The sequence below is a fragment of the Dermacentor variabilis genome, chromosome 7 (genome assembly GCF_050947875.1).
Source record: "Dermacentor variabilis isolate Ectoservices chromosome 7, ASM5094787v1, whole genome shotgun sequence".
In the NCBI taxonomy this organism is placed as follows: domain Eukaryota; kingdom Metazoa; phylum Arthropoda; class Arachnida; order Ixodida; family Ixodidae; genus Dermacentor; species Dermacentor variabilis.
Genome location: NC_134574.1, coordinates 53,972,162 through 54,086,267, shown reverse-complemented (window position 1 = coordinate 54,086,267; position 114,106 = coordinate 53,972,162). Strand labels below are relative to the sequence as shown.

The 114,106-nt window shown below is 46.7% G+C and overlaps 2 protein-coding genes across 2 annotated transcripts; one reads left to right on the top strand and one right to left on the bottom strand.

The window, feature by feature from the left end:
- Window positions 1–8,596: 8,596 nt before the first annotated feature.
- LOC142588637 (uncharacterized) lies at window positions 8,597–16,104 on the bottom strand. Its single transcript, XM_075700465.1, has 5 exons — window positions 15,837–16,104; window positions 12,199–12,451; window positions 10,850–11,021; window positions 10,203–10,314; window positions 8,597–9,432 (listed from the first exon to the last, which is right to left on the bottom strand). The coding sequence occupies exons 1-5, from the start codon at window positions 16,102–16,104 to the stop codon at window positions 8,597–8,599; spliced, it is 1,641 nt and encodes a 546-aa protein (XP_075556580.1).
- Window positions 16,105–28,931: 12,827 nt separating this feature from the next.
- LOC142587442 (AB hydrolase superfamily protein YfhM-like) lies at window positions 28,932–112,921 on the top strand. Its single transcript, XM_075698464.1, has 7 exons — window positions 28,932–29,084; window positions 54,349–54,576; window positions 57,787–57,923; window positions 70,246–70,358; window positions 72,673–72,850; window positions 110,540–110,676; window positions 112,407–112,921. Exons 2-7 carry the CDS (start codon window positions 54,388–54,390, stop codon window positions 112,823–112,825), a joined length of 1,173 nt encoding a protein of 390 aa, XP_075554579.1. The 5' UTR covers window positions 28,932–29,084; window positions 54,349–54,387; the 3' UTR covers window positions 112,826–112,921.
- Window positions 112,922–114,106: the final 1,185 nt, after the last annotated feature.

Genomic DNA, 114,106 nt, shown 5'->3' with positions numbered 1-114,106 from the left:
CCTTGTTTTATTCGCGCTGTTTAATCTCAGTTCTGTATATGAACCAACTATCTTACTAAGGATAGCGATTTGAACAAGATCTTACTAAGGGTATCGATTTTATTGGCCGTATAAGCTTGTAAACATACGCTTATTAAATAAATTAACAATAAGAGAATGTGTAAGCGTAACTCAACGAGGACTTACAAAGAAACAGAAAGAAGCACAATTTTAAACAGGTAGTTCGCACGTGAAAATTTAGCTTCTAAGTGTCCTATTCAATAGGCCGCGCGTTGTCTCATTTCCAGAGGCTTAAATGCTGTGGTAGCAGACAAGACGGGTTTCTTTGTAATTCTGTCGCAGGGATTGTTTCCTGAAAAAGCAAGAAATGTCATAGAAGGAAACTTTAGGCAAGCCTGCGTTCGCCAGACTAACGTGAAAGATCATGCTACATTCCTCTTGCGAGATTTTCATCTTGAGTCATTATGTCCTAAAGTGAAGAAGGCCAAGAATAACACTATTTTTTCACAGGTAAGACCGGGAAGCCTAACATACATTTCAGAGCCATAGTTTCCGAGACAAACACTCTACCGATGTGCACATCTGTGTGCACCTCGGTAGGGGCTTTCGGGTCGTAATGCCGCAAAATTGGCGGAGACGTTATTACGCGACGGAGCTTTGTGAAGGCCTCGTCGCACTCGGACGACCACGAAGTGAGGGGTCCATTGCTTCTAAGTAGCTTCGTCAGGGGCGATGTGATGGCGGCGAAGTTGCGGATGAAGCATCTGAAGTAAGAACAGAGACCTACGAAACTGCGAAATTCTTTGATGGACGTTGGCTCAGGGAATTCGGCGACGGTCTGAAGTTTGGCTGGAGCGGGGAGTATTCCGTCGTTGTATACCACGCAACCTAAAATTTTCAGCTGCCGAGCGGCGAATCGGCACTTCTTTAGGTTTAGTCATAGGCCAGCGTTTATTAAACACGTCAAAACACAATGGAGCCGGTAAACTGAAGTCAAGAGCAAAAGCTACAACGTCGTCAAGATAGCGCAAGCACGTGTGCCACTTCAAGCCGCGTAGAACTGTGTCCATCATGCGCTCGAAAGTTGCCCGTGCATTACTAAGTCAACAAGGCATTACGTCAAATTCGTATAAGACCTCGGGTGTGACAAAAGCTGTTTTGAGCAGATCGGCGTCAGCCATGGGTACTTGCCAACATCATGAGCGCTAATCTAGGGATGAAAAGAATTCTGGATCTTGTATACTGTCAGTCTCGTCGTCTATGTGCAGAAGAGGGTAGAACATCCTTGCTGGTGATCTTGTTGAGGTGCCAGCAGTGCGCACACAACCGCACAGAACCATCGTTCTTCGTAAAAAGGACGACAGGTGATACCCATGGACTATTGGAAGGTCGTATCATCTGGTGACTAATCTGGTGGATGGTCGATTATCTGGGGACTCCGCCACCTTTCCAAGTGGTGGAGGGTGCTTTGGCCTACAACGTCTATCCTCGGAACTTCGATCCCGTATCCTACGCTCAACCATGTCTGAAGACGCATCCCATCTAACCCCTCCTACTCTAACCCAGAAAGTGCCTCCTCCGTCCATCATGTACTCCGGTGTGCTTCGCCACAGGGACCTTACCATATTCAGCGGCGCGGGCGACACCGACATGGAGGACTGGCTGACAACATATGACAGAGTGAGCGCCAACAACAAATAAAACGACCCACTAGAAAACGCCGGAGAAAACAACCTACTATACCGTTGCAGTCCTTCTCTACAATTTTTTTATTCAATGCATATTACATACTGCCAATCCCAATGGGAACTACTGCTGGAGGGCAAAACAAAAATAAGAAAAACAATATTGCAGATAAACAAAGTGTGGATACGCAGTTACACATTCTATACAATATTATTTGGAGTTGAGGGAGCAAAAGTGATGTTCTAAAAACATTACGGACATACAGCACATGATGACCTCACTCAAAAAGTTCACAAGGTTTTAACGGTGGGTGGTACGTAGGGAATTTTTAAGCAATGTTACAAATTTATTCAAATCGCTACAACTAGTTATACATTCGGGTAATCTATTCCATTCTGTAATTACCTGTGGGAAGAAAGAATATTTGAGACAGTTTGTGTTGAAAGGGTATTTTAGTAAGGTTAGTGGATGTTTGTGGCGTGATTGTACAGTTTCACACTTAGATATAAACCTTGAACAGTCGATCTTAGCTACTTATGAAGTAGTTGCAACAGCATCTTTGGCGCGCAAATTTAGCGACATTACTTAGTGTTAAGTAATGTTAAGGGTCCAGACATTTCAATTAATTATGAAGGTGAATCGAATAAACCTTACTTGTTGTAGACAAACCTAATGGCCTTTCTTTACACAGCTTCCAGATTGCTAACTAAATTGTGACCCAAACTACGTTGGCATATCCTAGTACAGTTCGAGTAAAGGTACTGTGGGCTAAGAGCTTTATTTTAGGTGGTGCAGATTGGAGTCCCCTTTAAAAAAGCATAATCTCTTTGAGACGGACGATGTCACATAGTTTACGTGTGCCTTCCTTTTCAAGTCCTTTGAAATCACTGATTCAAGGAACTTGTACTGCTTGGCTGTTAGTTGCATGTGACCATGGGTGTAGAAAAAAAAACTGATGTTATGTTCGCGCTATTCTTAGCAAAGCTGATTTTCTTACATTTAATGTCATCTGCCATTTCGCGCACCATTTTGACAATAATATTGAAGCATTGTTGAGGGCAATATAGATAGATAGATAGATAGATAGATAGATAGATAGATAGATAGATAGATAGATAGATAGATAGATAGATAGATAGATAGATAGATAGATAGATAGATAGATAGATAGATAGATAGATAGATAGATAGATAGATAGATAGATAGATAGATAGATAGATAGATAGATAGATAGATAGATAGATAGATAGATAGATAGATAGATAGATAGATAGATAGATAGATAGATAGATAGATAGATAGATAGATAGATAGTGACTTACTGCTCTGTTCCGCAATGTAAATCTCGGAAGGACGATGGTGTAAGTTTTCACTTCTATCCGAAGTCGACGAAGCTTAAGAAAGTTTGGTTAATAAAGCTTAGAATGGGCAAGCTGCCGTTAAAACACGCCGTCGTCTGCAGCAAGCACTTCAGAGAAGAGGATCTTGTATATCCCGTATACAAGACGCTAGGTAAGGCCATTTCGTGTGTACTTTTCGGTTCTTTGCATGCAGTCAACGTGTCTGTCACTTTATTACCAGGTTACAAGTACCGAAAGTTGTCGCCGGAAGCAGTTCCGTCCGTCAACCTGCCTGTACGTCCACACGATGCGAGACGGCCGCTTGTGCGAGCGGCGATAAGACGGCGTAAGTGTATCGATATTGATTCTCTGTGCGGTTAGCAATGACAAGTCGTTTACATATATATGTAGATGCCAGAAATAATCGAAAACGATCTGTGATAGCCAGAATAGGCGAAATCTGCTGTCGCTTGCTCCGGCGTTGCTCGGTGTAGGAGCGAGCAGGGGTAGCACATTGACTCACGGCTGAACTCCTATCGCCCGCGTTTGATTATGCAGAAGCAATGTTGATCGCGCATTTGTACCCGCACGAGCGCTTCCTCCGTTGTTTAATTCACTGTAGCAACGAGTCATTACTTTATACGTATTAAAAGAGCTCCGCAGCTATCTTAAACGTGTGCCACATTGGGCACTTTCTACCGCGATCCAGCCTGATCGGAATCGAAATTATCGATCGCGATTGGCCCCTCGCGCAAGCTACCGAACGGAGTCAATCGCGATCGATAATTTCGATCCCGATCGGCCTCAATCGCGGTCGGAAGTTGCATTAATGTTGTCTGTTAATAAGATGTCCAGAAAAGCTTGGATTTCAATTTCAGGGGAAAGAGGCATTCCCATACGCTCTTACCAGCTGCCACAAACATCTTCCATTTGCACTGATGCTTGAGAAAAATACCAAGAAGGCACAGAGGAAAGCTCGAGCAGCGCGATGTTGGAACATGATGCACCATTGGCCGAAGAGAGAGAACGAGTAGAGTGCGATGGTATGTTTATCCCTTAAGCAATACTAAATTTGATGTGTCAAATTTGTGTTGCATTTGGGCACCCACGTCATTAACTGTGGTGTATAGTACTTTGCTCTTTTTAGTTAGTTTCATTTTATTTTAGATTTCCATCCTCCAGAAGCTCCGGCTGCGAGTCCAGGTGATTGCACTCCAATATCAGAAGGTATCCAGCAAACAGTTCAGCACTTCTACTGCTGTTCGTAATACTAATTAATACTTGAGAGTGCTATAATTTATGTTGTTATGTGCTCAATTTGTCCTTTCTTTTTTTTCAGAGATAACTGCCGAGGCTGAGGAGCTGTCTAAAGAAATTGGAATTCAGGTCGACACTAGAAACAACCTATTTGCAAGAGAACAGCTTATCACAATTGCAAAAGTGCCCGACGAGCATGGTCTTGTTGTCCTCACAGGCATAGGCTCTTTCGAGTTGTTCTACAACATAACAGAACTTTACACAGAAATGCGCTTGCGCCAAGGCACGCGAAGCTTATCCTTAAGTGATGATGATGCTGTGCTCCTCACATACATGAAGCTCTATCATGACTTGAAGCTCTATCATGACAAAACAGCTCACAGCAGAGGAAGCTAGGAGAAACCAATCCATAGCAAGCGCCCGAGTACATGTGGAGAGGGCCATTCAACGGATGAAACTGTACCGCATTTTAAAAAATCGGTTTGACCTCGACTTTGTGCCATACATTGACAGCATATTCAAAATAATTGCTGGAACTGTGAATCTCTCAAGGCCATTCTTCAGTAACAACAAGTTCCTTTTCAACTGATAATGTCGGTGCGCGTATTTATCAGGTTAACTCTCTCCGAAGTAATTCTGCAGTGATTACTAGCTCTTACCAATTAGCTTTGTGAGCTGCCAGGCAAAGTGTGATATTTAACAAATGTGATGAACGAATTGTCTAAAAATAAAAAAAATCTATCCAAAGAGCCACTCAAAGTGTGAAGTTTTTGTCAATGTGCACACTTACACTGTGGATAGTCTGAGTGGAAGGAAAATTTCTGGCTGTAATAAGTGTGGTGGTCCTCAAACACCAAAAATGCACAAAATACCATCAGCAGTATCCGTAGTTCTAGCTTGTATGATTTAGAGTACTAAAAAAAGCATTTCTTTTTTAAGAGAGCCATTCTGCACAAGTTTTGTGGAGACTGTAGTTATTTAGGCTCGTACAGGCACACACGGAAATGTCTGTCATACTGTATTGTTGTAGCAGTACATATACACAGATAAGTACCAAAAGTGACCAGCTTTCAGGTTGTTCATTGAATTTGGCATAGTAAGTACTACTGCTAGCTTGGAAATATTTTTATTCCCTGCCAAGAACACGAAAGGAAGAGCAGGACCAATAACATGCGCTGTCAAACCTGTAAAAAAGACCTTGGGCACTTACATTAATGGCAAAAAGCAGCACACTTGTTCATGTAGAAAAGACTGCATGGTATGGCACATTCTGGTAGCAACCTCTCCTTATGTTTTGGAGATACAATAATGCAGTGATATTGTCAACAAAATGGGCAACGAGCTTGCAGAATGTGTACAAGATACTATACAGTAAACACCATCTAGCATGGACTGCCTTTCAGCCTTTGCTTCGTGGCATACTTTTCGATGTGCAAACACCTAATTTTTGTAGCTACTATAAAACTACTTCAGTAGCTGAAGGCCTTTAAATGCAGTACTCATGGTGTATGCTTTGAAAAATAATATGCATGCAAGAATATTACTTTTACCTTTTCCAATTGCTACCTTTTAACTAGTTTTATTTCAAAACTGCCCGCTACTAATAGGATAGTAAAGCAAACTGGAAGAACAGATCTTGTGCTTCTTGGCAAGAAGCACCACTTTTAGTTTTCCTGAGCACTAGAAATGCACGTCTCTTAAATTTATTTCAATAATTTCAATCTCAATTTGTACATTTTATGAAAATGCAATGCGTAAAACAGTGCGCCTGCATTCTTCACTGTTGTCCTGTTTCATAATGCAGTTACATCACTACATATCACAGCAGTGCTTGTCAGCATATCTTTGTTTTAGTATAACAGTTGGACAAAATAGGCGGCAATACATCAGAACTAGAAAATGTAGTGCTCCTGAAGATTGCATTCTTTCTCTACCACAATAACAGAAACCCTATATGTCACAGGAAACGGCCCGAGTGCCAGAAGCAAGCCAAGTAATTGCCAAACCAGAAAGGAACTGTTCTTGGAAACTGTATGTCTGGCGTCATTTTGATATAATCCCTTACACTATCACAGTGGTGTTAAAGTATGCAGCTAACTAAATATTTAACTGGGTGAGGCACTTGCTTGTCTTCACAACACAGTAATGCCGCTTAATGCCAATTACAAAACAAACAACAGCCAGAAACGAAACAAGTAAGACTACATATGCCTGCTGTACTGTGCCACAGTTGTCTGCCTGCCCTAATATTAGTATTGCAGTAACAACCAAATATACCACAAACATAACCACATGAGCAGCAGACAAAAAATGAGAGCATCTTTTTAACATGGTGCCTTTGCAATTATCATCCTTGTATCAATGGAAGCCCATGCGAGTTAACACGAAATGCACATACAAGCATGATTGGATACCCATGTAGAAAGCTGGGCATTGAATATAAACCACAAGTGACTACTGTCATTCCCTTGGATGACTTTCTGATAACACAGTTATAGCATTCTAACATCACAATTGCTTCACAAAACACAGTCAGCCAAAAATTTAATTGCATGAGGCACTTGTTCGTCTTCACAACACAGTCGTGCTAGTTGCCATACCAACTATATCACAAAACAAACACCATCCGAAAATGAAAAAAAAATTGGTAACTACAGACGCCTACTGTAATGAGCAGCAGTTGTCTGGATACTATAGTTTCACAATGTCAGCCAAATGTCCCACAAACATGACCACATAAGCAGTAGACAAAAAACTGAAAGCATCTTGAAAACATCTTTGCACTTATCATTGTATCATTGGAAGCCCATGTGCGTTAATACGAAAGGTACATACAAGCATAATTGGATACCCATGTAGAAAGCTAGGCATGGACTATAAACCACAAGTGACTATTGTCATTCCCTGGGATGACTTTCTGATATCACAGTTATAGCATTCTCATATCACAATTGCTTCACAAAACACAAGTCAGCCAAAAATTTAATTGCATGAGGCACTTGTTCGTCTCCACAACACACTCGTGCTAGTTGCCATACCAACTATATCACAAAACAAACAGCCGAAAATGAAAAAAAAAATACTGAATATTACAGACGCCTACTGTAGGCGTGCCTCATAATCAGAAAGTGGTTTTGGCACGTAAAACCCCATTTTTTACGCCTGCTGTAATGATCAGCAATTATCTGGCTACCATAGTATCACAGTATCAGCCAAATATCCCACAGACATGACCACATCAGCAGTAAAAAAAAATGAGAGCATCTAACATGGTGCCATTGCAATTATCAGTGTATCAATGGAAGCGCATGTGAATTAACACAAAATGTAAATACAAGCATGATTGGATACCCTTGTAGAAAGCTGGGCATGGAACTTAAACCACAAATGGCTACTGTTATTCCCCAGGATGAGTTTCTGGTATCACAATTGTATTTACGATATCACAGTCGCATCGCATAATGCGGTGACCCAAAAAGTTAAATGCATAGAATGCCACATAGACCAATGCTTTGCCTGTGATTCTTAGCCTGTCATTCGAGTGTCTGTTATGGTTCGGGGTTGCATCACAAATTGATCTAGACACTGCACGACTCAGCTGTTTACACACAAATGTGTTTTAATACTGACACAATGCTTATTTTTTGTGTGCTACAGCATGCTATCGTGTTTGCATTTTCTTGCTCACTGTACAGAGGGGTGCACTGTTAAAGGAAACACTTTAGTGCACAGCATGTCCAGATTTTCCTTTCTAGAAGCAGTACAATCACCTAGATTTGGAGAAGATAACTTATAGTTGTTAGCTCTCACGCCTTTCGACACACCTGCGCAGTGCACTAAAATTGCTTCCGCAGCCACATGCAGCTAGGTTGCCAGCCAAGCAAGGGCCGCACATTTCATTGTTCCCTCTAACAGTAGACTGCACTGAACATCAGTAAAAGCACTCAAACTGCAGATGTCTCCAAACTTTCTAGGAGTGCTTTCTCTGATTGCACATACAATTTTTTTATGTATTGAGTTAACTTGGCAATGGGATTCTGTTGCTGAACATGAAGTCACAGGTTCATTTCTCGGTTCTGTTCCTAGTGAGATAGCAAAAAATAAGCAAAATGCTTATATACCAAGCTTTAGTCACGTCGTAGCAAAACTAATATTGATGTAAAACATCCCCCAACATCATCCCTAATAAGCCTTTTGTTACGTTGGAATGTTAAACCTGATATATCAGTCACTTTGTGCCTTAAAAAGGGAGGCTGTAGTTTGGTTATGTGCAATGCATAAAAAATTGCATGTGCAACTGAAGCAAGGTAGTTCATGTAGAAAGAACATGTGGCAGTATGTACTGCTCAAAGAAATAGGAAGATCTTTCAACCACATCGCTGAAATATGCCTCATCAAATAGCACTGGAATGCAAATATTATCTTCTTCATTGACAAACACAAACAAATCTGCATGCTGAACTGCCGTGATGCCCATTTGTACCTGCACTTGGCAGAAATATGTGGTTGTACGCTTTAGGTTCTGAGTCAAAGCCTTTTCTTTGTTTTTCTCTATATTCTCTTCCAAGAATTTTTTCATGGATTCAGGGTATTTGATTTCCTTTACCCGCTCAGGACAACAGTTGCACTTTACTAATCCATCTGGACTTGCACCCATGTAAGGACGGCCTTCCATAATGAAAAGTCCACACTGCCTCACAACCAAATTCTCATGAGTGGCTCGCTGGCTTTGATAACATTTTCTTGCACTGCCTTCGAGTGCACTGCCACGACACAATGTTGCTGTACAGACATTATTCTGCCGCATCACTTTTTTTAGCAAGGGTGTCAAATCATGCGGGCCCATCTTCGTCCTCAACGTCTTTACACGGGTAAATATGCTGTAGGCAATAGAAGCTGTGATCATGCCTACCCTGTGGCGCAACCAGAGACTAGATTTTGCCTGATCTCGTGTTAACTTTTCAGTCATTATAATGTCTTCGTGACTCTTGCTTTCCTGCAAGTGTTCAAGTAGCTCTTCTGTTGTCACTTCACCACTGATGCCAAGAAAACTTCTTAACTCCTTCAAAGAACCAATGAGTGTTAAATCTCTGGATGCTGGCTCAGAAGTGGAACATCCTAGTTCTATGGTTGGCTCCAACATGGCTTCTGTTGCGGAAATACATTTTTCCAGAAATAATGCGCAATCAACATTCATGCACAAGAAATATGATGAAGCAGATAAAATCTTTTTGTATTGGATGCAAAGTACACAGATGCTTGGATAATTAATCGCTGTGGTAGTCATGACACCTACGTTTGAACAGCGAACACTGTTTAAAGGTTTCAAAGCAACATATCCTTAGCAGCAAATGTTTGTAGCTGGAGAAATGCCTTGAAGACACGTTGGAGTCTATTCAAAAGAGTCTCAAGGTTTGGTGCAATAAACATTACATTTTGCTACATGTAGCTGCCTATGAAGGATATTGGAAGGCATGAGCCTTACTTACACCTCACACAGCCTCAGATGTGTGATTAAAAAAATGGTTAATATTTTCAGGCTTAGCTAAACTCAGTGAACTGCCTAAAGCTTCACATAAATACAGCTGGCACATCTTAAAACTGGTTATTTGCTACTGTGGTTATTGATGACGTGCTTCTCTTTAAAATAATTATACTGCAACCACAACGAAACACTGCACACTGCCTGACTAAGCAATATGTTGCAGTGCAGCTCATCAGGCGTGTCATCGACTACATTGCAAATACTGAATATAGGAAAGACAAGCAAAATTAAATTTTTGCAGTATCGGGACATATTTGCGCACTGCATTACTGCCACTTGATAAGGAAATTATGCTGAGGGGCCAAACAGCTGCTGCTGGCCAGTCCTTTATGAGACTCAGATTCAAAAAGCCAAACCAAATTTGAATGCATACCTAATTCAGTACCTCTGTCTAAGTTCATTCTTGCTGCAGATTGATAGCTGACATTCTCCAGAAGTCTTTCAAGTATGTTGCCTTCCAGCTGGGGAGTCTTTTTGATTTTTGCCTGGAAGATGTAGCAACAAGAGAAGCACCAATGTTATGTTCTAGATGAAAACTTTAGTTGTAAACACCGCACCCATTCGATAGTTGAGCATTTATCATGAAAGTTTGTGCATTCATTTTCCCACCTCTCAAACTTAATAAGCAAGCAAAAAATTCATATTTTCGCATCATCAAAGAGTGCTACATCCTACTTCTGTTTAGAAGAATAGATGTCAAGCATTCACCTAAGGTGTGCATATTGTTAACTTTACTCAACAGCTAGCACTAATGACTTCATTCGTACTCTGTGCCTATGACAAAGGCATCTGTAACTAGCATTTGCAGTACATAGTTTACAGTAAAGATAGTGCATATGTTGAAGTCATGAAACTGTTCTTGCAGCTTAAGAAAATGCAAACAGCAAGGCTATCTACAAGAGCATTTTCACCAAACCAACATTGAAAGTAGAAATTGTGAGCTGCCCTTCATTTCAGCATTGGACTTGCTGTTTTCTTTCTCATTCCTCTCAGTTTTCAAAGAATAATATATGTACAAACCTTCTTTGCACATGGAAGGTCTACTATAGCTCTTGGCTCATACTTTTGTTTAACACGCTCTTTGTGCTCCTTGCCCCACTTCTGTGGCTGGTGAGTTGGCGAGAGCTTGTCGAAAGTCCTGGCAGCATTAATATGCAGCAGTACAGCTACAATGTGTTTACACTTGTATTTTCTGTAAAATAAAAATGGTTAGGATATATCAATTCCAAAGACATTAAACCTTACAAATTGGTCTTAGTCTTTAAGCATAATGTTTTTCGATAAATAATACCTAATCATGCATTCATTAAACTTGTTACCATGCATTAGAACAATGACTGATGTGAAGTTTCAGTCTGAAGGAATAACTTTTCTGCCAAGACTAATGCTCCTTGCAGCCTACAACAGGTGACTTTTTAGTAAAAAGAGACACTTCAAAAACAGCTTCGCTGCAAAAAAAGAAAGTTACTAGTTTAAATGGAACAGGAATGCACTTAAAGACATGTTTATATAGGTAGTTTTCACCACATATACAAAAGAAAATTGGTGCTAGGCAAATATTTCTGCTAAATGGATGTGACTTGAATACTGATTGGCTTGAATTCTGCAATTGGAACATGTGGGCACCCAAAGTTAATAATGATGAAGAAAATTAGCGAATCATTGATGTTACCAAACCACGTTGCAATTTATCGCGCAAGTAATGCGCAGCTTTCCAATAACACAGTTGATCTGACAGAATAGCACTATCTGCCATGGAAGACATTAAACAGATTTGTTTGCAATAAAAAAAATCACCTAGGATATCTAAATATCAAACAAAACAGTGCCAATCACACAGTGCAACATGTGCTTTCGGATGTCAAATGGAAACTTAAGTATTAGGGCATAAGCATTCTTTGTGAGTACCCTAGTGCCGTCACGCGAAAAGTGTAATGCCTTTTGTGTGCTCAAAAATGCGTAATATGCAAAATTACGACATTTACTTAATATAATAGTGTAAATGTAGATGGGTAGCTTTATAAGCAATAAAGAACAATTTAAAGCAAATAAAATAATACCCTAAGTATACAGGAGAGAGAGGCGGATATAAGGAAGGTAAAGATGCAGGGATTCATGGAAAATGCACCGGGAAGCTTATGGTAAAGCTGGGCCAACTGAAATTTGGACGTGGGCCAATTTCAAATTTGGGGGTTGACCAACCTAAGATTTGGGGGTAGGCCAACTTTAAATTTGCAAGAGAGCCAGCTTAAATTTTAGGGTGGGCCAACTAAAGTTTAGGGGTAGGCCAACTTAAATTAGGGGGTATGCTTACGCATACTTGGACAAGGTTTCTTCCCAGCAGCCGGCCAGTGATCGAGTAGTCATACCCTGCTTTGCAGGAATAGCTGGCTCGATCTACCACCGCGTCGCAAACAGTAATCTTCACTTCATGAGGAGCACTGTCGATAGCAGTCGTTTGCAAGACGAACGCCAGAAAGTCGAAACGAGCGTTCTCAGCTGCTTCGACGGCGCACTCAATGACGTGGCCCGCATAATAAACCTCCTCCGCTTCAGAGAGGCACCGGCGCGTCTCGCACACCTTGTCCACATACCGGTTGATGCTGCTCAGCGGTAATGCAACTGCGAACAAAAATAATTTACAAGCAGGTTATGTAAACTAATACATGTGACAGCGCGGCTGCTGCGCCGCTGCACGAATTGAGTCGAGCGGCCAGCAGGAAAGAAACTCCAGCAATTACCACCTTCAACTCATTCGTGTACATAAACAGAAATGATAACAGCTAGCTATTACAAGGTAAACATGAAATTAAACAAGGTGCGTCAGTGAGCATACAAGAAAACTGACACAACAGCCAGGGTGGAATATTCTATGATCACCTTCGGATGTATTGTCACTTTCGGTAGATTTCGCGAGACTTGACAGCGCTCTTGGCACAGTGCTTAGATAGAAAGCTTGGCGCAGTGCCAAAGAAAACGCTGTCGGACACATACGCGGATGCATGCGGAGAACTCTTGTGAAAGTGAAACTATATCGGAAAGCGATCGCCCGAGCACCGCTTTCCAAGCGTGCACGACGGAGCGCGTGCGTTTCTCGTTCGCGCATTAAGGACGATTGTACACACAAATGTTGTTTGCTTAGCTGAAACACGATCCCTGCTGTTTTCGTCGTTCATCGGAAGCTTGCTGCAAGCAAATAGCGAACGCAAAAAAATTGGAGGCTTATCAAGGTTAAGCCCAGTGGATGCGAAGCATCCACTGGGTTTAACCTTAGCGTACCCTTAGCGTTTGGAGGCATCTTGACCGCATACACGCCCGGCGCAAAGACGCTGGCGCGGTTGCGGGCACAGAGACTGACGCGACGGCGGGCGCGCGCCGCTTCATCCCTGGCGTGACATCACATATCGCGTGATGCAGCGATGGTGGCGCCGCCGCCGCGTCGCGCGCGACGGCGCGAACCGAAGCGTGGAGGCCTCCGCCGGGCGACGTCCGACGGCGCGATATGAGGCCCCATCTGCAGCCGCTGTGACGTCATCACGTGACGTCACATCATGTGATCTCACTTCAGGGTCAATGGTGGCCACCGCCGGGAGGCGACCGACGGCGCGATATGAGGCCCCATCTGCAGCCTGTGTGACGTCATCACGTGACCCCACTTCAGGGTCAATGGTGGCCACCGCCGGGCGTCACGCGAAGGCCCGAAACCTACGTTAATATGCTTCGCATAAAACCGTGCTACGCGGTGCGACGAAGCGAGCGCGCGTTATCTGGGCGGCTGCCCGGGCTGCCGAAACTCGATTCCTGGCCGAGACGTCATCTGAAGCTGCCGCCAGGCGGCGCCATTCCTCTTTCTCGGGGCTAACACCGCGCGTCGTAGGCGAAACGTAACAGTAGGCAGTCAACGGGCGTCGCGCAGCTGCATGTACAGTTCGCTTTGATAGCGTGTGCTGCTTTAATGATATGTCGAGAACACGAAATTTTCGCATCGGCAATGTGAAGGCATCAATTTAATCTAGTCTTTTTTATTTTAAAGCGGAATTTCCAACTGCAATTCCTGGCAGCAGAAAACTGCCGTCCACGCCAGCCGCGCTGACCTTAAATTAATGTCTTGTTGGGCTAGCTGGTGACTGTTCACCTTGGTTAAAGGCACGAAACACGCAGGTACGAGTCCCGCCGTCTTTCGCTGTTCCTGTGTGTGAGTTTCGTGCCTTTAACCAATGCGTAAATACCCTTTGGCTGCCAGCTGAAACCCAAATTTTTTTAACGAACCTCGTGCCGCCACGGAACAAAAGAATAATTGTTATCGCACACCCTACTTTCAAATATTGTTTTCGAATCAGTCATCAGTTCGCCCATTTATGTGCTGAATGCTGCAACGCTGAGTAGAAAGCAATGATCGTAACAGTCAAATAACCACTCTGCGGTTGAAACGAGGCCGTGTGCAAGCATTGTTCTACCAATGTTGAATGGTTGTTTCGGGGTCACGGAAACTGCGGTGAATGTGGCAGCTTTTCATTTGTGTCTGTGTTACATGTCCGTGTTACCTGTGCTGACATTTGCGAATTTTTCAACATCGCATATTTCAACTAATGTCACATCCACGGCCTTTCTTTGTGATTTCGTAGCATCGGGTGTGATGGATCCGTGGTAGAGGGCATCGGAAATTTCGACCAGCTGAGGTTTTATTAACATGCACCGATACCGAACTAGTACCATACGTTTAACCTCTATAGAAACTCGGCCGTTGCGGCTGGGTTGCTCCCACGTCCCCACGATCAGAAGTCGAGCGCGACAACTACAGAGCCTATATATCCGGGCCGCTTTTATTGCTTCATTGCAGTTCGAAACGTAATCTATATTTGTTCTGTGGGATATTGCGCACTAATACTACGAAATGAACCATTCCTGGCGCATTTTTATCTTTAGCTTTAGTATATAGCATGCACTTTCATTGAACGTTTTATTTCATTTTGCGGACGTATTCTGTTTAGCAGTGCTTCCATAGTTATTCTTAATTTTGTTTTGCATTCTTTAACCTTACTGTAAATATGCAGATGAGGCTAAACAAAATATTGAATGCATACCAGATTATTTGGTGCCTTACATGTGGCTTATATAGCACTAAATCCCTACTCTCACGTAGTAATTGACTATAAAGCCCTGTTAGGCATACGTTCTGAACGAATATATTGTCAACTCGTAATTGCTATAAACCGGTCATCGATGCTGCTAAAATAAAGTGGCCATACAGCTTCTCAACACTGAGAAAAAGTGCATTCAATAAATAGCAATTTCCGATGTGATAGCTTGTTTATTTGGTCGGGAACTTTAAGGATTTCAAAAACAACAAGTGCTATACAACTCACTGCAAATTAACTGCAGCACATGTCTTGCTTCCATGCCCACTAATTCTCGCAGCTTCGAGCTGGCGCAGGTGAATGCGTAGCCTTACTCTTGCATAACTTGATATCAGCATGTGTTCCAGAGAATCGTTGTGTCGCTGGCATGCCTCCAGACTGCACTGAGCCCTCTTGATTAAATATTCTGTCACAGCCTGTAGAGACTTCAGGGTGAACAGGTTGTAAGTCCAGGACATGATTCCTTTAAAGTGCTCTTCGCAGGATGTGAGCAAGCTCATAACTTCACAGCTCGGATTGCATAAGTTCTTACCATCATGAACATACTCTTTTAGTGAAGTTAAATATGCATGCTCATGACTCGTCGACCCCGGCATTGCATCCCTGCACTGCTCGCAGTTTTTCGTTTTTTTTTTTCAAAGTACTTTTCACAAGAAAGCCACCAATATGGTGCAAAATGCTGCACTCAACTGAAGTCAGTGCTTCAATGAAAAGAATTTCGCCATCATCAATTTCTTCTCGGACATCTTCAGTACACTCTCTTTTTCCTTGTGAAATTATGTCGACCTTGTACTCAGAATCATCCGTCCCATAACTTGAGGTCGCTGGCGTGTGCAAATATTCACTGACACACACAAGCTTCAGAGCACATTTCATGTCGTACGCGTTTGGAACGGGTTTCCTCTGGCGCACAACAGAAACAAGATTCTCTAGGCAGTCCTGCAGCAGTCTCCCGGTGAGGAAGAACTTGTAGCCATCCATTTTAAGTACAACATCTTGCAAACGAAGGACCACTGTCGTTGCTATCATGAGTCCTGCCTGTGAGGGCTTCCAGTGGGACGTGCTGCCGGTCTGCATGCCTTGAATGGTCTCTAAAGCCAGGCGCAACGTGTCCAGGGCGTCGTGGTACTTCGCCATGTCTCGCTAACTAAGTGCAGTTGATGGATGTCGCGAGGACATCAGTTTGTGCCATCCTGCGATGAGCTCCAGGAACCATGCTGTAGTTTCAGCTTCTGGCTTGAGCACTTTTTCTCTTATTAGGCAAAGAATGGCAGCTGGCGATTCCTTGAAAAACTTAACTGCTATGCCGACCTTCATTTTCGTAAAATGTCCTTTGCTGACATGCACTTCCGGAAGTTGGCGCGCAATTTTAAGCTCTCTGTCACAGTCATATTCCACGACAGCCCGCATTCTCCACCTTCACTTTGTTGGAGGCTAGGCCATGGCGGCAGACTGTTGCATCGCTTAGTGTAAAGTCAATCGAGTTCAAGCTTACTCCGAATATTTGTTATCGCGTGTGCGGCATCCCCTGTGAAAAAGAGTTCAATTCCATCAAGCACAGGATCGTGGATTGTGCGCACCGTTGTAGAATTCCCGGGACTGGAAAAACCTAACTCGCGCCACATCGCTCTGTTGGAGGATCCCATGTCAGGGGTCACTGCAAGAACTCTGAGAGAAATATTTGCGCAAAGCTGCACGATTGCGAGCACAAAATTCTTGAGCAGACAGCCATCGACAGAGCTTCCTGTAAAATAGTATGCAATTATCTGCTCCACCTTGAGTTCAGTCCTCCGATCATAAACACTAAGCAATGACAGGCAGGTTCATCTGGCTCTCCTGGGAGTGCTTTTCCTCTAAACACGACGGCTTCAGCGCGATCGAGCTCACATCCCTGGGCAATTTCCATTTCATCGAGATAAAGTACGCAATCTCTTTCAATGTCTTCCATGCCCTCTGCATTTACTCTGAGCACGTCAATCACTTCAGTTAAAATTCCTGGCAAGAACTTGAGCCCTTGAAGACGACGGACAAGCGTCCTATTAGAAGGCAGAGGATACCCAAGTTTTCTCAGGGTTTCATAGCCTGATGTTCCACTCGCGAACTTTATCTGAAGGGTTTGTTTTATTGTTTTCGACGACCACGCGGCACCTTGGTTGCTGTTCCGTGAGAGAGCTTGCATTTGGTCTTCATTTAGAAACGTCAGTTTTTTTCGTAACACCCCGCTGGCATTTTCGAACTTTTGAAGCTTCTTCTTAATTGACTGATTTGTAGCACTTGCCTTGCTATGAACTTAGTGGAGTTTCGCGTACTATCTCTCTTCATGTCCTCAAGCTGTTTATTCACTTCAGTACCCGCGCTGTTACTGCACTTTTCTCCCAACCATTCGTCCCGGGTTGCACTAAGTGGGCCGGCAACTTGCTGAGAATCTGTCGCAGGAACTGAGGTTTCCGGCGTGGAACTTGTGCGAGGTAAGTTGTTCATCTGACATTCAGTCATCAGTCATCTCCGTGCCATCACTCGACACTGGCAGTCATTCTTGATTTGCTGCCTCTCGTATATCAGCCGCGTCGTTGACATGCTGGTCTTGAATGCCTGTCGGTAAGGTATCAGAAGCACTGGGTCGATGCCGCAGAGTATGTGTTCCTTCTTCTGCCGCAAGTGCCCCTTGTGGTAAAAGCCTTTCTTTGGCGGCTTCCTGTGCTTAGGCACCACTGAAAAAAAGAAAAACCACAGATGTTGAATCTCAGCGGGTACATTCTTTTATCATTATGAACGAACATGCTCCGAGTTATGCTACATATAGAATGAAAATCAAACAAAATAGGAAATTGTAAGTAGCATGCCTCTGGATGGCAGGCGCGGTTGATTAATCTCTCCAGAAAAATAGAGGAAACGAGCTATTTCATTGACCGGTGGTATGAAGAGCATCTTGCTGTAATGCGCGGCTTTTCTGTCTCTGAATAAACACCTGGATAATCGCTCCATGTGACTAAGGGTGGTCGGTCATAAGAGTGCTAAGCTAGAGCAACAAACCAGCAAAGACTGCAAGAAAGAACAGGATTAAGAAACAAGTTTTGCAAACTTTAGTTAGTGCGAAAATATGTGCCTTCTTACCTCTGAACGAGAAGAGCGTCGGCACAGCATTGGGCTTCAATTTTTTGCAGCCGTCCGCCCGGTTCTGCTCAAAGGAGCTTTCTTCAAGATGCGCCTGCCGCACGGAAGCACACAATGGTGACAACAGCTTATCACTGTTTAAATTTAAAAGGCTTCACGCTAACCTTCTAAACAGCCCAAAATGACTAACACACACAGGAACTTTCGCGAACAGTGATAAGTGAAATTTAGGGACTCGCTAAAATATAATCAGGAAGAAGCCAAAGATTGTCGGCTTTCTCTGAACAAACACTGACAGTGTGAGGAAATTCTACAATATGAACTGAAAGCGTGTGTGCTTTCCAAATTAAAATATTAAAGCTTCTTGCCTATACTGACAGGTGAAACAAGGGTAGTGAGCTAAGAAATGATTTTAAATATAAATACTGGCAGCCTCTTATATTATATGTATGCTCAAAAAAGCAATTTTGTAGGTCAACACTGGCGTCATGCTGTCCACAAAGTTCGCGGAGCCCGAACACAACCGCTCTCTTTTTCGTCTAATTCTGTCACCGCCCAAAGTAAATTTCTGTCGTTAAACGGCCACGTAGCCTTGAAATCCTCATCAATCATCTCTTATCCGACATTCAAATAGGAGTAAAACATAGGAGTAACCACCAATTAATGGTCACTAAATCAGTCATGATGAGTATATAGGGACATGACATGATTGTCATGACCATACATGCGTCATGCGTGGTCATAGGTTTCATGCCCCCCAGACACAAACACACGCATGAACACACACATGCACGGACACCAAGTACCGTCCGAGTTGGACAGCGGCCCAAGAATAACGCCGGGAAAACACGCCAACACGATCCGTATGTCATTACATGAAAGGCAAGCTTAAAGCTCACCTTACCTTCTACTGCGCCATGCGCATGCTCTTCCAGCTGAGCACAAAATCAAATTGTACGAGGCGAGGTTCACAAAGAGCTCACAACATACGCGTACTGTACATCTTGACGCTCTTGCGGCCGGTGTGCAACAAGCGATTAAAAACAAAGCATTTTGTGTTATGCAGAAATAAATGAGTTACACACGCATTCATATGTGCCAGATACCAAGAATACAAGAGGAACACGCTACGGGAAAAAGCACACAAATGAACGAATAACTACGAATTCAGAAATGGCATAACTTACGCTGCACGCACACGACCGGTCTGTGGGTTGCCATTTATCGCGCTTGATTTTAACCAGCCAGAGGAGTCGTCTTTTCGATTCTTTAGGAAATCGGAACATCTTCCAGTCATTCCGTGAGTGGTTAGTGCACTGGGGCACGCAACACCCGGGCATTTCGGACCAGAAAACGCCGTGCACGTGCCTCTCACAACCGACCGTAACGAAATGTGGAGAGCGCAATGGCGGCCGGCGGTCGAAAGGCGGCACTGACCCCTTCACAGAATGACTCGATCCACCCTCCGAGAAGGCGCGCGCATCGAGGCATCCTAAGTGAGCCAATCAGCACGCGCCAGGTGGTGGGACAGGAGGAGGGGAGAGGAAAGGGGTTTATAAGAGGGACCACGCCCATCAGACAGCCTTTCGCGTCATAGACGGCGAACGGTTAGGAAGTCCCAGTGCGCTCGTCGGTAAACTCCAGCCCGTACCTACTCCGAAAACCAGTGCCACTGCCGTCGAAGAGCGAATAATATCTCGCTTCGCACAGATCCTAGCTCAATGCAACAATATAGATGATAAGTGACAAGATCGGAGTAATAAACATTACCAATAAATTAAGACGATAATCCCATGCAACCAAGAAATACTCAGTAACAGGATGGCTAATCATAACAGAAGAGTAGATGATCACAAGATAAGAACAGAAACGAGATAAACAAAAGAAACCAACAGACACGCAAAATAAAATCGGAAAGGAAACACAGGAGAACCACAGCTCCGCTGTTTCCTCAGACCTCACAAGCGCGGAACTGGCTTTAATTTTTTGTTCCCCTTCTCCCGTATTAGCTGAATTTGCTCTTCCACCTCGATGAATGACGACTCTACGACCACGATGGCATGACGAGAGTGGTATGGCGTAGGTGAAATGACAACAATGTAATGACTACGACGGTATCACGAGCACATACCTAGTTAGCCAAGCTATTAGGCAACTTCTACCACTTGGTCGATGTAGTAGCCGCGACGACGACAGGTATGACGAGAGTAAAATGAAGCTGAAATGGCGACGACGGAATGACCACAATGCCATCACTACCTAGATCCCTTACCGAGTCGCCCTAGCTTGAAGACTACATAAGCTAGTGTGTTGGCATAAGAGGATAGACAGACAAATAGATAAGCTAAAATACCTGAAGTAGGCAAATAAAGTTACTGGTATTAAAAGAGGACATTACTATTTTTCATACTGCTGGCACATGGGACGACCAAGTCTGATTGCTTCGAGAAAGTGGCCGATAGCACCATGGCCGATAGCACCATGGCCTCATAGGCACCGTCATATCCAAAATTTTTGGCTCAAGGTCACTTGAAGATCGCCGACAGCGGGAGCTCAAAGCATTTTATGGTTAAAAACCGTAGCGCTGCGGTCAAAAACCTCCAACTATATCCAAGTGCCAGCGTAGCCACTGTAATGTCTGTCTAGCCTCCACAGCGTTGCACCTGATGCCTGAAACGGAGTATATTTTCGTGCGCTAGCGCGGACCCAAGAAACCATCTCCACTTCTGCATGCTCGTCGCTTTTGGTCAGCCAACCAGGCAAGAAAAACCTGTCAAGTAAAACAATACCATTCGCTTCGAAAGCAAACGAAATGGCCGCGTTTACATGAACGTGACAGTGGCGTAATGCATCGCATCTCTATCGCGTCGCATTCATGTAAACAGTAGCAATGCGCTAGGAAAGCGCATCACATTAATGCGCCAGGTGATGGTATACATTCACGGGCTCGAGTCGACTCACCCATGTGGTGCTACGTTATCGCGAGAGTAAATGCGCCACATGAAATGGTGTCCCGTCGCCTTTCCCCAATTGCCCTTAGAAAGGCGACGCGCTACTGTCGCATTTATTGAAGCGCGGCTTGTCACCTCCTATTAACGAGGAGAGAGTTTCACTGGCTTATTCAAAGAACGCCGCGAGTCACGGCCCATCTCCTCGGTGATTACGTAACTTTGACGACAGGAAATTGGAATAAAAACAGATTGGAATAGTTTTACGTTAGAGGGCCCCTTGCTTAATTTTTTTTTCTCAACGAGATAATATTTTACGTTGCTCTTCTACTCGAATAACCCTTACGCTAAATATAAATTATGTGTGAAGCTATAGAAAGGCTTGTCATTCTGTCGCAGCAAAACATTGCTGCATGTACGGTATATAACGAGCGTGTTCCTGCACAAATATATTGCTTAAGTATACATCTTTAACATGCTTCGCCAATGTTAATCAATAGAATGACTTACAATATCGAGAATCCCATGCTTCTAAATTTCGAATTGCCTTTCCCCGGTGCTTGCCGGTTTCATGTGTATAAGGAATCAATTAGTGGCCATCGTCCATCTGTACATATTAGATGGGGCCTGTGAAATGATAGCTGAGACGTTCCACTTATGGAAGGCGAAGGTTGCAGTACAAATGCATCGCATCGCCCGATCGGCGACGCATCGGAAACAATAGCAAGGTTTCGCGTGGCGCTGCAAGCAGCTCAAAACGCTGGCGTGATGAGGCGCACTGCCAGCGTCGTTGAAAGTGTCGCACCTCGATAGCGCATTGTATAGAACAGGTCGAATGAAAAATGTCGTTGTTTCTCCACGTCCAACGGTAGGAATGCATAGGTTTAGCTTGGGGTGTACCGTCCGTTCCCCTCAGGGCAGTTTATGCACCAGAGTGTGGCATGCACACAGCTACCTAGAAGGCATGCTTATGCGTGTGTACAATACTCTCGTGCCAGTAGCACAAGCGAGAGCGCTGCCCTAACTCCGGCAGTGCCGATTCAGTGGGGTGTGACGTAGCCTCCACTTCGTCATTTTTATTGGTGTGCGAATAGTGATTTTCGAGACCGAATCGAAAGTGCAAGAAGCAAATCGAATTGAGTGTCGAATAGTTCTCAAACAGTTACCGAATAATGAAGAGAAGTTATCACAATTGTTATGAAACAGTGTTGACATCTTAATATTCTTAAAGTTAGCAAGTTTCTGTTGTGAATCAGAATGCGCCGCTGACACGTGTTTGTTTTGTTAGATTCACCGGCCATGCCTCTTGTGAATCGGCAGTGGCTGCGGTGACGTCACAAGATAAAGACTATAAAAGCTACACTAACCTTTAATAAAGCGTTCGTTCTTTGCCAACTGCTTCTTGAGTTACTTCAGTGGCGACGAGGATGAGATCACCACCGGGCCGTGCTTGCTCCATGGCGGCCCACGCCGGACCACCGGGTTTCGAAGAAACGGAAGACAGTTGGGACGCCTACCAGGTGCGTCTACAGTCCTACTTTGAAGCTTACGATATCGTCGGCTCGAAGAAACGACGAGCCCTGCTAACAGCAGCCTTAAGTACGGCAACAGTCGGCATAATAACGGTACGGTGCGCGCCGGCGAAGATTCAAGACCTTACCTACGAGAAGCTGCTTGAACTGCTGGCAGAACACTTTGCGCCACAGGGCAACGAAATAGCGGAGTCCTACAAGTTCTTCACCAGATGCCAGCGTCCCGACGAGGCAACCAAGGACTTCATTGAGGAAATTCGGAAGAAGGCCTGCAGTTGCAACTTTGGCCAGGCACGGGACAGGATGCTACAAGACAGGCTTGTTTGTGGTCTACGTGATGCCGGCGTTCGTCGGAAGCTTTTGGCCAGACCTTCGCTGATGCTGAAAAAAGCCGAAGATACAGCGTTAGCAGCAGAGATGGCAGATCTCAACGTTGATCACATGGAGAGGACACAGTACTATGGCGACGCGTCCATGCCGTGAGGAGCAAGGTGCAAAGTCAATCGTATTACCACAAGACTCATCCGAGCATTTCTCGACCAAGCGAAGACGTCGTTTGCCCGTGCTGTGGTAGCACTAAGCACAAGGCAGCAAAGTGCAAGTTTCGCCGGGCGGAGTGTTTTCGCTGCAGACGTAAAGGGCACCTAGCTGAGATGTGTGTATGGAAACAAGGGGTGGCCCTTTGTGAGGAGCATTCTTCAGAGAGCGACGGCAACGAACTTTGTCTACTGAGTTTGTACACTACGTCGGTAAACTTGGTCAAGCCTGTGGTTCGCACCCTCTGCTGGAGCGGATTTCCGCTGACAATGCAAGTGGACAACGGATCGCCAGTCTCCATCATTACGTGGAAAAGATACTGCAAGCATCGGCATGCCTGGTCTACGCTCCGCGATACGTCCTTACAGTTGTCCTGCTTTCTTGGCAAGCTTCCCGTGAGGGGTCAGCTGAAACTTCCGGTCTAGTACGCGGGAAAGACCCTAGATGCAACTCTAACCGTACTGCAGTGCGATGGCCCAAACTTGTGCGGGCGAGATGTCATCAGCGCATTTGAGCGTAGCGGAAGGCCGGTCTTCAGCATTCTCGGCGAGGAAACCTCCGGTGAGCAGAATGTCCCTGACACTACTTTGGTTAGCGCACTCTTAGAGGAGTTCGGCGATTTGTTTACGCCAGGTCTAGGGCTAATTGATGGCCCCGCAGTCCATTTGCGGTTGCGGGAAAATGCGATGCCGCGGTTCTGCAAAGCACGTTCTGTGCCGTATGCAATGCGGGAGCAAGTGCCAAATGAAATAGACGGATTTGTTAAGCATGGCATTCTCTCGCCTGTCGACAGTGCAGAGTGGGCCACGCCTTTTGTTCCCGTTATAAAAAAGAATGGTTCCATTCGGTTGTGTGGCGATTTTAAGGTGACCGCAAATGCTACATGTGTCACGGAGCAGTACCCATTGCCAAAAATAAGGGATATCTTTGCAAACCTAAACGGTGGTGAAGTATTCAGCACCATCGACTTGAAAGATGCTTACAGTCAGTTGCCGCATGACGAGGAAACGAAGAAGATATTGCTCGTAAACACTCCGAAAGGCCTGTTTTGTTTAATAGGCTTCCTTTTGGTGTAGCCTCTGCTCCTGCGATTTTTCAGAGACGTATGGATGGCATCCTGCAAGGAATTCCAGGCATTGAAGTATATTTGGACGATGTGGTAGTCGCCGAGAAACGCGGCAACTGCGAGACGCTGCGTGAAGTTTTCAGAGGTTTCTGGCAACACGGTGTCAAGCTGAATCCGCAGAAATGCAAGTTCCGACAAGGAGAAGTTGAATTTCGGGGACATCGTATAAATACGAACGGATTGTTACCTAAGATGGACAACATTGCTGCAATAATGAAAATGCCGAAGCCAACCGATGTTGCGGAACTACGGGCGTTTCTGGGCTTCGTGACCTACTACCACTCATTTCTGGGAAAGTTGGCTACTGTTCTAGAGCCGCTGCATGAGCTGCTAAGAAAGAACACACGCTGGGGGCGGGGAGCGAGACGCGTTCGGAGCAACAAAGCGGCTGCTCGAGGAAGCTAAGTTCTTGGCGCACTACGATCCGAGTAAGCCGCTTATCTTGGAAACCGATGCCTCGTCGTGTGGCGTCGGCGCAGTGCTATATCACAGAGTAAATGGGCCAGATCGACCAATTGGGTTCCGGTCGCGAACGCTTTCAGCTGCTGAGCGTAATTACGCGCAAATTGAAAGAGGCCTAGGGAGTTGTCTTCGGGGTTACAAAGTTCCGGGAATATCTGCTCGGGAATCATTTCACGCTTGTTACAGATCACAAACCTCTTCTGAGCCTTTTCAGCCCCGACAAGCCCGTTCCCGCCATGGCCGCTGCCCGGATTCAGCGTTGGTCCCTCTTGCTAAGCGCCTACAACTACAAAATTCAGTTCAAGCCAGGAAATACGTTGATTCCTGCAGACACTCTCAGCCGTTTACTGGTGCGGCAGGAGCATAACAACACTAAGACTGCAGAAGATTACGCTCGTGAGTATGTTCTTCTGACCGATCACCTCAATACCTGTCCTCTGTCGGTGAGTGACTTGGCTAAAATGACTGTTGACGACAGCGACCCCACGCAAGTCCGCGATTACATTCAGAATGGCTGGCCACGGTACTTGCAACCGGCTCAGGAGCCGTTACGCGTGTACATGCACAGGAAAGACGAACTGACGTAGAGCCACGGAATTGTGTACTGGGGCAATCGGGCGGTTATTCCAACTAGTGCGCGGCAGTCAATGCTACGTATGCTGCATGATGTACATCAAGGGATAACGGCTATGAAGAACCTGGCACGTTCTGTTTTCTGGTACCCAGGGCTCGATCTGGACATTGAGAAGCTGGCCAACGCGTGTCCAACATGCATATATTGGGGCAGCATGCCTCCTGCCCGACAACCCGTGCCTTGGCCGGACACAGAGGAGCCATGTTCTAGGGTCCATCTCGATTTTGCGGGTCCTGTGGAAGGTAACATGTTGATCGTGGTTGATTCCCATACGAAATGGATCGAGGTTACCGCCATGAAGACCGCCAGTTCGGCAAAGACAATTGAAGCACTGCAGACTATGTTAGCCGGTTCGGTTTGCGAGGACCCTGGTCACCGACAACGGGCGGCAGTTTATTAGCGAAGAGTTCAGGGCATTTATGAAGCGCAATGGCATCGCTCATTTGCGGACAGCTCCCTACAAACCGCAGTCTAATGGCCTGGTGGAAAGACAAGTACGGGCTGTCAAACAGGGGTTAAACAAAAACACACGCGGCAGTTTGCAAGCTCGGCTGGACCACATTCTTTCGCATTATCGGCGCACTCCCTTGCCAAATAGGCAAACCCCAGCTTCTGTGCTTCTCGGATATCAGCCACGTTCTTTATTGCACAACGTCTTGTCACGACCATTCCCTTCTGCAGGTGCGTGCAACAGTGGCCCACCGCTGAGAAAAGACGTCTGGTTCAAGAACTACGGAGTGGGTGACAGATAGAAACCAGGCGCGGTAGAGTCCACCGAAGGCTCGCGAATGGCAACAATAAAGGCTGCAGATGGGGAGCAACATCGCCGCCACCTCGACCAGCGTGGGAGGAGAAGCGGTGGAACCCGAGGCCCCCATGCAAGTACCAACGACTAAAGGCAGCCAGAACGCAGCGGCAGACTCGCAGTCTCAACGACACGACAGCAGTCACAGTCAGGCTCAAGTAGGCACCGACATTCGAACGCAGTCAGACGGGTGGGCCGAAGCCGAGGTTGCTACCAGCGAGCCGTAAGTGACTCACCGGGCTGAAGTGACACTGCGTAGGTCGAAGCGGAAGCCCCGGCCCCCGGACCGCTTCACTCGTTAAGGGGGAAGAATTGTTGTGAATCAGCATGCGCCGCTGACACGTGTTGTTTTGTTAGATTCACCGGCCATGCCTCTTGTGAATCGGCAGTGGCTGCGGTGACGTCACAAGATAAAGACTATAAAAGCTACACTAACCTTTAATAAAGCGTTCGTTCTTTGCCGACTGCTTCTCGAGTTACTTTAGTTTCTGTGATTACAGAGTACGTTATGAAGCGTTGTTTACTAAATGCCCAAATAGAGCATTACGAGCAAACAAGAACCTTCTTCGCCTGCAGAAGACCCTTCAGAGAGGGCGAATGATCGCTGTATAGCCTCTAGAGTACGGCTACCTAAGCTACGTCGCCTGTTCCACTACGTAAGTTCTCCGGTTTTACGCCTATAGTATACTCGTGGTGGTCCAAATTTACCGTAATTTTGTTGCAATTCTTTCTTTAATTGGGCGCAGTTGACGTTAGAAAAGTACACGAAAATTATTCGCATTTACAAATAGCGACTATTCCATTCGTTATTGAAAAGCTTCTAACATTCGCAAACCCCTCCTCATTTTGGAGTCAAACGCACTACGCATATCTGGTAGCTTCCTAATCCTCCACGCGCGGGCGCCATCGATAGCAAGATAGCACGACGGCGCTAAATATCGTCCGTGTAATTGCTGTCGCAATACACGGCTGCACAAGTGCGAAAAAACTATCCTAAAGAAGTTCGAAACATCTATAACCATGATTCTACAGTCCTAAGCAAAGAATCTCTACGTCAACCTTTATCAAGGAGTGTACCGAGCGACACAAAGCTCTGAAAACTTCTGCAGACAAGTAAGCCTCGACTACAGCTTGTAATAACGTCGTTGAAACTTGGGCAAGTTGGTGATATTCTTTCTCAACAGCGGAAATGAGAAGGTCAGCGCTGCCTACGTGCACTCGTCTCGTCCTTTGCGCTGTTGAAAAAGAATTCAGTAACGTGTCGCTTTCCTTTTCTTCCCTCCTTCTTGGTACGTGCAATTTGGTTTAGGATTTCACGGACGTCAAGCAACGCTTAAGGCCTCAGAAAAACTGGTCCGTTCGAAAGCGCAATTAAGCTGGCTGTGTGAAAATAATTTAGGGCAACATCGTTTCGGAAAGCGTGCGGCATGCCCACGCCGCACGCACACTTTCTGCTGTGCCGAATTGAACCACAATTCTGCGGCCGCTTTACGCCTACTAAGGGGAGAAAACAAACATTTCCAAATGAAGCGCTGTCATTTTTTATTTGCCATTAGGCACTGACTACTGTATTTGTGCACGATGTACTCCCTAGATTAGATAAATCAGTTTCAGTTAGTAACAACCTGTCTACATAATGTCCAACAGACTACATTAGATAAACCACGAGAATCCTCATTGTACTAGTACTCGGCTTCTGCTTAGCAACTAGAATATTCTCTCCGCCGAGACGGCTATGCCGCGCACGGCGCACGGTGTTTGGATCCGTGGCGGGACAGACCGAATGCCTGCACACCGCAGGCGTCCCTGTGGGGCACACTGCTCCATGGTTCATCAAATGTCGGACGTTTCGTCACGGGGATGATAGCACGAAGGAAGGTCCTGAGGAGTTACATGTCGAAAAAGCCGGCACGCCATTGCCAGCCCAGTATTTCTAGCAGTTACGATAGGGCTTCTCATAGTTATATGTAATTCTCTTCTCTAATCGTTGCTTAGTATCGCACGCTGCTGACGCCTGTTTTGTAGGCATGAGTAGTGTGGACCTGTGTATTTTTGTAGTTTCAATAAACACCTTGCCATCTATAGCATATCTTAGGTCCCATTGCAACTTTTCCGCGCTCTCTTTCATAGCCAGAATGTCTCGCCACTACTTCCCACAGCCACAAAGCCATATCTAGGAGCAGCGTATTTCCTTTTTTTTTTTGCTTAACAGTTGCTAATAACGACTATACATTTACGTTCTAATTTGAGCGCAGTAACCGCAATCTTGCGTGAAAAAGCCATAATCGTGGTGTCGAAGGCTGATAAATTGTCATACACTATAAGCTCGGATGATATATCTCTAGGTACATTGGCCTTAAGCATACTTATTGCTGGTGTTCTTAAGGTTTGTATTTCATTTATTTTGCGGCATTTCTAGCCTTATGAGACTTCCAATGACCTTCTGTCACAGTGTAAAGGGTAACATCCCGTTACTCATCAGGTACTTTCTGAATGACATCAAGACAGTTCAATGTTCCGCAATGACATAAGACAGATGAGACGGCCCACATTTCCGTGGACGTTAAACGATATAACTGTGACAAGACAATGGTAGACGGGACTCGTCAGTAACTTAGAATTTGCGTCATGGTTCCTTAGCCTGTTTAAACCAGAGGTGTCCAGAAGTGAAAGTCTAGTCGTGTCGCCCCCCCCTCCCCATATTCTCTTTGCAGAAAACCTTTAGGTCTGACCTTTTTTTTAGCAAGAACTTGTCCAATTGCTGTGTTTACCATTTGACTGCAAAGAATTGTCCAGCTATGTCTACTAACATATCGTGATGGTTACACGTTCCATCTGTGTGTCAGTTGCTACATTGAAGATGGCTTTATATACCTCAGATACCTGAGGTATATCAAGAATGTCCCTTGTAGAGACCAAGAAACACGCTCTTTTACGAAGCTGAGAGACCTATCATTGAGTGAGTACCCAATACTACACTTTTCACACAATACCTTCGCGGAATACTATACTCAATCTGTACTTTGACGAACAACTTCAAGAGCCCAAGTGACATGCTGTAATTCCCGTGTACCACGCATTGGCCAAACATTAAATAACCCCAGGTGGTCAAAGTAATCCGGAGTCCCCTACTACTGCGAGTCTTATAACCATATCATCGTGTGGCAAGTAGAACCCCGCATTTTTTTGTCTGGTTCTATATGACAGTACACTGCGGCTTAATATTGGGACAATTTTAAAGCTAACGCTTTTGCAGACTCAGTGAAATGTTCTAGCGACAAACTAAGTGAGGCAAGTATAGCCTTGGCTCCTTGATTTCGACTTCAGAACTGGCGCCTGGAAATTAACGGTTCCATTTCTGTATCATTCGGTTCCGGCACATCCGTTGTGAGCACAAAAGGCATCGCTTCAAAAAAGCAGGGCGCGAGACCTGAAGAGAAAGCTAATTTACGTGCTAATAACAGCACCCAACACTCAATTTTGATTGCGCTGGTCACGCTTTCACCTGTGCATGTCATTTAGTATTCTGTTATCTTGCTGTTCTTGTGACATGCATCTTGGAGCCTCCATCACGGTGACTCGAGCTTCCAGGCAATCTGCTGAAATGCCCAGTGGGGTGAATGACCCAGCCAGCACCCAGCGCTAATTACCCGAAGGTGGCTTTCTCGACGTGAAATGGTAAAGGGGCACCGACCACCCGGGACTACTTAGAGAATTTTATAAGAGTGGCTGAAGACTTTGGGGCCCCTAGCTGCGTTGTGTTGTTTGCTCTTGAGTTTGGAGAAGCATAAAAATATTAGAATTGGGACAAAATCAGCGTTGGGTTGTGCGCTCGGGACGCCGTGCTGGGGAATATAGGAAATGCTGGAAAACAAAAAAAAAGCTGCAAGAAGAGTAATTACAAGCGCTACCTAAAAGAATGTATTTAAAGAAAGAGTTCGAATAAACCTTGTAGTAAAAATACCGACTACGTTTTCATTTGTACGACTTCTTTCTGCCCTTTCTAATCCTGGCGTGTAGGGGTGGGGGACAAAGGACGGCGAACCTGACCTCAGCTAGCGTCTTGCATTTTGCTGAGTCTCTTGACCCCAAATATGCCGAAATTCACCCAGGACATAATAATAATAATATTTGGGGTTTTACGTGCCAAAACCACTTTCTGATTATGAGGCACGCCGTAGTGGAGGACTCCGGAAATTTTGACCACCTGGGGTTCTTTAACGTGCACCTAAATCTAAGCACACGGGTGTTTTCGCATTTCGCCCCCATCGAAATGCGGCCGCCGTGGCCGGGATTCGATCCCGCGACCTCGTGCTCAGCAGCCAAACACCATAGCCACTGAGCAACCACGGCGGGTACCCAGGACATGGCAAGCCGGCAGCCAACCATGTTAAGCCAACCAACTTTGTATGCCGATTTAGGTTGGAGTGGCATCGAAAGTCACTTTCTACGGTGCCAAGAACTGACGTGCCGACCGCGCTGGTGGCGGCAGTGTACATCTAGCAAAGGATGGCTTAACGTGGAAAGCATCAAAGAGGACGTTTTACGGAGAATGTTCTTTTTTGGGAAGCAACACTCTCTTGACTTGTCGCCCTCGCTCTCCGAGGATGATGCCAATGTGAAGTCGCCCTATACCGGCATTTCCATGCAGCATACAAGAGTGGGGCAGCGCCATATTTCCCTTTGGGTAATATGCTTAGAAACTCTATAATTAACTCCACAGCTTAACTGAGTGATCCGAGCTCTGGATGGCTACGGCTCGTATGCCTCTCTCGGTGCGACCCCTCGTCGCCCGCGTTAGCCAGCCAAGGCGGCTTACGATCCCACGCTATTTCTCGAGCTTAGAATCTTTGGATACAACCTAACGCAAAGAGCCAAGGCTGTCCTGCGTTCTGTACAAGCTCAGTTGTGGCCCACTATCTCCTTGGAGTCCCACTTCTAAAGCTATCTGTGATAAGATAGATAATGTGGGCCTAGGATCCTTAATAGTGGACATGGCAGTCAGGTGCTTTGTACGGTATACACCGACTATACTCCACAGACACGATAATTTACACACTCGGCAACTAACAAAACAATGATACAAAGAAAAGGTAAGGCGTGCAGATACGGACACAAGAGAAGAAAAGTGGACACCACGAACGCTTTATCCTTTCTTTGCGTTATGTATCCTTACCAACTAGCTCAGCGTTCTGTCGTTCTAAGAACAATGATAACCGTCATAGTCTAGAATGCCTGGAATTTCTAACGCGCGCAAGCACACATCGACCGTCCTACTCGCCGGTGTGTCATTGTCGTTGCCGGGGTGGTTGTAGTCATGGGCGGTCCCCGAGGCAATCGGAAGACGAGCACCTCTCGAGGTGGTTTGTACCGGAGCAGGCCGCCGGTCGCCCGGTGAACAGCAAGCGCAGAGCGGGACATCGGCCTTATCTGGTCCGTATCGCCGCAAGGCACCCAGTGGAAGAAGACTGCTAATTGAAGCACCCGTCAGGGAGCTGGCGTCCGAATCGTTCCACGCTCGATTCTCTCGAGCTGCACGCAGCTCTGGCTCTCGTGGCCAGGCGTTTCTACTTCCTCGCGTCTCCGGCCACACAATCCACATTATCCCACTCTATGCTGTGTCCTGATGAGAAGGAATGCAATGTAGGTGACGTCACCACCTGCGCCGCCTTGTTCCGTAGAACAATAGCCTGCGTTGGCAAGGACATCTAAGGCCAGACCAGCCCATTGTTAGAAGAGTCAGCACCAGTCGATGTCGTTGATCCGGTGGGCTCCGAAGGCTGCTTCGCCGCTACTAGTAGCTATCTTCTGCTGTTCCTACTATGAATATTTACATGCTATATCCTGGAAATTTTGCATAAAATCTTCTTCGCCCCCTTTTAGGCATTCTACGATTCTCCTTTCCCTTTGTCCTCTAAGCGCCGAAAATTGACAATCTGCGAAAACGGCGTGGCGCATGCGCGAACACGACTGTCTCGAGCGCTCTCTGCATGGTTAGATACGAGAGCAGGTGGAACAACCAAAGCCAGACCTAGCGCACCTGGCTTTGGCGCTATTTTCGTGAAATCACTCTTTTCGTGAAAAGGGCTGGCTAGATGTTTTGCATATGAGTGTACAAATACCTTAACTGGCAAACGGAGCAGAATTTCGTTTCTCTTTCAGTCCGAGAAGAAGTATTTGGCAAGAAAAGCAGCACAGATAAGCGACGGAGATTTCCTCACAGCGCACATCTCTCACTCTTCTCTGTACCACTTCTCGTCGCTTGTGGCTACTGAAGTGTCATATGTCACCGCCACGCGCTTATTTCAATCTGCATGCTTCGCAACGCCTTTAAATGCGGCTGCATTTTGCCGGAAAGGCGAAAATCTTAAAATACAAGAGCACATGGACAGACCGTGAGAAAGCGCAGTGGCGTCACTCGGTTTGCTTGTCTGTATTCCACTCTTCGCACTACCGGACGGTAAGAACCAGCCCACTCAAGCGACCACATTGGCCCATTTGCTCTCCTAGCAGGAAGATAAGTAGATTGCGTGTGGTATAAAGGTGGGGCCATATAACTTTCGTAGGAGTTGTGAAGGGAGCCACTATCTTATATGCTGCGAAATACTAGAGCGCGTGAGAATGTGCGAGACAGTACAAATATGGTACATACTCATTAAGCAAGTAACGCGAGCATAAAAAAGCGAAGGTTAGTTTTGTAGCTGATAAATTCATGTCGTGCTGTTAGATCGGTCAGTAATTTATTCCAGAGCTGCGGTGCGGCATGCGAGAATGTAAATAATTCATAATTAGTGGGAGAATGACAAATCCTGTTTACAGAAGGACATAGTATAATTCTGTGCATGATGTTGTGAAGCAAAACAAGAATGTGGTAATCAATGCAGTGTTCAACTGCTAGTATACTAAGCAATGGGCACGCGAGTGTGATTGAGTCCGGTCTTTTTAGGAACAGGATAGCTCAAAGTGCTTTATTTGGTGCTGCAATAATTGGCAATAAAGTGGCGGGGTACGTGAGTCCGTATAGGGTAATAGCATACGTAATATGCGAGTGTATAAAAATTACATAGAGTACGGAGTGTGTTCAAAGGAAAAATGTAACGTAGTTTATACAGTATTGAGATTTTCTAATAATTGGTTAGCGTAGTTTCATGGATATGTTCATGCCACTTTAGTCGACTGTCGAGGTAGACGCCCAAAAATTTCGTCTAGTTAATCCTCTCTAGAGTAGAGTTGTTGAAGTTTATTGATTTAGTTTTCACTAGTCGGGTGTTTCTTTTTTCAGCGAAAATTATGTAGTTACTTTTTATTGTAATTGCCAAAGACAGTTAAATTGAAGCCAGTTAAATAGTTTTAGCAGCACATCATTGCCGTTTTGTAAAGATCTGTTTCCGTACCAGCTGTCACGAAAATATTGGTATCGTCTGCGTATAAAATGCAGCTTTCTTAAATATAGTCGGGTAAATCGTTGTTGTATGCTAGACAAAGAAAAAGGCTAAATATGGATCCCTGGGGAATTCCGCTGTTAGTTATCATTTGGGATGACCATATACTGTTAACCTGTTTTACCTGTTACCTGTTTAACCTGATAACCTGTTAACCTGTTAACCTGTTAACCTGTGCCTGTTTTTCAAATATGTGCTAATTGTTCTAAAGGGTGTTCCCCGGATACCATACTTTTCACGTTTCTTTAGTAATGTGTTGTAGTTCACAAGATCAAATGCCTTGGTTAGGTCCATGAATATAACCATGATTAATAAATTTCTAAGTTTATTTTAGTTTCTTCCACAATGTTAATTAAGGCGGCCTCAGTGAACTTTCCTTTTATATATCCGTATTGCTCATTAGCATAAACATTCTGCGCTGTGAAAAATTGATCTAGTCGGGCAAGCACTACTTTCTCAAAAAATTTAGAAAACAGAGACAATACGAACATTGGTCAGTAATTGGAGATAGTCATCTTATCCCCTTTCTTAAACACTAGTACAACTTTGGAAATTCTTAGTAGCATCGGGAACGGCTACGAAACGAACATTCGTTAATGATATGTGATAGGGGTTCGCATAAAATAACCGAACAGTGTTTCAGCAGTGGTGCAGATACCAAGTCTAGACTGGTTGATGAAGTATTTCTTAAAGAGAGTATTGTGTCGCTGACTTCACGAGGATCGCTAGGCTTAAGAAAAAGAAAACTGGAACGTTTAGTTATTGTAACTGTGACTGTGACTAATTATGATGTATGTGAATTGTTTACAATGAAATTATTGGTCACTGTAGTCAAGTGACTGTTGGAGCTTTCAGCAATAATAGTAGGATCACTTACTATCGTTTCACTTACCGAGATTCCAAATATAATGTTTGTGTTGCAGGTGTTTAGGGCAGAATTTATTACTTTCCATGTAGCTTTTGAGTCACCGCGTGGTTGTTTAAATTTAGCGTGAAAACAATTTCGCATAGAAACCGTGATTAGGCTTTCAAGCTTTTTCTTGTATGTACCTATACTTTTGTTTTCTAAAGTGACGTTATGTGGTTTTCGCTTTAGTTTCCTATGCATGTTATGTGTGAGGTGTTGGCTTTAGAGTGCCGGCAGTTAGCCACGGTTTTCGCTTTGCGTTTCTCCTGGATACCATTAAAACACATTCGCCTAGTTTTACATCTAATAAATATTTTCGTGAACTGTTCATATTTATTGCAGTTGTGTCTGCCGAACATACAGAGTGCCAATTTTCTTTCATTAGGGCATCAAAAATGATGTCATGTTTGTATGCTATACGCTTTTGCTGAGGACATAACTAGCTACTGGATGTGATGGTTGCAAAAATAGGAAGGTGATCAGGAATGTCAGATGGTAACTTTCCACTTGGAAATATGTTGTCAGATATGCTTGCGATTATGTGATCCAATGTGCTCTGCCTTGAGTTAGTAATGCGTGTTCGTAATCCGATTAGCTGTTATAATCCGTAGCTTGTTATTAAGTTGTGTAGCTAGAAATGTCGGTTCGATTAATTTCAATATTGATATCATCCACTATAGTAATCTGAATAGTATCGTTACTGTTGTTATCAAGCCACTTATCTAATTCAGATAGATTGTTGTTTTGCGGTGACCTGTAGACGACGTCTACCAATGTGCGTTGATGTTTATGAGGTACAAGGCTTCTGGCTGCTTTATCTGGTGGTATTTCTATAATGAGTGCTTCGCACCATGTAGATCTAAAAACGATGCATGTTCTAACTCTATATATTACGCAGTTTCTTACGTAAAGAGTTACACCCCCATGTACAGCTTTGCTAGTTGTAGTGCTTGATGATAATCTTCTCCAACAAGCGAGCTCCAGGTGATAGCCAGGGAGTGGATATGTTGGCATGTGTTTTCAGATAAGCAAGTTTCTGATAAAGCAATAAAGTGAAACGTACTGATGACGCCAGTATATTTGTTTGGGGAATAAACTGTACAGATATAGAGTATGAAACGAACCTCATGCTCTCTAAGCTGAGGGACTGGTCAATAATGAACCAATTAGAAATAAATACAAAAAAAATCAAAGCTGTGGTCTTTAGGCCTAAAAATAAGCCAGTGAATTCAAATATTAACATTATGTACGGGGGAAAAAATGATAGAAATTGTCACTAGTATGAGAACTCTCCGCGTAACGTTTTCGAGTAATATGTTCTGGAACGAACACATTGACGCAGTCGCAATCCAGTTATCTAGGGTCATTGGCATGACGTGGAAAGGTAAATCACTATTGCCGTTTAAAGTTAAACTTCTCATTTATAACTCGCTTTTTATTCGTACCTCTGTTATTGCTTATTGGTGTGGGGTACAACTACCTTTGTTAATTTGCATAAACTACTTGTCTTGCAAAAGAAGTTTGTTCGGCTGCTCTTTAATGTCCCCTACAACTCCCATACTACAAACTTATTTCAAGAAGCCAACACAATTTCTGTGTTAAAGTTATACCATTACAAGTTAACAACTGCATTTAGGCGGGAAATAAAACTGAACTGCTCCTTTCTACGAGAACTTTGTAACCTTGAACTCAATGAAAAATCTTATGTTACTAGTAATAAAGAGGTATGGCGGGTGGTCACACCCAGAACAAATTATTTGAGGGAAAAGCCGTCATACACAATACCAATGCTTCTAAATAAATGTAATAATCTAGGCGTTGATGTCACGCAAATAACGGCCCAACAACTGAGAGACTTGTATGTGCAGGATTTTTATATTATTGGTTAAGTGTACATCCTTTCGGCTAATATGTATATAAAGTATGTATATATGCCTCGTATATGTGTGTGTGTGTGTATATATGTAGGTATGCATATGAGTGTGTATGCATATACGGGTATATGAATGCATGTGTGTGTGTATATATGTGTCTATATAATGTTCAGCGGCGTCTTCTTGTTTCATTTGTATTCACCACGAGAATCACACAAGCCACCCTAAGTATTTTTTATGTAGTCCCCAGTGGCTCTGTATGGATATGGGTGTGCATGTGTATATGCGAGTATGTGGGTTCATGAGAGTATATATATATATATATATATATATATATATATATATATATATATATATATATATATACTCGGTAAAAGCAAAGATTGGAGCCAAGTGTACTGCGTACACTTGGCTCGAATCTGTGCTTTTACCGAGATCTTTCGCAGTCACCCGAGCTTTTTAGGCTTTTCTCTGGAAATTGTTCCTTTTGTCTCTGGAGACAAACCTAACTGTTGCGTTATTTGCCCTCGGGTATTTAGCAGTGCATACTCTGTGCACGGTATCAATGTCTGAAGGGGCAATAGGGTATTCAACTTTCGTGCCAATGTCCACTACTAGTTGCACAAGGCTTTCGTCTTTAGTGTTCGGTATACCACGTATCTCAACGTTCTTCATGCGCGAATATTGTTGGAATTGTGCGACTTCTTTTGCGAGGACAGCATTCGATTTTTTTTTAATTCCTCTTTTTCATTCTTCAGAACGTAGCTCTCAGTAGTATAGCGCTTCGTTCAGCTTTGATGGAGCTATACTCATTGCTCAAAAAATGCAAGTGCTTTGCATTTCTATAATTTCCTTTTACTGATACAATGCTTTTTTTCTCACTGAGAGCAAGTGCTGTTCGAAGCTCGTCTGCTAGCTCTTGAAGAAACAATTTTAGGGACTTACTCTCTTTTTCAAGTTCGGCATTTCACGGCATAGCGAATACCAGAATAGCGATCCGCAAGGGCCCTTTTCAGCTAAAGTGACAACATAAAAAATGAGCAATGCGTACCTTAAATGTGACAGAAGACAAAATGTTTGTGCCTTTCCCACCGTTTGGGCGGGGCCTGGGCTATGCGGATCGCTCAAGTGGTGACGACGTCGCGGTGTTCTGGCAATAAGTAGGCGCTGCCGACGCGTAACGTTCCTGGAATTTTGATAAGCAGCAGGTTAGGTGCAATGACATCCATACACTTGTCAGCTTCATGGCGACAGTGGCAGCTTGCGGTTTAGTCTGGCAGCTTCCGGCGAAATCAATCTGAAATGTGACAGAAAGACGTTTGAACTTTTCCTGCCATTTGCGCTGGGGCTGGACTGTGCGGATCGCTCGAATGGGACTAGCAAGAATCTAAAATATAAGGGCCGCTTGGAAAGCTTACGCCGATACTAAATTTGTAGAGCTTCCAAAAGGTACACATGGTTTTCGGAATAAGCTACTGCCACTGCGGCGCCGCCACAGTTGTTTTTTATAGCCGTAGTCGAGTCACTCATTTCGGTCGCCTTGGACGGTGTCAAAATCTCTCCAGCAAGTTGTCGCTGACATGTACTTTTAATAAATATTATCAAGCTATATCGAAAGTGCGCCTAATCTGAGATTCACCGCCGAGCACTAGGCCACTAAAGTAAAGCGCCGAGTTCTCAATCTGCCGGGGGGGACTGGGGCCCAATTCCTGCCCTCTCTGCTTTCACTCGTTCCCGCCCCCCCTCCTCCCCGCGCATTCTCCTTGGCAAGAGATATACGCAAGCAGAGAGGCAATATTTGTAAAAATCAGTTTCTAAGGTCGAGCAAGTATGCCAAAATTAATGCCCGTATGGTTCTTAAGATACTGAATAAATCAATGAAAAAAAAGAAACCGAAAAACACGTAAAGTCTCGACAGACCATAATAATGCCCTTAGTCAAAGTGAGAAAAGAACACTGCGCCACACAATCATTTCCTCAAGAAGCTAAGAATTCAAATATTACAAACGCATTACAATCGGATCGGATCAAAAAACATTTATTGGGCTCTAGAAAAGAGATCTTCGCGGCTTCATACGGCCTCTTCCATCTTCTGATGGATTCTTCTGTCCGCAATCACAGGGTTGGTGCCCTAGTCCAAGGCTCCACTGAGTATAGCCGACCCGCGAGCTCGCTCTACTAGGCGCTTTTGGCCGTTCAAGCTTACGCTGGAAAGCATACTCTCCCACTGTTCCGCACTCGGGTTTTTAATTTTATAGATAGTTGGGGACTCAATATTTTGACAGACCCATGATATGTCGTACAGATCTGGTTTCTCTCCGTACCATGAGCACTTAGCCTCATATTGTGTAGGGAAAATTTTATTCAGAAGGTTTAGATTCGGGAAAGTACCCGTCTGCAGTTGTCGCCATGCAACAGCATCCTCTCTGCTTAGAACCTTATCCGGGGGTGGGTACGTCAGTCTGACCCCTTTATAATAATTTAGGATATCTGAGTAGCCCATGGGTACTGACTCGGGTTCCTCAAGGCTGGATGTGTCGGACGCCCGGTTGGTATGCCCTCGAGCTATCCTATTCGCCTCTTGGTTCCCTGTTATGCCAGTGTGCCCTGATACCCAGATTATGGTATGCTGAACTTTGTTTCCCGGGTCGCATGAGCAGAGTAGGTGGCGTGCTCTGCGCCCAATTCTGCCGTTTGTATAATTACGGCATGCTGCTTGAGAGTCTGTTATTATTGTTAGGCACCTGCCAGATCAATAGCCCTCCAGTGTTGCCAGAGCCACAGCTGCCTCTTCGGCCTCGACTACCGTGCAGTCCTGTAGTGATGCGCTGGTGATCTCCTTGAAGTCCGAATTATCCACCGACGCCACTGCTCTGCTGTTGTGTCTTCTGTCTTTGACGAACGTTGCCGCGTCCGTATACCTTGTGTTGTCCTTGTTCGCCAAGGTTCTCTGCACGTACTCCGCTCTTGCTTCTCTACGAGCCTTGTGCAGGTTCCGGTCCATATTCTTGGGTATCGGTGCGACTCGCAGTGTACTGCGATACTTGTCCGGAATGGCCTCGGTACGCTGGATCTCTTGGATCATGTTGCCGCCGCCATATCTTTACAGGAGCACCCTTCCCGTGGGGGTCTGCATCAACCTACGTGCCTGAGAGCATAGTAGTGCTTCTCTTAGTTCACTGAAGGTATTGCGCAGTCCCAGGACCAGCAGTTTCTCGGTCGATGTGCGCTGCGGCAGGTGAAGCGCAGTTTTGTACGCCTTTCGCAGTATGGCGTCCGCTTGTTCTTCTCCTTGCTTGATGCATTTGTGGTAGGGAAGGCTGTACACCACTCTGCTAACCACGAGGCTCGTGACTAGCCTAAGTGTGTCGCTCTCCTTCATACCGTGTCTCTTGCTAGGTACTCTGTTGATCATACGGGCTACCTGCATGGTGGTAGTCTTCAGCAGTGTCAGAGTATGATTGCACCGTTGATTGGATTGAAGCCACAATTCCCAGGATCCGAATGGTGGTCTTCTCCGGAATGCGTTGTCCCGCGAGGTATACGTTGAGGCTGAGCTCATCGCTTGTAGGGACCGTTCGATTTTGTTTGCCTCGCCACACCCTTAGGAGCTCGGACTTCTCCGTCGAGCAGGCCCCTGGCCCTAACGTAGGTTTCTACGCAAGTGGCCGCTTTTTGCAGGCACTCTATTTTTCGCTGAGCTATCCCCGGTTCATCCATACCGTGATGTCGTCAGCGTAAATGGCATGCCGTATGCCTTCAAGTTGTTCGAGTTGTCTTGCGAGCCCGATCACTGCGACGTTGAAGAGGATGGGGGAGATGACCGACCCTTGAGGAGTTCCCTTGTTTGGGATGCGAAACTTCTCTGATCTGACTGCTCCCAGGCCGATTGTTGCTGTCCGGTTAGAGAGGAACGCCTTGACGTAGCCATGAATCCTTCTGCCACAGTTCAGGCTATCCATTCCTGTGAGTATGGCTTCGTGGCTGACATTGTCGAAGGCTCCTTTAATGTCCAGTGCCATGATAACGTGTTCGCTGTTTCGTGGGACGTTGCTGAGCACCTCCTCCTTGAGCTGGAGGAGCACGTCCTGCGTCGATAATTTAGCGCGGAATCCAAACAGGCTGGGGGGTACAGCTCGTTGTCCTCCATATAATTTTGTAGCCTCATTGTAACCACCCGCTCGTACAGCTTGCCTAAGCATGACGTGAGAGAGATTCGTCTAAGATTTTCTACTTGCAGTTTTTTGCCAGGTTTTGGAATCATCACTACCTCCGAATGCTTCCGCTCCTCGGGTACTGTCTCCTCCGCCCAGTGCTTGTTGAAATAGTAAGTTCGACTACCAGCTCATCACTGAGGCCGCGAATCAGCGCGTTTTTAGAGCGCAGCTCTTTGGCGTCCGTTCCTGGGTTTCGCGTCGTCGTCGGCGTCGTCGTCGGCGTCGTCGTCGGCCTCGTAACCAGCTCCGCCCCGCTTTCATCCCCCCAGCGCTAGCAGCGACCGACTGATACCGCTGGATGCGCTGACGCCGCTAGACAGTCAAGATAACGTGACTGCATAGAACACCGTCGCCGCCATGCAGAAAGAGGAGGAAAGGGTCCCCCCCCCTGTTCTTGTGTGGCGGATAGCTGGGGTTGACTCACTATCGCCGTCAGCGGCATCAGTCAGTCGCTGCTATCTCTTCCCTCCTCCCTTTATCGTGTTGTCCGCTTGCTGCGCGCGCTTCTGCCCCCATCGTTTGCCGCTGGGTGTACACGCCGCCCCTCTCCGCTTCCGCTTACTGCTGGTTGCTCTCGACGGCGGCGATGAGCCTCCGCTTCGGCGGCGCGAACTGCAGGGTCTTCTCGGCGGCGGCGATGAGCTTCTGCTTCAGCCTCGCTTACTGCTGGTTGCTCTCGACGGCGGCGATGAGCCTCCGCTTCGGCGGCGCGAACGGCAGGGTCTTCTCGGCGGCGGCGCTTAGCCTCTGCTTCCCCCACGGCTGTGACAACCTCGCGAGGCACTTGTATAGATCTCGTCTTTGAGAATCAAGCATTGGTGTACCAAGTCGAACATATATCAGTCTATTTCTCCGACCACAAAGCTTCCTTCATGACTGTCAAGAACTGTTAGTGGAGTCTTTGTTAAAGGAATACGTGTGAAAAATAAAAAAAAATTATGTGATAGCGCATACATGTGTTGCTCGATTTCTTTGCCTCAATCTATCCAAAAGGTGAAACAGCTTATTTGCTGCGCTCAAATTTCGCATTAGGAAGTAACGTAATCGTCGGTAATTTTTTATCTTGTCTGCGCCTGCAGCCGTATTCCTAGTGGCATTTCTTATTGCTGCGTATACTTCCTCTTTGGTTATAGGCCTGTCCAGATCAGAATTTTCTTTCCCCTTGTAGCACTCCGTGTAGGCTGCTGGGTCACCGTCCTCGAAGCACTTATGCCTTACTCTTTCTATGAGCTCATACTCTGAGCCCTGAAACTGGTGAACCAGCCTCTGTATGGCCTTGTTGTTCTCCGACTTGGTTTTAGTCGGGTCCAGGAGTGCTTTCAGTATGCTCCACGTTCGGGTGGTACTCAGGGTTCCGCTTAAGGAATCGCTAAATTGCTGCCAATTTGCTCTCGCCAATTGTTCCGCATACTCTTCTGTCTTTTGCGTAATTTCCGCAATCTTCAGCTTTAGCTTCCTATTAAACTTCTGTCTCCTCCACCTTTTGGTCAGGCTCTGTCTTGCCTCCCATAGCCGAAGCAGTCTAGAGTCAACCTCCGGTATTTGCTCTGTGCGGTCAATCTCCTTGGTGTACTCGCTTTGCCTTTCCTTCAGCATATTCCCCCATTCCTCGATTGACAGTATCGCGCCCAGCGGATGTCCATCATAGGCTTGTCTAAAGGCATCCCAAACCGTTATTTTTGCTGTACCTATCCGACGCTTTACGTGAGCCATTCCGATTTGCGTCTTTATGATGTAATGATCACTACCCAGGCTTTCCAGCATATTTTCCCAGACCACCTGTCTCGCTCTTCTTACGAAGGTGAGGTCAGGGCTGGTGTCCTCCTGGACGCTGTTTCCCATCCTGGTGGGGATCTCTGGGTCCGTTAAGAGATGGCAGTTTATGTTGTCAGCCGCCTCCTTGACTGTCGTACCCTTTTTATCGGTGGTCTTGTATCCCCAGCTAGGATCCTAGGCGTTGAAGTCTCCAACGATTACGAGCGTGTTGTTTTTAGCCAGCCTGCTCACACCGTGGAAGAGGTGCGTGAATTTGCCCTTCTTCTGCTTTGGAGGACTGTATACGTTTACAATAAAAGTACTTCCCCCGTTCTTCGTTTTCGGTATAATTTCGGTAATCTCATGATCTATGTCTGTGTCAGCAATCTTGTGGTGTGCTGTGGCGGCAAGGGTGTTGCTGATCGGAATGACTGTTCGACCAGTGACCTCGTTTGCTTGGCATGTATACCCCTGTAATTTTGGCGTGAAGCCCCAGTTCTCTTGCAGAGCAAGGACGTCGGGCGGAATTAACTGCTTGTTGAGGAACTGTTGTAATTGTCCTTGTTTTCTTCGGTAGCCTCTGCAATTCCACTGCCAGATTTCAAGTTTTTCGTTTTTGACTTTTCTTTTATTGGATCTGGCCACGATTAGTTATCTGAATACAGGCCTAATGTTGGACGTCGCTGGTCAAATTTGTCTTTGACCCCTTGTGTTCTTTCTTGTTTACGCATGTTGCGTATGTCTGTGTTTTGCATCTCTATTCGTTGCTCTATTATGTTGAATTTCTGTCTCATCTCTGCCATGAACTTGACAAAGTATTCGGGTGGTTCTGATGCCTGTTCTTGTGGATGCGATGCACTGTGAGGGGCTCCCGATTGGAGGTCCCTAACTGCTCTCATTAGCTCTTCAATGTTTTTATCCTGCTCCTCTACCTTCTGTCTGAGGACCTTATTTTCTCTTTCTAACTGAGTCTCGTGTGTACTGATGCTATTTCGACTATTGTTACCCGAGTGCGGAACAAGCGATTTGGGAGGGCCTGCATCCCAGCTCACCTTGCCGTTGTTAATGTTGTTGTTGGGCTTCTGCTTCTTCTGGTGCCGCTGCTGCTGCCGCTGTTGCTTGCCTCCCTTGATGCCTTGGGAAGACTGGGGAGCGTTGGTCCGTGATCGGCTTTGCGAACTGTTCCGTGAACGGCTCCGCGAACTCCCCCTCCGCTCCTGGCTCTGGTTCCGGGATTGGCTCTGGTCGCCCTCTGAGCTGAGCCATCTCTTCCGATGCTGCTGCTGCTGCCCGCTCCGGCTCTTTTGGCGGCTTTGCCGCCCGCCATAGGCCGGCCCGCGCAGCTCCTTGAACTGCTTCAGGCGCTCCTTGCAGTCCCTGGACCCGGCAGCATGGTCGCCTCCACATACCAGGCACTTTGGCTGGCATTGATGCCCTTCCGGCGGGTTCCGTGCTCCGCACTGCCTGCAGGCCTTGGCATCCAGCGTCGGACATACGTCAGATGTGTGGCCTTGCTGTCCGCAGTTGTAGCACACTTGCCTCATCGGTCGGTATGGGTGGCATTTGAATTCGCCTCCCCACCAGTTGACCATCCTCGGAATGAAGGGTCCGTCGAAGGTAATGAGGGCTGTCTTCGACTTCCCCAGCATTCTGGCCCCCAGTATAGTTACACCCTGGGTGCGTATTGTCAGGTTTTCCATCAATTCTTCTTCCGTGGTCCCGGCGTCTATACCGTGGATCACGGCACGCTTGCAATCTTCAGGGGTCGCTACGTAGGTGTTGACTTGAAAGGAGCGTCCTCCGAAACTCAAGCTGGTGATTCCTCGAATTATCTTCGCGGTCTCGTCGCTTGGTGTGCTCGCTATTATGATGTTGGAGCCTAGTCGCAATCTGATGATAAAGTCCTTGCCGCCTCTAATCTTGTTTCCGCAGGCCGCACCGATGGCTTCCGCTACATCGGCTCCTTGTAGTGCCTTCACCGGCAATCCATGCTTCGGTCTAATAATAATCTTCGCGTCATTTTTCGGGAGCGGTGGCGCCCTTTGCCTAGGCCGCTGCGTTGCTCTCCTTCTGATTGAGTTTGGCGCGCTCGCGCTTTCCGCGCAGGTAGCTGCGTCGCTCGTTGTGACGTCACTCGCCGGCGCCATCTTGCCATTGTTTGCCCCTGCCTGGGGCTCTCCCTTCTTCAAAATGGCGGCGTTCCGTAAACCGTGTTTTTGGGCCTTAATTTGGCGCTTGGTCAGGAAGAGTGTCCAATCGTACTCACTCTTCGTATGATTTGTTGGGTCCGCTGCTTCATGAAGCCTAAAGTCGCCTTCGTAGTCCTCGGTTTCCGCTTCCTCTAGGTCGGAGGTGGCCTCGAGGTGGTCTGCTTCCATTTCTTGAGCTTCGAGTGGATTTTCGGCGACTCCGCTCAGTGTTGATTCAGAATTCGGCAAATTCGTGTGGCGGAGACCGATTTCAGGCTGCGTCGATGCCATGGTGTCGGTCTTGCTGCCCGCAAGCGCCGTCAAAGCGCTGGACCTAACATCAGGCCCAGCGCCTGCGCTCCGCTCGGCCGCGCGGGAGGCCTCAAAAGTCCGATAAAAACTCAAAAAACGGGCCTATCGGCTTGAAACCGGTATCCAGGTCGTCGCAAACTTGAGCGGTATCAGACACAACCAGTGGTTGATGGCTCGTTGATGGATAGCGGTCCGAATTGGTCGAAAAATGCGGAGCCCATGCAACGCACGGCCAGCGTCTCGCGAACTTCTTCCAAACGCATTACAAATACTTCGTTTGTAAGAACCACTGGACAATAAAAACACTTGCAGATAAGCTAGCTATTCAAAAATTAAATAAAATATATTTTATACTCTTCATGTCTATGAAACACTGGGCAGCACAACCATTTCCAGAATAAGCTAACAATATAAAAACTAAAGGAACATGATAAACTCCTCGCGTTTTTTCGTGTGGAGTTCGCATTCGTTTACTACTACTAGTAGTAATAGTACGTTTACTAGTAGTATTACTAGTAAACGAATACGAACTCCAAAGATATAACAGAGTTTTCACGACGCATGCGCATTAAGGAGTTCTTTTTCGATAGACCAGATGTAGGAAAACAAGATAGAGACTCTCTCAGACCACCTAGCACGTGGACACCGGAAACGCAACAGTGCCCAGACCTCCATTTATACTTAAAACCGATATCAAAGAAAATTCTAGAGTCACCGCGGCATTGCCGGAAACGCAAAAATTTCACCCCCGCTCAACACCAAATCCTTAAAGAACTTGCGAAAAGGAATGATATTCTAAACAAACCAGCAGACAAAGGCGACAGTATCGTAATCTGGCCTATAGAAAAGTACAAGAATGAGGCCTCTAAACAACTGAGCAACCAAACCCATTACAGAAAACTCGACTCTGACCCAACTTCAGATGACAGTAATATTGTGATAAACACAATAGTGGATCTCCTGTCCAGGGAACTAATCATGCAATCTGAATATCGCTTCATCATGCCGAAGAACAAAAAAACAGGACAATTTTTTCTTCTTCCAAAAATACATATAGTTCCGGTCGAAGTTATCTTTACAGCAGAAATACCAGGTCGGCCTATTGTGTCGAATAACAACACACCTACTGGGTCACTATATAAATTCTTAAATCACCACCTGTCAAACATCCCCACCACCCTCCCTCCCATCTTTCATTTAAGACACGCTGCACTTCTTTCGAATTATCGACGGCACCAACGCCAACCAAATCCTTTCCAACCACGCTATTCTAGTCACTTTGGATGTTTGTGCCCTTTACAACAACTTTCCCATGGGCGAAGGAATTGAACCCGCTTCTAGATCCCTCGCAATCAATCCCTAAGCGCAGGCTCCTGAAGTTTACTAATCACTCCTTGGGGTAGTTCTCACGCTCAACTATTTCGAATTCAATTCTATTCACTAACTGCAAACTTTCGGCACTAGCATGGGTACGCCATTTGCTCCCACGTATGCGAACATTTTCATGGGACAGCTTGAAGCAGACCTGTTGAAATCCTTCCCTTTAAAACCCCACACCTATCTTCGTTACATTGACGACATATTTATAATATGGGAACACGGCACAAGCGCCTTAACGGACTTAATTAGCCATTTCAATCACTTTCCCCCGAGTATTAAATTTACTATTCACCACTCTTCTAGTCAGATCAACTTCCTGGACACGACGGTCTACATAGTAAACGGAAAACTGAGAATGACACTTTACCGGAAGCCTACGGATAGCCAGCAATATTTAGACTACAACAGCCTTCACCCGCGACATTGCAAGCAAGGAATTTTTGTCGGACGAGCGAAACCAAAAAGAAGAATCTGCAGCGAAGACAACGATTATATCCACCACCTTAATGACCTTAAAACAATGCTAGCAGAATGGAAGTATCCCCAAGTTGCTCTCGATAGAGCTTATGATGCCCGCGTCAAGATTGGAGAGACAGTCGGAATTGGCGAAGAAACAGCCCACACTAGAAGCGGACAGACCGCCGGCATTTATAACAAAATATTCTAATGCACTCCGAAACATAAGCGACATCCTACAAAAATACCACCCAATATTATCAAGTAACGCACGTCTGAGAAAAGCGTTCCCGGATTTACCTAGGGTTACCTGTCGCCGAAACAGGAATTTGAAAGACATGTTAGTGCATGGAAAAGTCGGCCAACAGCATTCCCTCGTTATAAAAGCATGTTGTCGCCCCAGGTGCAAAACCTGCAGGCACCTTCAAAGTGACATTAAAATTAAAAGCGCCGCAAATAGTTGTACACATGAAGTCAAATCTACTTGTACAAGTTCGGATATGATTTATATGCTTGAATGTTCCTTCTTTAAGAAACAATATATCGGTGAAACAGGACAATCAATGAACGTCAGATTAAACGGACATCGCGCGGACACAGCTAAAAAGCTTCCCAAAGCCGTCGCCGAGCATTTAAACCAACCAGGTCATAAATTTGATGAACTTAAACTCTACATCTTACAGCCAAATTTGCGTTCTAAACGAGAAAGGGAAATACAAAGAATCATACCTTATCCATAAGTTCAACACATTGTAACCGATAGGCATAAACATTTCAAAGGGAGCTTCAGAATCTATTCGCTATGCTAAATTTCAAGCTATAGGCAACAACACTTAGTTTGGTTTCTTGGCGCATCCCTTTTTTCTTTTCCTTCCTTCCTTTCCTTTTTTTAGCCGGCATGTCAGACGCCGTTGACACGCCGGCTAACACGCGTGCGTTGACACGTGGTTGGCAGACGAGGGGGAGGGGGCCATGGCCTTGGCCTTGTGCAAAGCATTCCTTTATTCTCAATTCCACACGCTAACCCTACCTTCCCTCGCTGCTGCACCCACCCGCCTTACACCCTCTCCCCTTTAGAAGAAACCCACCTATATATACTGTGGCGAGGAAAGCACACGTCCCCTTGAAGAACACAAGTCCACTTGTCGAAACGTTGGCTCCTGCTTTCACCTTGTTCTCGTTTTACTTAAGAGAAAAGAAAAATGAATTCAGCGGACGAACAATTTATGATAACTCGAAGGGAAGCTCATTGCTTTCAAAACGAGATCAGGATGCCTTAGAACATGCACTTTTAAAGCGGAAAACACCAAGGAAGAAGAAGCATGTGCTTGCTGCGGTAGATCTAGGGAAATGATGGCGCATGGTTTCTTAAAATGTGAAGATATCTGCCTAGTGGTCGATTGAGGTACCTCTGGCCTTCTTGAAGCCCTTGGACTCAGTGAGAGCAGGGGAAAAGCAAACATTTCCGCAATGAAGATTGGTGTGAGGCGATTGGAACATTGGTGGATAAAAAGTAGGGAAATGCTACCAATGGAGGTGTAAAAAAACTAAGCTCCCAATAGGGGTTCGGAAATCTTGGTGATGAGAATTCTTTCTGGTTTTAAATGCGAAGCATTTCTTGGCGAACATTCACCACATTGATGGTATCCATCCATTCATCCATCCATCCATCCATCCATCCATCCATCCATCCATCCATCCATCCATCCATCCATCCATCCATCCATCCATCCATCCATCTATCTATCTATCTATCTATCTATCTATCTATCTATCTATCTATCTATCTATCTATCTATCTATCTATCTATCTATCTATCTATCTATCTATCTATCTATCTATCTATCTATCTATCTATCTATCGAGCCACCTACGTCTTGGTGCTGTCATGGTCGTTTCGTTAACTCGGTAGGTACCAAAAGTGGCATAGTATGACAAGAGTGTTTGACAAACACAAATGAGAGGTTATGACATGAATATCATGATATGTGTGGCATGTATGTCATGAAATAGCCGCCTAAGTCTTGATTCTTTCATGGTCGTTTCGTTAACTTGGGATGTACCGAAATTGGCATAGTATGACAAGTGTGTATGAAGAACATAAAGGATAGGTCATGGCATGGGTGTGATGACCTGCGTGTCATGTAGGTCATGAAATAGCCGCCTACGTCTTGGTATGTACCAAAATTGGCATAGTATGACAAGATTGTATGACGAACATAAATGATAGGTCATTACATGCTTGTCTTGGAGATCATGAAACAGTCGCCTACGTATTGGTGCGCTCATGATCGTTTCGTTAACTTGGTCGGCTCTCCGCCACTGCTTCGAATAACATCCATTCGCACAGGGTGTGGGATCCGCCGCTGTTTTATATATAGGTGGGACATTAGGCAATATAATAACAAGACCTTGGTGGCATAACCCACCACTCTATTCCAAACGGGACGCCCATAGCATTCATTCATCCATCCTCAATTGGATGTCAGCCGTGAGATTTACGAACCACTATCTAAACAACGGATGGCAAGCTGCGAGACACGAGACCCCACGACACCTACTAGACTGCTCGATGGCAGCTACGCGACCGACCGCTGTCAACCACTTTTCCTGGGTAAGCGCGCGATGTTTGCTTCTAATGTCGCCACACCTCTTTAGTAGAGACTGATGTTTGTATAGTGAGTTCTGGTTTCGCGACCTATGATTTAATATATACTTTTCTTAAAATTGAATTCTGGTTTGAGGTAAGGGCAAATAAACGAGGAACGAAGTCACGATGGAGAAATTCACAGTTGAAATTGCGGTGTTGGGGCTCTCCGCCGACTCTGCAAAAACTTGGAAATCAATTCTCGACGCGATGCAGGCAGAAGACACGACGATCGAGGAAGCTCACAAGAGCGGGGAGACCGTTCTTGAGTAAAGCTAGAACCCAAGAAACCTACTGGATACCTCGTCACGTCCAGGGTAGGTATCACGTTGCCCCGATACCACTCAACATGGACCCTAACCTACGCTCCGGCAGGAGGAGAGGAAGAGCCCAGTACATGGAGAAAACATTCAGGTTCCATATCACGGCCCGTTTTAGGACGCCGCCATGTATGAGACGAAGAATAAGGACGCAGTGGCTGTGGTATCTGACTTCTGTACACTGTTCCGTTTATTTCTGTTCACGTGCTGTATTTGTTATGCGCCTTGTCTGCCAGTACTCGTAGGTGCAGACCTCATCAAGCCTGATAGATGGCTTCTTGTGTGTACCTACCAAGTGTCTTTTATTTCAAAAATCATTTATTTCAGTATCAATGATTAATTACTAATTCATTAATAAATTGGCTGATCGTATGCTTGATCGGTACGCGACCGCCGAGACCAAGTTAGCTCCGCTGTATCGACCAGCCCCTGCATGATCACGGAAGCCGAAGAGCTGGTCATCGCGTTAGCCACACGCGAAGGCCACCACGCAAACAACTGACGATCGTCACGAATTCCCAGCAGGCCTGCTGGAACTTCCTACAGGGAAGATTCGGAAGACCTGCTGCACAAGTCCTAGACTAAATACTCAACGAGTACACTGAGGAAATCACCACCCAAACCATTATCTAGATACCGGGCCACACAGGCATCACGGGTAACCTCCAGGCCGACAGACCAACTCGAGGATTCATGCATAACCGAGGACTCATCACGCCGGCTGCAGAAGACCTGGACCCCATTGACCTCGAGTATTCACCCACAGTGAACTACCACAGAGGGAGTCGCTCGCCATATCCACCCCACCCCATTGAAATCTAAAAGAGGATGCCGCTGCCTGCCGTGGGCTCCAGGCAGGCACTTACACGAATTTACACATATTACATCGTATACAGCCCACAGTCTACAGGGACGAATGCCCTTGATGCGGGGCGACACCAACCACATACCACGTTACGCGGGAGTGCACGCTACACAACACAGAATACCACGACACGAACACGAACAGGGAGCAATGGGAGGCACTGCTGTTCAGCTCGGCCCTCGACGACAAGCTCATGCTGTTCCAGAGAGCTGAGAAGATGGCAAAAGCCAGCGGACCCCATGACTAGGGGCCCTGACTATTCGCGAATATTCTGATCATTCTTTTAATAATGTTTGTCTATCCTATCCTATCCACTGAGTCTAAAATATCATCATCAGGAATGGCGCAGACCCCCGTAATGAAGAAACGAAAGAAAAGAAAGAACGAAGGAAATAAAGAACACAAGAACAAAAGAAGGAACGAAAGAAAGAATGAAAGAACAAAGTAAGAAAAAAAACAAGTAATGAAACAACGAAAGGATGAAAGAAACAAAGAAAGGAAGAAAGGCGGAAAGAAAGAACGAAAAACATTTAAGTGGAGCATTAGGTGCTCGCAAGTGTCGTTGTGGAGTCCGACCTACAGCGCCATGCATGTACTTCCCACTGCGGCTCGTTATGTTTTGCAAGAAGTCCCGATCGTATAACTTAATGCATTACAACATGTGCAGGAGGCTTTCGCTTTCATGTATTACAGGGGTGCAACATGCTGCCATGCTGCCAAGCAGTTGTATTTACCTAGTCCAGTATCTACAGTGACCCACGTCGGCGTGAAAGAGGTTCCTTGAAGACCGACACCTATGTACACGTAACCACATACTCAGAATGAAGCGCAATAACAGTATTTGTACCTTCTTTTCCAGGGCATGCAGTTGCCATTCTTGTTCATTGGTCGATTGCCACAAGAAATGGCTGTCTGGCGCACATCTGCGCTCTTTTCCAACTCGGCAAAGTCCACATGCACTACTTCGAAAGGTGCGTCTGAGTGAAGCGGTAATACGAGCTCGTCCGGCCGTGGGCGGTACTTTGCCTTATAGACCTGGCACAAGTAACATGACCGAACGTATTTGTCTATATCTCTCTTCATATTCTTCCATCTGAACATCCGTAGAAGTTTATTATAGCATCGCCAGAAACCTTCATGACTGCCAGAGTCGGGAGTGTCATGGTACATGTGGAGCACTTTTGGAACCTTCCCATAGTTTCACCGTGTTTAACACTTCATGTGTAACTTCGACCGCCAGTCTAGATAACGCAACTGCATCCGTCAATCCGCTGCCTGCCCGGTGGATAACTTCAAAATCGTACTGCTGCAGTTCGTTTCTCCAGTGCGCCAGCTTTCCTCGTGGCTCCGACTGGCTGAGGAGATAGGTCAGAGCCTGATGGCCCGTATACAGTTTGAATTTTCTGCCGTCTATGTACGATCTAATGTATCGCACTGTCATGAGGACGGCAAGAGCCAGGTTTTTGCTATGCCTCGTAGGTACACACGCGCATATTCCTAACCTTGTCAAGGTCATGTCGCCAGCTATTTTGGTCGCACGCGTACTCACAGAAACTCAGCCAAACTTGTGCGTTTGCAGGAGACGAAACATCATAAATATCCAGTTTTATCGGTTCTAACGACAGGCTCCGAGAATGCTGGAGGACGTTTGTCGTCACGAGCTCTAGTATTTGTTACTGGTGTTCACTGTTCCTCTGCTCGAGTTCCATTATATGATGAAAAATGCCTTGGGAACCCTCACATATTCGCCCTTGTTCACTCACGCTGGTCGTACACGGTTACGTTGTACCACCGATAGCAAAATGTCGTTCGTGAGGGTTTTGAACAAGGGATCAGTGCTCACCCGCAACAGCTAACCGTCTTCCGTGGAAAAGGCTTGCCAAGCTCGTGTGCCCGACGCTGTCCGCACAGATTTCCATAGCGTCGAAGCAAATGGTCCTCGGTGAAACGAAGGGGACGAGGTGCACAACACAGGTTCGAATCCTGTCGACTGCAGAAATTTGTAATAAAATTTAGATACGACAATATGACAAGGTAGCCATCCTTGTTTATTCTAACTTCTTCCTCTTCTCTCCTCCCCACCTTTCCTCTTCTATTTCTCCCTTACATAAATGAATGTTCGGCTGTTTTCTGTAGTCCAACATTGAGCTTTGCAAACAAGTTGACAAAGAGTATAACTCACTCGTATAGGCAAGTCGAATTTCGGACCTATTTCTAGCCTTACACTCACGGCACCGCCTGAAAATGTTACTTTTAAATCAAAAAGCCTTCCTTTTAGTTTTGTCGCTCTCTCAGCTGGTTTCAGAGTTTCAGAGTTTTCAGAGTTTCACAGCTGTTTCAGACCACTACAGTCCTGTAGTGGTCGATGGTCCGTGATTGGACTCAGCAAAGAAAATGTTCGCTTCTTCTACCGTTTAATCTGCATTTATTTCCGTCTCTTTCGCTCACTCACTTTCTCTCATTTGTTGGGACAATTCGCTTACATTGACAATTGCCCTAAATACCAGAGGTACATTAAGTATAACGATGAAGCGTTCTTGGGGTTGTGCAACCTAACAGAACCAACAGATATATCCTATAACATCAGGGAAAGAAAGAGATGGCAGCTACCACTCTCCCGTACAAATTATGGATCAAATCGTTTATCCAATCGCGTCCCATCCCTAATAAATAAACTTCATGAAAACGGTGTCGAGATAGCTGACATTACTAAGAAAACATTACGAGAATTTCTAATTCAAACTGAATAATTATTTGTAAACGTTCCTCTGGCTAGGGGAAGTCACTACTCACCGCCTTTAATTAAATTATATTTATTTGATGACGTTTTCCCATACAGCATGTAAACTGCAAGATATTTATGCACCCCTTCATTTGCTATCTTTGTTTCCGTATGTTAAGAGAACGCTATGTGATAAAATTTTCAGCAATCGAAAATAATTATATATTTCTGTTATATACTGTATATTCACATATTTCCTTTATACTGACTAACCACACTGCTTTGTATCACTGATTGTACATTATACTGCACATTCATATATGTCATTTGTACTGACTAACACACTGCTTTATATCACCTAATGTACATTTCGCCTTACACGTTTCCACTCATAAATTTGTACATTGCACAAATTAAAGTGTACAAACATTATTTTATTAGGTCCCCGCTGTCGTGAATACGGGCAAGAACCTTGTCAAGCTGCAAAAAAGCAGCTTTTAGTTGTTGTCCCAGCGTTCATGTTTTGTAAATGAATGAATGCGAAATAAAAATTGATTGATTGATTGAGTGTCGTCAATTGTTTCAGAACAACTTTGCTACGTTTCCGTCCTCTTGTACCATTCTCTAACAAATGCAATTGTGTGGAATTGAACTCACTGACTAGGTGGCTCTGGCTACACAGGTACGCAGTTGCAGCAAAGGCCGGTTGCAAAGGACTCGATGCCGCAAGCTGCACGATCTGGACTGTCGCGCATTTACCGCTTTCTGCCGTGCCATATGGGCCACGCCACCTCTCGCAGTATGCTTTGTGTAGTGCGCTTCATTTTCTTTGCTTTCAAATCTTTGTGTCTATTATCTCTAATCGACACACCAATAAGCCTCTTCTCCAGCACCTTCATGTTTCTGACGCACTGGGCTCCATCACGTGCTTATTTCAATAAATATGCACATCTGTCATTGACCATAAGTGCTTATTATATTCTAGCAGACATCTTGCGTGTTTATGAACCCAAGAGATCACATCTTGTGTGACTCATACTCGCCACTAGACAAGTATTTCTGAAACCTTTTAATTTATTAACCTTCATTTGCTCTCCCAATCACTGTACTAAAGCAATACCGTTCTTTTTTTGCAGGTGGTTTGTCATTAAGCCACCGGACCTACTTCAGCAAATATGGTGCCCGCACCCCTAGGCAAGCTTATGGTTCTCGCCATCGGAACTAGCATGTGGATCTGGCTCAAGGCATACGTCAGTGTGCAAGTATTCTTGTACGGCAGCGATATACTTCGTCCACTGGCGAGGTTGGAGCCAGAAGACTTCATGAACGATTCCTACGGAGAACACAAATACTTAAATTTGACGGTAGGTTAAACACGCACTTTACGAGTTTAGATGTGGCAACACGAACAGTGACTAAGACATTATAATAATAGCTAGGGCTAGGGAAGCAGGTTGTCATGGCATCGACTCGCCAAGTTTGAAAAGGCAGAAGCGCAAGAGAATCCGCCTGCGAGTGGATGTGTGCTCTTCGAAAACACCCAGCAGAAGATTCTGCCACCTTCTGAAAATCAAAATGTAATGATAAGTCATAACTTACAAAGGCAGAAAACGGGAAATTAAGATTCCTTAGAGTGATGATCTCAGCAATAATTTGGCCTGTAGCACATAGTTTTAAAGCACACATTTAAGTGCACTTAAATCTATGTGCTTGAGCGTTTATCCATTCCGGCTCCGAAGAAATGCAGTCACTAGGGTCAGAAAACGAACAAGGGACCTCGTGATCAACGATAAAACGCCCCAGCTACTGAGATACGGCGGCGCGTGAGCTCGAAAATAATCAGGACAGGGAAAACTACAGACAAGAAAATGCGTCGTAATGACTGTTCGCAGTAATTTAACTAAGATAATCTAACAGTTAATGAAATATGCCAGCGTACTTCTTGTTCTGCAGCTTTTGTTTTACTTAAGCCTAGCCTAAGGTGTCGTCGGCCCAAAGGGCCGCACTACATGATCATATTCTGCGATACTATTATCATCAACGAAACAGCCGTACATTCGTCTTTTTTTCTGTTACGTGCTTCCTGCAGCCTTTGCCAATTATTGCACCTTAGAGCAAAGGCATTTAAGAACACTTCTGAGAAATGACCACCGCCATAAGATATGCGAGGCGAATAAAATTATGGTGTAAAAACAACCCTAGATCTGCGCAGGCGTTACGTATACACCGAATTATTTGTAAGAACAATAATTTTTATATATAACGACGACAAGCGCTAACTTCCAACTGACCTTTACTGTGCCAGAGCACGAAAATAGCTAGACCAACAAAAATTGCGTGAATAGCAAGAGGTGAACCTAAAAAGAAAAAAACGCAGTTCCCTTCCACTCCGTGAAGAAGGATGACCACCGAAGCTGTGTCTGTGGGCCACTTAATGGCGAACTGCACCTCCCCCGCAGGTCTGCCCGGCATTACACCATCTTTGGTATCAGCGCACGCCTGGGGAATGCTTAACACGTGCTTCACCTCCGCCGTGGGACGGGCCGGTACTGCACTATCTTCGGGATCGGCCCACGTATGGGGAGTGCTTAGCGCCTGCTTCACAACCACCGTGGGTCGGCCTGGCATTGCACTATGTTCGGGATCGGCCCACGTATGAGGAGTGCTTAACGCCAGCTTCACCTCCGCCGCGGGTCGGCCCGGCATTGCACTATCTTGGGTATCGGCCCAGGTATGGGGAGTGCTTAACGACAGCTTCACCTCTGCCCCGGGTCGGCCCGGCATTGCACATCTTCGGGATCCGTCCACGTATGGGACGGTTTTTGTTTACAAAAACAACACGATAATTTTCTTGGACAGTAGAGGTGTACAGCTTCGCTGTCAAAGCAAGCAAAAGCCGTTCTGTGGCAAGCTGTGCGCGACGGCAGCTCCCAGAATGCTTTCTTTTACATAAAGAGACACAGGCGGTTTGCTCACACGTATAAGCCGTGCGAACTCGTATCATCGTTGAAGCTGCTTAGATGACATGCAAGTACGGCTTATCTGTCAGGAGGCCGACTGTGTTTCTTGCAAAGAAATCAGCATTCTGGGAGCTGCCGACGCCCGCGCCTAGCCGCCTAGCCATAGAACGGCTTTTGCTTGCTTTATCTTATGCCTTCTTCGGCTGGTCGTTTCTGAGCGCTCTGGATCGCTCTTGCGAGCGGCGTTGTCTTCGGCTGTTTGAAAAACGGTGCGCGCCCTGCGTTCCGCTGGTTCTTCTCGATTGCTCTCCTCCACCTTCGAGCGCTCTGAGGCGCCCCGAGCCTTGTTGTCGGAGCAGTCGTCGAGTTTGAAACGTCATCGCAGCGCCGCGTCGTAGCTGTTGGCGACGGCCCACCGTAACCTAGGCAACCTAGGCCACTGCATGCTGGAGTCTCGACGAACGCTCGTCCCAACGGTGCGCACCGTCCGCCGGTTTATAGACGAAGCATCGGACGTTGGCAGTATACTCACGTGGTTTCGCATCTGCCATTTCGTCCTCCGCGAGCGAGTCGCACGTTCGGCTTGCGCGCTTGTCCTCTACCTCTGAGCTCGGGAAACACCTGATCTCCCCGACTCTACTTCGAGGGATGGAGGCGACCAGTCGAAGATACCATTAGATTCATCTCTTGTTAATCACGCTTTTTTGCGTTCGTGTAACTATTTTCGTGCTCCCGCACAATAAAGCTCAGTTGGAAGCGCTTGTCGTCCTCTGTCACGTTCTACACTCGTGCTTTGCTTAGCGCTATAGCTCTCACTAACTGAGTAAAAACCTGACAGGAGCGGTTCCACCGTCGCCTCAAAACTTGCTGGCGTGGAATAGGCACACGTTTAAAGAAAGTGGCATTCGAGGAAGTTCTGACTGGCACATTTTAGTGCGCAGCTCTTAGGCGCCCGTTCCTGCGTTTCGCGTTGCCTTGGTCTCTCGTCTTAACGGAGCGAACAAGGACAGCGAAGGATGAAAGAGTGAACGCGGAGCGCAGCGGGGATAAAAGACAGCGATAGCCAAGAAAGCGTGAGGAAGAAAGCTGAGGAGGAGAGTGCAGCAGATCCATGAGGCAGAAAACGGAGCAGGAGGGTATGACGAAATCGTTGGAAGAATAGCGTAGTGCCGCGCATGACGTGCTGTGCGGCTACGACCGCTACGAGATGGCGCCAGAGCAGCGCGTCGTCGTCTGTTCACCGTTGGCATGTGGCGAGCGCATGCACCGATACGATATTACAAACGAATTGCTGCATGAACGGACGTGTGTGTGCGGTATCTGCTGTGAATCACGTCCACGTGTCACGCACGCACTGCCTCTCGCGATCTCCCAATTAGCGAGGCACTCGAGCCACACTTTGCTCCGTTTGCTATTTGCCTTGCGAAGCAGATTGTCCGCACCAACCAATATATCACAATGAAAATGCCAATAGGGCTCTCCTGAAATTTCTAATTAGGGAATATTGTAATCGTCAGTGCACTTTTGTATAAGTGACTTCGCGGCGCCCCCATTGCCAAACAAATTAACGGCTTTTTCGTGGTAGTGATATTTAATTACGTGCACAATTTTCAGAACGTGACTCTTCATTATGTGACCAAGGGATGTGAGGAGAATGGAAACAACAAAACTATGTTACTTTTCCTGCACGGATTTCTCGACTTTTGGTACTCCTGGAACAGGCAAATACCTAGTCTTGGGAATGAATTTTGGTAAGGATGAAGTTTTTGTGACCTCTTGTAACGCATATGTGACGGAGTTGTGAGCAAATGATGATGGAATTGGAAAGAGATGTTTTGCTGGTGCAACCAACCTGATAAGCAATTCATGAAACAGTTCTTTACAAGCAGCACGCGAACCAACGAGGATCACTAGGCAATAACGCCGTACGACCGCTGTCTATAAACTTAAAAGCTCATTCAGCATATATGCTACTACAAATAGGTCACCCTAGTAACATATAAAGACAAACGCTGAAAGTCAGATAAACAAGAACATCTATTATCTATCGATGAACTCCACTTCTCATAGCATTGCCGGAGGATCGTTTCTAACTTGTTCGCTCCGTCATGCTTTTACAGATACCCCTGTTTGATCCCACAACCAGTGGGCAGCCGGTGTCATAATCTAACTCAAAGAAGTGAATTCCAAAATAGAGCGCAATTTTCTCCCTAATGAGCCACTAGTTTACTTGGCAGATAGGCTAGAGCTCGACCAGTTGCAAAACCAATAGTGTACATTTTGTGATTGCCAACGCGTATTCTCTGCTGCGGCAGTCATTCCCGCTACGTTGTTGTTGTTTTTTTTTCATCTGACTTTTTCTGACCTAAATATTTAGAACAGCACCATGTGGTACTTATAATTCTCAATCTGCTCTTTGATTCGGGTGTGACTTATTTCAAAGTTTAGTTCCAGTCCCGTACTTGAAGTTTCGACCACATTGAAAACGTACAGCAGGAAAACACACAAGGATCTTCATTATTTTTCCTAAAGTTTTGCTTACTCCACAAATGGACACTTCACACCCACGTCATTGGTTCTTAAAGGGTCCCTCACCAGGCCCCATAGCAAATTTTGGTTATACGCTGGAAGTTGTTACGTGTTTTTTATGGAGTGTTCTGCCGCAAGAATTTTTCTAATCCGCTCATTAATAGCGGAAAGAGAAATATTTCAATGCCGCGAACCCATGATTTCCGCAGGGGGGCTCCACTGCCAAGCAAGACACTCTCTCCACTCGCCCCATCTAGCCTTCGGAAGCGAAATTCCTAACCTGCGTTCTTCCATACCAGACCTCGAGGATCGCGTGACGAATACGTCACAGGCAATGCCTTCATTTTTTTTTTGCTCCTCGCTTTTTTTTTCTGCGCTACGCATTTCTGCTGACCGCGCAGCGCGCCAGCTGTTATCATTTCGCGCAGCGCACGATTTTGCGCGCTGTGCACAAGGAAACATGACTAGCGGTATAATTCAGTGCTACACGAATACTGAGGCAGGACAAGCGGACCAGAGAGCGTGATCACGCGCTGGAACACGGTACAAAATGGCATAGTTTCGGTACCTGCACACGTGGCCGCACGACCGTGGGAACAAGCAGACAAAGCGGAAGTACATCTCCCTTGCTTCGGTGCGAAGTAAAACAAAAAACACGCAGACATTCCGTTTATGCGTTCTGTTATTTCTCTTAACTTCGATTCGTCAATTCAAGTAACAGATCGCACAGATAGCACATGTCTTCAATAATTCTCGAAGTCACGTGTCACTACGAACGACGTCACACTGCGGACACGACTACGTAGGCGCAGGGACGCGAGTACGTAACCGTCCGGCTTGGAGCGCGGCGTCTGTGAGAAGGAAAAACGGCGTTTGGTTAGAAATTTCAGATCTCGTAGCGATGTAACACTTCGCAGACACAATCGTCATTGCTCAATGTATGCTCTGCGCTTGTCAGTTTCGGTTTCAGTTTATTGATGCGCTTGAAATGTTTTACAGAAAAAGCAACTCTAGGAGGTCCCATAGTCAAAGACTCGGGAGGGACCTCCAGCAATAAATACATAGAAAAAGTACACTTAATACGGTTAACAACAGCAGTAGCAATCCTACAAACAGAAAGTATTAACAAAGTCGAGTCATAGTAATAACAATAAAGTATAAACACAAAAAGCAGGTCCTAGGAGTATATTTCGACACACAGAAGCGTAAAAAATATACAACACAATAACTTTCCCAGCAAGAGGTGACGAATTTTCCTCTTAAATAAATGAATGAAAGGAGATGATTTAATGGTGGGTGGTAGTGAATTCAGGACAGGCCGCCAATGGAATCTGAACCTGGCAACGTTTAACGCTAGAACGTTATCTAGTGAGGCGAGTCTAGCAGTGCTATTGGAGGAATTGGAGGGAAGTAAATGGGATATAATAGGGCTCAATGAAGTTAGGAGGACAAATGAAGCATATACAGTGCTAAAAAGCGGGCACGTCCTGTGCTAGCGGGGCTTAGCGGAGAGGCGAGAACTAGGAGTCGGATTCCTGATTAATAAGAATATAGCTGGTAACGTACAGGAATTCTATAGCATTAACGAGAGGGTGGCAGGTCTTGTTGTGAACCTTAATAAGAGGTATAAATTGAAGGTCGTACAGGTGTACGCCCCTACATCCAGTCATGATGACCAGGAAGTCGAAAGCTTCTATGAAGACGTGGAATCGGCGATGGGTAAGGTCAAAACAATATACACTGTACTGATGGGCGACTTCAATGCCAAGGTAGGCAAGAAGCAGGCTGGAGACAATGCAGTGGGGGAATACGGATAGGCACTAGGAATAGCAGGGGAGAGTTATTAGTAGACATTGCAGAACAGAATAAGATGTGGATAACGAATACCTTCTTCCACAAGCAGGATAGCCGAAAGTGGACGTGGAGGAGCCCGAATGGCGAGACTAGAAATGAAATAGACTTTATAATCTGCCCTAACCCTGGCATTGTACAAGATGTGGACATGCTCGGCAAGGTGCGCTGCAGTGACCATAGGATGGTAAGAACGTGAATTAGCCTAGACTTTAGGAGGGAACGGAAGAAACTGGTACATAAGAAGCCGATCGATGAGTTAGGGGTAAGAGGGAAAATAGAGGAATTCCGGATCAAGCTACAGAACAAGTATTCGGCTTTAACACAGGAAGAGGACCTTAGTGTTGAAGCAATGAACGACAATCTTGTGGGCATCATTAAGGAGTCTGCAATAGAAGTCGGTGGCAACTCCGTTAGGCAGCATACCAGTAAGCTATCGCAGGAGACGAAAGATCTGATCAAGACACGCCAATGTATGAAAGCCTCTAACCCTACAGCTAGAATAGAACTGGCAGAATTTTCCAACTTAATCAACAAGCGCTAGACAGCTGACATAAGGATGTATAATATGGATAGAATTGAACATGCTCTCAGGAACGGAGGAATCCTAAAAGCAGTGAAGAAGAAACTAGGAATAGGCAAGAATCAGATGTATGCGTTAAGAGACAAAGCCGGCAATATAATAACTAATATGGATGATATCGTTCAAGTGGCTGAGGAGTTCTATAGAGATTATACAGAACCAGTGGCACCCACGACGATAATGGAAGAGAGAATAGCCTAGAGCAATTCGAAATTCCACAAGTAACGCCGGAAGAAGTAAAGAAAGCCTTGGGAGCTATGCAAAGGGGGAAGGCAGCTGGTGAGGATCAGGTAACAGCAGATTTGTTGAAGGATGGTGGCCAGATTGTTCTAGAAAAACTGGCCACCCTGTATACGCAATGCCTCATGACTTCGAGCGTACCGGAATCTTGGAAGAACGCTAACATAATCCTAATACATAAGAAAGGGGATGCCAAAGACTTGAAAAATTATAGACCGATCAGCTTACTGTCAGTTGCCTACAAACTCTTTACTAAGGTAATCGCAAACAGAATCAGGAACACCTTAGACTTCCGTCAACCAAAGGACCAGGCAGGATTCCGTAAAAGCTAGTCTACAATAGACCATATTCGCACTATCAATCAGGTGATAGAGAAATGTGCGGAATATAACCAACCCTTATATATAGCTTTCATTGATTACGAGAAAGCGTTTGATTCAGTCGAAACCTCAGCAGCCATGGAGGCATTACGGAATCAGGGTGTAGACGAGTCGTATGTAAAAATACTGAAAGATATCTATAGCGGCTCCACAGCCACCGTAGTCCTCCATAAAGAAAGTAACAAAATCCTAATAAAGAAAGGCGTCAGGCAGGGAGATGATATCTCTTCAATGCTATTCACAGCGTGTTTAAAGGAGATATTCAGAGACTTGAATTGGGAAGAATTCGGGATAATAGTTAATGGAGAATACGTTAGTAACGTGCGATTCGCTGATGCTATTGCCTTGCTTAGTAACTCAGAGGACCAACTGCAATGCATGCTCACTGACCTGGAGAGGCAAAGCCGAAGGATGGGTCTTAAAATTAATCTGCAGAAAACTAATGTTTAACTGTCTCGGAAGAGAACAGCAGTTTACGATAAGTAGTGAGGCACTGGAAGTGGTAAGGGAATACATCTACTTAGGACAGGTAGTGACTGCTGATCCAGACCATGAGACTAAAATAATCAGAAGAATAAGTATGAACTGGGGTGCCTTTGGAAGGCATTCTTATATTATGAACAGCAGGTTGCCATTGCCCCTTAAGAGAAAAGTATATAACAGCTGTGTCTTACCATTACTCACGTGCGGGGCAGAAACCTGGAGGCTTACGAAAAGGGTTCTACTTAAATTGAGGACGACGCAACAAGCTATGGAAAGAAAAATGATGGGTATAACGTTAAGGGACAAGATAAGAGCAGATTGGGCGAGGAAACAAACGTGAGGCAATGATATCTTAGTTGAAATCAAGAAAAAGAAATGGGCATGGGCAGGACATGTAATGAGGAGGGAAGATAACCGATGGTCATTAAGGGTTACGGGCTGGATTCCAAGGGAAGGGAAGCGTAGCGAAGGGCGGCAGAAAGGTGGGCGGATGATATTAAGAAGGTTGCAGGGACAACATGTCTACAATTAGTACACGACCAGGGTAGTTGGAGAAGTATGGGAGAGGCCCTTGCCCTGCAGTGGGCGTAACCAGGCTGCTGATGATGATGATGGTAGTGAATTCCATGTTGATGTTGCCAAAAAGTTCGCAGTAAATTTTCCTAGTTAGTCTTTGGCTTAGGTAGGAGGTAGTTATGGTGTGAAAATCGACTGCCAGTGAAAGGGGGGGGGGGGTTTGGTCTTTTGTTATCAACGAAATTGGTAATTCTCCTCGACAATATTTATACGTCAGGACACTAAGAGAACATTTATTTAAATCCACTACTGACAAAATATTATATGTGCGGAGTAATGGCAGAGCACTAGATGAAAAATGGCTGTAACTGATTATTCTCAAAGCTTGGTTTTTTGTGCGTTGCAGGTGTGCCATGTGAGCTGCGTAGGTATTGCCCCAAGAAGAAATGCTGTAAGAGATGTGGCTGTGAAGAAATGCGTAGTAGAGTGAAATTAATACACGTATAGGAAAATAGTAGTGGACTTGGAATAATATTTTTATACCATATACTGCTTTATGGGTTAATAAGGATATGTGAGTTGTAAATTTCAAATGATTGTCGAGTTCAACTCCAAGAAATGTTGCATGGTCAACAGCCTGAAGCAAAATCAGACCAATGTTAATGCATGGCATGGCTCAAGTTAATGCATGGCCCTCACCACATCTGGTCAGCTCAAGATGACCAGACGTGGTGAGGGACCCTCTAGGGCGAAAGCCTTTCTCGGCTCATGGTGCAGTTCGTGTCAGCAGACCTGACCGCCGAAGTGGCCGCCGAAGCGTCATCACGCCCCATGAAGACAGATTAAAGAATGTAAAAGGATTGATAGTGACAGTTAGTGAATTATAACGTTATAATAGAGATTGGTAGAGGTTAATAATGACTAGTAATGACTAATAATGACTACGATTTACTTGTAATGACTACAAATGACTCCTAAATGACCAATATGTGTAACGACGGCTTGTAATGACCACAATTGATTAGAAATCACTAGAAATGTGTAGTAATGAGCAGCAATGACTAATATGACCACTAATGACTTGTAATGAATACTAATGACCAGAATATAACCAATATGTCTAACGACGGCTAGTAATGACCACAAGTGATTACAAATGACTAAAATGCTTACTAGTGAGCAGTAATGGCTAATAATGGCTGAAATGACTTGTTTATACTAGTAATGACTATGAAATGACAAATATGTCTAACAACTTGTAACGACTACGATTGATTAGAAATGACTATAAATGCTTAGTAAGTACCAGTAGTGACTAATAATGACTGAAATAACTTTTAATGACGACTAATGACTACGAAATTACCAATATTACGACGAATCGTAACGACTACCATTGATTAGGAATGACTCAATATGCTTAGTAATGATCAGTAATGACTGATAATGACTCAAATGACTACTGATGACTATGATATGAGCAACATGTCTAACGACGCTTGGAATGACCAGAATTCATTGCAAATCAATAAAAAACCTTAATAGTGAGCAGTAATGACTAAAAGAAAGAAGAGAAAGAGGCGAATGATAGGAGTAGGCTTTCGCCGTTTACCTATAAGAGAAATCTTAAGAGACCCTGCTTTTTTGAACTTGTAGCGCCGCAGTATAATGCGTCGAGCCTTCACACATTTATACGACATCACTCAGCCAATCCTCCATAGCTGAGGAACCATTTTGGTGGCATTTTTTTAACCTTGCGTTGCACGCAGCCGCCTTTTCCGGCTAGCCCCCTCAAGAGAAGAGGGCCACTCGTGGACGCAGGCACTCCCTCTTCATGCACTTATCTACTTTCACTGCGCACCCGCCGTGGTTGCTTAGTGGCTATGGCGTTGGGCTGCTAAGCACGAGGTCGCGGGATCGAATCCCGGCCAAGGCTGGCGTGTTTCGACGGGGGCGAAATGCGAAAACGCCCGTGTACTTATATTTAGGTGCACTGTAAGGAACACCAGTTGGTCCAAATTTCCGGAATCGCCCACTACGGCGTGCCTCATAATCAGATCGTGGTTTTGCCACGTAAAACTCCATATTTAACTAAATTCATTAATACTTGCACTGCGCGAGCTCGGCTTCACCGTAACCCTCTGCATACATCTCACCTCTTGTCAGCCAATTGAACAAGAAGGAACTGTCAAGGTAGCCAATGCCGTTCGCTTTGAATGCAAATAAATTGAACTCCTATAAACAAGCAGAGCACTTCATTGAGCTATTCAAACAACAAAACGAAATGTTTCTCGTCTTCTAAATGAATGAGATCTTTATCTAAAAAAACATATTTTTTCTTCTCAAGCCCAAACACGTTTTTGAATAGTAGTGCGTGTGACTACCGCAATTTATAACTATTAGTTTCTTTGCGTCGTCCCTAGGTGGTGTCGCGCACAGCGAGAAGAAAAAAGAAAAAGAAAACGACGGGAAGAGTGGCGCACTTTTCAAAAGGCAGAGACAACATTCCAGTGGCTCGCTGGCACCGATGTTGGGATCGAGTTCTGTGTACAACCAACGAATTATTTGTTTCGAGAAACAAAAAAGACGCCGGAATTCACTTCCGGCCATTTCTTCAAACGCGTTCCGCACCGCCACCCCCGCTCTCCTCCTTCCTCTAGAAACGCCAGCGCAACAACCTAAGTTCCCAACGGAAGCGCCATTTTCTCGAATTAAACTATGGATTGGATTCAAACGTGTCATGCCGCAGCCGCCTGTTGGATCCAATCCAATCCACCAGACGCGCCATGCGAAGCCGTATGATTGCTCCAAACTTCCCAGGTCCCGTCGGGTTCGGCGCCTAGCAGACGAAATGCTCGGTGGGAGGATGATTGACAGGAGCGGTTCGTCATTTTGACGTCACCAAAAACGTGGCCTTGCCCCGCGGCTAGCGATGCCGGCGCGGAGTAGGCCAATCGCGCGCGCCGGTAACCGAACGAACGCGCCGAACAACCATCTCCAATCGCACCCCAGGGCGCAGGTAAATATGCAGCGTTACACTAACGATTATTGTCTGTTCTGTTCAGAGCAGTGCATGTATACAGCTCAGCAGGAACACTAGGGTCGTATAACATAAAGCTATTCCAATATGTTTTTATTCTAATCTACTGACGTCAAATTTGCGTAACCACCGACGCAAGCATCGGGCGGTCACCCGCAGGGTTGTCTCAACAGACCAATCAAACGCTCTTCTCCTTCATAGGAGGTCACTTTTGTTTGCTTGAAGAACGAATAACATTGCCTTCACTGAGCGGCTTGTCTTATCTAATTGGATTACACGAGGCGAGGAGCACGCTCAAGTGGAGAGGGATTCGATGGGGACGAGCCACAGAACTGAAAATAGATAACTGGGTGAAGAGGGTGGTGCAGGCGTCTGTGATTTGTCCGCTTTCCCTTACTTAGCTTACGGTGGCTCGTCAACAATCGCGGTGGCAAGCAACGGAAGCTAAATAATGAGGCTAAAACATATCCTAAGCAAAGAAGAGCTGACAGAACGAGCCCGTAAGCGTGCCGAAAATGCTCGTAAACGTTACCCGGCCTCGCAAAAAGTTTTATTAAACGCAAATAAACCCATGCTCTCCGGCAGGCGCGAGTAGCCAGTGCCTGAACGATCGGCGGCAGCCATCTTTTATTCCTTTCGGAACGGGGCAGCCTGCAGCTTTTCAGAAGGAAATTCAGTTCTGTTCGGCATATTAACGCATCTTTATCGCGTACACGTAACTTTGACGCGGTGAGTTTTTGCAGTTTCATGACGTCGCGTGACAGGCAGGTGAAGTGGGTGCAGCCAGAAAACTTTTGACCAATAGCCGAGGGCTAATGGCGAAATGGTGTTGAATCAGAAATAAATATATTTCTGTTTTTCGGTCAAATCATGCATAATCAGTGTGTACACGTCATATCAAATGGGGAGCTATCGCGGTTTCGTGACGTGGCGTGACAGACAGGTGAAGTGGGGGCGGTCCAAAAAATGTTTTTCACCAATCGCGGAGGGCTACTTACAGAATTGGAATAGAAAAGTTTGGAATTGTTTTACGTTACAGCGCCCCTAGTGTGCTTATAGTGGCACGCGCAACGACCGCGCCACTAGCGGAAGGCAGAACGCGTCCCTGGCTCCGCTGCCGAGGCGAATGAGCGTACCGTTGAAGGCGAGTCTACTTCGCTTCGTTGTTTTTGCAGCCAAACGCATTTGCGTTTTTAAATGCGCAAGAATTTTTATGGTTACCCAGCGAGAAAACTGTCCGTCCGTCCCTCCTTCGCGTAAAGCTGTCGCCTTCAAGCTGTGGTAGAAGACGACTACAATCGCGCGAGCAGTGGCACGAGCGCGTCTCTGTGACCACGTGACGTGTACAATCAGGCACGCACCAGAACTTTGGAGCAGCCATGGCTTCGGATGCGAACGTCATTAGCGCAGCTGCTGCCGCCACTTGCAGTAACTTGCTTGCTTTTTCAGTTCACGCGGCTCCGCCTTCTGCCGCAGTTTGTGTCGTCGCAGCGCTGTGGCATTTGCCGTAATGACGCCGAGACGACCGCAGCCTCTTAGTGAAGAACAGAAACGCAGGAATACAGCGTACCAGCGTGAATACAGGTTACGCCAGAAACAAATGAACCACGCTGCGCAAAATGGGGAACTGCCGCAACACGCTGCCGAACGCAACAAACAAGAGGAACGACGCCGTGCCGACGCCGCCCGGTACCGACGTTCCAAGGAAAGCTGCGTACATTTCCTTCATTTCCTGCATCTTCCTCGTCACTTCACTCCACGTCCGCATCCGCCGCAGGCTCTCTATAACACGAGTGTTCTATAAAACGAGCCTCTTCTACGTCGCCTCATGCAAATCGCACTTAACAGTTCGGTGTTGAAACCACGCTTTTCTTTTCGCGATTCTTTCACGGTAGTTCTCGCAATTATAAAAAACACACCAGCGCACAACCACTCAACACCATGTCATTACTACGAAATGTTAACGCATCATTCAGATGACTCCCCTGAGCAGATTCGACGTACAATTTTCTAAACGCTCTAACACTCCGCGGACGAGCCGCGCATGCGCCGTCGACTGGGACACCATGGCAATGGCGGCGGTGCTGACAGCGTGAATGCACCTCGGGAGTCCGCATAATTGCTGTCACAATAATATAATTCACTTCTGAAAACAGATACAAGCATATAATATAAAACAGCGTTACAGGAATACGCTAAGCGACTACAGAAATTCACTCTATGTGAATTCACACTATACCGTAAGACATAATGAGAAAAGGTAATCCTTATGAATCACAGAACACTGGGGCCAAATTCACAAAGCTTTTAGTTCTCAAGTGCTCTTTGCAATTGGCCAGCCGGCTTCGCTAATGTTATGTCCAGCATAAAGATTGACTGAAATTTTCTCGTACCACCAATTTTAGCGTAAAGCGTTGTTTTTTTTTCTTTGCTTGCGAATACGGGTGCTAATTCTCAACCGTCAGTTTACCATGTACATAATATTCGGCAACTGGGGACAGTTACTGAGCAGTCCCCAGCATCATCTCTCGTTTAGTAAGGAAATTGTAAAACGCCCACGTTTCATAAACGAAAGCAGTACACCTTTCCGATTAGAATCTAAGACAGCGTGGCCTATTATTACGCCTATGAATGATGGAATCGTCGCAGTTCTGAAACAGCCCGTTGAAACTAAGTTTCCCACTAACCAAGGCCTGTAACCAACTGAAATTCAGCCTAAACTTCAAGCTCAGCACGTCTGTGAGGCGCGCAACCACAGCACAGCTCTTGAATGGTGCAAACAATCTGGAGACGGCCGGACGTCAGTGGAAGACGATGCCAGACTTCGTGGCTCCACGTACACTTCTGTGCTTTCTAAGACGATCAAGGATGTGCAGCTCTGTAAGTGTTGGGGACGGGCATGTGAAAAGCAGTAGCTGTCCCATGCCGTCGTTCGACTCAGCCATGCTAAGGAAGTTGTCCAAGGGAGGAACTTGTTCTCAACGAGAACGAGGAGTACTAGGTTTATTCACAATATCTACATGAAGAGTGGAGAACGTTACATCTCATCAGCCTGCCATGACTGAAGTGAAACATACACAGGAGCCGAAAACATCTCCTTAAAACATCATCCTCCTTAGATCCCTAGGCCAGAGAAACTGCCGTGCAACCTTCCTCCAATGGGAACGTCCAAAGTTGTCGAAGGACCCGCGTTTGGGGCGAGGGTTTAAAAACTCACGCCGGCACCTTTGTTTCACTGAACACACAGAAAGGAGGGGGCTTCAAACACAGGGGTTGTTACGCTTTCCTCAAGCTGGCGCGTCTTGTTTCCTTGGATGACCTCGCAGTTATCTGGGGAGTTTGTCAAACAACCGTAGCGATTGCCGGAGTCCGTGAAGGAACACTGCACAACACCCTTTTCCAGTAGTTTTATTGATCTCATTGGTACGTTAAGGCGACAGTGAACCAGCTAACAATACTCGGTCCGCCAAACGTGTCTCGCCTTGGTGACGCCGCAAGTCTGTCCGAGGGGCGCACATTCTTGGCTTTACGAAGTGTTTCGCCACAGCCGGGCTAGAGAGGCTAGAAGGTCACTACCCCCGCTGGCCGATCGTAACAGCGTGTAATCTTTGAAAATCGCCTACTAATGCTTCCTCAGCTTGCGGAACAAGCTAGCTGTCGCGCGCGACACCCCACAATATCTGTTATAACTCAACTGTTATGACTGCTACCGGGCGGGAACGGCATCCGGCCGGACGGCCAGGAACATAATAACGCCCACACAAGAACGTGAACATTGCGCCCGTTTATTCAGACGCCCTTTGTTCAGACGTTCTCAAGCCGCTCCGGCACGAGTGAAGACGTCGGTCTGGCGCCACGGCGAACGCGGTTTTCTCAGTCTTCGTTGTCGTTTTCACTTTGCAGCAATATCATTCACGAATACTAGGCGTTGCGCAAAGTCGACATAATGTTGTGAAAAAAAAAAAGTCAGGCTGGCAACTTCCACCGGAATCAGCAGAATGCCATTCTGCTTTTTGTGAATTATGGGATGGAAACATCGATTGATAAGAAATGAAGAAGGAAGCGATGAATAGTACAGCACGGCTATGCGAGCAGAAAGCATCTCCGCGGTGGGTACTAAACGAAAGAACTAGAACCAGACATTTTAGAAATATGTTAAATAAAGCAACTCGTTCATGATGCTCAAAAAATGCACATGCACAGATTGAAGAAGTCCCGCCCTTCAAAAATATACTCTGTGAGTCTGATTGCACCGAACAAATTTTGTACTACCGAGCTCATGTTACTACTAACATTGAAAATTCATCTTGGTGCATTATGTCGTAGCGTTGATATTTCTCTCTCAATTTCAACCTGAAACCACGTGTAAGCTCATCACAGTTATTACTTTCTTTACATCCTCCACTTACCTACCGCGTTTGAGTGCACTTAATCTATTTCTTTCGCTATAGCATTGTGGCACCAGATTTGCGTGGCTATGGCAACTCTACAAGACCTGAGGACACAGCCCAGTATCTGATGCTGAATCTCGTCGAGGATGTAAAAGGGCTGCTTGAAAAGCTAAGTGAGTGTGAAGCTTTAATTTTCGATCGAAACATCCCGTTCTTCGTGTCGCTAAGTCAAGTAATTCAGACGCCTAATGCAGATCAGCGATAATCCTAATTTTCGCTTTCTGTTTGTGATTATTATTGCGGTCAGCCCTTTTCGACCAGTTATTTTGTGGATTGGCGCCGCGGGGTAAATAAGAGAGTTATGTAGACTTTCACGAATAGCGAATGTTCGTTGACGTATGCGGGTTTATATACACAATGGGAGAAAATATAAGCAATACCAAAACTTAGAACAAAACAGATTCCTCTGGATTACAGCCCTTGTCCTAAACTGCCTGCACTAGCAAGCGCACATAGGTCCAGAATATAACTAATATAATGAGTGCAGAATTTCATACAGTAAACTCATCCGTGAGTTGGTAATTCGCGCAGTTTTACTGCGGCGTAGAAAGCAAATCAGAACAACTCTGCAACGCCGTTTCACATTTATCAATCAGACAGAGAAAGAAAGAAATAGCGACGGCAGGGAGGCTAGCCAGAAGCAAGTCCCCGGTTCGATACCGTGCACGTGGATTAAGGAACATAAAGACCCGGGGAGTCGAGAGAAAAATAGCAGGAAGTACTAGGGGCGTTCAGTTATATCAGTGGATTGCAAAAAGCATAACGATGCTCTAACAGTCTTCCAATAGGATGTATAGTCAGGTATATATTGGAGGTATGTTTCTTGTGGCAGAGGTCAGTCGTCGAACTTGTTGAACACAGCGTTGAGTGAGCGTCTCTGTGCACAGTACTGCGAGTACAGGAACATAATAAGGGTGGCGGTTTCCTGTTCACCGCAGTGGTCAGAGGCTGTCATATCGGCCATTCCTAAGCGCAAGCTGTTGGCATTCGTGAACGCCACGTCCAACCATAGTCGGCATAAAGAGGTCTCGTCTTTTCTGGGTACGCGGTCGTACCTGGGAACTTGAGTGAATGTACAGGGAATGTATTTACCAATGCTATCAAAGAACTTTTTTTTTATTTATGGACGCATTGTATGACCTCCGGTAAGTGCTTGCTCCCGTTTCCTTTCATTTTTGTAAACAAACATCATTAGCACCGCTGCTCCATGAACTCCTTTTATTGCCCTCAGTGCATAGCGAAGTGTAGCAAGTTGTGCGCGTACCTTGTTGCCCCACTTATTCTCCTAGTCTCTAACCTGCCGGATTTTAGCCATTACCGTTCAGGAATCTTTAAAACACTCCCCTCTACTATGCTTTTGCGTTAGGTGGTATGTGGAATGAATAAAAGAGCTAGGCCCACTATTTCACGTAGGTGATTTCAGTTACCATAGCCATGCCTCTCCAACGCTCTTAAAGGTATCCTGATATGGTACTGACAGTACTCAATGAATTATTTATCCTGATATGCTATCTGGTTATACGTAAAAGAGGCACACCTACAAGGCTGCGCCGCGTATTTATCATAAAGGCGTAGGCCAGTGTAAGCGGCCTCTTAACTGTTTTCGGCTCTATCCTTTCAACGCTGGAATGATTTAATAAACGTAAACCTACATTACCTAGCTCCCAGGGTTTGGCGCCTCGTCGGGGTCGGTTTCGACCAGTGAAGAGCCTCAATAAATAGAAAAGTAGGCGTCTGAATGTGTGTTTAGAAAAACGACCCCTGTTTAAGTGCAACAACTATACATCGAAAAGGTCCTATTTACAGCACTTGTCCTAAACTCTTTGCAAGGTCTTTGCAAACGTACATTGCTATAGCATATCCCTTAAGAAACAGGTCCACAATTTCGCGCTATGAACTCATTTCTGGGCTCTCAATTTGCTGAGTTTTACTGCGGAGGAGAAATCGCGCAAGAACGATCTTCCTTTTCACAACTGTTTGCTATGTGCTTCCCAAATTTCAACACCCGTGAACTATTCAAGATACACCACAGATTCACAAAGCTTCGCTATAGGTAAATATTTCACTAAATAAGGAAGGCTGCGCCACACATGACTTGAGGCATAAGCGCAAGAAATCTATCTCTCTTGTAGAAAACCAAGGACCCTTAATGCTAACTTCAGTGCCAAAATGTTGACAAGCAAGATGTATTTATTTAAAAACAAATGCGGCTATCTAAAACTCAACTGTACTGATTACCGGGTATAAGATTCTATGCTGTCGCAAAATGTGCGCTTAGTTTCACGACTGATTTCATTCATGTCGTTTACTACGAATTACTTGATGTCCTAGATTAAAAACAGAAATCCTAAAGCAAGCTTTCAGTAAAACCAACTCTAGTAATTCTCGTATGAGTGTGCATTTATGAATGGTTCTTGCTTCATGCAGACAAAGACCACAAGAGGAAGGTCGTTCTGGTTGGACACGACTGGGGAGGCATGATCAGCTTCTGCTTTGCGACGTTATACGAAACCTTGATCGACGGAATGGTAATCATCAACGGCATGCACCCAAAGGCCTTTGCAAAACAACTCTTTCGAAGCGTGAAGCAGATGAGAATGTCCTGGTACGCCTGTGTGCTCTTCTTTCCTTTTTGAATTTTTTCTTTCGGAAAACTCCTTTTTGTTCATTATACAGTGCGTCTTTTTTTCGTTGCAGTGCCAAATGTATAAATGTTGTTACGCGCGAAGCGTTTACTCAAACATACAAGACAGAACCAAATGATCTTTAACTGAGCTAGGGCGTTATAGCTTAAAGCTACTCCAATTTTTTTATTTTAATACTGCGATTAGCCCTCGACTATTGGTGAAACAATTTTTGGGCCACCCCCACTGCGTCTGTGTGTTACGCGAAGCCACGAAAACCGCGAAACGCCCCATCTGATATTTGCACACAGATTATGCATCATTACACCGAACGAAAGAAAAATATTAATTGCTGACTCGACGCGTTTCTCGCCATTAGCGAAAACGCGTTCGGGCAATTGCTATTGGTCAAACGTTTTCAGACCACAAAATTACGAAAACTCACCCCATCAAAGCGACGTGTAAGCGTTTAGGACACATTATTATGCCTAACAACTGATTTTTTTGTCTCACTAGTCGGAGACTTCCCTGTTCCGAAGGGAATAGAAGATCGCTTCCCGCCGATCGCTGTACACTGTCTACTCGCAGCTGCCAGAGACATGGATTTATTTCCACAAAATAAAACATTTGGCGCGGCGGTATAAAGTTATCAAGACCTTCCCACACGTATAAGACGTCGATTTACCAAGTCTCTTGAGTGAGGATTCGTTCTAGCGCAATTTTTAACCTTCTGCTACACGCTGCCGCGATTTTCGGACTATAGCCACCGCGAGCCAAATAAAGGAAAGTGGACCAATCGCAGACGCCGCTATCACCCTCCTCATCCGGTTATCTACTTTCACTGTGCTGGCACAGCCCCATCGAAACGCTCTCTATTTGAGCGTGCACCTCGCATCTCGTCGGCCAATTGAACAAGAAAAAGCCCTTAATCTATGCAGTGTTATTAGTTTTGAAACCAAGAAACGTGCGCAACTTGCACTATTGGTGCAACGCCGGAGTTAACAGCGGAGCTTGTGATCGCTTAGCTTTTACATGGCTTGCCTAAGTTCTTTGTAGGTTCTGCGAAGTTATGCTTGGTTTTGCTAAGTTGTTGTTAGGTTTGGCTAAGCCTTTTTAGGTTTTTAGAAGTTATACTAGGCCTGACAAAGTGGTTTCTAGGTTTTGCGGGGTTATGCTAGGTTTTGTTAAGTTGTTGTCTCGGAGGGCCTGACGCTGGAAGTTTTCGAGCAGTCGCAGGCCGGCATCGCTTTCTCGGTGACGTCGAGCATTCAGACGCCGACTCTCACGTTCCCTGGACTGAAACTCGAAATCCTCGACTCGACATCGCCTCTTCTCAGCCGCAGCTTCTGCGACGTGTTCCGGATCAGCTCGGCGGCGACGCATCGCTTCTCGCTTGGCAGAACGGCGCTCTTCCTGGTAAGCCACTTCTTCGGGCGTCCGGAGTTTCTTCGGTCTTCCCATGGCAACAGCACGTACGCACGCAGTAGAGGAGGTGAGAGGTGTGCCGCCGCGACGGCTGTTCCAATCTTTTACTCGACTGTGACGTCACGACTCTGCCCTACGCGCGTGCGGTCCGAGGAGGTTACATGGCTCGGTGCTCTCGCAGGTGGCTCCTTGGCAACGCGAGCCGGTGCACAGCTGGGCTTTTTCTGGTAACGCTCCACGGCGTAACAATAGCTTAAACAGCTCCGCTGTTTAAAAGCCACATCCTATAAACGAGAAGCGCGTTTGATTGGGCTTTCAAACAACGCAGCGGGCTACCACCCGATGTTTGCGTCAGTCTTTACGTAAATATAACGTCAGGAGATTAAATTAAATTATGAGGTTTTACGTGCCAAAACAACTTTCTGATTATGAGGCACGCCGTAGTGGAGGACTCCGAAAATTTCGACCACCTGGGATTCTTTAACGTGCACTTAAGCCTAAGCACACGGGTGTTTTCGCATTTCGCCCCCATCGAAATGCGGCCGCCATGGCCGGGATTCAATCCCGCGACCTCGTGCTCAGCAGCCCAACACCATAGCCACTGAGCAACCACTTAGGGTCCTCAGAAAATTGTAATAAACAAAGATTGGAATATTTTTACGTTATATGGTCTCTTGGTTAATTCTTCGAGGATTGTAGCAAGAGAAAATTGCAGAACACGACACAGGAAGGAGCAAACATTCGTGGACGTTCCATGTTTATTCCTTTCTGTGTTCGTGTTCTTCAATCTTCTGCTGCTGCAATCCTCCAAGAAGGCTGATGAATAGGAACGGTTGGTGTCCTGCGGGACCGCCACATAGGTACCCAGCCGAACGTCGTCTTCCTTCTCTGCTCCCTGTCTCCACGGTCATTCGCGCTCTTTCTGCCGTCTGTTACAAGAGTTCGTGAGGTTTCCCCGTTGGCGCACGAAACCCTCCGGGCAAGTCAGTCTGTCGTGCGTGGCGGTCTGACTGACTGACTGAAAAACATTTATTTACAGAAATTTTGTACAGGGACGGTGCGGGAACTGTCTTTAAGGGACTGCCTCTTACAAACACTAGGCGGGCTTCCCCTTACGGAAGCCCATTGGCGTCGGTCGCCGGCCGGGCCCGCTCGAACAAGGCCCGTTGAGCCGTCATGTCAGAGCAGCCGAGCAGTGCTGCCTCCCAGTCCTCCCGGGAAGGATTGGGTGGGAGGAGGGGGGGTAGATGTTGAGTTTTTTCACATGGGCGCACCATGTGGAAAATGTCCTGCGACTTTTCCTCACAGTGTGGGCACTTCCCCGTGTAAGCGGGTTCAAAATATTTTAAGACGTACTGCCGGGCGCAGTAGAGTTTGGTGTAAAGGCGAAAGATAATGCCCCTCCACCTTTGTGAGGCCGTTACAGGACTTAGGATAGACGGAATGGCCGGATTGGTAGAGTTAAATGATCTTTTTGAAAGTATAGGCGGGATTGGGTTCGGGGTGGGGATCGGTGGGGGACGAGGGTGGTGCCCGGAAAGTGAGCGCGCGGGCGACGGCCCCGGCCGTCTCGTTTCACTCGAGGCCCGTGTCTGCCGGAGTCCAGATAATCGTCGGGTGCGCGGGGGCACCGAGAGAGTCGCTCTTTTGAGAAATTTTGTAGGCAAGGTACGGTATGTACTCCTGCTCGATATTACCGCAGGCGCCCCTCGAGTCGATGTTGATGACTCGCGAGTGCTGATCTGCGGCGGCTAGCGCGATGGCAACCGCCTCCTCGTGTGTAATGGTGTGTGCACGGAAAGTGGGTCCGTTTGCTGCAGTGCTTTGGTGGACAACTGCAGCCGTGTACCAACGCCCATGGTGCGGGCCGGAGGCTTCCACGTAGAAGACACCGTGTTTGTGTCCGTAGTGGTGAGCCAATTAAGGCTTCCGCCCGTGCGAGGCTTCTGCCACTATGGCCCTCTCGTGTCATGTTGGCCGGAAGAGGGCGCACGTGCAGGGCGTACCTCCATTATGATGGGATATGTACGCGCTCTTCCGTATGTATTGAATGATAGATGTGGAGTGGAGTAAGGAGGCGGTGACCCGACGACGTTTTAGAAAGTATCGTGTACTGGTTCATTAAGCGTACCTCTCGCAGCTCCTTGAAGGTGTTCACTATCCCCAGGCCCAGCAGGCGCTGGTTGGAGGTACTGACCGGGAAGTCGAGAGCACGCTTGTAGATTTTATGGAGAATGACTTCGAATGCATTTTCGTCAAATTTGCGTAAGTGGAGGTATGGAGCCGAGTATAGGACTTGACTGGTTACAAATGCATGCGCCAGCCGCAAGGCGTCTTTGCATCGTAACACCCCACGCCCGTTCGAAACCCGGTGGCCCATTTGGCAAACCTGGTCCCCCACCATACGCAATTTGGCCAATGTTGTGTCACCTCAGCGATTTTTGTGAATAAAGAGCCCCAGTACTCGCATCTTGCCGTGTTCGGGTATGGGTCCACTGTTAAGGGAAAGGTAGAGTTTTGTGGTGCACTTTGGTGAGGGGCGTATGTGCACGAATTCGGATTTGGACGGGGAGCACTGAAGGCCGCAGCGACTGGCGTATAATTGTCTGCGATCTCCACCGCTTGCTGCAGATTGGCCTACATATGTCCTACCGAGCCGTGTTTAGCCCAGATGGTGATGTCGTCGGCATGCAGCGCGTGCTGGATGCCGTCGACCCTCGCCAGCTGAGCGGGAAGTTTCATCATTGCCAAATTGAATAAGAGGGGCGAGAGGACTGCTCCCTGCAGGGTCTCTCGCATGCCTAATTGGTATGGGCCGTGTTTGGTGTCCTGAATCCTAATGTATGATTGTCGGTCAGTGAGGAATTGCCTAACGTGGTTGAAGGTGTTTTGGTGGCAATCCGTTTGGGAAAGATGTGTCAAAATAATTTCCTGGGTGACATTGTCGAAGGCCCCCTTTAAATCCAAAGCGAGTACTACTTTGTCATTGAGGGGATATTCGATCGGGTCGAAAATTTTTCGGTCAAGTTGAAGCAAGACCTACTGTGCGACCGGTGTGGGCGGAACCCGAACATGGTGTCTGCGAGAATATTTGTTCTTTAGAAACTCCGACAGCCTGTCGCGCACGATTGTCTCTATTGATTTTCCCACACAAGAAGTAAGGGAGATGGGGCGGAGGTTGTCCGTGCTCATGGCTTTACCAGCTTTGAGAATGGAGGCGACCAGAGCGGTCTTCCAATCAATTGGTAGGGACGTTTCCCCGATCCAAATGGAGTTGATGTAAGCGAGGAGTGTGGACTAGGCAGAGTCGGCAAGATTGGCAAGTAATTTAACTGTGATTTTATCCCGCCCGGTGCCATTCCTCGTTTCATTTGTGCTAGGCCCGCCTTCAAGTCATGTAGCTGGAACGGTTGGTCTATCTCCGCGTTCTCGAAACCTCATACGAGTACGCGGACCCTAGGGAGTCCTGGGGAGTAGAGAGGTATTGATCTCCTAGTTGCTTGCCAATTTTGAGATGTCTCCATCCACGTTGCGACTCGCTCGTTGGAAATATTTTGTAGCCCACGACCATGCGCGAGGTTTTGTATGCCGCGACGGGATGGTGTCTCGGGAGAGTTCGGGAGAGCTCGTCCACAGTGATCCACTGGTTACTTTTCATGAAATCACCTCTCATTACAGAGGGAATAGGCAGAGTTTTCCTTTCCCCCATCATAAACTCAACAGGCCACAAGCTAGCACGCTTCGCATGCTCCAGACAGGGTCCTACCCCTCTAGGGGCTTTTTGAACATCCTCCACCCGCACATCGATCCACTCTGCCCAGATTGTGGCACTGAATTTAGCTCATTGAATCACATGCTCTGGCAGTGCCCTGTGTTACAGGATTTTAATACAGAAGACTGGACGAAGGCCATCACAGACCCGAGGCAGGACGTCCAGCTCCTGGCTGTCCAGAGGGCCCGTGAACGAGCGGAGAGGCATGGCCTCTCTGTTCCGACATGGGGCTAGCCAACGGCTAGGTAGGGACCTGCAGGCCCCCGCTTAGCTCCTCAGGACCCCAATAAAGTCGTTTGCTGCTGCTGCTGCTGCTCGACTTTTGGCGGGGATGATTAGAGCACAGAAGAGGCGCCACGTACTCCGGCTGGACATTTGTCGCGCGGCCATGTTGCATCGGTCCACTCAGGTACAGACGGCGAGTTGGGCTGCGTACTTTGCCGCTCAATGGGTGAGCTCGGGCGAATTTTGAGTTTCCGATTGTGTTTTTTGCCGGCGCCATCGGCGAACAAGACAGTGCCAGGCCTCCCAGAGGTGACGGTTTCCGTGGAACGAAGGGTGGAAATCAATTGCTGGGACCACACATGGTACCCTTGCTCCTGAATGGGGGTCGAGTTGGTGTATGTTTGTCGGAATTTGGTCCAATTGGGTAATTTTGCCTGTGCGAAAGGTCTTGTCAATGGATGAGTGCGAATGCATGGTTGCACTGAGTATGCAGTGGTCACTGCCGAGGGTTCCCTCGGTGTTGACCCAGTCTGCATATTGAATGTTTTTGGTGAGGGTAAGGTCCGGACACGTATCCGGGTCATGGAGTTACCCACGCTAGTTGGGTGGGCAGGGTCGTTGAGAAGAGTAACGCCCAGCGTGGTACATAAGTTGCGCCAGCTTACTTTCACCTTTCTCTTCACGCCCCTATACCCAAATAGCGCTGGATGCGTTGAAATCGCCCACGATGACCAGGGGATCCCTGCTCGCCGCCTTTAAGGCGCGGCTGAAAAGGTTTGCGAAAGTGACGTTGGCTAGTCTCGGGGAATAATGTATGTTGAGAACGCGTAGGGGTGGCCCTGTTTTAGTAGCGGAAGGAAGGTCACCATCCCGTACGAGAATTCTGTTTTGAGCTTAAGGTCAACGAGGTTGGTCGTGTAATTTTTATGCGCGCAGATACAGGAGAGGGGGTCCTGCTGAAACGCGGTGTAATTTGTAAGTGTGGCGCCGCTACTTGACTCCTGGAGGGCTACCACAGAAGGAAGGTGCTCGAATGTTGTTAAGAAAAATCATAGGTTGGCCAGCTTAGCGCGTGCCTTGAAACCTCGACAGTTCCACTGAGTAATTAGAATGGAGATGGCCAATTTCGATAGGGGGAATTTCCTGAGTTTAGGGATGCTCCCCATGATCGGTAAGAGTGGTAAGGGATTGCGAGGACAATGCTCCAAAGCCAGCACTCACGTGGAGGGGAGCATCCTCCATTTCGGAGAGTGAGCAACTGTCTTCGTCACTGAAATCGAGTTGTCGTCGAAACATTTTGGAGTACCGGCCGGACAGGCCTTTAAATGGGCCGGCTCGCCAGCTGGTGCGAGAGGTTTGCACGATTTGTTGAGTTATGCGAGAGGCAATGGTCTCTGTCAATTTGGCTATCGCGGCATTCATAGCAGCGGGAATTTGGGTTTCAAGAGCGTTAATCCGGCTGTCCATGTGGGCCTCGAAGCCGTTGATCCGGGCAGCCATACGGGCCTCGAGAGTGGCTAACGCGCTAGGTGCCACCGCCGGCACTTCTGTCTCACTTTCCATTACTTCTACTGCTGAGGGAGAGAAGGGTTGAGTGAATTTTGCTTCGAGTGCTCTAATTTTCTTCAGCAGCATCTCATTTTGTGCCTGGAGAGCCGTGATCATGTTTTGTACGGCACTGCGCGCTGCAGGAGCGTAGCGGAAGAGAGGAGGAGGCAGCCCTTCTCGTGCCGCTGGCCTGTTTTCCGTTTTCACGGCGTTGGCCCAGGCCCTGGCCTGGCTGCGTGGTGGCGCCGTCGACTACTACGCCCCCTCTCCCCCCTTGGTACCTGTACATGAAAAACATTGATTCACAGTGAAGGAAAAAAACCAGGAAGCTCACCAGCAAGTATGCGGCCTGTAGGGTGGGCAACACAGCAACAAAGAACGCCAAGCGGAAAGTCAGAGAGGCTTCAATAATCTCATGCGTGGCGGCAATGTAAAAGAAACCTGACATGAGTAACTACTTAAGAGGAAAAAGGGAAATTAGGAAAGAAACAATAACTCAAAAGGAAGCTCCTTACTTTTCGAAGCAAGATCGGCATGCCTTAGAACACGCACATATATAGCGGGATATAAGAAGGAAGAAGAAGCATATGCTTGCTGCGGTAAAGCTAGCGAAACTATGGAGCATGTTTTGTTAGAATGTGAAGACGCCTGCCCAGCGGTCGATTTAGGCACCACTGGCCTCCTTGAAGCCCTTGGGTTCAGCGAGAGCAGTGGAAAAGTAAACATGTCCGCAGTAGAGATTAGTGAAGGGCGATTGGAAGATTTGTGGAAGAAAAGTAGGGAAACGACAAAAAACGGAGACGTACAAGAGCAAAGTTCGCAATAGGAGATCAGAAAACGTGGTTGTGGAAATTCATAGTGTTTTCCTTTCTTTTTTTTCTTCTTTAACCTAGGTAGGACATTAGGCAGTATAATAGCAAGAGCTTGGGGGCGCAACCCACTGCCCCGTTCCAAAGGGGACGCTCATAACTTCCATCCATCCATCCATGGTTCCGCCGTGCGTTGGTGGCGGAGTCGTCGGCTGCTTCACGGCTTCTCCGGCCGGGAGAGCTGGCTTGTCGGTCTTGGTAAAACCCCCTTAAACTTCGTAATGTAGTGCCATGCTTCGAAGAACGCCGCCTCTTCCTCGCGCGCTCTGGGCGAGTACGACGCCACGTCTCTATTGGGCTAATGACGTCACGTGGGCCCTCGCGCCGGCTTCGTTTGTTTACAGTCGTGCTTCAGAGCCATTTTCTCTTGAGAAGCGTCTACGGAGTGGCGAGGAGCGCATGTTGGCGCTATTGCTATTCTGGGTTGTTAGGTTTACGAACGCCTTGAACTAAGTTTTTTGGCAAGTGCGACGTCGCTTCACGGCATTTTTGATCACCATAACCTGGTGCCGCCTTGGTATGCCCAAATACTTTCAGAAAAGAGAAGAGGTTCTTGCCGATGCCATCCGGTAAGCGCTACTCGTTAAGAAAGACATGGATTCGTCGAATGGCGCATACTACTTGAAAGCGGAGGCTCTTGGCGACAACTAAAAGGTAGCGCGCGCCAGTGGTCGAGTAGCTCTTGTTACACAAGACGCCATCACATAGGCGGAAACGGCTATCTTCTGAAAGCGCGTGTGCGGTCGCGCAGAGCGGCTACAACCTCTGCTGCTGCTCGGATATGAAGGTACCGATATCAGGGAACTCCCCAGATACAAAAGCGATGTATTGATCCAATTTCTCAGCGTCGCATTTGCTCGTCGCAAGTGGCATCCGACAGAGACAATCATCATCAGCGCGTCGACGACCGCTCTTGTAGGAAACGACGAAATCACACTCCTCTAGACGTAGGGTGCAACGCGCACGTCGACCAGAAGCGTCCCGAAGATTCACAAGCCAGCAAAGTTAACGATCATGCGTGACCACCGGAAAGGGGCGCCCGTAGAGGCAAGAAGGAAACCGTTGCACCGCGAGGATGACCGCCAAGCACTCTTGCTCGGTTACTTTAAAAGTGGACTCGGAGTGACTCAAGGAACGGCTAGCGTACGAAATCCCGTGCTCACTTTCGCCGATGCAATCAACAAGCACAGCGCTAATCGGTGTGAACCTGTGTTGGTGCTGAGGGATCGGCGAAGAAAATGTCGCGACGTCAACAGGTACTTTAACTGACGGAACGATGAGTCACACTCTGGGGTGCACTTAAATGGAACGCCTTTCTGGAGAAAGCGCGCAAGCGAATGGGCCACGCCAGCAAATCTGGGAATGAATCAGCGAAAGTAGGAGCATAAGCCTGAAAACTTCCTATGTCCTTGACACCGTTAGGTTCCTTAAATACCTCAGCAGCCGCTGTCTTTTCTGGGTCTGGTCGTATGCCTTCTTTATCGACCCGATGTCCCATCACAAGAGAAAGAGAGAGAAACTTTATTGCAATTGTAAAGATTTGAAGGAGGAGTGGTCGGAGCCTCTCAGTCCAGGGCCCCACTGGCCTCTGCCGCCTGCCTGACCTGGCTAATTAAGGACTTTTGTCCTGCCAAGTCGGAGCGGGCGAGCTGTGCCTCCCAGTGCTCCATTGTCCTACTGGTATTTGGCCTGTGAGGGTGCTTAGTGCACTCCCACGTTATGTGTATTAGGGTAGGTATGCCACCGCACCAAGGACAGTTGGCCCTATAACGAGTGGGATACATGGCGTTTAGCAATATAAATGAGGGGACACCCCGGTCTGTATTTTACGCCAATCGGCGGCCTCTTCCCCGTTAAGTTGTGGGTGAGGCGGCGGGTATTTTCTGCGGACTCCACGCTGATGAGCAAGGATGTCTTTGGCATTTAAATTGGGGGAATTTTGTGAGGGGTAGTGCGGGTGGTTGGGGTTAGAAGAGGACGCCGTCGCTCGGTTAGTGAACCCTCGAGCTAACGCGTTAGCCTTTTCGTTCCCCTGTACCCCCGCGTGGCCCGGACACCAGAGTAGGCGATGATGGTGGTTGAAGGATTTGGGGATTATCGCGAGGCTAGCCGCAGTCACGTGCCCTTTGAGAAATATGGGACGTGTCTCCTAGGATTCCGTGACCACGACCGAGTCCCTCTGCGAACGCTCCGCGTGAGCGAGTGCGATCGCCACTGCTAATATTTCAGCCGAGGTGGGGGATCCCGCCATCGCCGACGCGGTAATTTGCTGTTGGCTGATAGCGTTCACGACTGCTAGGGCGTACCTCCTTTGGTAGCGCTGCCCGGTCGCCTCTGCATACACAGCTGCGTCCGTGTAGTACGCGTTGTACCTATTGTTATTAGAGAACGCTGATTGAATGTGTTGTGCGCGTGCTTTGCGCCTTTCTTTGTTGTACTCGGGATGCATATTCTTTGGAATTGGGGCTACTGTAATTTTGGATCTCATCGAAGGAGGGAGAGGTACGGCCTGCTCTGTGAGATAAATGGGGTATGCTGGGATATTGAGTCTAGCCAATATTGCCCTACCAGTTTTTGTGAAGCTGAGGCGCTCAGGGTGGCTTGCCTCAGTTCGTCGAAAGTATTCTGCCCTCCCAAAGCTAATATGCGCTCCGTTGAAGTACATTTAGGCAGGCCCAGAGCAGCTTTGAAAGCGGTTCGAATTATTGTGTTAGCTTGTTTTTCCTCCTCCCTGTGCAGGATTTATTACGGTAAGCCATACGTTATTCGACTAGCCACTAAGGCCTGTACGAGCCTTAGGGTATCTTCTTCTCGCATTCCCGCTTTCCGATACGCCACGCGACGTATCATTTGGGCTATGTTGTGGGCTGCGGATTTGAGGGTCTTGAGTGTCTGTACTGCTCTCCCGTCGCTCTGAAGCCACAAACCCAGGACTCGCATCGTGGGTACCTCTCGGACTGATTGGCCCTCCACCAGGAGGTTAATCGATCCTCTGGATTTGTAGCCTTTCGCGTGTATCCGGATAACCTCAGATTTTTCGGGTGCGCACTTCAGGCCACTCCATCTAGAAAATTTCTACACCGCTAATACTGCGCTTTGGAGCGTATATTCCTTATCCCCTAGTGAACCTCTGTTCGTCCATAGCGTGATGTCATCTGCGTAGAGCATGTAACCTAGGTCGGGTCTCCGATCCAGATCGCGCGCGAGGCGACACATCGCCATGTTGAAGAGAAGAGGAGATAATATAGCTCCTTGAGGTGTTCCTTTGTCAGGCATTTTAAATAAATCCGAAGTGATTTGGCCAATACTGATGCTCGCCTCGCGGTTGGAAGGAAACACTCTTAAGTAATTGTATTTGCGCTCACCACAACCCGCGAGTTCGAGTTCCTCCAATATTGCGGCGTGAGAGACGTTGTCGAAGGCTCCTTTGAGGTCTAGTGCTAGGACTAGTCTCTCGTCGCCGTACGGTATATTAGTTAGAATTTCGTCTCTAAGTAGGAGGAACGCGTCCTGGCAAGATAAACCCGTGCGAAATCCTATCATGGAGTCCGGGAACCAGCTCCGCTCTTCCAGGTATCGCTGCAATCTGCTATGGATAACCCTTTCACAGAGCTTACCTAGGCAGGACGTGAGCGACACCGCCCGTAGTGTATCAATTGAGGTATTCTTTTTTGGTTTGCGGATCATGATTATTTTAGCCAATTTCCACTCTTGGGGCAAGTCTCCCTTGGCCCAGCACTCGCTATTAAAAATCTTTGTGATTTTCGCTAGGGCTACCGAATCCATGTTTCGAATCATTGCATTTGTGATCGAGTCTGGGCCCGGTGCCGAGTTTTTAACTGCGGATTGTGCCGCCTCATACACTTCCGCCTACGTTATATCTCCGTCTAATTTAGGGTTCGCCTCCCCCGCGTATTGTCTCCTCGCGTACGACGATCCCGTGGCAGGTGAGGGTCCTATGTACTTTTTCTGAAGCGCATAGACGAGATCTTGGTCTGTACCCTCGAAGTTGTCTGCTATAATTTGGAGCTTCTTGTTATTCTCTGTACGCGTGCTCATCGGGTCTAGCATGCTTCGTGGTATTCGCCACGTACTGGTCGTTCCAAGAGTTCCTGATAGGGTTCCACAGAACGTCGCCTGCTCGTTTTTAGCGAGTTCGTTGGCGTGGCCTTGGGCTTGCTCTGCCAAGAGAGCGATGCGTTGTCTCAGGTGTTTGTTTAGACGTTGCCTTTTCCACCTCTTGGCCAGTTTCCGCCTCTCTTCCCATAGGCTGACCAGGTGAGAGTCTATCACCGGCACCTCCGCTGTACGCTCAATGGCTTTCGTGGTGTCCCCGTGTGCTCGTCGAAGGAATTCTGTCCATCCTCGCATGTTGGTGGGGGCTGTATCCGACTCTTCCAGCGCTCTCTGCAGTTCTCTATAACGAGGCCAGTCAGTTAATTTAGTCATTCCTATTGTTCTCCGTATGCTGGGCGTGGAGAGCGCTACTGGGATTATGTCGTGATCGCTTCCCAAATTTTCGTCAAAGGAAACCCATTGTGCGTCTCTGATGTCAATTGTAAAGGCACGGTCGGGCGCCGTGTCTCTGCTGACGCTGTTACCCGTGCGCATCGGTTTGCCGATCTGATTGATAGCCCGTAAGCCCAAGGCCGTTGCGGTGCGCTCGAGTAGGAACCCTTTGGGCTTCGTTTTCGCGTATCCCCATAGTATGTGGGGTGCATTAAAGTCACCCACTATCACCGCCTTATCCCTGGTGCCCGCTAAATCTTTTGTTGCTGAGAGAATGTGGGGTAGGTTGTCCCCTTTGCTTTTGGGAGGACTGTACAGATTTGTGATTATTGTGTGTGCCTTACTTCGTTTCTTTGGCATCACACTGATAACTATGGAATTAGTCTCTCCCTCAGTTTGCGGAAGTGTTAATAATTGAGCGTTTATCGACTTGCTCACCAGCGTGGCGACCTTCGAATTTCGAGGATCGCTCACAGTGTAGTATCCGTGCAGTTTGGCTGGCTTGGCCCCGACCTCCTGCAGACATATCACGTCCGGAGCGATTCCGGAGTTTTTGATAAACTGGTGGAACACTGCCGCTTTCCTGGAGAAGGAGCGGCAGTTCCATTGCCATATCTCTAATTGGTCTGAATTTTGTATTCGTTGTGATTTCTTAGCGTGATTAGCCATGTTGCGCACTATTATTTTAAGCCCGTGACGTTTCCGTGTCCGAGCCGTCGGATTCTGTTACGCAGTGTCTTATTTTAGTTTTTGCCGAACCCGCTCCTATCGCAATTGCGCGTTTTTTGGTGGGAACAGCCTTCGAGACTGCCTTAAGCTGTTCCGCCAAGAATACCTTGTGTTTCTCGAAGTCCTTCGTGCATAGTTGTTGAAATTCCGTTAACCTTTGGGTAACTAACGTCATCAGTTCATGCATAAATATTTTCAAGTTTTCCGCGATCATTGTCTGGATCTGTGCTGCCGTTATATGCGCGTTTTTTGAGATTTCGGTTTTCTGAGAATGCGCGGAGACGGAGTTTATATCTGCCGCCGCTTTCGCTTTGACCATTTCTTCAGACTGACGCGGCGTTTCCAGCTGTTGTATTGTGCTATTGAAGCGCGCCCTCTGACATTTGTTTCTCAAGTGATTGTCGTTTGCGTTCTTCTCCTGAGAGCTGTTCTCTTAGTCGCGCATTTTCCTTTTCCAATTTTTGAATACGTTTATTATTTTCACCAGCATTCTGTTTTGGAGCAGTGGGAGAAACAGCCCTCGCCCAGCTCACCTGCTGTTTTTTAGGCAGTGGCGAATTTGACCGCTGCGAAGCCCTGGAGCTGGAGGGGTCCCTCGAGGGGGTATTGTTTTTCGCTCTGCTTCCGTGTGGAGATCTGGATCTCGATCGGTGCCGGTAGAAGTCCTCCTCTTCCATGGACTCGAACCAGCGCCCCGGTGCCTTTTTCGTGTTCTGTCCCGACCGCTCCCGCGATCGAGACTCGAAAATCCACCCCCACAGGGACACGAATGTGAAGTGAATTGCGCCGTGTGCAGGGCTGCGGGGCACGAATCGCGTCGGTGCCCGAACAAACTGATTGCCGCCAAGCGCGTGAAGACGACCCATCACAAGAGTTTCTCGTTCTCCAAAATGGAACTTCTTCTGAGACAAGGCCTGCTCTCTACAAGCAGTTCAGCAGCAGCTCCAGACGCTTGTTATACTCACAAATAGTTCGCCCGAAGGTCACAACGTCGTTAAGGTAGCACATGCAAACTTCACATTTCAATCCGTTCAGTTTCCGTGAGCCCTTCGAACGTTCACGGTGCGTTGCACAGTTCGAAAGGCCTGACGTTCAATTGAATTTCACCGTCGGGCGTTAGAAATGCTGATTTGTTTCCCTTATTGTCAATGTCCTCAGGAAACCGAGAAAAACTTTCCTTTCTTTTCGCAGGCATTGCCCGCTGTGTTACAAAATAACCACCAAAAATTCTACAACACCATTAACCCTAAAAACGCCCAACCATTAGCACTGTGCGACGAACAAAACCATCCAATTCGCGATCACGAGGCTGCCGAACAGCTTAACCACTTCTTTTTCTTCCATGTTTACCGGTGAACCTGTCGACAACTTACCTCCCTTTCCTTATCTCGATTGTACCGTGATGCCCAACATCCCATTTTGTCCGAACGGCACTGCAAAACTAATCCACTCGTTAAAACTCACACCTTCATGTGGCTTGGACGCTGTCAACGCGACGATGCTGAAAAGCACGAAATCGACTACTAGTGTGATACTATGCCATATTTCCCAGTAGTCACTGTCAACAGAAGTGGTACCGGTAGACTGGAAAGTGGGAAAGATTCTTCCAGTACCCAAAAAAAATTGGCTGAAGGCTTAGCTTGGTTAAGCCTGGAAGATTGCGAAAGCAATACCCTTGGCTGCGCCTTTGTTCGGCTGATGGTGTGGACATGGTTCCCCTTTGTTAAACTTATGGCTATACATCATCCGACATAGCGCAAGGCAGCGCGCCGACAACTGCGAGGAGCCGAGCTGTAGCCCCATTTATCCTCCTAGCGTGACGTCACACCAGCGAGCGCCCTCTCAGTAGCGCCGCAGCAGCGGTATTGGCGGCGAGGAGTTACGGAGTCGCCATCTATCGGAAGCGCCTCGCTGGCGTAGTATGAGGGATCACGCGGCGCGCTACTCATAGGTTTTGCTGTCAGCGCTCACTGAAAACACCACCCGGGTGCTCTCCCGGAAATTTCTGTAAGTACTTTCGAAACGAGAGAAGTTTTTTACTGTCTAAATAATAATCTTGGGCAAACTGAAAGCACAGAATCGTTTACAGACGCTATCTCTTTACCGAATACGTACAGTGGACGCCACTGTGCGCGGTCGCTGCGATTTAGTCTCCCGAACCGGCTTCTTGCGTGAAAGGTAGGCAAACGCCGAGACCAAACTATGTGAAATATGTTCTTATAGTGTTTGTATATCTAAATGGAGCGTAATAGAATGAAGCCTCAATGCAGCGATCGCACAGCTTAGCAGCGACTGACTGCGCGTCTGCACGCTTGTCCGCGCACTGTTTCGCTTTCGCCGCGTGCGCGTTTTCGCACCGTGCCATGAGCTTTAGGTTGCAGAATATGAGCATTTGACAGTATACAAGCAACCAATGTTGCATGGGCGCTATCAGAGCTGTTCAAAAATAATTTCATTGTAGAGACTTCGACGCCTACGGGGACTGATGTGCCGGACGTCGCGACGATTCAATCTTCTTTTTTTAATAGATTCTTTGACGTTTCGATATTATTTCTCGAGTTGCGTCGCACAATATGTTTATCGGTGTTCTCAGGGTGCGATTTCCCGCTGCTTCTTTTTTTTTTGTAATCCAGCGCATTAATTCATAACACAAACATGACCATATGCCATGCGTTTTCTTTTTGTGCTTCTTATCGCTCCTGATCCACTCCAGTGAACTTGCCAGTATCTATAGCATCGACAAGTTCATAGACCAAACCGCCATGAGATTAGTCGGGCAGCGGACTCGGGCGAGCGTCTCAGTGCGCGTTTTTCGAACATTGCAGACCCGGCGCCGAAGCAGAAATATTCCTCGCGTCTGTGCTTGCTGCATACCCGAGTTGTAGCCGATCACTGTTTGCCCGTTTTATGTTTCGCGAGCCAAGCTTCACGCAGCTTCTTGTCCTGCGGCTACATATGAATAAGGCTGACACCGGGCTCCGTTGCGTACGTCCGGCACTGCGGCACCGAGCAGTAGCCTACCATGTTGCGCACCTTCAAAGGCAGCCACTACCTATTCTAGTGCTTTCAATCCTTGTAAAGGAGACAGTCGAAGCGGGAAAATCCCGCCAATAAATCAGGACCGCAGCGTACGAGAGAACTTAAACTTTCCTTTTCAGCTCGCTTCAGCGCTCCCGAAGCAGTCGACGCGGCCGCTATGTCCACGTGATCCCTAATAGCACGTCACGCCGACGGTGGCGCCAACTTTTCCAGTGGTGGAGCTCGAGGCCAATAGTGGCTGGAAAACTTTCTAGTGTCAGGATCGGCGGAGAAGTGTAATATTTCCCGATCTTGTGGGTAGGTGGCGCTGCCGCTGGCTGGCGCGCTCAACTCTGCCGCTTGCGTGCAAGATCCTACAGCTTACAGTACCGAAACTCGCTGGAAGTGTGCTTTCGCCTTTCTTTTATTTCGCTTGTGGCACGCTTTTATTTCGCAGCATGGCCCTGCCCACCACGCGAGCTTGGTGCAAGATCCAGCGCTGGTTTTGGCAGACAAGTACGCGAACGTTGTTTGCTGTATCGCAGTTGTGGCTCTCCTAATGAAGTCACAGATGTTTTCATTTGTTCGTAGTAGCTTACAGGCGATTAATATTCTTCCTCTGCCATACCAAGAAATCGGTACCATGCATTCTGAATCGCTATTCTTGGAGTGCCCCAAAATGAAAAAGAAACAAGAAACCATGAAATTATGGCGTTTTACCTGCCAAAACAAAGATATGATTATGAGGCGCACCGTAGTGGAAGATTCCGGAATAATTTTGCACTACCTGGGGTTCTTTAACGTGCACCTTAATCTTAGTACACTGGTGTTTTCGCCCCCATAGTAATGCAGTTGCCATGCCCAGGATTCCCCAAATGAAAGCTGCTTCTGCGTAGCCGGAGTGCTAATTACGCAAGAGCCTACACTGAAAACAATGTAAGCTGATACAGGTAAACTTAAACTGGGCCAAGCGCCATGGCACCGCATTTGCAAACTGTATACCACGGAGTCCTCTTCTTTTGGCGAAGGCAGCGCCGAAGCTTCTAGCAGGGCTGGTCTAGTGTACTAGAGCTACATTGCAAAAGGAACATTAAACAGTAGGCCAGAACTCAGCATATACAATATCTTTATTGTATATATACAAACATAACAGACTATCCACAATGAACTCGACAATGCTTCACCCTCACTGGCACCGCCTCATCTTTAGAAGCTTTTGCTTTTCTCTCTGCGAGTTTCTACATTTACTTAAAGCTTTCGCGAAGAAATGCAGCCTTGTAAGGGCATAAAACTGAATAATGTTGGCTGCCACTTCGCGGCCATGGTCTGAGCAGCCAACCACTTTAAGTTTGTTTCCTTGAACAAAGCTTAGAAAACAGGTCATGCTCTTGGCATGTAGCTTGTTCCTGCTAAAGAAAACAGTAAATGCATTTTCAAGTTCTCTCACAAGTATTTCAAGTGGCTTGGATGGGTAAATCAAGCCACCATGGTCAAACTCTTCAGTTAAGGAAACATTATCGTTCGACGTGGCTTGACCAGGAAGAATGCCGAGTGAAGACGCGCACTCAGGACATGAAATTCTCTTCAGCGACTTCCGCACGACATATCCAGCTATATAATAAATTAATCGGCTGTCACTCTTTTTTTCTGCGTAGTCCTTGTGGTCAAGCAAGGAGCTGTGTTTTTTCACCACAACTGCAGCATCTTCTAAGTTCCCTTCATCTAACAGCTTGTCAACCAGTGCTGTTATTTGAGCAGCTTTTTCTTGACATGCATCAGATGGCTCCAAGAGTGCGTTGATAAGTCCAGGCTGTGAATTTCTACCTCTGGATGGTCTCGCTAAGCTGTAGAAGCTGACGTTGCTAATAATGATCAAAAACTGCTCTGGAGTAGGATGATAATTGCATCCAAATGATTGACGCACAATCTCAAAAATGTTCTCCACTTTGTCTTGACTGAGATTTGCAGTAAGTAAGTACTTATACTTAAGCGTGGAAGTCACATAATCCACAAGAGACAATGTACTTTTCAGTGTTACACGGAGCCCAAGGGCAGTCCCTGGACTCAAAAAACTCCCACCATGCTTTGCTGTATACTCCTCCCACTCACTTAAATATATAATAATATCTTCAAGAAAGTTCGTACTTTTAGACTCGGATCGAAGACCTTTCACTGGTGTTCGCGATGACATGATGAAAATTAACTTTTCCATAAGCCTTACGAAGTGCTCTGTTGGCTCAAATGTACGAAACTTTTTCTCAAGGTCACTCTTACAGAAGAAGAGTCCTTTGAGCACCTTCTCGCTGAAAAGCTGGAATGCTAGGTTGACCCGCATTTTTTCGAATGCATTTGGCTGTACATGTGCTCTAGTAATGTGTGTCATGACCTTCAGTGTAACGGTGTTGCTATCATTCTTCCAAGCCTCCTGGATAGGACCTACATGGACATGACCTTGTGGTATCTGTAATCCTTTTGGAACAAAGCTATTTCGCATACATTTTACGAGATGAGGAAAGTCAGAAATCACGTGAAGGTGTCTTGCTGCGTCAACAGGATGGGAAGACTTGCATGTGATTTCCACTGATGACGCTGCAACGAGCGAGAAAATTATGTAAACGAAAGCACGCAAGCAAAATATAAATAGTTTAATGAAGATGTATGGAATGAGGAAACCTACCCTTTATCCCAAGCAGCTTCCAAAGACTTCTGTTCCATGGTGCACCATCGGCCGTCCAATAATCAACACGAAGACCACATTTTTCAGCCATTATCGTGGCTTCAAGTAGTAGCTTGGACAGGAGAGGTGCCTTCACGTTGCCTCTTGATGAAAACACGCCGTGTATTTGGGTCCATTCTCCTGAAAAAAAAGCAGAAGTATTGCAGTGTTAAGGACAGAGGAAGTCTTTTTGTTTAGTAGATGCAGAATTAAAAAGTGCGCGAAGACCAAATCATTGCTACTCTTAAGCCACACGTGACATTGATATTGTACGATTAGAAGAAACCACTCACCTAGGAAAGGCTGCAACAAGATGACGAGTCCGTGGTCGCTCAGAGAAGTCTTGTTTTCTGGAAAGGGCCGAGGTCTATGAAGCCACTCATTTCTCCTGACGCTCTCAGTGCGATATTCTCAGAGAGCTTCAGTTCGTCAAAAACAAGTCCTCCATGTACACTAAACTCATCCATGTCCCTTGTTTTTTGCTCCAGGGCTGCAAACACCTTAGTGTTGAAACCAAATGGGATTTTAAATCCTTGCATGTGCTTCTCTAAGCATGACTTACTTGGTAGTGTCATGATTTGATGCCTTCTAATATGCTCGTAGAGCTGTGGGCTCTTCAGTCGCATCAGGATACATTCCAAAACCCACAGCTTGTCGTAAGCCATGCCACGGCTTGACTTTCTGGACGCGGCTTCAAAGCAGGTTCTTATAGCTAAGCGCTGTTGTGGCGGCAGTCCACTAATTTTCTGCTCGAAAGCCGTGCTGGCCACACATTCATTCAAAACTTGCAGTTTTTCTAGAGTTTCTTGGACTTTTCCGAGCCTTCTCTTTGTCCGAAGCAGCTGAACAGACTTCCTGGCAGCTCGCTGCCTGAATGTTGGTTTGGGCTTCTGCTTCCGCCGGCGCATCTGATTCGCTGTAAGCTTCCTAGTGTACTTACAACACAAACACTGTTTTCCTACAGCTGTTGTGCCAGAGCACGCGTGCGAATACTACACTGCACCAAACTTAGTGCACTGGCCAGACTTAAGGGGTTGAATATCACACCCAGGGCACAGCAGCAGTGCGTCAGCTTTCTTTAATGCCGCGAGAGCGTCACTTTCGGTGGCCACGAAAAATTCATCAACCTTGATGTTGCGGCAGTATATGCGGCACAATGATGTTTCTCGTCCCTGGGTCAGTTCAGAGCACACTGCGAATGTTACGTGCTTAATAACAAGCAAATCTGTTTCCACGCGACCGTGCCACCCGAAGCAAAGCACCCCGGGGTCATTTGAGAGCACAATTCTGGTACAAAGAGCTGAAGGCGGTGAAACATTGCTGAATTCACGCGAGGAAGTCTCTGACGCTGGCTGTACATCAATGCCTTCGGCGAGTTCGCAGTCAGGCAAGCTTTCGCATAAAGCCTTGCGCTTCGGTGGCGGGGCATATTGGTTGGCGAGGTCCCTCTCCTTTCTTTTTTTCGGAAAAGGCTTTGTTACATATGAAGGTGCATCAGGTAATATAGTCGGCACAGCATCATCAGTAAGCGCTGGCCGTTCGCGTTCTAGCTCGACAACATCTCAATTTATCACGTGCTTGAATGTTCTCTGTATGTAGCGTTCATCAAAATGACGAGGACACACTACGCATGTGTTGTCGAGTACCTTGTCGTCGCGTTTGATGTTTCTGACCGATTCTTGCAAGCGAACAGGATCGGCAGGGGCTCGGAACAATAACACCTTTTCTGCTGACGACTTGTACCCACCCTTGCACAAAGGCACAAAGCACGTCCTACCCTTACGGGCAGGCATGGTCACTCACGTTCAACACAGACCGCAGCTGATGTTCGAAGCTCCTCGTTCTGACAACACAGCACCAGAAGCTTCAAAGCGCACAATCACAACAGAAGCACACGGCTAATACACCGACCGGCTCCCTCGTTACCGCGCCCGGCCGAGCACTCTCTCGCACGCCAGAGGGCTGCAGCGCCTTCTGGTGGTTAGATCCGAACATATTTCACTTCGCCCGCTGGGGACGCCGGCCGCTCACGACACTAGAAAGTAGTTCTAGCCTCTCTAGCAGCGGTGCGCAAGGCTTCGCCTCCACCATCGATGCCGCGAGCTGGGGCCCCGTCTCTCGTCTTTCGGATCCCGTGTTTCTACGGTGGCAAGTTCCAGACGCAGGGATCAATGGCGGGCCGTCACACTGCGCGATGTCGTATACCGAGGAGTGTTTCGCTAGAAGGGCCACCTGCGCCTCACGCTAATGGCCACAGTGATTTAGTGACCATGGAAAGAATGTTTGAGTCCACAGAGCGTATATTCATTCTCCTGCGTCCGGAAGTTGTATAAGCACTACCAGGGGTTTCTGAGAAACTTCTTGAAACGTGGCAAGCGTTAAGTCTGGAGGCAGCACCTCTGCTTAAGTAGAAAAATTTATAACCCGCAGCCCTGTGAATCCGGTGAGCACTGATACCATCCAATGAGTAACCAACGCATTTTTCTTTAGGCAGTTAAATTGTAGAGGATCCACTGCAGCATTCAAAATTGGCCCACCCATTCAAAATGGGTAGGTCACTCATCGACATCTCCTTCCTTTGGTGGAAACGTGCGTGGTTCTGCGTAATGATGAATGGGGGCTGGTTGTGCCCATGGAGTACTGGGAGCAACTTCACCTGTAAGCATGACTGTGGCGATGGCAAAAGTCCCGCAAGGCGGCGGCTTCTACGAAGGTCTTGTACTAACGGCACCGTTGTCTGTCGTAGTAGTTACCCCACACCTCAACTAAATGTTACGCGCGAAGTTGGCGCTTTCAGCGCCCGGTACAGAGGTAGCCAGCCGAATGTCCTCTTCTTTGTCTACGTCCTTTCTTCGTAGCCATTCACGCTCTTTCTGCCCTCTGTTACGAAAGCTCGTAATAATATTTCCTGGGGGAAGATAGCACAATTCTTATCTTTGAGCTAAATTGATCGATTATGTGGGTATGACCTCTACGAGAAATGAAATGCTTAATTCAATAATTGACACAGCAAAGTTACCAATGCATATTCAACAGCTCTGGGAACACATGGGCAAGATCCAAGTGCTCCATTATATGTTTGGCGACATTGGCTGAGAAGAATTCACCTTTTTGTCTGCCTTTTCTCTATGCCATGTTCTGTAATTCGTGTATTCCGTGCATTCCATGTTCCATAATTTCTCCGCGGAGAGTGCCACGACAAATACAAAATAGATACAAAGCAATTTTCATTAGCAACATGTATTAAATATACAAGTTTAGATGTATATTTTCCAAGAAAATTGGGAGATAGTAAGCAATTTCCATGAATGTGTTGGTATGAAATTCACAAATAAATTGCAGCCAACAGGCAGCTGTAGTGAATTTATGCGTACTTAAAACATTCTCCTAACTAAAGTCCTGTGACAGTATTGCCGCACCTGCAGACAATTCACCAAGAAGGCGCAGCATGTTCTGCGCTACACTTTTCGAATCAGGAGCGAGAACGATGGGAAGCACAACTTCACTTCGCTGCTGTTCTCCTCCCTAGTGCGGTTGAGAGCTACGCCGTACAAAGATACGTTTTTCAGTCATTTCTTCTTCTCGTGGATAAGCTACATGGTTTGCGGCTGGAGCTGAACTCGGAAAATAATCGAAATAGACACCGACGGTCTAGGGGTTTTTTCACTATTACCAAACAATAGCAGAGCTTTTAAAGAATGACTCCGCATTCTTCGTTGCATCAATCTTTATAACATCGCAGCGCTTGCCCGCTGAACACGCCCTTAACTGTTTCCAGTGATAATCTTTCGCACTCCTCGTGCACCCTGCCGGTTCGTTCGCTCAACCGCAACTCTTGCGCAGGCAGAAACGTCCTTGTAAGTGGAAAATCTTACAAAATAACGCTGTCATTGAAAAAGAGGCAGGACGACAGCAGAAATAAGGTAAGGCCAGACGGACGTCCTGTTGTCTATTCTTTAAGGGCGAAACGGGAGAATGGATTGATAGAAAAAAGAACACAAAACGAGACAGAGTTTATGCTCAGAGTAGTAGAGCAAGGGTGTCATAAGCTTCTCAGGTGCATTAATTTTACAAAAGTCCTGACAGCGCGCATAGCTTTCTACGAGGGCTATTCACAAAGTTTTTGCCCCTATTTTTATTATCCAAAATAAGGTACGTTCAGGTAATTACATATACAACGTACTATTCAGCGTACCTTACACTATTTTTTTTTCAGGTATACTCCCCACACCGGTTCAGACATTTGTTCCATCGCAACACTAAACTGAGATGCCCGAGTGCTAGAATTCGTCCAGCTGACTGTGGAACCACCGTCGGACTGCTGCCTTAGCTTCATCGCTGCACGTGAATCGCTGTCCTGCCAAGAACTTCTTCAGCGGACCCAAAACGTGGAAATCAATAGAGGCGATCGAGGTCCTGACTCTATCGTGGGTAGTCCAGATTCTCCCAGTGAAATTGTATCCACGCGGGAAATGTCGTCACTCAGCGACACACGCAGCCTCGCAGGACGCTCATTGTCATGCAAGTGTTCACTGCCTTTTGCGAACTCACACCACCCCCTCACGCTTCTCAAAGCGAGACACCTATCTTCGTAAATAATTGCTGGTGAGTTGCAGTGTTGGTTTTGAGTCACAGAACACTGTCCACTTCTCGAGACTCTGTTGCAGTATGCAGCGAACTGCTTCTCGAACTCCGGTCAACTCAGCTCCTGTAGACGGCGTCCTGTGTCCTATCTTCAACCGTTGTGCGATCCTCATTCCTGGCACCGTGTAGGCCGCCGCAGAAGAGGTCTGTGTCACAGAAACATCTGTAAAAACATGTTCGTAATATCCATACATGTAAGCAATGTATGATAGTGCAAAATGCTTGATCCCAGCAAGCGGCATCTTCGATTTATTCGTTATTCCAGGGATTGTGAGTCTCACCATTGGCTTTGCCATCGTCCAGAGTGGAACTTCGGGTATGGCATACGGTTCGAAGTCCGACGGCAATAAGTCTTGCTGCGACAACACGGCTTCTGAGTAGGCGGACACATGCCGTACGCTTGTGACATTCGTGAGTGGATGATTCCTGTGTCTAGCCAGTCGCCTTAGATGCACTGGCAATGGCTCATGTTGCAGATAAACTCAAGCTGGGCACGCACGTGCCTCTGCAATAGTGTCCCAAGTAGACGCACATCGTGGTAGTCCTAGGCAAATTCTCAGTGCGCTAGCCTGAGCACTTTCAAGTGTGCGTACAGCAGTTGTACTAACCCGAGAAAGTACAGGCGCACTGTAGCGGAAGTAGCCAACAAAAGGTGCCTTGTAGAGCTGCAGAAGAGATGACTTGGATGGCCCCCATGATTTTCCAGACATATGGCGAATGATCTGAGTAAAGCTGTCCAGCTTTTTTCTTAATCCAGAGAGGTGCTTCGACCAAGATAAGTCACGGTCGATGATCACTCCGAGAAACTTGTAGTGGGTTACTGAAGGTATAATCTTCCCATCAATCATAACGGGGTAGCATGCCATTGACTTCCGTGTAAATGCCATGGTTACAGTTTTTTTTCCGGTGAGAGCTGCAGTCCGCGACTGTTTAGGTATGTCGACGTTATTGGCACCGCGCGCTGCAGCTTCGTTTGCACTTGCAAGCGCGTTAAGCTCGTTGTCCATATACAGATGTCGTCTGCGTACACAGAGACCGAGACTGTGCCTGTGTTTTCTTTGACCAGTCCAATGAGAACGATATTAAATGAGGTTGGGCTCAACACACCTCCTTGAGGCACTCCACGATAGACGGGGTTGTTCTTTGTTTCACCGTCTGGAGTTGTCATGAATATCGTTGTCTCTTGAAGATAGCTGGCTATCCATTGATGCATACGTCCCCCGACGCCACATTCTTCTAGGGCATTTAAAATTGCATCACGTAGAACGTTGTCAAAAGCACCCTTGATATCTAGAAAGACAGCAGCGGTTAATCGATGGCGACGTTTCTGATGTTCAACAGTTGTTACTAGGTCAATGACGCTGTGGATTGACGACCTACCCTTTCGGAAACCTGTCATTGCGTCTGGATATATATTCCGCTTCTCCAAAAACCACTCCAAGCGCGTCAAAATCATGCATTCCATGGTTTTACCTATGCAACTGGCAAGCGCCACAGGTTTGTAGGAAAGCATAGCGTGGGGTGTCTTGCCTGGTTTCAATAATGCCACGACTTTGCTTGTCTTCCAGTGTGCAGGTACAGTTCCCGAGGACCAAGAGAGATATTATAAAGCCAGGAGCTCTTCAGTCGTTCTAGGGCTTAGATGGCGCAAGGTAGAATAGGTAATGCCATCAGGACCAGGCGCACTTGAGTGTCTTGAAGAGGAAATCGCTGCTCGTAGCTCTCGCAGCGTGAATGGGAGGTCGAGACGATGATCCATTGTTGGAGGAGCACACCTGAGTACTGAAGCTACCGATGTTGTGGATCCAGAGAGGTCTATGCAGAAATTCTCCGCGATTTCCTTCACACTGCGCGTCTGGATGATAGCCAAAGCTCGGAAGGGGCGTAGCTGTTGTGGAGGAGATGGTAATGCTCGTACAACATGCCATATTGTGGACAACGGTTTTCTTGGGTCCAGGCTAGTGCAAAAGGACCTCCAACGTTGTCTTTCGAGCCTGTCTAAGTATCTTCGAATTTTCTTTTGCACACGGCGTGACGTCCTGAAGTCTGATATCAATTTAGTTCGCCTGTATTTCCTCTCGGCGCGACGTCGGACTGCCCGCAGCTCTTGATATATAACGTCAATGTATGTTCTTGAATTTGATGCTTGATTGATGCGTGTTGTTGCGTGCATTGCTACTCTAATGCGCTCTTCAATCTCTTTCGGTGAAATTATACAGTTGGAGGATTCTTCTAGCTTGTTCTGAAAAGCATCCCCGTCAGTGCGTCGCGTATGAGAACTTGGAAGTCTTGTAAACCATCTCAGTAGTATATAAGTAGGTAGGTGATCACTGCCATACGTTTCAGCATCTGTGCACCAGACAGCAGAAGACGAAAGGCATAGTGAAGCGATAGCTAAATCGAGACAGCTGCTGTACGTTGTGCCACGAAGAAATGTTGGTGAGCCATCGTTCAGGATGTCAAGGTCATTGCTGCTTGTGAAGTTAAGAAGTTGTCTTCCTCGAAGATTTGTGATGCTACTACCCCAAAGATGGTGGTGCGCGTTGAAATTGCCTACAATAATATGAGGTCCTTGGCAAGAGTCAAGGACAAGTTTCAGGTTTCGAGAGTCAAATCTTCCCCTGGGAAAAATATAGCCACCGATGATCGAGATTATCCGGCGCTTTAGCTTCAGTGCTATAGAGACGTACTCGTTGCTGTTATGCACCGGAACTTGGTTTAGCGAATGCGTGAGGTCACATCGCACACATAGTAAAACTTTGCTAGTATTTCCACTGGTCCGAGACGCGAATTGTTCGTATCCAGAGAGTCTAAATGGCGATGTCATATTCGGCTTGCATATTACGATAACTGGAAACCGACGCTTGAGCACTCTCTGTTTAAAATCTCCCAGGCGACCCCGTAGACCTCGTGCGTTCCACTGGAATATTACGGAACCGCTTATTCTTTCCTGTAGTCACAACCTTGAAGCTGATGATGCCATGGCGTTTACTAGCTTTTATACAGCAGCAAGCACTGGTTCTAGTGCGTCGAGAATTTGCACCGCAGCCTTGGCAATGGGCGTCTTCACTCCGATGAGCAGCATTCGCAAGGAACGAATCAACTGTGCAAGCATTGCCTTGATTTGCCCATCCGACGATGAAGGTTCACGTTCACGCTGGCGTTCCGGCTGCACTTCTGTACTCCGAGATGGCAGGGAAGGCCATATAGTAGTGTCCTTGGTGTTCAGAAGAGTACACGTGGTTAAAGGTGGCTCTGACATTTGAGGACTAGCAGGAGCGCGCGACGACTTTTCCTGGAGTACAGGTTGTCCTGTTGTCGATGCTGATCTCCTTCTGCGATTACGTGAGCGCCTCTGGCGGCGGTGGACCTTGGTAGCCGCTTCTCTGTGTGAAGATCGGTCTCGTACCATCTTCCTTAGCACGGACATTTCAGTCTTTAATTTTGGACAGTCCTTAGACGTTGCCTCGTGCGGCCCATCGCAGTTAGGGCACTTCAAGTCAGAGCCAGCACACGTCAACTCATCGTGATCACCACCACAGCGCGGACATGTCATCTTGTTCACGCACACAGTACTTACATGTCCAATTTTCTGGCATTTACGGCATTGCAAGGGCCTAGGGATGTATGAACGGAAGGATGTCGCACATAACCCCCTTTTACATGTGTTGGTAAGGTCTCTCCCTCAAAAATGAGTTTTACGCACCTCTACCGTCCGAAACGGTGTATGTCTGTGATATGGACAGTGGAGGAGATTAGCGTTGGGAGATCGTCATTATCAATATCTGTATCGACATCGTAGATAACACCGGTGGTGGTGCTGCCTCCATGTACGATGAATGAGCGGACAAATATATTTCCTAGCTCAGTTAGAGCTTTCAAAGTGTCGAGGATGGTTCGAGTAGTCACATCAACGGTAAGTATGTTTATTCTTGGATTAATTCGGACCTCTCTGATTTGCCCTAGAGCCAGCCTCTCCAGATAGGCAGTGAGAGTTTGCCTATTGAGGGAATTGAGGTTGCCTGTAGCAACGACGGGGATGTAGGCAATGGTGTACGCTTGCTGTGTGGGCGGCTTATTGTAGTTAAGCTCACTCACGCTTGATGTCCCACGAATTTTCCTCTTCAACCGACGATTCGTGAGCTCGGTATATCCGCCGTCAAAATCCACGTCGTCGACGTCTGAACAGCTCGATGACCTTGGCAGAGTCGCGTTGAGGTGGTCGAGCGCAGCAGACCCACTTGCAGCTTGGAGGTCAGCCCCCAACCTTGGCGGCAGAGGAGGCGGAACGTCCGTCATTGCTTTTGATATCGTACCCGCCACGGGGGCGTCGGTACGCACAAATTTAACCGAAAAAACCAGAGCGAAGCAGGACTAGCAGCTGATCAAGAACTCGTCTTCTCCGTGCTGCTAATGCTGCTAATGAGGCGCGAGCAGTGACACTAGTGCATTGCGCGATTGGTGCCGATAATTTCTACAACGAATTAACGCTCGCTGTTCGACCCCAGAAACCCTCCGGCGGAAGGTGCGGCGTGCTATTGGCCATGCCAATAACGACGTCATTTCTCTCTCGCAGCAGAGCGCGCGTAGCAGTCTCTCTCCGACTTCGCAATGGCACAGCCACGCATCGTTCGTTCTCCAGGAGAACAGCTGGCCTACGAGCAACCGCGCTGAAAGCAGGAGCGGGAGATCTCGTCGGCTTCGCGTCAATGCCTCTACAAAAGGTGGGGCCCGCGATGCGGAGCGCAAGTGCAAATGTCGCGCCGATCCGGCTACTCGTGCGGCCGAGCTAGATAGCCAGAGGAATCCGGCAGTTGGGGCATGCGATGCAAAGCAGCGACAACATCGAAGTCAACGTAAACACTGGGGTTGTACGTTTCAGCTTCGCTGCTTTCCCATTTGTACTGGGTGCATGGGCAGTGTTTTCATTTCATAAGGATACGACTTTGCCATGTGCTCAGACTAGTCGGACAGCTTCATAAGCACGACGACTGCCAAAAATGACGCAGAGACCAGGTGGCTACTGAACAAAAAACGCCATGTCGGTGAAAGAGACCACAATCTTAGGTTTCTATTGTTTAAATTGAACTGATCCTAATTCCTTGGTGCACTGCCGCCTGCATGCTCTGAAGGGCTGGTTTAAAGTGCCAACATATGTTGCTGTAGCAATTCCCGTAAGGCCACAGGATCGGGTACTGAAACGATTTCACCGGGAAGGCTATTCCAAAGGCGGGTAGCACGAAGAAGAGCCGATGAATTGAAAGACAGCTTGCGAGCCGATATGCAATTATACGCGCCACTGGTGGTGGTCTTGCACAAAACACTCGGGAAAGGAGCCAGCCGCGCGCCGTAGTTTTCTGCGTCGCTGATTGTGCTCCTCTGTCTTATTCACGTTTTCAGTGCAAAATAAGCAACAACCTTTGCATGTGTCGAGGGGTCAAAGCTTCAAAGAATCTCGAAGAACAATTGTTGCACGGTGGGTGGCTCAAATACCGGCAAAAACATGCCGGCGATACGCTTCTAATCATTCCCCGCAAAGCCTCATCAGCGGGAGCAACGGTAGCAATGGATCGCCGCCGTTCAGCGGAAAATTTTACAGCGAAGCTGTATATCTCTACCATCCAAGGCAATTTCCGTGTCGGAAGCGAAAAACTCCCCACACGTGGGCTAATCCCGGATATAGTGCAACGCCGGGCCGACCCGCGGCGGAGGCGAAGCAGGCTTTAAGCACTCCCCATACGTGGGCCGATCCCGAAGATAGTGCAATGCCGTGACGACCCGAGGCGGAGGCGAAGCAGGCGTTCAGCACTCCACATACGTGGGCCGACCCTGCAGATAGTTCAATGCCGGGCCGAAGCGCGGCGGAGGTGCAGTTCGCCATTAGGGGGCCCACATACACAGCTTTCCTGGTCGTCCTTCTTCACAAAGTGGAAGGGCACCGAGCTTTTTCTTGTTCTCATCCTTTCTTTAGTCGTGTCGGTGTTTTTTCCTTTCGTTGATATTTATACAGGCAAGCGATGAAGTTCGTATGCAGTGCAGCATGCGGTTTGAAGGCATTTCGCTAAAGTTCTGAATGCCGTTTGCCGCTTCTACTGATTGCCGTTTTTACCGCATTGCGCTATCTAGGCAGCTCGACGGCTCGACTGCACGAGTGTATCGTGTTGTATGTTAGAGCTACTGAAGCCTGCAACAAGTGAAATTGTTAGTTTATGCGGCCTGGTAAATACTCGCACCAGCTTTCGCGCACTTCGTGTCTTTGCATATTTTTATGCGCGATATCGGGCATGTTGAACTGTTGCTAGCTGCTTTGGGGTACATAAGAAGCCGATCAATAAGATAGCGGTAAGAGGGAAAATAGAGGAATTCCGGGTCAAGCTACAGAACAGGTATTCGGCCTTAACACAGGAAGAGGACCTAAGTGTTGAAAATATGAACCACAATCTTATGGGCATCATTAAGGTATTTGCCATAGAAGTCGGTGGTAACTCAATTAGACAGGACGGCAGTAAGCTATCGCAGGAGACGAAAGATCTGATCAAGAAACGCCAATGTATGAAAGCCTCTAACCCTAGAGCTAGAAAATAACTGGCTGAACTTTCTAAGTTAATCAACAAGCGTAAGACAGCTGACATAAGGAAGTATAATATGAACAGAATTGAACATGCTCTCAAGAACGGAGGAAGCCTAAAAGCAGTGAAGAAGAAACTAGGAATAGGCAAGAATCAGATGTATGCGTTAAGAGACAAAGTCGGCAATATCATAACTAATATGGTTCAGATCGTTCAAGTGGCTGAGGAGTTCTATAGAGATTTATACAGTACGAGTCGCACCCACGACGATAATGGAAGAGAGAATAGCCTAGAGGAATTTGAAATCCCACAAGTAACGCCGGAAGAAGTAAAGAAAGCCTTGGGAGCTGTGCAAAGGGGCAAGGCAGCTGGGGAGGATCAGGTAAAAGCAGATTTGTTCAAGGATGGTGGGCAGATTGTTCTAGAAAAGCTGGCCACCCTGCATACGCAATGCCTCATGACTTCGAGCGTACCGGACTCTTGGAAGCACGCTAATATAATCCTAATCCATAAGAAAGGGGACGCGAAAGACTTGAAAAATTATAGACCGATCAGCTTACTGTCCGCTGCCTACAAAGTATCTACTAAGGTAATTGCAAATAGAATCAGGAACACCTTAGACTTCCGTCAACCAAAAGACCAGGTAGGATTCCGTAATGGCTACTCAACAATAGACCATATTCACACTATCAATGAGGTGATAGAGAAATGTGCTGAATATAACCAACCCTTTTATATAGCTTTCATTGATTACGAGAAAGCGTTTGATTCTGTCGAAACCTCAGCAGTCATGGAGGCATTAGGAAATCAGGGTGTAGACGAGCCATATGTAAAAATACTGAAAGATATCTATAGCAGCTCCACAGCCACCGTAGTCCTCCATAAAGCAAGCAACAAAATCCCAATAAAGAAAGGCGTCAGGCAGGGAGATACGACGATCTCTCCAATGCTATTCACAGCGTGTTTACAGGAGGTATTCAGAGACCGGTATTGGGAAGAATTGGGGATAAAAGTTAATGGAGAATATCTTAGTAACTTGCGATTCGCTGATTATATTGCCTTGCTTGGTAAATCAGGGGACCAACTGCAATGCATGCTCACTGACCTGGAGAGACAAAGCAGAAGGGTGGGTCTAAAAATTAACCTGCAGCAAACTAAAGTAATGTTTAACAGTCTCGGAAGATAACAGCAGTTTACGATAGGTAGCGAGGCACTGGAAGTGGTAAGGGCATACATCCACTTAGGACAGCTAGTGACTGCGGATAATGAGACTGAAATAATCGCAAGAATAAGAGTGGGCTGGAGTACGTTTGGCAGGCATTGTCAGATCATGAACAGGAGGTTGCCATTATCCCTCAAGAGAAAAGTGCATAACAGCTGTGTCTTACCAGTACTCACGTACGGGGCAGAAGCCTGGAGGCTTACGAAAAGGGTTCTACTTCAATTGAGGAAGACGCAACGAGCTATGGGAAGAATAATTATAGGTGTAACGTTAAGGGATAAGAAAAGAGCAGATTGGGTGAGGGAACGGACGCGAGTTCATTACATCTTAGTTGAAATCAAGAAAAAGAAATGGGGGGGGGGGGGTGTACGGGCAGGACATGTAATGAGGAGGGACGATAACGGATGGTCATTAAGGGTTGCGGACTGGATTTCAAGGGAAGGGAAGCGTAGCAGGTGGCGGCAGAAAGTTAGGTGGGCGGATGAGATTAAGAAGTTTGCAGGGAAACATGGCCACAATTAGTACATGACCGTTTTAGTTGGAGAAGTATGGGAGAGGCCTTTGCCCTGCAGTGGGCGTAAACAGGCTGCTGCTGCTGCTGCTGCTGCTGCTGCTGCTATGATGATGATGATGATGATGATGATGATGATGATGATGAAGTCAATTTTTTTTAGGTGCGAGATTTTCACCCTGCCTCGTTGTAATCGTGTCTTATCATGTCCTTCTTTAACAGCGTTATTCTTTTCGCCCGAGGGCATCTTCGTGTAGTGTTTTGGGAAATGTGTTTAGAAAATAGCTAGTTCAAGGTGAGTATTGCTAATAGTTGTTGCATATGGTATTTTTGTTCCATTTTCGCTGAAAAGTGTGCGTCACGTTTGGGGAGTCATGACAGCTCGATGCGGCCTGAGCAAACTTAACGCGCCGAGTGATTTGATTGGTTCACAATGTTGTCCCTTTTTGCATGTGAATTTTGTGCTCAACTGAATTTCTTATTATGCTTACGCCGCAGAGGACTAAACCTGGCATTCCCGCCAGCGCCCCTTTACTTTGACTGGCGCTGCTCTTCTTTTAAATATATCATGTGGCATCTCTCTCTAGGAACATTAAAAAAAAGTACTAAAAAGTTGGTCAGACTTTAGCTTTGTGAGTTTCCAAGGAGCTCCCTTAGGGAATCTAAAATTGCAAAATAAATGGAGCGGGAACGGCAACTCATCGGCGTATGCAGCAGAATTGCATCGGCGGTACAGGGCTAACAGGCGGTCTTATTAACCCGTGCGTTTGATGACTTCGTTGACTAGTGTACGTGTTTGCCTGAATAAATTCGCAATTACTCTACTTGAAGCGACTTTGACTGCGCTTATTCGGCGATGTCACTTGTATTGATCGGCAGAAAGATCACAACGGCTTGTGCAGACATCGAGCCTTGCGGATTTGTTTGAGTTATAAGTATGCACTAAAGACGAGTGCTTTATATCGAGGTACCGAAGCAGTATTTCGGCAAGGGTATAATTAAAAAGACTGTCGATACATCGCATTACTCAACAAAATTTGACGGCTAGTTCACATGAGCTCCTCTTCGTGTAAATGGGGTTCATGGCGTTTGTCTGCGGGACGTACCTGGCACGTATGTGGACCGGGTTGTTCCAAACACTGGGAACATCGTGTTCATGCCCGCTCCCACAGAGGTCAGCGTCTTCCCCACAGCTGTCAACGCAGAACAAGCAGTACGGCACCCGAACAAATGAGAAATCTGAGCCGCGAACTTCAGCCATCCTTCGTGCAAAGCGTTGTCATGTGCTACTCTTCCCGTGCATACCGTTGGAAGCGCCCTCTAGGTAGCTATCAGTGGCGCCTCTAGAGGCAGTGCACTACGCGTATAGCTTAAATGATTGTGAAGCCAGCGATACATATGCAAAGGGTTTTGAAGCAGGAGACTAGACAACCTTGAGGTTATGTATAGGCCGCGAGTTATAGGCATATTTTTTGTTTAACGTGGGCATTTTCTCCGAATGATCCGAGCGAGTTATATTATTTCACATATATAAACGCATATTCATGCGAAGCTTCAATAACCTCTAAACTAATCCCGAGCCCTTGTTTCTTCATCCTGGGGCTCCCGTCCAGTAAGATAGTATTGTGCAAATGGTTATTCAAACCTACCCCCCGAAGTTGACGAAATTCTTGCTTCCTAACCTCATGGAGCTCTCTTTCGCCAATTTTCCTGAGTAGAAAGAAGAAAGCCGCATAATTACAGTCACGGCACAACCCTTAAGTAAATACGTCAGGGGTATTTCAATAGCAGTTGCTAAGACGAAATTGAATACGAATTGAGTAGTGCAAGAAACGAATCGAATCAAATATATTTTTTTAGTATTTTGCGAATGATCTACAGCGTTATCACCCTTAAGTTCAAAAATTTTCACATCCCGGAATTCACCACAATAAATAGTTCTGTAATTGCGCAGTATATAAAAAATCATAGTTTACAAAATGCGGAAAGAAGTAGAGCTAAGCAGTTTGTTAGCAAACTCAGGGCTCCTCTAAACATACGCGGTGCTGTATTCAGCAACCTTTTGAGCCTGTTACCATCTGTGTATACCTTCACGACTACGCGAGAAGTGCGTGTCATCTGTGGCAACGCTTAAACGAAAAAAAAAACGCTATTTTCATGGTGTGAAGGTTGCGGCTGATGGATCTACTATTCCACGACAACAAATATACACACAGAGAGAGGGAAATAGGGAAGGAGCAAGCTGGCAACTGTCACCGAACGGGGCACAAGGCCTGCCTACTTTCTAGGAAGGAGGGGTATAGAAAAGGAAGTTGAAGATGAGATGAGAAGTAAAGAAGGAAGAAACAGCAACACGAAAGGCACCAAAGACGAAAGTAAAGCAAGTACATACACTCAGGAATCAAAAAAAGCATGCAGGACCAACTAATCTGAAAAGCATGCACAAAGCGAAAGTTAGAGAAAGATATTACCTCCCTGGCAAACCCTCAAAAACAGGGAGCCAAGCCAGTTTTTTGTTGAAAAGTACATAGGGTGCAATGAGCCTGGTCGCATCGAGAAGCAAAGCCACATGGATACAGGCAATCCTCAAGAGTCGTATACTGCAGGCCAAGTAGGATATACTCCCTTAGTAGCGACGTGCACTACGAAAGGAAAGCAGGGCACTCTAACACAAGGTACTCCAGTGTCCGTCAGGAACCGCGAGAAGCACACTATTGCTTCACGTACATCTTAATAAAACCCATTCAGGTTTATTCCGGCGGGAGGACGCAGATATGAATAGCACCAAAGAATACCCACTGCCGGTTGTCATATATAAATAACATTTTATTGTGATCAATTGTGGTTGAGCAGGAAATGTCTGGCTTTCTTAGCGACGCAGGGAGCTGTACAGTACTATCAGAGTTCTTTAATACTCTCTGTGGAGGCTGTCTCATTTTCTCTAATCTTTCGTAATTTTTTGTTAATATTCGGAAAGTATTTCTATTTTCATATACTGAATGTTTGATTCGAGAATGGAATCAAATCAGACAACATTCGATTTGTTTTGCAAAGGTTTCGAATATTGCCACGTAATAGGGACGGTAAAGAACAGAGTAGCAATAATGTGAATCACGAAACTAACTTTTATTGGGCGAACCTGGGCCCACAGGAAGAGGCTATACTTAAAGCGCAACCATAGCGGCGAACACAGTCGGCGATCATCACAGTCTTATCTGCCGGTCCAGCGCATCGGCTTTTATATACGAGCCACCGAACGTTGCAGATCAGTCGCTGGTGCCCGCGTGTCTTCCAGAAAGTTCTACACCATTCGCGTCGCGCATACATGCAATCAGATTACAGAAGGCTCGGTGACAACAGATAGAGGATAGACCCATCGATAACGTTACAGAAACTTCCGATACATCCGGGTGCGTCCCGCGCTGAGCAATAACATTTTTTAGACGATGAAAAGCGCTCGCCCGAAAAAGATAAACAAGTCCACGTGTCAATGCTTCCCTCATAAAAAGCATCCCCCCGATGCTACAAACATAACAGGGAAGCGAAACACAAAAGTGCACTTATCAAAGAAACAAAGTCCCAAGTAAAAGTAAAAAAAAAAGAAAGTCCAAAGCTAAGTTGCGCGAAGTCCCAAAGTTCATTAGCGCTGGTAAAACGGCTTAAGTCGCACAACGTGCAACATTTCAGGTCGTGAGCGGCGCCTCTGTGATAGTGAAATGCCGTCTAGTACGACCTCATAGTCGAGTGCTCTAATGCGTAGCATGATCTTCTAAAACCCGAATGAGCGGCGTAAAAGCTTTTCGCTAACTCCTCGTAGGCGTATTGGGGTCCAAACCCAAGCACGGTTGCCGGGCTAGTACTCGACGTAGCGTCGTCGAATGTTGTAGTGTCGGCTGTCGGTACGCTGCAGGTTCTTGAAACGCAAGCGGGCGAACTGTCGGGCTTCTTCGGCGCGCTGGAGATAGGTGACGACGTCAAGATTCGCTTCGTCGGTGTCGTGCGGCAGCATGGTGTCGAGAGGCGTCGTTGGGTTCCTGCCGTCAAACAGCTTGAACCGCGTGATCTGTGTTGCTTCTTGCACCGCCGTGTTGTAAGCGAACATTATGTATGGCAGGACAGCCATGGGGACTTCTGGGGCGCCAAGAGGCAGCAGGATGATCTCTACAAAGAATTTTGCAATTTCGGCAGCGCTATCTTCCCGCAGAGCTTTCGTTTCAGCGAAGCGGGTTAGATAGTCCGTCGCCACGATGATCCACTTCTTTCCGCATGTTGACGTCGGAAAGGGTCCCAACAAATCCTTCCCGATCTGCCGAAATGGTCGGCGAGAATGCCCGTTCGGCTGTAGTAATCTTGCCGGCCTTGTCGGTGGTGTCTTGCGTCGCTGACACAGTTGGCATGTCTTGACGTACCGGGCGACGTCGGCAATCAGGCGCGGCCAATGATACCTTTCCTGCACCCTCGATAGTGCCCGGGATATCCCACATGTCTGCGTTGTTTGAGTCCTTGAAATGCGTCGGCTTGCAACATTTCCCACTCGAACTAGACGCCACATTTAGTTAGATGTGTCAGCGGCTAAGCGATGCGCGAGAAGTCCTTGACAAAGCACCTGTAGTAGGCACACATGCCAAGGAATCTACGCGCTGCCTTCATGTCAACGGGCTGCCGGAACATTGAGATGGCAGTTGTCTTCCGTGGGTCGAGGCGGACTCCAGATGTGCTGATGACGTCGCCCAGGAACAGAAGCTCATCGTAAGCGAGGCGGCACTTTCGTGCTTCAGAGTGAGCCCTGATGACTCGATGGCCACTAGTACTGTCGAAAGCCGCCTAAGGTGATGGTCGAAATTTCTGTCGAGGACGACGATGTCATCCAAGTAAAGACAGGTTTGCCACTTCAATGCTGCTAACACCATGTCCATCACGACTGGAACGTCCCAGGCGCCAAGCACGCTCCGAATGGCATGACCTTGAACTCGCGCAGGCCGTCTGGAGTGATGCAGGCGGTCTTCTCGCGATCTCTCTCGTCGACTTCTATTCGCCAGTAGCCAGACTTGAGATCCATCGATGAGACGTATTTAGCGTTGCAGAGCCGATCCAATGCGTCGCCTATCTGTGGGAAAGGGTATATGTCCTTCTTAGTGGTCTTGTTCAGTCGACAATAATCGAGGCAGAAACGTAAGGTTCCGTCCTTTTTCTTCACCGAGAAAACAGGACAAGTCCACGGGCTTTTCGACGGCTTGACAATGTCGTCGCGCAGCATATCGTCGACTTGTTCTCTTATAGCTTCGCAATCTCACGTCGAAACTCGCTAAGGGTTGTGGCTCAGTGGTCGAGCGCATTCTTTGGTTATTATGCGATGCTTTGCGACTGGTGTTTGTCGAATCCTCAATGACGTTGAAAAACAGTCTTTGTATCGCCCGAGGAGACTTCTGAGCTGCTGCTGCTGCTTACTCATGGAGAGACTTGACATTATGGCGACGCCTGGTTCGGGAACGCATTCATAAGACATGCTACTGAGCGATTTCGGAGAGGTATCTCGTTCAAAGCAAATGTTCAGCAGAGTATATGAAAGGTAGTGCCTTAACGAGAAGGGGAAGAAAGGGATGCCATTTATGTCATGACCACATGAAGCCAAAGGAAGCATGGGGAAGTTATGTGTAGGTTATCTTTTTTTTTCTTGTAATGCAGTAGTAAGATAAAGGCAAATGAATGCTAGTGGGTAAAGAACTTGCCAGCCTTGGAAAGCGAACCCACAACATCTGAATTACGCGCGCGTTGCACCACCAAGTGTGCTACGGCGGCGACTGTTTCTCCGTCCACATTATCAGGTATTTATGTATGCGTATAAGATCTAACGCGCAGAGTAGTATTGGTAGCGGTAGAGCCTGTACTATGTAACCAATATTCTTATTGCAGGTACCAACTTCCATTTCGACATGCCGTTGTCCCCGAGCAATATCTGATAATGCGGGATTTCGACTTCTTTGACAAAGCGCACAAAGGTTTCACCGAAAACGAGACATACGCCCACAAGTACATGTTTTCGCGGGATGGTATGTATGTGTATGTTTTACCTAACATAGTTATATGTAAAAGCGTGGAAGAATACTGTGGTACATGTGTGCCACATCCTAGAAAAAGTAACCAATGGGGCACGATAACACTTCTCGACAGCAGTGACAAAACACTCCCGATGAGTATTCAGTGCTACGTTGAACATAAGAGCCAGATATTATTCCTTAACACGCAGCAGAAAAACCCTACAATCTCACATATTACGTCACTTGCTGTCTGCTGCGCCTTTTGAAGCCTCCGCATTTTTCCCCAATTTGTCCGTTGTTACCGCGAAAAGAAAAAAGAAAGGAAAAAGTAAAGGACGAAAGAAAGGAGTGATAGGGGGAGGCCGCTGCTCTCGCGTCACCTAAACAAACAAACTGATGTTCAACAAATGTAAATATCCCTCTTCTTTATATATTTTATTATGCTAAGTAGAAAACCCGGGCCATCTGTACTGCAGCACTAGCTTTTCGTGTTTCGTCGGAACAGGATCCCAAGCGCTGTGTCGAGCTCTGACATTTAGGCCGCAGATACAAAGACGATAAAATATCTGGCTTACGCTTCAAGGGTGATGCAGTTTAAATCTCGCTATATGACACCCTTTCGCTTTATGACGTTATCAACATACATAATGAAACCTAATTTTAAATAAAGATCAGTGGTCATATTACGAAAACTTGTTGGCACCTAACGTATACCAGAAAGATACCAAACGCCAGCCCTCGTCAACATCGAAATCTAATCCGGCACGGCTTTTGAGAGATTATGTACTCATACAATGTTAAATTGACTTTGTAACTAATTAAATATTCGTGTAATCTTTCGGTTAATATCTTACGCCCACATAAATATACTGTTTTCTTAAATCTCGCGCTCCCTGCTTTTCGTAGAATTGACACATAGGGAAATAACCGAAATATGAGTGGCCACAAAAGGCGCAGTTCTGCAGCATGTTATTGCGACAGCAAATATATGACCACTACAAGAGCATTTCTGCCGTCGCCGTCGCTGTCATGTTCCGTATATAGTCCAAACACGATCGGCGATTTAAACAAAGTACGCGGAGTGCCGGTAGCTTCGTATGCGCTGTCCTTTCGGCGTTTAGTTCGCATTGCAGCGAGAGATAGCACGAAGGTCAATTTGCGCGCCGCTCCTGCCACGCTTATTCACTCCAGCGTATCTAAAGCAAATTTCCCCCATCACCGAGCGAGATGTGTTAATATCTACATGTACGCGCCTGACGCCGTACTTGATAATTTAGTTAGTAAGCGAATGTTTTAAAGCTTATGTGGTCGTTAAGACTAATATGATTACTTCGTATAGCTGTCTACTAATTTGCCATCGCAATCGATCCTTCGCTTTGCGGGCAAAACTTCGACTTTCTTTTTATTTCATATCTTTTTCTGGGTACGGTTCAGGTGGCGGGCATGCTCCAGTCTGGATGAATAAACGAGTACGACAGATGCGTGGGCGAAAATGGTCGTTATTTTTTACCTAAAAATCGCCTGTTCCCTGGCTGCCTCATACTGATAGAAGGTACTGACCTCGCCTCCTTTCCCAATTACACAGGCGTGCATTCACAAATCACCTGCGCTGTTTCACTGTCGGGCGCAACAAACTGCAATAAACTAGGCATCAGCGATAAATATTTTAACACATTACACACCATATTATTTGTCTTTTTTGAAACTCAGCATGTTTTTTTTTTTTCCTCTTCTCATTCAAGGTGCGCTGACCGGTGCCATAAGCTACTACCGTGCCTTCAACAACGATAGCGATCAACTAGGGAAGCTGCCGTACAAGGAGATCAACGTTTCCACTCTGATTCTGTGGGCAGAGGATGACGCATTCATTATGACTCCGATAGCCAAGTACAACCAAGAGTGGTTGAAAACGTCAAAAGTAGTGTACTACAAAGGTGCAGGCCACTGGCTACCCAGAGAATGCTCCACGCAGGTGACTCAGCAAATTCGTACATTTGCATTGAACATCACGAACGACACAACAGCGACAGAAGAAGGCAAACTAGAGAGCAAGCCGGGAACGTGTCAAGAAACCAGTTCTCCAAGCCGGCGTGGATGGTTGTCCGAATGGTTTCCATGGCTTCCCCGTGATGTCAAGCTTCCCAGAGAAATGAGAGAATAAAAAGGACGGGCTTTTAGACGACATCACGAATGGCCCCCGAATTAGAGAAATAAAAATAACTCTTTGAAGCGCACGTATATTTATGCAGTCCCTCAAGAGAACAGATAAACCATGCTACTTTCAGTGAACGTCCCATGAAGGAATGTCACAACCACGTGTCATCATTATTACCATTTTCTATTCGTCTTAAGCCTCTCATTTATGGTAATATATGTTTAGGGCGGCAAACACTGATCCATTTATCTCGGTCCAACGTCTTGGCTCGTAAAATGCCGTGCGACTGCACGGAACGGTATACTAATTTCAATTCAAAGAAAATTTTAAATTATATTCTGGAGTTTTACTTGCCAGAACCACAATATGGCGTACCCTTGCGGGGGACGGAGGCTTATTTGTGACCAGTTGTGGTTCTTTACCAAGCACCTGAACGTAAGCACACGAGCGTTTTATAGCGTTAGCACTTTTAGGTTACTTCATGCACTTTCCGTGGGATATCTATCTATCTATCTATCTATCTATCTATCTATCTATCTATCTATCTATCTATCTATCTATCTATCTATCTATCTATCTATGTATCTATCTATCTATCTATCTATCTATCTATCTATCTATCTATATCCTTATCTAACTGTCTACTGGGTAGGCCGCGGTCAAATGGTTAGCGAATCGGGATGCTGTGCTGACGTAACAAGGTGCGAAATCAGTCATCGGATGAACTTGGGTCATTGAGCCTGTCCCAATGTGTGCATACGCGCCGCTCTTCAACAAACCTCTTTCACGCCAACATGGATCACTGTAGATGCGGGACTAGGTAGGTCATCGCTGTTCGAAGAAACTCTGTTATTCCGACTTGGACCACTGGATATGTGCAACGCGGTCTATGTTTGTCTTGAGTGGACCTCTTTAAGTGGACCTCTTTGACGCGAGCTAGGCTAACTAGGTATGTGCCACTGGGCATGTGCCGCCCTACAATGACGAAAAATATCCCTTAAGTTTGTGCGACACTGAGCGGAATTAAACCCACGTCACAATATTTCATCAAGGTCAGCAACACGACGCGTAAACAGGCTGCGGCACACATGCACTGGCATGTGCCGTATTAAAAGGAACCTCTCGCCAACTTAGGTCACTGAGTATGTGCCACTGAGTACGTCAAGCGAAGGAACAACGCTCAATGTTCGCGGGCACCGGCGCGCCACGTTACTCATCTCGGAGGTCACGCGTGGACTTCTGGGCAGTGCCACTAGATGGCACTGCATTTCCGGAAAGAGCGCGAAA

Coding starts and splice junctions, on each gene's coding strand:
- LOC142588637 (XM_075700465.1), bottom strand. CDS start 16,104: ATGGCGAAGTACCACGACGCCCTGGACACGTTGCGCCTGGCTTTAGAG. Junction 12,452..15,836: donor AAACGCGTACGACATGAAAT/GTGCTCTGAAGC, acceptor TTTTGTTCGCAG/TTGCATTACCGCTGAGCAGC. Junction 9,433..10,202: donor AGACAGAGGTACTGAATTAG/GTATGCATTCAA, acceptor TTTCCGCAACAG/AAGCCATGTTGGAGCCAACC.
- LOC142587442 (XM_075698464.1), top strand. CDS start 54,388: ATGGTGCCCGCACCCCTAGGCAAGCTTATGGTTCTCGCCATCGGAACT. Junction 70,359..72,672: donor AGGGCTGCTTGAAAAGCTAA/GTGAGTGTGAAG, acceptor TGCTTCATGCAG/ACAAAGACCACAAGAGGAAG. Junction 72,851..110,539: donor AAGCAGATGAGAATGTCCTG/GTACGCCTGTGT, acceptor TTCTTATTGCAG/GTACCAACTTCCATTTCGAC.